The 142,626-nt window shown below is 35.1% G+C and overlaps 14 protein-coding genes and 1 long non-coding RNA gene across 21 annotated transcripts in view; 9 read left to right on the top strand and 6 right to left on the bottom strand.

Annotated features, from left to right (window-relative positions):
- The window catches only part of LOC131022165 (alpha-soluble NSF attachment protein-like), a 3,667-nt gene extending 3,251 nt beyond the window's left edge, over positions 1-416 (bottom strand). The window contains exon 1 of the mRNA XM_057951589.1: positions 14-416. Coding sequence (XP_057807572.1) covers positions 14-158 — 145 coding nt within the window. The 5' untranslated portion in view covers positions 159-416. The remainder of the gene's footprint in view (positions 1-13) is intronic.
- A 21,666-nt stretch (positions 417-22,082) lies between these two features.
- Positions 22,083-23,634, bottom strand: LOC131022164 (E3 ubiquitin-protein ligase PUB23-like). Its single transcript, XM_057951588.1, has one exon. The coding sequence runs from the start codon at positions 23,409-23,411 to the stop codon at positions 22,182-22,184; it is 1,230 nt and encodes a 409-aa protein (XP_057807571.1). The 5' UTR covers positions 23,412-23,634; the 3' UTR covers positions 22,083-22,181.
- Positions 23,635-29,890: 6,256 nt separating this feature from the next.
- On the bottom strand, positions 29,891-31,918 carry LOC131022159 (ent-kaurenoic acid oxidase 1-like). Its single transcript, XM_057951580.1, has 7 exons — positions 31,380-31,918; positions 31,035-31,298; positions 30,868-30,957; positions 30,720-30,798; positions 30,516-30,622; positions 30,308-30,429; positions 29,891-30,222 (listed from the first exon to the last, which is right to left on the bottom strand). The coding sequence occupies exons 1-7, from the start codon at positions 31,824-31,826 to the stop codon at positions 30,117-30,119; spliced, it is 1,215 nt and encodes a 404-aa protein (XP_057807563.1). The 5' UTR covers positions 31,827-31,918; the 3' UTR covers positions 29,891-30,116.
- Positions 31,919-36,660: 4,742 nt separating this feature from the next.
- Positions 36,661-40,908, bottom strand: LOC131022156 (ent-kaurenoic acid oxidase 1-like). The gene is made up of 8 exons (XM_057951576.1): positions 40,599-40,908; positions 38,630-39,107; positions 38,221-38,484; positions 38,060-38,149; positions 37,895-37,973; positions 37,684-37,790; positions 37,493-37,614; positions 36,661-37,415 (listed from the first exon to the last, which is right to left on the bottom strand). Exons 1-8 carry the CDS (start codon positions 40,826-40,828, stop codon positions 37,322-37,324), a joined length of 1,464 nt encoding a protein of 487 aa, XP_057807559.1. The 5' UTR covers positions 40,829-40,908; the 3' UTR covers positions 36,661-37,321.
- Positions 40,909-58,502: 17,594 nt separating this feature from the next.
- Positions 58,503-63,834, top strand: LOC131022161 (iron-sulfur assembly protein IscA-like 2, mitochondrial). Of its 3 annotated transcripts, XM_057951585.1 has the most exons (7): positions 58,503-58,742; positions 58,840-59,078; positions 61,111-61,188; positions 61,844-62,042; positions 62,344-62,468; positions 62,571-62,679; positions 63,351-63,834. In XM_057951585.1, exons 4-7 carry the CDS (start codon positions 61,866-61,868, stop codon positions 63,411-63,413), a joined length of 474 nt encoding a protein of 157 aa, XP_057807568.1. In that variant the 5' UTR covers positions 58,503-58,742; positions 58,840-59,078; positions 61,111-61,188; positions 61,844-61,865; the 3' UTR covers positions 63,414-63,834. The 3 variants fall into 3 exon arrangements, with proteins under 3 accessions (XP_057807568.1, XP_057807567.1, XP_057807566.1); XM_057951584.1 differs by lacking the exon at positions 61,111-61,188 and having other exon boundaries at positions 58,601-58,742; XM_057951583.1 differs by lacking the exons at positions 58,503-58,742; positions 58,840-59,078 and having other exon boundaries at positions 60,958-61,369.
- A 1,005-nt stretch (positions 63,835-64,839) lies between these two features.
- LOC131022162 (uncharacterized) lies at positions 64,840-65,643 on the top strand. Its single transcript, XM_057951587.1, has one exon. The coding sequence runs from the start codon at positions 64,940-64,942 to the stop codon at positions 65,333-65,335; it is 396 nt and encodes a 131-aa protein (XP_057807570.1). The 5' UTR covers positions 64,840-64,939; the 3' UTR covers positions 65,336-65,643.
- Positions 65,644-75,147: 9,504 nt separating this feature from the next.
- LOC131022163 (uncharacterized) lies at positions 75,148-76,967 on the bottom strand. The gene is made up of 2 exons (XR_009101160.1): positions 76,780-76,967; positions 75,148-75,783 (listed from the first exon to the last, which is right to left on the bottom strand). It is a non-coding gene; the product is annotated as an uncharacterized LOC131022163 (long non-coding RNA).
- Positions 76,968-79,551: 2,584 nt separating this feature from the next.
- On the top strand, positions 79,552-84,740 carry LOC131022155 (serine/threonine-protein kinase BSK2). Of its 2 annotated transcripts, none has more exons than XM_057951573.1 (10): positions 79,552-80,027; positions 80,511-80,731; positions 81,286-81,421; positions 81,535-81,668; positions 82,183-82,288; positions 83,245-83,330; positions 83,457-83,642; positions 83,731-83,895; positions 84,046-84,159; positions 84,273-84,740. In XM_057951573.1, exons 1-10 carry the CDS (start codon positions 79,946-79,948, stop codon positions 84,522-84,524), a joined length of 1,482 nt encoding a protein of 493 aa, XP_057807556.1. In that variant the 5' UTR covers positions 79,552-79,945; the 3' UTR covers positions 84,525-84,740. The 2 variants fall into 2 exon arrangements, with proteins under 2 accessions (XP_057807556.1, XP_057807557.1); XM_057951574.1 differs by having other exon boundaries at positions 79,553-80,027; positions 80,529-80,731.
- A 7,705-nt stretch (positions 84,741-92,445) lies between these two features.
- On the top strand, positions 92,446-97,145 carry LOC131022154 (protein NRT1/ PTR FAMILY 7.3-like). The gene is made up of 5 exons (XM_057951572.1): positions 92,446-92,592; positions 93,369-93,501; positions 93,950-94,167; positions 94,635-95,197; positions 96,051-97,145. Exons 2-5 carry the CDS (start codon positions 93,381-93,383, stop codon positions 96,922-96,924), a joined length of 1,776 nt encoding a protein of 591 aa, XP_057807555.1. The 5' UTR covers positions 92,446-92,592; positions 93,369-93,380; the 3' UTR covers positions 96,925-97,145.
- Positions 97,146-98,678: 1,533 nt separating this feature from the next.
- Positions 98,679-104,175, top strand: LOC131022157 (protoheme IX farnesyltransferase, mitochondrial). Its single transcript, XM_057951577.1, has 7 exons — positions 98,679-99,191; positions 99,611-99,740; positions 100,716-100,853; positions 100,970-101,103; positions 102,320-102,445; positions 102,795-102,898; positions 103,503-104,175. Exons 1-7 carry the CDS (start codon positions 98,890-98,892, stop codon positions 103,868-103,870), a joined length of 1,302 nt encoding a protein of 433 aa, XP_057807560.1. The 5' UTR covers positions 98,679-98,889; the 3' UTR covers positions 103,871-104,175.
- Positions 104,176-105,260: 1,085 nt separating this feature from the next.
- On the top strand, positions 105,261-110,374 carry LOC131022158 (ribose-phosphate pyrophosphokinase 1). Of its 2 annotated transcripts, XM_057951579.1 has the most exons (9): positions 105,261-105,494; positions 105,588-105,791; positions 106,429-106,677; positions 107,267-107,410; positions 107,683-107,850; positions 108,275-108,344; positions 109,389-109,470; positions 109,873-110,032; positions 110,122-110,374. In XM_057951579.1, exons 1-9 carry the CDS (start codon positions 105,420-105,422, stop codon positions 110,158-110,160), a joined length of 1,191 nt encoding a protein of 396 aa, XP_057807562.1. In that variant the 5' UTR covers positions 105,261-105,419; the 3' UTR covers positions 110,161-110,374. The 2 variants fall into 2 exon arrangements, with proteins under 2 accessions (XP_057807562.1, XP_057807561.1); XM_057951578.1 differs by having other exon boundaries at positions 105,264-105,494; positions 109,873-110,374.
- Positions 110,375-111,144: 770 nt separating this feature from the next.
- LOC131022160 (ADP-glucose phosphorylase) lies at positions 111,145-112,975 on the top strand. Its single transcript, XM_057951581.1, has 3 exons — positions 111,145-111,871; positions 112,123-112,413; positions 112,512-112,975. Exons 1-3 carry the CDS (start codon positions 111,410-111,412, stop codon positions 112,770-112,772), a joined length of 1,014 nt encoding a protein of 337 aa, XP_057807564.1. The 5' UTR covers positions 111,145-111,409; the 3' UTR covers positions 112,773-112,975.
- Positions 112,976-118,442: 5,467 nt separating this feature from the next.
- Positions 118,443-122,629, top strand: LOC131022153 (eukaryotic translation initiation factor 3 subunit B-like). 2 transcript variants are annotated; one of them, XM_057951571.1, is made up of 12 exons: positions 118,443-118,639; positions 118,724-118,961; positions 119,630-119,776; positions 119,928-120,056; positions 120,178-120,306; positions 120,380-120,463; positions 120,578-120,702; positions 120,841-121,039; positions 121,123-121,655; positions 121,824-121,932; positions 122,124-122,230; positions 122,266-122,629. In XM_057951571.1, the coding sequence occupies exons 1-12, from the start codon at positions 118,518-118,520 to the stop codon at positions 122,294-122,296; spliced, it is 1,953 nt and encodes a 650-aa protein (XP_057807554.1). In that variant the 5' UTR covers positions 118,443-118,517; the 3' UTR covers positions 122,297-122,629. The 2 variants fall into 2 exon arrangements, with proteins under 2 accessions (XP_057807554.1, XP_057807553.1); XM_057951570.1 differs by having other exon boundaries at positions 122,124-122,629.
- A 1,004-nt stretch (positions 122,630-123,633) lies between these two features.
- LOC131022152 (DNA replication ATP-dependent helicase/nuclease JHS1) lies at positions 123,634-135,761 on the bottom strand. 2 transcript variants are annotated; one of them, XM_057951568.1, is made up of 34 exons: positions 135,042-135,761; positions 134,275-134,442; positions 133,949-134,188; positions 133,793-133,855; positions 133,401-133,625; positions 133,259-133,312; positions 133,125-133,186; positions 132,458-132,590; positions 132,207-132,317; positions 132,019-132,115; positions 131,763-131,845; positions 131,426-131,491; positions 130,694-130,849; positions 130,497-130,552; positions 130,330-130,387; positions 130,139-130,249; positions 129,988-130,044; positions 129,732-129,866; positions 129,418-129,660; positions 128,930-129,004; positions 128,657-128,778; positions 128,496-128,568; positions 128,299-128,403; positions 127,997-128,164; positions 127,023-127,092; positions 126,788-126,939; positions 125,844-125,921; positions 125,670-125,762; positions 125,458-125,595; positions 125,020-125,062; positions 124,870-124,943; positions 124,626-124,760; positions 123,983-124,102; positions 123,634-123,881 (listed from the first exon to the last, which is right to left on the bottom strand). In XM_057951568.1, exons 1-34 carry the CDS (start codon positions 135,648-135,650, stop codon positions 123,723-123,725), a joined length of 4,332 nt encoding a protein of 1,443 aa, XP_057807551.1. In that variant the 5' UTR covers positions 135,651-135,761; the 3' UTR covers positions 123,634-123,722. The 2 variants fall into 2 exon arrangements, with proteins under 2 accessions (XP_057807551.1, XP_057807552.1); XM_057951569.1 differs by having other exon boundaries at positions 125,020-125,059.
- A 2,726-nt stretch (positions 135,762-138,487) lies between these two features.
- Positions 138,488-138,880, top strand: LOC131021117 (uncharacterized). Its single transcript, XM_057950207.1, has one exon. The coding sequence runs from the start codon at positions 138,488-138,490 to the stop codon at positions 138,878-138,880; it is 393 nt and encodes a 130-aa protein (XP_057806190.1).
- Positions 138,881-142,626: the final 3,746 nt, after the last annotated feature.

Raw genomic sequence — 142,626 nt, 5'->3', positions numbered from 1 at the left:
AATTTACACTTACATGATTTGGAAAGCTTGAAAGCGTTGGCGGCTTTGTCGAATAAGTCGGCAGCGTCTTCGTATTTGGAGCCGAATAAGCCCCAGCCACCGAGTTTCTTCTCGGCTCGGCTCTCGAAGTCCTCGGCCCTCGCCAAATGATCGCCCATGGACTCTTCTTCTTCTTCTTCACGCGATATTTTCCTGTCGTCGCTTTTTTGCAGGAACGAAACCAGAAATTAATGGAATTTGGGGGCGCAACGATATCAGAAAACACCATTCATTCTTTGCTGAATCCATTCATATGTCGACCAAATTCTGTATTTCACATCAAAAGAAAAAAAAATACTCCTCTATTTTAGTTTATGCTATATTTGGTAATATAATTTGGCATAAATAGTAAGTTCGGTTTTCCTATGCATTTGCATATTCTAAAAATAGAAATGTTAAGTGGTATTAATCTATAACAAATAGTAATAATCACCCGCTCAATAATTAATTAATTAATTAATTATATATATATATATATATATAATGGGACGAAGAACTATTTTCAACAATTCGATCATTAAAATTTACGATAGATGCATCATATTGCTGAAAAAATGCTTCACTTGCATTTGAATCTTGGAGGGAACAAAAATTTGTTCTCTTTTAAGTGTATTAATTTTTTATTTTTTATTTGAATTAACAAATACATTAATTTTAATAGTGAAATGCATTATTCTCACGTTATGGTGTGATTATAATAAGAACCACATTTTTCGTTGAGATTTTTGCTTTGTCAAAATCTCATCTCTTGTTTGTTTTGATTTTATTTGTTCTTCTTGTTTTCTTTTTTTGTATTGTAATAGATGAGTACAATTTTGTATTTTTTTTTCATTGAATTTTTATTTAATTTTTTTTTATTTTAATGAGGCTTAGCCCTTAATCTCCTTCTTTTTGATTGAAGCGTCCATCTTTTTCTCCTCTTTATAAAATTCTAATTCAGCAACATCATTGAATCCAGTTACTTGAATTAGGGATAGTAGAAATTGGATATTATGGGTATTTTAGTAGACATACACACATTTATAATAAATACATTATGTTTATAATATATATCAAAAGCTAACGATTTTAAATTTGTTGAATCGATGAATAGCCATGCGATTTTAAACTATTATGTCGGGTGTAAAAGGCTATCTATTTTAGAGATTGCGGAATCCACGAACACTACTAAGATGGTTAAGCTTATTTTAAAAAGTTTATAAGTTTTTCGAGTTTATAAGATGTTTCAAGAACTTATAAAATATAATTTTATAAAAACTTATAAGTTGTCAAAATATTTGAATAATTGAACTTATAAACTAGAAAGAGAATTTATAGTTGTGGAGGCTAAAATCTACAATTGAGGTTGACGTCTGCACGTCCGGTTAGATTAGGCACTAGCAACCTATCAACACAAAAAGACGTAAGAGCCCTAGGTTGAGCACCGGGAGGGGGTGTCGACCGTAGAGCCTCTGACGCTCAAGTTAGTAACGGAATAGCAAAATAGAATGATAAGCAGATTGAAATAAGAGAGTAAGACAGGTTGGACAGAGTGGTTATTCCAAGGTGTCGATGGCGTTCGGAGGGTAGAAACAGTGATGGCGGGTTGTGATAATGGCAGGTTGGAAGCGGAGATAGACCAGGTTGGCTATTTTCAATTCGTGAGAGTAAAGAGCACGGTGACAGAAGTAGAGAGAATTCAAGAGATAGATAGTCAGTCGGATTTCTCCTCCCCTCTTTGTGGCCTAGTCTGGATGTTTATATAGATGGCATCTAGTCGCCAGGGTTCTACAGTCTGGCCTCGTTAAAAACCCTTATCTCCAAGGTTGTTGCGATTTGGACGGAATCATAAAGATTTATCATCTGACTGCGTCAGCTTGGTGGGAGACGTCTTTTAGGGTTTGACGGCTGAGAGACGTCTTTTAGGTTTTGATGGATGGGCCTTGTAACTTCGTTAATCCAAGTTGACAATAACCTTTGGGCCGCATGCGATATATCCAGCTTGGTTGTGGATTCAAGTTAATTTATAGCTTTCCAGGCTAGATGGACCAATCTGTTTGACTAATTGGGCCTTTTAGGGTCGTGCCAGATTGGCGAACTAGTTTGATGGGCTTAGGCTGAATGCGAATTGTTCAGCCTGACTGTTTTTAGACAAGTTGGACTTGAAGTGGGATAGTCAACCTGGGTTGGTCCAGGTTGATTTTGCAATAAGTATAACTTGACTTATCAGGCTGGGCTAACAAGTTTTCTTAAGTAATTGGACCAGCCTCGTTGTCGATCCAAGTTGGTTCGAGGTTTTTCGGCTGGACAGACCAGGTTGTTTGGCTTATTGGTCCAACTTGGAATGTTAATTGGGCTTGAGCCAAGTTGACGAATTTTGCCCACTACAATAGTTAGAGAGAAAAAAAATTGTAGGAGAGAGAAAATCGAAAAAAGATGAAATTAGAATGATATACGATGAAAAAATAATCAGAATTGCGTTATTTTTGTAAAATGAGTGTTGCTTATAATGAGAAAATAAATTGGGGGTAGAAGAGCTTATTTCTTGGGGAGTTTTAAATTTTATTTTTACATCTTATAAACTCTTTAGAGGTTTATTTTGTCAAACACTTTGAAGGAGCTTATAAGCTCTTAACAAACTGTTTTAAAGAGCTTATAAGGTCAGCCAAACACTCTCTCAATTGATGAGACTACTAAGTTTTTTTTCTTTTGAGTGAACTTACACAGCAAACCCACTAAACTCAAGGAATTGAAATCTAGCTAGGACCATTAATTTATCTAACAAATTGATGAATCCACCACAAATCTTTATAATTTAAGGTCTGAATAATATATTTTTATTTTAACCAATCATTGATTATAAGTTTATAACTAGCATTATTGCACGAGGAAAACATTTTTAAATTTTTTTTTATTTATACAAATTAATACTAATTCAATTATCATACTTGTAAGAGGCAATAATCATAAACAACAATTTCTAAATAATAGGGTTCTTATTTAGCCTACAATATAAAAAGAGGTATGAAACATCTAGTATAATCTTGATGGTCCCCACAAATAATTTTAAAAAATAATAAATGAAGACTCTCTCTCTCTCTCTCTCTCTTCGACACACAATCACACAATCTGCTATCTCTCTCTTCAACGCAATTGGCTCTCTATCTCTCTTTGTAACTATCTCCAGATTTTGTAGTTGGTAGATATAAATGCTCCTAAGAGAGGTTGGTAGGTTATTGAATGAACAAATAAGACATTGAAAACGTGCATTATGTGAAAGTTTCAGATTTCTTAAAAAAATGGTGCTACTTCTCTAAAGAAATCATCTTCGTCTTCAAATGTATTAATTGAAACAAGTTTAGTTCGATCTGGAGGTATTTTGATGGCACAATTAGTTATATATTTGAACCAACATTATTATTTATTGATTTATTGATTTGAGATATACCCTCTCACCTATATGACTATATTAATGATAGGAAAACATAAAACAAATTCATGCTTAATATGATACAATTGAGAGTACATTGTTATGGTATTAAGGACACAGTTAATAATTGATATTTTTTTTTGCAAACATGTCATTGCGGCTTGTTTTTATTCATCGTATTGAACATTGGGAGAGATCATATTACATACCTTGCCGCCACGCTTGTGTTGTTGAATCAAAAATCCTAAATCAATCACATTTCTTGATGATAAGATTAAGAGGAAGTTTCAAACATATGGACAATATTAGGATATGAAAGAAGGGGACACGAAAAACTAATGTATAACAACTAAATCATGCACATTTGCTAGATTAGGAATATGGATATGAATTTAATGCAACAAAAATGCACTAACAACAGTTTGTTTGAAGTACGCATTCTATTACAAGGATAAAAGAGGATATTCACTGACCATTATTTTCGCAGATGAAATAATCGATGTCTTAGCTTCTCATAAGTTGAAGAAGGTTGCGAAAGAGAAAAATATTCCTTGTTTTGTAAGGTATATTAATTTTCCTCATGTCTTTTTGAAAAAGGGCATTTGTATTTATGTGTAAAATTATTGTCACCTGAAAATATTTTTTAAACTGCTAAAATCTTGTTTCTACATAATATGGGTTTAAGTTGTTAAAGTTGTGCAAGTATATCATTTCCATTTGATATGTTTAACGTGTTTTCTAACAGGGAGACATCACATTCATTACAAACTGTATTATCGAAAGTTTAGAATTTTAAGCGCATCAATCACAAGCTCATAATTGTTGGTATGAACAATATAATGGGAAGGATATGACTCAATAGCATTTTCTGATATTTTAGTTTGATCTCGAATTTGGTATTGATGAGCTCTTTCACATATGCAGAATCCAAATCTTGTTATGGTTGTCGTCAATAGTAGTATTGATGTCAAAAAGTGTCTTGTACTTACAGGTTTCCCACAACATGTTCCTCATGACGGTGTGATTGTTATGGATATGAACATTTATGCCAAAGGAGCTCGTGTTATCAGCGAGTAAGTATAGAAACATAATATATTGAACTTAAGTCATTGAAAAAAACTAGTATCTCTTAAAAATGTATTGATCAATATACTTAATTATGCTATCGTTTGAAAAATATCTTGATCCTTTTATTTAATATACAGATTTGCAGCGAAAAAATTGCCGGTTGTATTTATTGGGATTGGTGAAGAGAACAAATACTTTGAAATATTTGATGTCAATTCATTTGTTAGCCGTCATTTAGGTTAGCATTCCTAATTATGGTTGTAAATACTTTAAATAACAACTCATAACAAACATTTCAAGTAACAACTCATTACTACAAATCTTTACTTAATTATACGACAAAATGACGGGCCCGAAAAGCCCGACAGGCTGTTTGGGCCTTTAAATTCGTAGACCAGCCCGGCCAAAACTACGGGGTGGGCCTGATTATTTTGGACCCATTTTGACATCCCTAGCCGCAAGTGGCAAATATTGATGTCCCTTCCACATTTGGTCAATAAATGTCACTACAGAATGAAGATGTAATCCACTTCACTCTCTTTGTGTTTTCTAATCAAGAGATATTATTTTGTATCAATATAAAAAAATAAGTAAATTATGTTTACAAAAATATACTCCCTCCGTCCCATAATAAGTGGCCACATTCTTTTCGGCACGGAGATTAAGAAATTGAGTGTTATATGTTTTAATAGAGTATGGCCTACAATTGTTGACCAAATTAGTGAGTAATTGTTGACTTAATTAAAGTAATTTTGGCATTTTTAGAAAGTGGCCTACAATTGTTGACCAAATTAGTGAGTAATTGTTGACTTAATTAAAGTAAACTTTTGTCATTTTTAGAAAGCAGCCACTTATAGTGGGACAGACAAAAAAGGAAATGTGGCCACTTATTATGGGACGGATCCGTCCCATAATAAGTGGCCACATTCTTTTCGGCACGGAGATTAAGAAATTGAGTGTTATACGTTTTAATAGAGTGTGGCCTACAATTGTTGACCAAATTAGTGAGTAATTGTTGACTTAATTAAAGTAATTTTGGCATTTTTAGAAAGTGGCCTACAATTGTTGACCAAATTGGTGAGTAATTGTTAACTTAATTAAAGTAAACTTTTGTCATTTTTAGAAAGCAGCCACTTATAGTGGGACAGACAAAAAAGGAAATGTGGCCACTTATTATGGGACGGATGGAGTAGAACATATTTCACTCTAGTATTTTCTTAATATATAGACAATTGGGGTTGGGGTTGAACATCATGACGAAGAAGAAGTTACCTGTCACGCAATTATTACCTATAAGTGTATAGATGGTTGGGGTTATGGAAGTTACACCGAAGATTCTAGCTTAGGTAGTCGTGATGTGGATGCACTTTGGGTGTGTTGCCTCCAAGATCCCTTTACTTCTGAAAATACTCGTCAATTTTTATGACAGTTCAGTCATAAGAATTTTTTTAGTTTTAGATTTGATCATTTTTATGAAGACAATCATAAAAGAGTGTGTGAGCCAATAGATGACACATTAGTGAAATATATTGAGGTGAAAAATGATAGAGATGAGCTCATCATGGAGTATACATTGAAAGCTGTGAATTATGTGTCACGAAAAAATTGTGATGTGCCGCCAAGATATAGGGTAATCTTGAAAGATATGATAAATGCCTAATAAATATTTGCAGAAGGCTTCTGAAAAGAAATAATTCTCTTTCTCTCTCTCTTCTTGAATACTTACACGAAAAAAGAAACCTTGGTAGAATAAATCCTGATTCTCGGCATACATGCAGCGAGGAAGGTGATAATTTCAATTTCTGATAGAGTTTGAGGAGATACTGAAATCGAGTCCAACGTTTTACTTTTCTGGTTGGTGATTAATGAAGGCAGATTCCCTCATCTTTGTTTTTTTCGATCCACCTTCTATACTAGCTACTTTGGGTATTAGGTGCCTTTCCTTTTCTGCTTTTGCTTTCTTTTCTCTTTCCCTCATCTTTATTTGGGATTTGCAATGCATGCTAGGATCGAATTTCCCTGAAAATGGATATGCATGGATATAAGTAATTACAAAAAGTGTAGATATGAAATTATTAAAAAGCTGAGCAATACCATGCAGTCTTCAGCAGCTGGATTAATTGCTTTCACCATGCGTGACCATAGCAACACAAAATCGGAAAAGAGCAGGAGGGTTAATGCTATTCAACCAAACAGGCATCGCCCGCCGCATCAACGTTAAATATATCTGTAATAGTAATGATCTCTTTTCCTTTCCTACTTTTATTTTTTTCTTTTAATTAATTTATCTAGCTACTTTCTATATAGATAAATATGGTTGCAACTCATTATTTTTTATTTATTTCACTTTCAAGTATCTAAATAGATTATTCAAAACAAATAAATATAAGTATTGCCCCTCCTCCCAACCACCACTCTCTCTCTCTCTCTACTGCGGATCTATTCATGATAATGGACATATGACAGAGAAAATGGAAGCAAAGAAGCAAATTCTCGATTCTCTACTGTGGATCTCGATTCTCTACTGCGATTCTCGATTCTCTCTCTACTGCGGATCTCGATTCTCTCCTCACCATTCAAAAAAAACATTTCTATTAAAAGAAAATATATTATATATATATATATATATATATATATATATATATATATATATATGAGTGAAACCCCTACTCTAGCCAAAACCTTTTAGTTGTAGGAAAATATGTCCATGAAGATAAATATATGGAAAATGTAGTCTTTTTAGTGTTGAATTGGTAAAGTTACCCTTAATAATATATATTGATTAATTAGTTTTTTTACTAATTTTTGAAAATTTCACAAAATAGTAAAATCAAAAAAGTTAAAACAAAAAACAAAACCTAGATTTTGGGTTAAATCATATTTGGGTTAAAAAAAAGTTACCGTCTTCTTCCCCAAGTTACCACCGTCTCCGGCAGCTTTTTTTCCGGCGACCTCTTTCCGGCAGTCTCATGAGGCGATCTCGAAGGCCGTGTTGCTTCTGTTCCTCTCGTTTCCGGTAAGTCACATCCTCCTAATCTCTCATAACACGGAATTTGTCTAGAGGTTTTTGGAAAAATGGTATTTTAAAATTTTGTTGTGTAAATCTTGATAATAGAGGGATGTGTTAATCCCCTTTGTAATGATGTTCAAACAACGAGATTTGGTTGATTAGGTTTAGTATTAGTGAATATTCTTGTTATTGTTGGTTTTTGATTTGTGATTTTCGCATTGTGTTCATGGTTACACGGAAATATACTTGTTTACACACAAAAACAATAGTTACACACATTATCAATAGTTACACACTTTATTTGAGTGTTACACACAATTTCGGAAGATAATGTGTGTAACAGTGCAAATTTTGCACTGTTACACACATTATCTTCCCAAATTGTGTGTAACCGTTCAAAATGCTTCATTACACACATTATCGACCACAAATGTGTGTAATGGTTCAAACTTCACGTTTACACACAATTTCGGCTGATAATTTGCACTGTTACACACATTATCAGCCGAAATTGTGTGTAACACTCGAATAAAGTGTGTAACTATCGTGTTTTGTGTGTAAACAAGTATATTTCCGTGTAACCATGAACACAAGGCCGGTTCGGACATTGCAGCGGGAGAGGAAATGAGACACAGTGGGAGAGGAGAGGAGAGGCGGCAGCCGTGGGGTTTTACAGCTGCTGGACAATGACAGAACGGCGGCGGAGCGGGCGGCCGGCGTCGGACGTCGACGTCACGGCGGCAGCGTGAGAACTCAAAGGCGATGGGGAGATGTTAGGGTTTGAGTGTGAATTTTGTGTGTGGTAAATTTGATATGGTAATTTTGTGATGTAATTTTATTTGATTTAATTATATTTTTAATTGAACAAAATAGGATTTAATTTTTCAGTTTTTATAAATTATTAAAAATTCAAATAAGGGTAAAAAAAGTCTTAAAGGCTACTATTTCCATGTTTTAATTTGAGTGGACATTTTTTCCTTTTATTAAGTTGGAAGGGCTAAGTGAGCCCATTTACTCTCTATATATATATATATATATATATATATATATATATATTTGATCTGGCAAGAATAAGACTTTATTGAAAATAAAATAGTGCACCAGTGGTGCAGAGATAGATACAAACCGCAAAAAAACACAGTAGCTTAAAAGATTAACTACTTGCCGTCAAAATATAGCCAAACACTAACTCAACCATGCAGCTGGACTTCAGATAACCACTCCCTGAAGAAGGAGGACGAAACCGAGATATAATATATAGATTTGGATGACTTAGCCGTTAGAGATGGAATTGTCAAGTTTCATTACATCAATTTCAAGAAGTTGTTTCCTCCTTCATAATCTTCTACATCCAAATCTCTTATGAATGTGAACAAAAAGAATGCTCGTTCACTTTCCAAAGCAATAAAAGCTCTTTTTGATTATTTTGGGTTTTATAGCAATGAAAAGTAGAGCCCAAAATGGCCCAAGTAGACTTTTAGGGCATGTTTGGTAGGTGGGTGGGGTTATCGCATGATAGATAAGATTAGGATATATTTCAAAGTTTAGTTGAGTTTGCTATATGAGTTCGTGTGTTTGATATGCAAGTTAAAAACGCATGTTAACATGGTGCGGTGTTTGGCAGCTTTTGCTAAAATTAAGATAACATGCAGAAATTACTATTATGACCCCGTAAACATTTTTAAAAGACATTCATATTGCCTCAAAATTCAATCTTTTTTTGAATTTTAATAAGGGGCAAATGGGGAATAAAAAAAATTAACTAATCTACTGTGGCACAGCAGTAAAGGTAACTGACCCCTCTCGCCGGATGCAGTATAGAGGCGGAACAGTTGATTAGGGACGGGCCTTGCCATAAGTGCGGGCCTGCCTTGTTATGGAAATGGGCTACCAAACGGATAAATAAGACCAGTTACCTATACAAACTCGCCTAATATGACCTACCAAACACACCCTTAGTATTATAGCAATCTAAAATCTAAAAGTAAAGTTTTTAATTTTTTTTATCGAAAGTTGTCTGATCTCTCTAATATATATTGCTAAGATAAAAACGTGGTCTAATAAGGTAAAATAAAAAGTGGTGCAAGGCCCTAACTAGAGATAAAAATAAGGCCCACTAAAGAAAGTCAAAGTGGCAGCCCACAAGTCAAAAGTCAGCCGCCCCACTCTCTGTTCTCACTACTTATTCACAACTTCATGGAAATCGCAAAGCAGACGTGCACATTTTTTCTTTAAAAACCTGCACTAGACGAACATAACGATGTCATCATCGGACTTTATACTGCCCGAGTATTGATTGGAAGCGTTCATGAGCTCCACTGCAGCAGAGAACGAAATGACGACCTCCTTGACCACGTGTACCTTTGGATGAGTCAAAGCAGAAAATATCCTTTGACGAGCTTGTGTCACATACTCGTTAAGACCGTTGACCCCTGTCACGGTCAACTTAAAACCAAAACCAAAAGATATCTTTTGCTGCAGTTGTTTCAACGTATAGGGAATCCCACTTTTGATTCTGAGGTCCTCAAGGGGTAGGATGTCATATATGTAGACCATCATTATGAAGAAGTTTAACATAGTATGCCTGAACCAGCAACCATGTTTACGCCATTGTCGATACCAGAAGTTAACATCCATGCTACGATCATCCCCTTTAATGTAGACATCAGGCCAAAATCTATGTAAATCCTCAGCCAAATTCGGATAATCAAGTAAGAGATCCGCAAGATCATCTCTTGTTCCATGCATCTTCTTTTCTTTCTTATATTTCCGAAAGGCACCATGGATCGTCAACAAACGATCCTCATAAGTAACAGCCAGTGTACGGCCCCACTTCAACGTATACTTGAACTTGCTCGGAACATGTCCCAAGCCTTGAGCCATTGTCAAGGCTTGTTGACGTATGTCTAGACATTGATTTTCAAAAGTCCAGTCTATTTCTAAAAGGCACCATGGATCATCAACAGACGATCCTCATAAGTAACAGCCAATGTACGGCCCCACTTCAACGTATACTTGAACTTGCTCGGAACATGTCCTAAGCCTTGAGCCATTGTCAAGGCTTGTTGACGTTTGTCCAGTTCATCAGACATTGATTTTCAAAAGTCCAGTCATTGTGACTCAGATTGGGTGTGCTGCCTCCAAGATCCCTTTACTTGTGAAAATACTCGTCAATTTTCACGACAGATCAGTCATAAGAATTTTTTGAGTTTTAATTTGATCATTTTTATGAAGACAATCATAAAAGAGTGTGTGAGCCAGTAGATGACACATTAGTGAAATATATTGAGGTGAAAATGATAGAGATGAGCTTATCATGGAGTATACATTGAAAGCTGTAAATTGTATGTCACGAAAAAGTTGTTATATGCCTTACAAGTTTCCCACAACATGTTCCTCATGACGGTGTGATTGTTATGGATATGAACATTTATGCCAAAGCAGCTCGTGTTATCAGCGAGTAAGTATAGAAACATAATATATTGAACTTAAGTCATTGAAAAAAACTAGTATCTCTTAAAAATGTATTGATCAATATACTTAATTATGCTATCGTTTGAAAAATATCTTGATCCTTTTATTTAATATATAGATTTGCAGCGAAAAAATTGCCGGTTGTATTTATTGGGATTGGTGAAGAGAACAAATACTTTGAAATATTTGATGTCAATTCATTTGTTAGCCGTCATTTAGGTTAGCATTCCTAATTATGGTTGTAAATACTTTAAATAACAACTCATAACAAACATTTCAAGTAACAACTCATTACTACAAATCTTTACTTAATTATACGACAAAATGACGGGCCAATTTGTCCCGAAAAGCCCGACAGGCTGTTTGGGCCTTTAAATTCGTAGACCAGCCCGGCCAAAACTACGGGGTGGGCCTGATTATTTTGGACCCATTTTGACATCCCTAGCCGCAAGTGGCAAATATTGATGTCCCTTCCACATTTGGTCAATAAATGTCACTACAGAATGAAGATGTAATCCACTTCACTCTCTTTGTGTTTTCTAATCAAGAGATATTATTTTGTATCAATATAAAAAAATAAGTAAATTATGTTTACAAAAATATACTCCCTCCGTCCCATAATAAGTGGCCACATTCTTTTCGGCACGGAGATTAAGAAATTGAGTGTTATATGTTTTAATAGAGTATGGCCTACAATTGTTGACCAAATTAGTGAGTAATTGTTGACTTAATTAAAGTAATTTTGGCATTTTTAGAAAGTGGCCTACAATTGTTGACCAAATTAGTGAGTAATTGTTGACTTAATTAAAGTAAACTTTTGTCATTTTTAGAAAGCAGCCACTTATAGTGGGACAGACAAAAAAGGAAATGTGGCCACTTATTATGGGACGGATCCGTCCCATAATAAGTGGCCACATTCTTTTCGGCACGGAGATTAAGAAATTGAGTGTTATACGTTTTAATAGAGTGTGGCCTACAATTGTTGACCAAATTAGTGAGTAATTGTTGACTTAATTAAAGTAATTTTGGCATTTTTAGAAAGTGGCCTACAATTGTTGACCAAATTGGTGAGTAATTGTTAACTTAATTAAAGTAAACTTTTGTCATTTTTAGAAAGCAGCCACTTATAGTGGGACAGACAAAAAAGGAAATGTGGCCACTTATTATGGGACGGATGGAGTAGAACATATTTCACTTTAGTATTTTCTTAATATATAGACAATTGGGGTTGGGGTTGAACATCATGACGAAGAAGAAGTTACCTGTCACGCAATTATTACCTATAAGTGTATAGATGGTTGGGGTTATGGAAGTTACACCGAAGATTCTAGCTTAGGTAGTCGTGATGTGGATGCACTTTGGGTGTGTTGCCTCCAAGATCCCTTTACTTCTGAAAATACTCGTCAATTTTTATGACAGTTCAGTCATAAGAATTTTTTGAGTTTTAGATTTGATTATTTTTATGAAGACAATCATAAAAGAGTGTGTGAGCCAATAGATGACACATTAGTGAAATATATTGAGGTGAAAAATGATAGAGATGAGCTCATCATGGAGTATACATTGAAAGCTGTGAATTGTGTGTCACGAAAAAATTGTGATGTGTCGCCAAGATATAGGGTAATCTTGAAAGATATGATAAATGCCTAATAAATATTTGCAGAAGGCTTCTGAAAAGAAATAATTCTCTTTCTCTCTCTCTTCTTGAATACTTACACGAAAAAAGAAACCTTGGTAGAATAAATCCTGATTCTCGGCATACATGCAGCGAGGAAGGTGATAATTTGGCATTGATGTCCCCATCTGAAAGGATCAGATTTATTTCAAGGATATGGAATGAGGGACATAAACTCGGTGGTGATAAAGTTAAATCGTTCAAATATTCTACAAATGATATCACTAAAAAGCTATCACAGGGAGATCGGACTCTATAGTCTGTCAATGATTGCTTTAATCACATAGGAAGTTACAAGGAGACAATGTGTTGAATATATAGATTAGGATAACTTAGCCGTTAGAGATGGAATTGTCAAGTTTCATGACATCAATTTCACGAAGTTTTTTCCTTCTTCATAATCTCCTACATGCAAGTCCATTATGATTGTGAACAAAAAGAATGTTCTTTCACTTTTCAAAGCAATAAAAGCTCTTTTTGATTATTTTGGTTTCAAAGAGACTCATTATTTACATGATCTAAAAGACTTTATAGCAATGAAAAGTAGAGCCCAAAATGGCCCAAGTAGACTTTTAGAATTATAGCAATCTAAAAGTAAACTTTATTTTTTTTTATTGAAAGTTGTCTTATATCTCTAATATATATTGCTAAGATAAAAACTTGGTCTAATAAGGTAAAATAAAAAGTGGCGCAAGGCCCTAACTAGAGTTAAAAATAAGCCTAACTAGAGTTAAAAATAAGGCCCACTAAAGAAAGTCAAAAGTCAGCCGCCCCACTCTCTGTTCTCACAACTTATTCACAACTCCATGGAAATCGCAAAGTAGACGTGCACATTTTCTCTTTAAAAACCTGCACTAGACGAACATAACGATGTCATCATCGGACTTTATACTGGCCGAGTATTGATTGGAAGGGTTCATGAGCTCCACTGCAGCAAAGAATGAGATGACGACCTCCTTGACCACGTGTACCTTTGGATGAGTCAAAGCAGAAAATATCTTTTGCTGCAATTGTTTCAACGTATAGGGAATCCCACTTTTGATTCTGAGGTCCACAATATGTAGACCATCATTCTAAAGAAGTCTAACATGGTATGCCCGAACCAGCAACCATGTTTACGCCACTGTTGATACCAGAAGTTAACATCCATGCTACGATCATCCCCTTAGATGTAGGCATTAGGCCAAACTCTATGTAAATCCTCAGTCAAATCCGGATAATCAAGTAGAGCTTCGCAAGATCATCTCTCATTCCATGCACCTTCTTTTCTTTCTTATGTTTCCGAAAGGCACCATGGATCGTCAACAGACGATCCTCATAAGTAACAGCCAGTGTACGGCCCCACTTCAACGTATACTTGAACTTGCTCGGAACATGTCCCAAGCTTTGAGCTATTGTCAAGGCTTGTTGACGTATGTCCAGTTCATCAGACATTGATTTTCAAAAGTTCAGTCACTGTAACTCAAATTGGACGGCCAAAATGCTTATGATCTGCAGCTCGCGAAGGTGAGTATGGTGGACAAATGGGCTCACGAGAATATATGACGGGATGAAGGCGGGACACAGGCGACGCTACTCCAACAGACCGATGACTGTGCCGATGGGACGGGGTGGAACAGGGGCTGCGCTGGAACAGACATTGTAAAGTTTTTAAATTATAATGGAGTATACATTGAATGCTGTGAATTGTGTGTCACGAAAAAGTTGTTATATGCCGCCAAGATATAGGGTAATCTTGAAAGATATGACTGATTTTATTTCTTTTGTGGGAGCAAGGAGACAATGTTTTGAATATATAGATTTGGATTACTTAGCCGTTAGAGATGGAATTGTCAAGTTTCATGACATCAATTTCAAGAAGTTGTTTCCTTCTTCATAATCTCCTACATCCAAGTCTATTATGATTGTGAACAAAAAGAATGTTCGTTCACTTTTTAAAGCAATAAAAACTATTTTTGATTATTTTGGGTTCAAAGATACTCATTATTTACATGAAAAGTAGAGCTTTGGCCCAAAATGGGGCCAAAATGGCCCAAGTAGACTTTTAGAATTATAGTAATCTAAAAGTAGAGTTTTTAAATTAGGAGCAAAAACCAATTTCGGGTAAACGTTATGGATTTACAGGCAATTACCCCTTTGTTTTACTATTTTTGTTCTAAATTCTAATTAAGTCTTTTTTAAATGTATTTTTCTCCCCAATCATTTGGCATTGATGTCTCCATCTGAAATGATCGGATTTATTTCAAGGATATGGAATGAGGGACATAAACTCGGTGGTGATAAAGTTAAATCGTTCAAATATTCTATAAATGATATCACTAAAAAGCTATCAGATGGTGATTGGACTCTATAGTCTGTCAATGATTGCTTTAATCACATAGGAAGTTATAAGGAGACAATGTGTTGAATATATAGATTTGGATTACTTAGCCGTTAGAGATGGAATTGTCAAGTTTCATGACATCAATTTCACGAAATTGTTTCCTTCTTCATAATCTCCTACATTTGTTTCCTTCTTCATAATCTCCTACATGCAAGTCCATTATGATTGTGAACAAAAAGAATGTTCGTTCACTTTTCAAAGCAATAAAAGCTCTTTTTAATTATTTTGGTTTCAAAGAGACTCGTTATTTACATGATCTAAAAGACTTTATAGCAATGGAAAATAGAGCCCAAAATGGCCCAAGTAGACTTTTAGAATTATATCAATCTAAAAGTAGAGTTTTTAAATTAGAAGCAAAAACCAATTTGGGGTAAACGTTATGGATTTACAGGCAATTACCCCTTTGTTTTATTATTTTTGTTCTAAATTCTAATTAAGTCTTTTTTAAATGTATTTTGATCCCCTATCATTTGGAATTGATGTCTCCATCTGAAAGGATCGGATTTATTTCAAGGATATGGAATGAGAGAAATAAACTCGGTGGTGATAAAGTTAAATCGTTCAAATATTCTACAAATGATATCACTAAAAAGCTATCACATGGTGATCGGACTCTACAGTCTGTCAATGATTGTTTTAATCACATAGGAAGTTACAAGAACAATGTGATAAGATTCAGCCAATCATCACGGAAAAAAAAATCGGTGTGGCATAAGAGCACCCGCATCGCGGGTACTCGAGGAGCTCCTCGAGGAGAGGGAGGGCGTCGAGGAGGGAGATGCAGCGTGGAGCTCCTCGAGGACTCCTCGAGTTATCAAGTATCCTCGAATTGGCGGAGGAGATGGCGCGTGCAATGCACGCGCCCAATTTAAAAAAAAAAAAAGGAAAAATTCGAAAATTCGAATTATATTCGAATTTTGACTGCAGCTCCTCGGTTTCCGCACCTTTGACCGACCGTTTTCATTATTTTTTATTTTTTTTTTCTCCTTCTTCTCTTCTTTAAAACACCCCACCTTCTTCCTTATTCTCTTCACACCTCTTCTCATTCTTCCTTCTTCTCTTCACACCTCTTCTTCTCCTACAATTTTTTCCGTCATGGATCCACACAACCCTTTCTACGATTCAAATTGGTGCCCCGATCTCTCCTCCGATTATCATCCTGATATGGGAGGAATCAACTTGGAGGAGAGCCCGCCCGAGGAGGAACCGATCAGTGCTCAGCAGAGTGTCTCCCCACCAAAGAAAGGCGGCCGGAGGAAGGAAATAGCCACCAAAATCAAGCACGACAATGCGGCGACAAGTCGATGTACCTCCTTGGAGACGTGCATGCCTCCAAGAGGACAAAGACTACGGAGGAGGGCGGCTTCACCACCTCGGCGTCGGGCGAGGAGATCTCTTCTGCCCGGCCCATTGGCAACAAGGCGGCGAAGGCGGCGGCCAAAGGGAAAGGGAAGGCAGCAGCGTCGCATACGAGCTCGGATCCTCCACCAGAAATTGTGGAGAGGTTGGATAGGAACGACGCGCAGATGAGGGCATTCACCGCCCAGTACCAGCGGAGGAACGATATCCGGGAGAGGGAGCTCGATATGCAGCTCCTGAACACGGATACGACGCACATGACGGACGCACAACGTGCATTGCACGCGTCCATGGTCGCCGACGTGCTCAGGCGTCGTAGTCTATCCTAGGCTTTTAATTATGTGATTTTAATGATGTTTTAGGTTTTTTAAATTTTTATGTTTTTTTTTGGTGTTTTTAAATTTTTATGTTTTAAGTAATTTTAAATTTTATGTTTAATCCAGTATTTAAATATGCAATTTAAATTATGCAATAAAATTTAAATGAAAAACATAAAATCAAAACTAATATTATCAAGTAGGCTATCAAGGAACCCCAATGCAGCACTACCTACTCAATAACACAAACACTATCAAGTAGGCTATCAAGGAGGCTATCAAGGAGGTCCCAATACAGATGCTCTAAGCAATGTAATAAGGATACTCCTGCAAACTGGTTTTGGTCTGAGCATAAAGTTTTTATTAAAAATCTGGAAGAATGCAAATTAAGAGATACTCCAGCTGACCTCAAATTTGAAAAAACAATGGGCATATATACATCGAGCTTGTTATGATTCATCTCTATTCATTATTTGGCCATATGCTAAGGCAACATACACGGCTTTAATCAATAGAAAAGGTTACTATAAATTCAATTATTGACGCATTAGTGTCAAAGCACTTAAACAAGGAAACATCTATTTAGATTCACTATGATTTTCTATGAACATCTTTCAAAATGCAATCATTTTAAGGGTATGTTAGACTTTTAATATTTAAACAAATATAATTTTTATATTTTAAATTAAACATTTATATAAAAACATATCAAATTAAAGCTCTTATCATAATTTTTAATTTGATATGCATATTAAATATTTTATAATTAATCGAATTTCACAATTTTGAAAAGAAATAAAACAAAAAATAAGAAGTTAAGAAAAATAAATAAAAAGAAAAAATATAATTTACAAATAAACCTTCAATTTTATTACAACTACAAAATTACCACTCAATTTTCAAATTAATTTGAAATTGATTTTAAATTGGAAGTTGCCTTTTAACATATTATTACTAGCATTTGCACTCCGTACAATGTACAGAAAAATGTTTTTATATTTTTATATTTATATAAAATTGATACAAACTCAATTATTATATTTATAAATATATTAAAAAATTGATTTTAACTGAATATTTAAAAAATAAAAAATAAATAAAGAAGAATTCACAATAATAAAAATTGGTATTATGAAAAGGCAAAAAATAAGTTAAGAAAATAAAAATAAAACTAAAAAATTTAAAAAATAGAATTATTCAAAAAAAAGATGAGAGATGAGAGATAATTTTTTTTTAAAAAAAATTAATCTTTAAATAAATATAACTTTTACATTTTATATCAAATATTCGTATAAAATATAGAGTGGATTTTGAAAATAGCCACTTTTATATAATAAAAATAAATTTTACCCACTAATATAAAAATTTTAAAAAATACCCACATTTACCATTTTACCCTTACATATAAAATTTTTACAAATACCCACTGTTTATTGGTTGTGAATTCAAATCGAATTCACAACTAAATTCACGTATTGGTTGTGAATAACAAGTGTCGGTTGTGAATTCGCATGAATTCACAACCAATAATATTTCAAGTTGTGAATTCACAACCAACATTATTTCAAATTGTGAATTCACAACCAACGAAACTTGAATTCACAACCAACACTATTTCAATTGTGAATTCACAACCAACGCTGATAATTCAGTTGTGAATTCATAAACCTGATTGTGAATTCAAGAACATTTGAACAAAATTGAGCAATTTTCATCGACATATATCACCATAAAATCGAAATTCACATATTTCCAACAGTTGTAAGGATAGCAAACCAATAGTTTGAGAAGACAATACATCACAAAATTCGACAAAAAAGAATAAATGACCGAGATTAATCAACCGGAGACCCTAAGTACTCGAGCTCGTCGTCGTCCACCGCCTTCTCTCCGACGGACTTGGCTGGGCAGCTCCAAATCTGAAATTCCGATTTACAGATCGCCGGATTCGACATCATGACAACCACCAGCAGCATCTTCACCGCCGCTTGCAGCAGATCCGCTTCCGACGACAGCGCCGTCGACAACGTCGCTCTAGAGGTGGAGATCGAGATCGCGTTCATCCACGGCAGGAGCGCCACACCGCAATGCGCCTCAGCCGCCACCCTCACCTCCTGCCACAGCCGTAGTACGACGATCCGCCGCCGGAAGAGAAAAAAAAGGGGGAGAGAGAGTGTAGAGAGAAATCGCTTTCTGTAGAGTGAGAGCTCTTCTCTCTCTCTCTCAAAAATCAGACACGCCGCCCAACATCTCTTTCTCTCTCCGTCTCCTCACGAGCTCCACAGCGTATGGCCCCGGCGAGGCCGCGTCCGGCCGAGGGCGTCGCTCCACGCCCGCTCCTCTCTCTCAACCTCAGACGCCTCATCGCCTAGATTCTCCTTCTCCATCTCAATTCGCCCCCAATTTATCAAATCGAATCAAGCCCTAATTTTCCTCTTAAATCCGAAATCGCTGCCGCCGCTGTAACTCTCGGCGACTGGCTGTCGGCTTCGTCCTCTTCATTCTCGAGTCGCCTCTCTCAATCGATTGGAGCAACGGAATCAGCCCAGAGAGAGAGAGAGAATAGAGCGAGAGTGTGAGAGAGAGAATAGAGCGAGAGAGACGAGAGCATAGTGAGAGAAAGAGTAGAGAGGATTTTGTTTTTGGAAAATTGCAAATATTTAAGAAGGGGTATTTTAGTCTATTCATGCAAAAAGTGGGTACTCTTGTATATTAACACTAAAATATATTCTCTCTCTCTATACATAATATTTAAATAATTTCCGTCAACCCACTTTATCTACTTTTTACATATTTCTTAATCTCCCTGCTCAAAAGCTATGAGACACTACTATTGGGACGAAGGGAGTATCAAATTAAAGCTCCTATTGTGATCTTTAATTTGATATGCATATTAAATATTTTTTAATTAGTCGAATTTCACAATTTTAGAAAGAAATAAAATGAAAAGTATAAGATGATAAAGAAAAAGAAAAAAAAATGATTTACAAATAAACCTTCAGTTTTATTATAATTACAAAATTATCACTCAATTTTGAAATTGAAAGTTAATTTTTTAATATATTATTATAGATGAGTTTTCATTTTAACCAATCACAAAAATATAAAATGATGTTTAATTAGTGGAACTGAAGGAGTAACTTATTATTTCAATAAATGTATAAAATTTTAGAAAATAATTTTTTTAGAGATATATCTTTCATGAACTTTGACAAACACTGGTAATCTACCATTTGAAAAATGGAATTTCAATTTGAAATTAATTTTAAATTATTTTTTATAATAATTTTGTAAATTAAAGAAAAATTAATGTCATTATCTATCCAACATTTAAAATTAATATAACAAAATTGAATTAAACATCCATTAATTAACCCCTCAATTAACCGTCACTAATTTTTAAAATTTACATTTTTGTAATTTTAAATTTCTGTATTTTTTTTTTCTTAGTTAGTAGATAGAACACATTTTTGGATGTAAAAACATACTTCCTTCGTCTCACTGATTGCATGACACAAAATTTATTTTAAATTGTCCCATTTATAATGGCTCATTTCAAAAATAAAAATAAATTATGATTATAATCACGTGAGTTCATCTACTTTATTATCTAATCATCAAATGTATCAATCTACTTTATGCCCTAATAAGGTGGATTCATCTACTTTAATCAAACCCCTTTTAATATGCATGTCCAAAAATATAAAATCATGTTTAGTGGAACTGAATGAATAACCTATTATTTCAATAAATGTATAAAATTGTAGAAATAATTTTTTAAGAGATATATCTTTCATGAACTTTGACAACCCTTTGAAAAATGGAATTTCAATTCGAAATTGATTTTAAATTAATCTTAATAATAATTTTGTAAATTAAAGAAAAATTAATGTCATTATCTATCTAATATTTAAAATTAATATAAGAAAATTAAATTAAACGTCCATTAATTAACCCATCAATTAACCGTTACTAATTTTTAAATTTTACATTTTTGTAATTTTAAATTTCTGCATTTTTTTTTCTTAGTTAGTAGATAGAACACATTTTTTCTATTTTCATTTGATTATGTTTTGAATAGAATTTGTAATATGTATCTTGAATCAAAGATCATAAAAGAACCTTTGATGAAACTAGAATCGACGGAATAAATAAAATTATAAAGAACACGAATATTACGTGGTTCAATTATAATGATCTACGTCCATGGAAGTCACCCGAGTGATTTCACTATGTTCCAAGAGTTACATTTACAAAGTGCAGTAATGAGAATGAATCAATCCCCCTAATTCTATGCATAAGAACCCTATTTATAAGTGACTAAATGAGCCTAGCCCTAAAGCCCATTAAATAACACATGATGCCCAAATCGTTTACGTAGCTGGAATGTTGACATAGTTGGCTGCCACGGGTGGAAAATGTCCTGGTTGGGGTCTGCCACAGGTGGAAAATGTCCTGGCTGGAAATCTCCAAGGGTGGAAGTTGACATGGGTGGAAATCTCCAAGGGTGGATTTCCACTGGCGCACAGTATTGGTACATATTTTATTCCTCATCGACCTTTAATTTTATATATTATACGTAAAAAATGGATTTTAAAATGAACAAGTTATAATCATTTAAGTTTTTTATATTTTTAAGTAATATTAATATTTTCCTTGAAATTAGAAACCTTATTTTAAACATTTCTAATTTTTTTAATCTTACTTTTAATATTTTAAAATTTTGGATTATGTATTTTCCTTTAATTTATATAAAAAAAAAGTTATAGGACATTATGTAATTATTATTGCTATTATATATTATAATTTACTTTAAGAAACATTAAATCAATATATTATCTCATTTAACATATTTAAATTTTTTAATCTAATTATACATCTTTTTTTTTCTTTTTTTTAACAATAGCTTCACGGTCACTCGTAATACATTTCTGAGATTTCCAAATAATATGAGATTCTCCGTTATGGATCAAATAACATCTAAGTTTTCTTTTTTTTGTTTTAAAGCTACATACATGACATATGATACAAGTAGAGTCAAACACAAAATTTAAATTAAAAGTATTTGCATAAATCGATCATACCTGCAGGTCCTAGCGCCTTCTCCTTGCTAGCTAGTCAGACAAAGGCCTCAACCATATTTATTAACTCACAAAATTCCTCATTTTTTTTCCAAATTTTCAACTAAATGTGCTGAAACATTTATTACAACTAAGGAACGAGTCTTACACTTACGAATTGCAAATTATAATGAAAAAAACCGTTTCTTCTCTCAAGAAGTTAAGCATAAAATCATAATTGTTTAAAGTTAAAAAAGGAGAAAATATTTCAAATTTGCACAATTTAAATTGGAACAAAGAATATTTTTGTATATTTCGTCATTAAAATATATTACAAATATATCTATATTTCCTTTTCTTTTTTTGAAAAAAAAAAATAAAAAAAAATCAAGGACTATGATACCCTAACCCCAAGTAATCCCTAACGTCAGCCGGGAAACAAGGGTACCGCCGCCACTCACGGCCGCGCAGCTTCAATATCTTCACCGCCCTATCCTTGGTCGTGGACTGCCCGCCGCCGACATGCAGCAGCGCCACCAGCTTCTTCACCGCCCCGCACATCAGCATCTCCTCCAACACCTTCTCCGTCGCGTGGAAGCTCGCCACCAGCCACATTATCTTCACCCCGATCTTGGTGGCGCCGCCGCCGGAGACATTCAGCATCTTCTTCGACACCGCCGCGATCCCCAATCCGTGCTCCGCGAAGGCCAGCCTCCCCTCCGCCAATTGGCACAGCAGCTTGATCAGCTGCATGATCTTCTCGCACTTGGATCTGCTCGATTCCGGCAGCAGCTCCACCAGCGTGCAGACGGCGCCGGCCTCGATGGCCTTGAGCCGCGACTTCTTCGACGCCTCCAGCATCTGTATCAGCAGCTTCAGCGCGCACGAGCTCGCCTTGCTGCAGATCTCGTCCGACACAATCTCCAGCAGAGATTTGAAGAAGCCGACGCCTTGATCCTGCGCCGCGTAGTTCCACTGATAATCAGCCCTCGCCATCTTCTCGAACGTCGCGATCACGCCGAATCTGGCCTCGCCGCTCCCTCTCTGGAGCACGATCGCCATCGATTTCATACAGTCGGAGCTCATCAGCAGCTGCAGGATCTGCTCGTCGTCGTCGGAGACCGGGATCTGACGCAGCACCGCCACCGCCTCCTCGCAAGCCCTAAACGCCGCGAAATCGGAGTTTTCCCCCAAAACCTGCTCCATTATCCTCACCAGCACCTCGACTCCGCCCAATCGCTTGAAATCCTCCTTCACCTCGTCCCCCAATCCCACGATCGACCCCAGCCGCCGCAGGCAGCTCACCTTGAACGGCGTCGAGTCGATCGCGCCGAGCGCGGCGGCCAGCTCGTCGCGCTTGGCCGAAGCCGGCGGAGGAGGAGGGGGAGCGCGGCCCGGCCTAGCTTGCCACGCGGCGATCAACCGGTGGAGCGTGTGATTGGGAGTCATCTCCAAGACATCGATGAATTGCATTGTGGTGGGGCAGGTGGTCTTCTTATAGGTGCGGAACCATCTCTCGATGTTTTTCCGCTCGTACGTAACGCCGGTGGAGATGGTGACCGGATCCTTCATTACCTCCATTGAAATGGGGCACCGGAAATCTTGAGGGCAATCCATTTAATTTCTCCAAGAAACTTGAGAGGGAGTTTGAATTTGTATGTATTAGCTAGTTTCAAAGACTTTTTAATGTATGGTATTGACAATGTGTATATATAGTTGCAGGGTTCTTGAAAATTGTGTGAAGAGAGATTGGTGGAAGTGTGAAGAAAGAAGAGATGAGAGTCAAAACTTATCTGGTGTGTAGACATGGAAGGGACAACGAAACTATGGGATCCGAGTAAGTCTGATAACTTTGAATTTCTGTCGACTCCTCTTAATTAAATTTTATTCTTCTCACCGCCCCAAAACTCCTTGCTATTTCAAATTTGACCCCGGACGATTTTTTTAAGTCCAATTTTTTTGGTTGGGATTGGTGTGACTATTTTGAGACTTGGGAGCAAGCTTTAGACAACACTATATTTAACTGAATCACCTATAAATCATGGCTATCGGATTGGTGTAAATCTTAGCTAACGGTGACGGCGGGGCCACAGGAGGATCACGACTTCCTACCGGATGATATAAGGGAGATTGTGGAGCTTGCGAGAGAGAATATGCTGGTAGGAATTTTTCACATGTATCGTTTAATCAACTGTATCGCACATAATTTTTAGTAAATTTTGCTTTGTTCGAATGAGTCACTGTGTAGGTGGACTCGAGATTTCATAGTATAGTTGAGGGATATTGTAAGGACAGATGTCGAGTAGTATAAGTCTTTGATTTCAAGAAAAAAATTGTAAATCATGATGAACTTAATTTTATATGTTTATTTATAGAAATTTATTAGGCCTTAGTGGGTATTATGAAAATGTCTAGGGCTGGGAATTCCGGGTTCGGGTAATCGGGTACCCGATACCCGACCCGAAAAAATCGGGTATTGGGTACCCGATACCCGATTTTTTCGGGATCGGGTACGGGTTCGGGTATTTAGGGGTCTGCGGAATCGGGTATCGGGTATACCCGATCGGGTATCGGGTATACCCGAATTACCCGATTTTTTAATTAATAAATTTTAAATTGTATAATTAAATTTATATGAAACTAAAAGTTAAAAGCTGGTATACCCTTTCGGCCCTTTCCCTGTTTCCCATTTGAAATTGAAGTCTCAATCTCAGCCCTAAATCCCTCCCCTGCTGCCGCCGCCCCCACTCCCGTCTCCGATGACTCGGCGCCCCTCGCCGCCCGTCATCGCCCAGACCCTCGCCCAGTCGGTTCGCCGAGCTTCGCCCAGCTCGCTCCCAATCTCTCCCAGCCACGACCCTCGCCCAGTCGCCCCTTCGTTCCGCCGCCGTCGGTTCGCCGAGCTTGTCGCCCAGACCAGCCATGCCATTGCCGCCGAGCTTCTACGCCTTCTCTTCTTCTTCTTCTTCGAATCTTCTTCTTCTTTTTTTTTTCTTTTTTTTTTAAATACAGATTTTCTATGTATGATTTGTATGAATTTTGACTGAATTCATTTGGGGAATGGCGTAAAAACTATCGGGTAATGGGGAATTTCGACTGAATTCATTTGAGCTTTCTTGATCTGCTTTGAATTGGCTCGATTTTGGGTTGAATTTTGGTGGAATTTTGGGTTGAATTTTGGTGAAATTTCAGTCGACTCGGGTAATTTAGGGTACCCGAATACCCGACTCGGGTACCCGAGTCGGGTATTAGGGTACCCGATTTCAATTTCGGGTTCGGGTTCGGGTAGCAAATTTAGGGTATTTTCGGGTTCGGGTACCCGATTTTTTTGGGTAGGGTACCCGAACCCGACCCGATTCCCAGCCCTAAAAATGTCCTTTAGAAATCTTGTTGTGGTCGAATATGTTTTATAAATTATTAGTTAAACCTATCATGACAAAAAAATATTTATTAAAATTGAATACCATTATTTTAAAATTTAGATATTTGAATAATTGTTGTCCAATGTTGTAACGAAGCATGGCCTCATTCAAGCAAACTGAAATTTAATACTTATTCATATCCTATTTAAAAGGTGAGTTTAGAGAATTCTTATTCTTGAGAATAAAAATAGTCAATCATACATTTAATCGATCATCCATAACTCTCTAAAAAATTAAGAGAAAAGTTTAGGGGTAGAAACATAAATAGTATATATTCAGTGGGCCGTTTGATGAAGTTGACTTTAATATGTACATATACTAGTATATTCTACACACTAAATAAAGTACAAACATCTAACGTTTTGCCAACGACATGCACAATTAATTAATTAAGTAAATATAGTAATTAGTACATGTGTAATTGTCAGGAATTCGTATTTTTATATATTTTCCCTCTACAATGTATTTCTATTTAATTACTCATCAACAAATCGTATTTGTTAATATAAGTTAAAGTCAAAATCTGATTACATAACAGCGGCGCGGAATGCGATTTCTTATTTTACTTTTTTGTTTCTTTTTTCTCACGTTATCTTTAGATTATAACTTGCCGAGGCTGTTCAGCTGCTTCAACGTCCTCTCTCTCTCTCTCTCAAAAACGTAACATTAGCTTACAAATTCAACAGTTGATGCCCAATATATTGTTAATTTATTTTAAAACGCATTTTTATTTAATTAGCATGCATAATATGCTACTGAACTGCTCAGCATGTCTTGGAAATTGATGTGTTTTTGTCTTTTTGTATTTCATAGATTATTTTAGTTGTAGATTTTTTGCGGAGATGTGCAAATTTATTGTAATTCTTCGTTCATTTTGTTAAGTTAATAATCATACTTTAAAATGAGTAAAACTGATGGCAAATAATCATACTTAATTAGTTTGTCAATAATCATACTTTAAAATGGGTGAAACTGATGGCAAATATATAGTACTCATGAATTGTTTCAATTTCTTCAAGCATTTGGAGCATATATATAATAGCAGTTTAGCACTTGGGGTTGTAAGAATCATTTTACATTTTCTTCCTTTAGTTTATTGTTATGAATTACTTTTTCTTTTGCTTTTATTTATATTTTATCATGAACTAAATTCATAATCTGGGGTTTGGGTTATTCAGATCGAGAGTTTGATTTGTTTGTGGATGATCTGTACTTAACCAATTAAATTATTTAATTTTTTATTATCAATTAACTATTGATTAATCGTGTTAATGAATGAAACTGAGAGATGAATTCATGATTTGATCATTGTTTAGTTATCGATTCTATTTGTCTGGTCTCAAAGTATATATGAATACAAAAGCTATTGCCTAATTTGAGATCCTACGTGAATACATTGTTAGGTTTGATCAATTATGCTAATCTTTTGCTAACATGTTAAACTCTTGAGGGCGAAGAATCTTGGACCCTAGACTCGTTTTACACTTGCTATATATTTGCATATATTTTTTTGCTCAGTGTCTTTTGAATTTAATTCTTGTTTCCATTAAAAAGAAATTTGAACTTCTAAATAGAATGTTTATGACATATTTAATTTCTACGTGTTACGTGTAACACATAAATTGTTAGCCATATTAAGCTTTTTTCATGGTATACGACTAGATCAACTTGCCACCCTACAATAGGTCTTATTCTCTTCTGAGTAATTTAGGAGTTAATTTCTAGCTAGTTTTAAAATATGTGCAGGGGCCATGTCACTAATTTACTACATTGATATCTATATTGGTACATGACTATAAGATTAATTTTCAAGGTGTATATAATAGTATTTTTTTTAAGGTGTACAGGTTGTACCTAACACTCAAAATTAAAGGTTTAATTAGACGAGTGTTTTTTTTTTTAAGAATTTATTAAGTTATTGATGCTATCGACTCGATCCTTAAAATATTTAGAATTTTAATCTTATTGTGTCTCTGACGATCAACTCAAAGTTATAACACAAATTTTCAGACCTTAATTATATGAAACATATATATATACAAAATTATGTTATAATGATCAAAATATATGTGTACAACTTTTTTTTATCTAGCTAGTCAGTGTTTCAGTATATGAGGTATTATTACAATGACATTAGCCAAATCGAACGAATATAAAAATCTACGATTGATGAGTGATGAAACATTTTAACAGATGTACAAACTTTGCGATGATCAACACTAAATTAAAAGATTTAGATGTAAACTCTTGATCATTTCTTTATACATAATGTAAACGCACATATAGATAATACTATATAACATAATCTTATCAGTCAATGCTATATGGAATTAGTATAAACCTCCTATACAACTGGCGTATAATTAATTTGATGCAGTCTAATTATACATTATCCTATTTCTATATTTATAAATTAAGATAGCTAGTACATTATAAAGAAGTTTCCCTTTTTTGTGACCAGTCTGTTTCTGACTTTAAGATTATTATTTTATAAAAATATATTCAACTTTTAAGATACTCAAAATACATTTATAATTTTTTTCTTCAAAAAGGAATCAAGTGTCTCGGGTTCAAATTATGCAAAAAGTCTTTTTTGTTATCGAAATAAAAAAAATAGATGAAAATAAATTGCATCCAATAGGATTTGAACCTATACCAAAGGTATAATTTTATTTTGGTCAACTACCCACATTGACAGCCCTGTTTCAGACTTTCATTTAAATTCGGCTCCTTACTTAACAAGTAATCAACCATAGAAATTATCATATAAATGAGCACAAGATATTCAAATACAATTTCATTTTTAAAACTTTAACAATATGCATGTAACAAGTGTCTCGAATAAAATGATTTCAACTTTAGCTGAGGAGCATAATATCTTACTTACTGACTTCATTTAAATATTGCGCGGTCAACTTTAAACAAAAAATAATGATGTGATTTTTTTTTAATCTCTATTCACTTTCATTGGCACAGTCTTTTATCAGCATTATATTGTTAGGTTAAATATTTTTGCAACGATGTGGCCTTGTTTAGTCTCACATGGATGACATATTCCTCTTCACACATGCCATTTCTTTCAGAAAATTTAAATAATACTTTGACTGAAATTAAAATAATGACTAGGTGTGGTGTTGACCATCACATCAATACACATTAATAGTCCCAAATTTGAAAGCTTACTTTATGCCTTTATTCCCCTCCCCCCCCCCCCCATCTAATAAATTAGGTCATCATTTGGACTTTTTTATGAAATTACACGCACATCCCTAAAAATATTTTAACTTCGACTTATTGGTTAGAGTAGAAATATTTTAGAAGAATTTGAGATATGATTAAAATATTATATTTTCTTCGTCTTTTATATTGTCTTATTATTGGTTAGTATAGAGATATTTTAGAAAAAATTGATATATAATTAAAATATATATTTTCTTCATCTTCTATATTAATACATAATTTGTTTTTAATTCGTTCACACATAATTTTAACAATTTTATTCGTATAACTTATAATTATTTACCCAGAACTTTTTTAACCATATTCTTAATGTGAGATCTTAAAAGTGTCCAAGCTCCGTGGTCTATTGAATTTGGAAGGAGAGTATATATAATCTTTTGTTAGTAAAAGTGTCATTTATATATGTATTAAAAGTAGGGATATCAATTCAGACAGAAATTAGTGGGTGACCCGAATAAATTGACAACTCGAGAGGGTTAGGATTGAAAATTTTCAGCCTGAAAATTTCAGCCCAATAGTAGTCCGGTAACTTGATAGGGTTGGCTCGGAAATAGCCCCAAATTTATAGAGTTGATCTGAAAACAATGTGTTCGTTTGATTACATGAAAATTTTCTCGTTATTTGATTTTCCAACATCATTACTTTGCTTCTTAAAGTTAGTATAATAGTAAGATTTTTTTTTACAAATTTTTTTGAAATGTATTTTGATCAGTATGCGAAAGTTATACCTATCATTTTACATCTCTAAAATTTTAATCTAATACTTAACATAAAACGTTTAGATGTAAAAATTAAAAAGTGATGATCATGTAAGAAAATTTTAATTCTCATTCTCAACTTACTTTACACCTTAAAAAGTGATCATCACTTACTTTACACCTTCTTACATTGAATAATTAGAATCCCTAACCCTCCTTATAAACGGTCTGTCTTTACACCCTAAAAATTTCTGTCGTAATTCATGTGCCCAAATAAAATAAGTCGTTATCAATGAGACGGATGGAGCATATATTAATAGAATATTTATCATATACACCTAGGTTATCGAACTGGGCCTTACTGCTTGTCCAAGTTCAGCATAATTAAGGCCCACTACTTATATTTTTTGGTCTCGAAACTTGGAGCAGTAGTCTGGGCTCGGCCCTTTAAGCTGATGGACCAACCTTCTTATTGCTAGTGATATAAATTTGGTTGGTCTGTTTTAGAATATATTTTTAGGCAACCTTGTTTTAGAATATTAAGATCTCCTATTTTGCAAGTTATTGACCTTCTTTTCAGTTAGACTATATTTTGAGGTTTAGTTTCTATAATGATTCCCATATTTTCCATTTAGCAAACCAGAGAGAAAGAGAGAGAGGCTTCATTTCCTACTATATTTTTCTCAAAATATTTCTTTCACTATTGTTCATTGAATATCTAGCCTTGTGAGATCCAAAAAAGGTTCCTTCTTTCTTAAGTATTTCATAAGAAAAAAATTCCTTTTTTTATAGTAAAGACACATGTAAACATCCATTCCTACAGTAAAAAAAGAAGTGAATAATTCTTACAGGCTTCCTTTTTTATTGTACTAATAAATAGTAAACAACAAGAGCAAAACTCAAATCAAGAATAGAAGTATATATATATATATATATATATATATATATATATATATATATATCTATGAAGTTTTAGCAGTCATCCTTCTCATCTTGCCCAGACAGTTGTCTTTAGGCCTCGAGTGTGGTAAGTACATCACCGGACTAGCAGGGTCGGATTGCTCGAACCTGTCAACAAAGTGATCATCTCCATTCCTAAGAATCTCTCACAAAAAAAAATATTTCAAGACGTACAACGGGTGCTACTACTCACTCGTAATTCAGAAGAAAATGGTGGAGGAAGATGGAGACCTCGAGCTTGGCTAGATCATTTCCGGGGCACAATCTGCTTCCACCTCCGAAAGGAAGGAAATTCCCTGCTTTTGGAATGAAGTTCTGCACATCACAGCTTGTGTGAGTGTCTCATTATTGCTAAGTACTATAAATCTATGTGCATTTCTCTTGTTTAGACTCAAACTCACATCCCATCTCGAAGGATCAAACCTCTTTGGGTCGGGCCATGCCTCAGGGTCGTAGTGAACGCTCCTGAACCAGACCAAAACCTTCCATCCTTTAGGAATGGTGTAGCCTTGCAGGAAAAAATGATCATTAATTAATTTGCTAGAATTTCAAGAATAACAAATAATAATACTAGCATTAGCATATATTCTTGCTTGATTAGTTACCACAAACAGTAACATCTTTCTTTGCCTCTCTGAAGACCATCAATGAGAAGGAAACTACGCGAAGTGTCTCATCAATAACCTGTGATCAGAGTCATCTCATTGATGATATATACAAGCTAATGAAGGTTGAAGAATCATTAATCAATACCTTATTTAGGTAATCCATTTTCCTAATCTCTTTCAGTGTCAAACCTTTCTGATCAGGAGGCCTGTTTCTTATGATATCCTCTTGCTCAGCCTGTATCAATTCATGTCACTCATTACATCAATTTCATTACCAAAGTTGAAGAGTGTTGTACTAGAAAAGCTGCCTACCTTAGCCTTGTTGAACATATGTGGATTCTGGTGTAAGAAAAGGGCAGCCCACATAGTTGTGTGCCCTGAAGATTCATGGCCAGCATTGAGATACATAACCAAGATATCAACAATCCCTTCATCATCCAATCTTGCACCATTCTCATCTTCAGCATCCAAGAGAGCATCCATCATGTCTCTCCTCGGGCTCGATGGATCCTCCCGTCTCTGCGCCCTTCGCTTGCTCACAATAGCTCCAAGCACGCCCACAAGCCGCTTACGTGCCTGCAAACACCAACACCAACACCAAATCTAAGGCATCCCATAAATAGAAATAAACATGTCAAAAAATTTATCATTAGTTACCTTAAGCGCGTTGTGGTAAGCGAATCCGGGCACATTAATGGCCATGGCTCTGACTCCATAGTTGAGAGCTGTGTATTCCTTCTCCAAGACCTCTCTGACACTCTCACCTTCGGAGCTCAAGAAAATGTGCATGATTATGTTGAAAGTGAGGCTTCTGAGCTCAGTTAGGAGCTCAATCTGTGGCATCTCTTCCCATTTCTGCAAAGCTATGATGGCATTCTCCTCGATGTATTTCATGTAGACAGTGAGGGCTTCGAAGCCGTTGACCGGGGCAGCCGTCAACTTGCGCAGCCATTTGTGTTGTTGGTCGGAAATGGAAACAAATGATTTCCTTCCCATGAGTTGCTGAGTCGAAGTGGGCCAGCCGGGCTTGAAGCCTTCGTCGTCGTTTAGGACTCTTCGGCATGCTTGTGGGCTGCACACGATTATGCTAGGATTGCCGAACATGTGCACCTTGTACAGCCCCGCCCGCCCGAATCTGAATATTTAACCAATTATTTATATAGATATATTGATGAAATTGAACGAGTGTATTTAAAAATCGGAAATATATATGAGCACGTACTTAATTAAATTATCAGCTAGCTATAGATTTAACAAACTTGTGAAATATATTACTTTGGGTATTAATGAATGGGTTGGACAAAAATATTACTCCATAACAACTTATTTGATGAGCTCTTCTACAGAAAATCAAGCTAAATCTTATCGATACCATTATACTTACTAATATCTATTCCATCCGTCTCACGAATTTTGAATCAATTACCTTTTTTCAGCCGTCTCACGAATCTTGAATCATTTTTAAATATAGTATAAATTAGCCAAAAAAAATAAGGGTTTCTTAATTACACTTAACTTAATTAAAATCTTCTACATTTAGAGCATCCGCATCGCTTACACGATGCGGCCTACTCGTGCAAGGCCGCTATCGTGTAAGCCGATGCAGCCGCTTGTTACACGAGGACTACACGTTCTAACGTGTAGCCCTTTTGCCCATTGATGAAAGGCGCGTATTTCACACGCGCCATTAAAAAAAAAAAATAGAAAATTCGAATTTTGAATTTTGAATTTTGAAGGCAGCTTTGATTGCCCTGGTTTGCATGCCATTTTGATTGTTCGATTTTTTTTTCCTTTTTTTCTTCTCTTTATATTCTTTTTTCCTCCTTCTTCCTCACTTTCTTCACTCAACAATTCTCCTCTTTCACTCTTTCAATCTACACCTTTCAATATTTCTTTATTTTTTCTTCCGATAATGATGGAATCCGACCACGATTCTTCGTCTGATTTTTAGGATTTGTTTTTATTTTATTAAGTTTTATGTAATTTTTAGGATTTCAAAATTAATGCAATTTAAATTTAAATTAAATTGTGTGATTTAAATTTATGCAATTAAACTTAAATGAAAAATGGATAAATCAAAACTGAAAAAATCATGTAAGCTATCATGTAACCCCAATGCAGCCTCTTTACACCATGTGGTTCCCCCTCATAAAGTAAACTATCATGTAAGCTATCACGCAACACCAATGTCGATGCTCTTACTAATTAAAAGTGGTTGGCAGAAATTATTTTCAGATTCTGTAATTATAAAAAAATAATTATGCATTAAATAAATAAAAACAAAATTTTAATTTAAATCAATAATTATAAATAATTTTTAAAAAAAAATAAAAGAGAATTAATTAAAGTACTATGCATACTTATATAATCATTTTTCCACTTTATTACCTACACACTTAGAATACTAATTTTCAACTCCTTAATTTTCGTGCCCAAAAGAAGTGACTCAAGATTCGTGGGATGGGGGAGTAGTATATAATTAAAGCTTTTGTTGCCAAAAACCTGGATTGGACTTTTCGTGGCTACTTCATATGTATCACATAAACATGAACATTTTATCTTTTTTGGCCGTCTCACGAAAATATAAATGTTTTTATTTGTTGTACACTACCCCCACCATAATCCTTTTACTCCCTCCGTCCCATTACAATTAATAAATATTTCACTTTTCATAATGAGATGTCCCATTACAAATGTCTCATTCTTTTTTGGCAATATTATTTTATCTCTATGCCTAATAATATACATAATTTTCACCAACCCACTTTATTTACTTTTTACACATTTCTTAATTTCCGTGCCTAAAAGTAATGAGACGGATGGAGTACTTTTTATCTCTATTTTTCATAAAGCGAGATTCCATTTTACATTCGCAATACACTTTTATCTAATATTTTTTACAATTTGTGTAACTTACAAATGTTTATGTTTTTGTGAGCTAAAAAGAGTAATAAACATAATTGAAATTGACTAGAGAGAGAGAGAGATACCTGTGGAGAAGGTCTTGGACAAAATATTCAGGGTTGGTAGACTTAAAAGCTCTAAGGAAAGACCACATGTTACCAATGAGTGGCAAACCCATGTCACCTGGAGGCAGTTCATACCTTTTCTCACCCAATTTGATCTCATATAACCAGTAATTTACATTTCTAACTACCAATCTCACTATCAAAAACACCACAAAATACCCCACCAACAATCCCAACCCCATCTAAAACCCCCCACAAATTAAATCTCTTACAGTATTGAGAGAGAGAGAGAACTCCTTATTTTCATGTCCTATATATATATAGAGGGGGGAGGAAGATGAAATCAAATGGAAAATAGAATCTAGATCACACTTGTAAAACAAGGCAAGTTGTAATAAATTTCTCACTATGAATACACAAACTTCAATTTGGAGGGTGTATTGGATTGAGATTCTGTAGGATTTTAAAGGACTTTATAAAGTCCATGAATTTTAAAGGACTTTCAAAATTCATAGACTCTGCGTGGAGTTGCGTGGAGTTTAGAGGAATCCATCAAAATCTCAAGTCTGAAGCTCGGATTTCGTCATTTGTATTTTTTTTGACAAATCCATCAGAATCCATGAATGGTTAAAATCCATGAAATGTTGAAGACCGCCTGATTATAAAAAATTTTAAAAAGTATAGTTTGAATACCTCTGGATTTTAAAAGACTTTCAAAAATCTGGATTCAATGCATCTGGATTTTAAAGGACTTTTAAAAGTTTGGATTAAATACACCTAGACTTTCGAAATACTTTAAAATCCTGCAGAATCTCAATCCAATACACATTAAACTTGTCCCGCCCAGAGTTAATGCCTTTAATTTCCATTTTTCGGTGATACGTATGCCAACTTTTCTGTGGAAAACAACATTCAACTGCTCAATAACATGGGGATTTCCTTGAATATTTCTTTCCTTTTCGGACATTCCAATTTCAGTCCCATTTCAATATTTCATTAGATTATACCTCCTAATACAAAGTATTTATCTATCTGTTTATATATGTATTAGAATAGAGCGTGTGCATTGCACATAATTCATAATTTTCACATTAATACATTGTTAGAATTGAATAATTGTTATAAATTTCACAATGTATAGTCATTAGTACTATAATTTTTTTAAAAACTATTCTTTTCATGGTTAATATATTTCAAAGATAGTTTTTAATTAAATATATATTTAATTAATTAATAGTATATTGTTAGCGACATCACAAATATATTTTTTAATGTAGTGATGGAAGATGAAAACTGGTAAATTTTTATTCTAAATCTAATAATTGATATATTCGTGTTGATTTTTGAAATATATATATATATATATATATATATATATATATAGGGTGTGGTTCTAGAGAGAACTACATTATTTGTGAGAACGAGAGAACCATCAAATTTAATGCATCCACTGTAAAAATTAATGCATTCGCTGTTAAAATTAATGCACTAAAAAAATTAAAAAAAAAATGCTCCCTTCAGGATTCGAACCCAGGATCTGCATTCATCCAACAAGAAGATGCATCCACCGTAGATCTTGATGATCGAATGGCTGAAAATGGTTCTCCGGTCTTCTTTTATTTATGGTTCTTTCTTGAACCTCTCCCTATATATATATATATATATATAATACTATATTCTTTTAAAAATATAAATCTCATCAACGACGGAGTAACTTGTGTTACATGTCTTTAAAGATGTGGGAAGAGTTGTCGTCTTGCTGGACCAATCACTTGAGGCTTGATATAAAGAGGGTAAGATTTTCATTTGAGGAAGAAGAACCCTGATCCAACTCTAAGAACCATAATCCAACTCTGTAGCAAACTTGGCAATAAATTATAAGATGTTGATCATAACCTAACAATCCCTTTCATAGAGGGTTTATATATATTTGAAATTTTAGAATTTAAGTATATATTGATACTCTTTTTAATTCTCTAGGATAGTTTTTACGGAACACATTAAAACTTCACAGGGATTGCAGTCAATGTGTGCTGCTGTAATAGAAATTTTATTAAAAGGAAAATAGAAAGAACAAAAACAAGTGAAAGCACCCGCGAGAAGCCACGAGAAACCGAAAAACAAACAAGACTAAGAGAACATTTTTAGAGGATCATCCTCATCAAAACAATCTTCGTCGTCAAGCATATCTCCCCATCTTTTAGAAACCACGGTCGACATAGCACGAGCAGCGTCAGAAGAAGAAGAGTCTATCACAAAATTTTGCATAAGCGCGCCTTCAGAATGAGCATGTTGCACTTTTTTCAAGAACTCCATTGGCGACGAAGAGTCAAGAACGGCTCCCTGCAAAACAGCACCAGCGACACGACCAGTTGCTTGTTTGTCCGAGGACATACCATTCTTGATTATACGCCGGAGCCGGTTCTTGATAGAGGAATCAGAAACCTTCCCCTTCTTGGAAGCCCCTTTCGGACGCCCACGACCGCGAATTATGGGGGGATCCTCCATTGTCGCCTTTCCTGGCGTCACAGTCAATGTGTGCATAAGAGATTACTATAATGTTGAGTTTTATTATAGCTCGTTTGGTTCAAGTAGAGGAATGAAATCAAATAAAGGAGTGGAATGGTAACAATAACCATTAATTATTTTTATTGAGTGTTTGGTTTAACAATGAAAATGAATCATTAGTAAGTGGTTCCCTTTCTTTTATTTCCCATCTATTTTAAGGGATAACAAATCGGGTGATTAGATTACCCTCAAGTAAGGGTACTGATGATCTCATTACTCAAACCAAACAATAAGTAATGGATTTAATTACTTGATTCTCTTTCCAACCTCTAAAAACACCCAACCAAACGTGAGCGTAGAATCAAATAAATCAAATTGTTATATCTATATTTTTGTTTTTATCAAATAAAATTGCATTGACTTATTAAAAAGGTGAATTTAATAGTAGGAACAGTCGGAGATATTTTGTGTAGATTGCGATTATGGTCGGCTCCTTTCATGAATAGCTAAATACAAAAGTGGACCCTTGGTGAATTTTGCTCTTGTACAATCGACTCAAAATCATATATAGTTCCACAAGCTCGACCTAATTATTGTACAATAGAGTTGTAGCTTGGCAAGTTATCCCCGTTGCGATCATTTAAACTCTCCATGGTCTGTTGTCTCCACTCCAACTACATTAATTAAATGGTTAATAGTATTTTACGTCCCAAACTTTCAGCATTTTCTATAAAATGTTCCGAACTTTCATTTTCTCTTAAAAAATTTCGAACTTTTAGTTTTTTCCATAAAATATTCCGTTATACAAAATTCTACGACAAAAAGATGACAAAAAAAACTTCGAAGTTTTAACATTTTTCAACAATGGTAGTTCTTAATATGATTTTCCAGCAACGACGGTCCTCAAAATATTTGATTCAGCGAGATAAGTCATCTTTCCGTCACCGAATTTTGTATAGTGGGATATTTTATGGGAAAAAAAAATTGAAAATTCGAGATTTTTTATGGGAAATTGAAAATTTGGGACATTTTACGGAAAACGGTGAAAGATCGGGACATAAAATACTATTAATCCTTGATTAAACGAAGGATATATTGTAGTTGGAGATTCGAAGTAGAAATTCAAGACACCCTTCTTATCCTTCCTAGGCAGTTGTCTTTAGGCCTTGTATGCGGCAAGTACATCACCGGGCTAGCAGGATTCTCGCGCTCCAGCCTGTTCATCGATGCTTCATCAGAATCTCAAGAAGATACTAGAAGATTCCATATAGAGAAACACCATATATAGCTTACTCATAGTTGAGAAGAAAATAGTGAAGGAAGATGGCAATTTCAAGCTTGGCTAGATCATTTCCAGGGCACAATCTGCTTCCACTTCCAAAAGGCATGAAATTCCCAGCTTTCGGTGTGAAATTCTGCACAACGAGATTAATTGCTCTCATTTCTACTTCTCTTACATCATGTAAAAAAATTCGAACACTCACATCCCATCTCGAAGGATCAAACTTCTTGGGCTCTGGCCATGTTTCAGGGTCGTAGTGAACGCTCCTGAACCACACCAGAGCCTTCCATCCCTTCGGAATCATGTAGCCTAAAACAGATTAACACAGCAGATTCGATGTTAAATGGTATAAGATGCTGTGTTTTTTCTATGACAAGAGATGGAAAAAGATGTATCAAGAATTGCATGCATACCGCAGACATTGACATCTTTCTTTGCTTCTCTGAAGACCGTCAGCGAGAAGGTGACCACGCGAAGCGTTTCATCGATAACCTGCCGGATTCCGGAGGACCACGGGTTAGGAAACCATTCACAAGAATAGGTGAGATGAGAGGGAATGGAAGCATATATATATATACCTTATTGAGATAATCCATTTTTCTTATTTCTTTGAGTGTCAAACCTTTCTGCCCAGCTGGTCTGTTTCTCACAGTTTCCTCTTGCTCAGCCTAAAATGGTTATTCAATTAATCATGTTCATCGTTAATGAAGGAAATAGTGAGGTTGAGAATTAGTGCTACCTTAGCCTTCTCAAACATATGAGGATTCTGCTGTAAGAAAACAGCAGCCCACATAGTTGTGTGCCCTGAAGATTCATGCCCAGCATTCAGATACATAACCAAAATATCAATGATCTCTTCATCATCCAATCTTCTACCCTTCTCATCTGCAGCTTCCAAAAGGTTATCCATCATGTCCTTCTTCGGACACGACGGATTCTCCCTCCTCTGCGCCCTCCGCCTAGTCACCGCCCGTTGCAGTACAGCGACAAGACTCTTTCGCGCCTGCAAAAAAAAAAAAAAAAAAAAAAAAATCTCACTTCCGTCGCTATTTGGTTGAGCCCATTCCGTCGCTATTCCCTGACAGCGACGGAAGTTTCTGGAAAAATCCGTTGCTGAAAATTGTATTGGAGAGAAGCAAAAATATAACCTTAAGCGCGTGGTAGTAAGCGAATCCGGGCACGTTGATGGCCATGGCCCTGACTCCGTAGTTGAGCAGGGTGTAGTCCTTCTCCAACGCCTCCCTGACGTGGTCGCCCTCGGAGCTGAGGAAGATGTGCATGATGATCTTGAAAGTAAGGCGGCGCAGCTCGGTCAAGAACTCGATCCGCCCCATGGCTGCCCATCTGTGGAGGGCTGCAACGACGTTTTCTTCGATGTATTTCATGTAGAGGCTCAATGCCTCGGAGCCGTTGACGGGGGAGGCCGTTAGCTTCCGTTGCCATTTGTGGTCGTTGCCGAATACGTTGGCAAAAGACTTCCTCCCCATGAGATCGAGAGTGGAAACGGGCCAGCCGGGCTGGAATGCGTCGTCGTCGGTGAGAACTTTCCGGCACGCTTCCGGACTTGTCACGATGATGCTCGGGTTGCCGAACATGTGCGCCTTGTATAGACCGCTGCGCCCGAACCTGCACGTTTATATCTCGTCTTTTATTTCATCACTATATGTATATGTCGTCATGTATTTCATATATTACTTATATCTCGTCTTTTATTTAGAAATAAAAGACGAGATATTTTGATAGTATGTTGTAACGTGTGTAAGTGTGTTGCATATGTTACTAACTCAATATGTCCCATGGTGTGTGCTATATTGGTAATGAAATTAATGTGACATTAAAATGTGATGGGACTCATGAATTTCTTCCTTATATTATGGACATAATAAAATAGGACTGGATGTGACCTGGCAACAAGAATCATGGGAAAGAAAGCGACATACTTGTTATTATACTTGTTTTGTTTACTGAAAATGGCATATAAAAATATAGATGAAAGGACTATAGTCTTTACTTTTAAAATTGAATACAATAGTGTACCACAGCAGACCATCACATTTTAATACTGAATTATTGGATCATTATATCCAATAGAAGAGATCAAGAAAAATGGCAGCAGCAGTGACAAAAGAGGCCTCAGTTCCCCCTAAGGTTAATTATTGTAAACTGATGCAGTTTTTCTTTCAACTTATATGTTGTTTCCTAAGAGTGCATTATCTTTAGTTGTAAATTTATCATGAGAAATTGAAGGATAAACAAAATTTCACAATTTAAATTCTTCATTTCTTTTCCTTCATTTTCTATTTGACCCTTACTCATTCCTAATTTACACTACAAAGGAGGATAATATTATCCCTCCAAAAATGGTGTGATAATATTATCTCTCATTTGTAGTAAAAATGAGGAATGTGTAAGAGTTAAGTAGGAAATGAGGGGGGGGGGGGGAAATGAAGAATTTAAAGGGTGAAATTTTAGTTATCCCTCATTTTCCCATGATAAATTTACAATCAAAGAAAACGCACCCAACCCTAAAGGGAAAATGAGTTTTGTTAGGGGAAAATAAAATAAAATTAACACATATATTTAGGGGGGGTAAATTAACTGGACATTTTCACCATCTTGTATATATACCATTCATAGGAGTTTTATTCTTGTTCTAAAATGCAATCGTATCTAAGTATATAGGTTTAGAAAAATAGTAGAGAAAAGAATTAGTAGGTTATAAGCCTTTATATAAGCGTTTCGAGATTTTTTTTTTTTAAAAGCTTCATCAACGAAATTTAAATTCATTGGGTAACTTGTTGGAATGGAACATATTTCAAAGTAGGCAAATGGGCAGTTTGGCCCTTAATTTCTTAGACAATAATGAAAGAATATACCCCCTCTGTCTCACTGTATGTGAGACTCTTTCTATTTAAGGTGTTTCACTGTAAGTGAGTCTCTTTTCTTTTTTGGTAAAGATTTTACCCTTTAAACACATTTTCACTTTTTTACTTATAAATAAAATACATTTTTCTTAATTTCCGTGTCCCAAAAAAAGGTCCCACATACAGTGGAACAGAGGGAGTACTATATTTTGTGTGTGTGTGTGTGAGAGAGAGAGAGAGAGGAGTAGTGAACCTTTGAACAAAGTTGGCTAGGAAGGATTCAGGGTTGGGAGACTTGAAAGCTCTGAGAAAAGAGAACATGTTGCCAAAGAGGGGCCAACCCAAGTCACCAGGGGGCAGTTGAGACCTCATGTGGCTGCTCAGCTTCTTCTCATAAAACCACCAATTCACATTCCTAATCACCCATTTCACTATTAATACACCTACTAATACACTACAACCCACCACTATTTCCATTCCCATTCTTATCTACCTACCAAATCCAAAGATAATTAACTTTTAGAGAGAGAGAGAGAAGAGGATCATTAAATTCAAGCACACATTCTACTTCCTCTCACAACTCCTATATATATACACAAATTTAGAGAGTACAAATTCACTATTTTATGTGAGTGGTGACGTACATTCGGTGCATCAAAAGTGGGTTTATTAATTTCTTGCCAAGGTTTTTTGATTGGGTAGATTAAGAATTAATTAATTTAAATAACGCGCCATAACTTACACAATTATTGAGGTTCTTTAATCGCCATACTAAGTCATAAGCTCCATCTTTTTGTATCTCATTTAATTCGTGCCTACAATCACAAACAATTTTTTAATTAAGAAAAAAAAAAAAAGCATCGCATTACATTCTAATTAAATTATACTCTCTCTGTCTTATCAATGATGACTCACCTTTTTAATCGTATGTCCCACTAATAATAGCTCATTCTAAAAAAGAAAATCACTTAATCTCACAAAAAGTTGTGGGTTCCACCATTTTCTATCACGTTGATTTTGTAATCATTCTTCTTCTTAATAATCGTGTGAACGGTAATAAGTCGTTATTACAGAGACGAAGCGAGTAGTATAATTTAATTTAAATTAATAAATCTTAATTGAGGTGGATACAATGTTCATTTGAAATGTATACAAGTTTTGCCATATATACATTAATGACTAAATTAATAACCATAAATTAAAAATGTATATTACATTGAACTATGCCTTTTCGACGATGTTGTAAATTAAGTATAATATTTGTAAATAAAAGTAATATTTGACAACGCTTTAACAATGATTTATTTAAATAAATAAAAAACTAATCACAATCCACCGATTTTAAAAAATTAAGACGATTGTGCTTGTGTTGGTCTAGCGGTAAGAGGTTAATATCCAAGATCTGAGGCTTTGGGTCCGAATCCTCCGTCCCGTGATCTTTAAATTTCTTTATTTAATTATGTAATTTATCCAAAAAAAAAAAACCTAAGACGGTGAGCTGAACTTGATTCTCGGTATTAAAAAGTGCAATAAAAAATCCCGAATACTTTTATTATATTCCCATATTATTATTATATAAAAAAATGAAACATACATATATATGGAGCGAAGAGCGCAGTATATGGATGTGGATGAAAATGACAGAAGAGAATCCAAAAGGTTGGGTGTGGAGTTTGTAAATCCTCGTAAATTTCTAAGTATAAACAAATAAAATAAAAAAATAAAAAATAAAAATGGGATGGGAAATTAGGAAGTAATCAAATTGGTACATTGCCGGCCTAAAACTTTCTATGTTTTGGCTTGTTGCTTGGAATGTGGATTTCCAATTAAATAAAACATTAATGAAGTCCTCACTAAAAATGGAATTTCCTTTGGATGTTGTCTCCCTTTTACAATTCCACTCAAATTAATTAGTCGATCGACAAGATCAGGTGGGAATACAAAAATCTTATCATCTGTCTAACTATAAATACTAGCCCAAGGGGCCATTTACAAATCTCCTCTTTTTAGTTATACAACTAAGAAAACACATATATTCCTGTAAAATCGGTTGCACCGTGCAACTGGTTTCCAGAATGACATTACTTCATTCGGGAATGACACTTGAACATTTTCGAATGACACTACTTCAACATATAAATGACACTTGAAGATCTTCAAGTGTCATTTGTGTGTTCAAGTAGTGTCATTCAGAAACTAATTGCTTGGGAGAGTGCCTCTTAAGACAAAGAGATTAATTTTTTTTTTTAAAAAAGTAAGGTGCTAGATGATGGGAGAATTGTAAGATACTTAATTGTGACTCCATTATTTACAATTGTGACTCGATTAAAAGCATATATATATATATATATATATATATATATATATGTGTGTGTGTGCGCGCTTGATTAATTCATTAGCATGTGTTTGAGGAATTGGATTCGGATATTTTATGTTGTAATAAATAATTTATGATTAATCACATCGATGTCTGCTTTTGTGACTTTATTCTTGCTGTGGTGTACCATATAAGTAGGCTTTCGAGTTCTGGTGACTGTCAAATTATTCAAATCATCATATTCATTTTGGTCCTCAAAAACGTATGTCTCATTTAGTCATTTTACATTACTTTTTTACATATTTCTTCTCTCCAAATTACTATATATAAATATATAATCACACATATGGATGGCAGTGGATCTTGGACCCGGTCCAAATCCGTGGATCCACAGGATCTTAATTTTTTGGACCCGACGGATCTGGATCTGGATCTTAAAATTTTAGATCCGGATCCGGCCCAGATCCGACCCGTGGATCCGTTTTATTTTATATATATATATATTTTATATTTTATATTTAGTTTACTAATAATATTAACTAAATTAAAAATAATAAATAAATTATATTCAAAAGAATAAAAACTAAAGTAATTAGATAAAAGTATTTTGTGTTATATTTTTCATGATGGAAATTAGATGTTGTTGATTTTGTGAATTTTTTTTAATTTAATTTAAAAATAGTAGATCCATGGATCTGGACCCGTGGACCCGCGGATCTGACGGATCTAGATCTGGATCCAAAATTTTCAGATCCACGGATCTGGATCTGGATCTAGTATATGAAAACGGATCTGGATCTGATATTGGCCAGACCCGGTCCAAATCCGGCCCGTTGCCATCCCTAATCACACAATGTTTTAGCTATCAATTTAATTTCATAGTAAATTGCGATAAGCATGCATACACTTCAATCGTGCAAATTAGCCGGGGCATATTTTGATTCCAACATGTCACAACATTACTTGTATTGAAATTTACTAACGATGCATCGAAAAATACATTGTCATTTATAAAAGGTGTCAAGTTAATTTTAAAGACTCTCCTTGAAAGAGGTTGTGGGTTTAAAAGAGTATGTATTTTATAAGTATTATTTTTGTTAATAACAAAAGAGGTTGTGGGTGATTTTTTTATTTTTTATTTGTAAAAAGAGTATATCTTTATAAATATTAGTATTTTTAATAATAATAAATTCTATTAAGAAAAAAGTGTCCAATCTAACTCTCCACTAATTCAAACTTCTTTCTCTTTCGCTACAAAAAAAAGTTTCCACTAGTGACATAATCAGGTTTGGTAGCTATTATGCGTGTCATAAAAATTAATGGTATTTGATGATGTAGCTAATAATTAATAGATACACTTTCAAATGTCACTAATTTTTGTGACACGCATAATAGCTATCAAGCCTCATGTTACTAGTGAAAACTTTTTTTGCAGTGAATTTCTTTTTTCATCTTCTCAATTCTAAATTTAATTATTCTTCTCGTTTTTTTTATTTAGAAGGAATTTACTTCTTGTTGCTAGCTTTGTTTGAATTGATAATTCTTTTCGTAGTATAATTGAATTTAGATTAAGTTTATTATAGAATTGTAGTGGGAATCATGCAAAATTATGACTGAATTTAGATTTAGAGTTTATTATAGAATAGTGGGAATCAAAATTTGAGTTTTGTAAAACAATATTATTCCTTACATTGAAACTTATACTTTACTTTGTAGGTTTGAATTAATTAGCTATCTTGATTTGTTTGTTTAATTATTCTAGTGTGAGTATTTTTTTTTTTTTTTGCAATATATATATATATATATATATATATATATATATAGAGAGAGAGAGAGAAAGAGAGAGAGAGAGCGGGGGGGGGGGAGGGGGTTCCATGTAGAATTAATGTTATATACTCCCTTCGTCCCATAAAAACATGCACAATTTTCTTTTTTTGTCCGTCCCATAAAACATGTATAGTCTATTTATAGTAATAATTCTCCCACTAAATATCACAATTAATGTGGAACCTTTTCTCCACTCACACTACTACACTTTACATGATTTCTTAAAACTCGTATCGTTTCATACTATGCATGTTTTTGTGGGACGGAAGGAGTATAATTTAGAGAAAACGTTCCGTATGAATAGATATTTTTGTCTGGGTTCAAATCTTGAAAGGAGCGAATTCTTAACATATTAAATAGATACACATACGTTTATTAATTTTATTGATTTATTATGAATGTTAATGCGTATTAATTAAGGAAATTATTTTAGTTATAAGTACAAACATCTATAGTTTGTTGCAAATATATAGCAATAAAGCCTAGTTATGAATATCAAATTTAAAGTGTGAAAATTAAGACATTGCTAGCTTAAGTTAGACTTTGTTCATTACTTATATTTGGTTTTTTTTTTTTTTTTTGATAAATTTATAATATTAAATAAAGAAATTAAATGACCGCGTCACAGGGAACTCGAACCCAAGACCTTTGGTCTTAGGCATTAAGACCTTACCGCTTGGCCAACACACGCACACTATATTTGGTTTTTTGATTTAAGAAACTTTAGTCACGCGGGCCTCCTGACAACAAGCCCCTGCATTTAAGTGTGGATTGTAATTTTATTTTATTTGGATATTCAATAATACTACTCCCTCCGTCCCACTGTAAGTGAGACTCTTTCTATTTTGGGTGTCCCACCATAAGTGAGACTCTTTCCATTTTTGGTAAAAGTTTTACTCTTTAAACACCTTTTCACTTTTTCACCTACACACAAAATACACTTTTCTTAATTTCCGTGCCCAAAAAAAAGGTCTCACTTACCTTGGGACGGAGGGAGTAGTTTGATTGTTGATTAATTATATATATATATATATATATATATATATAGGGGAGGGCTAAAATAAAAATACTTCTTAAAATATAAAATATAAACAATTTTCAACCCTTAGATCATCAAGATCTACGGTTGATTCGTAACCCTTTTGGATGAATTCCTGGTCCTGGGTTCGAATCCCAAAGGTAGCAAAAATTTATTTTTCACAATTCGTAACCATGTTGGATAAAATTCGTATATTAAAAAACGTTTATATTTATATTTTAAGAAGTGTTTTTACTGTAGCCCTCCCCTATATATATATATATATATATATATATATATATATATATATATATATGGGTTGGTTATTATAAGAGCTGCATTTATCGTGAGAAAGTGAGAATATTGCACTGAACGTATAAAATTATACATTCGCAGTTAAATTTACTATACTTAATTCAAATGAAAACCATTAAACCATAATTACTGCGAGAATAGAGAACTTATTTTAACCCTTCAATTGTCAATATCTACGTGAATGCATTAATGGATGAATGCTCAAATCTCATGAAGGGCGAAAATTTTATTTATTTTCAAACACAAACAACTTCATAACGAATGCAGTGACTTTATACATAGAATATTCTCGTAAAAAAGTATACTATATAATTCTCGATGTATATATTAGGTAAATTTTAAATTGGAGGTCGAGACAAGCATCTTCACTAATAATTTAATCACAAATACTCCTGTGCAACCGGTTGCACCGTGCAACTGATTTTCAAAATGACACTATTTCATTCGGGAAATGACACTTGAACATTTCCGAATGACACTACTTCAACGTACAAATGACACTTGGAGATCTCCAAATGTCATTTGTATGTTGAAGTAGTGTCATTCAGAAACCAATTGCACGGTGCAATCGGTTGTACGAGAGAGTGCCTCTAATTTAATTCCTCAGATGCCAAGGAGTTTATTGATACGTACGCAATAATTATATTGTATCTAAGAACCTTCCTCTCACCTACCATGTATTGTGTAAAGAATTTATTAATTTGTCGAATATTATTTTAAAAAAGTTTTATTTACATTATGATATATGATTTGGTATTAGTGAGATTGTTATCTTTGTGAGAATTGAGAATAATGAATAAATCAGTATATAATGTTGTACGAGCCAGTATATAGTGTTGAATAACGATATTCAATAAATTAGTAAAATTTTCGCTTCCTTAGCACTTGAAATTCAGTATACCATATACTTAGTGTTCCATTTTCAATTTTATTTTTTATTTTTTTGCATTTTTTTCTCCAATTTTAGTTTTTTATACTATAGTTTAATTTTCTAATTATTAGCTTCCATCTAGTTAGGTATATAATTATTTTTTATCATTTAATTTTACTTTGATTTATTAGTTAATAATAGATTGATAAATTCAAAGTTATGGTATATAATTTTTTAAAATTTTGAAATAAAAATTAAGTATAATCATAATATTATACTATATTTGTTCTTATAAAAAGTAACTATTTCTAAATAACACGGGTTTTAATAAATCAGTTGAATGTGTTGTGAGTGGAGTAAGGGGTCCCACTTTATTGTTAGTTGAAAAGTTATGAAAAATAGACTTGATACATTTTAATGTAGACAGATGAAAAATGCTAAATTGAATATATTTTATGACGATAGAGGAAGAAATAAATTTTATTTTCATATAAAAATATTATTAAAATAATAGATATACTAATAAGACGCCATGGCAGACCTAAAATTGTGAGACATTGTTGAATCTCATCCAATGCATTTGAAATTTTAGATTTAATGCGAGCTGCACTCATTCGTCAACTTCTAGAAAGAAATATATTAAAATGTGGAAGGAGAGAAAATAGTTACGAAGGTGTTTCATGGTATATCCTATTTTTAGAGGAGATGGTCTCCTATAAAATCGATTTTATGGTGAAACCGTCTTCATAATGATACTATTTCAACATACAAATGATATATTAACATTTTAAAGTATAATTTGTATGTTGAAGTAGTATCATTGTGAAAACGATTTTACCATAAAATCGGTTTCACAGAAGTTTTTGTGTTTTTAGAGAGTACTAGCAGAAAAAACGTTCGTTGTATGTATAATTAATGTTATTTTATTTGATCATCTATTAATTCATTATTTTTATTAGATAACTTATTGAATGGATATATTTATCTATAAGCCTTATCAATAACTATAGATATATATCACATAGATTTAGTGTAATATTTTATGAATTAATATATTCTTATAAATATATAATATGTAAAATAATTTTAAAATAAAATATATAATAGAGGTAAAATAGACAATCCACAAGTTGTGTCTTATGATGTCTTAGGTTATTTTCCTATTAGTATAGATGTGAAGGAATATAGAGAAAATACTTATGAATGTGTTTTATAGTACACCCTATTCCTATATTTATGTCATTCTATATCGACTAATTAATTGCATGTCAACTTCTAGAAAGAAATATATTGAATTATAGCACATTCAAGTTGGTGACGACTTCGTACCTGCAAAATGCCGATTACGATGATGAAAATAATTTTGTATTCGCGATATGTCCTTTTTTTTAAAATAATAATAACAATAATTGAAAGGGATATGGCGGCTTCGGATGCATGAATAACTAGTGCATCCCAAATGATAATTGATAAAGTGTATCCCAAATGATAATTGATAAAGTATTTGTGTCAAATCAAATGTTAACTTTTTTAAAAATAAATGACGATAAAAGTTATTACTAAAGTACTTGCAATTCTATTTTAGAGCTGTTCATGTATTTTATTATTGGACTACTAATTATATGATCTTCATCTTCCCTCTCAAAAAAAAATAATAGTAAATTATATGGTCTCGGAGGCAAAACAATCTCAATATATATGAGCAAGATAGAATCATTTTTCTTGCAAAATTTAATTTTATATTTGTTATAAAATCATCATTTTTTTTATGACTTGGGGGAGTTAGGGAGGGGGAAGCAGTGGGGTTTGAACTCGAGACCTCATCGTTTATTGACAATAGTATCTTGTTTCTACATTTCTATATAAGGAAACTATTTTAAATATTTGAGTTTTATTGCGTGGCTGCCACTACTCAAATTCTCTTTTGGCCTACTCCACATTTTATAATGCAATCCTTGCTATGCCTACAATCAAATTGCCAGTAGACACACCCTTAAAATTACCCTACATTTAAGGAAAAATTCGGTAAATTTATCAATTAGCGACGACCACATCCCTTCTCACTAAATTAAGGATTAATTGCAAAAATTTAACATAACATTTCACAAAAACACCAAAATCTTAATTATAACATCCTTAATTTTAAATATATAATATGTAAAATAATTTTAAAATAAAATATATAATAGAGGTAAAATAGACAATCCACAAGTTGTGTCTTATGATGTCTTAGGTTATTTTCCTATTAGTATAGATGTGAAGGAATATAGAGAAAATACTTATGAATGTGTTTTATAGTACACCCTATTCCTATATTTATGTCATTCTATATCGACTAATTAATTGCATGTCAACTTCTAGAAAGAAATATATTGAATTATAGCACATTCAAGTTGGTGACGACTTCGTACCTGCAAAATTACCCTACATTTAAGGAAAAATTCGGTAAATTTATCAATTAGCGACGACCACATCCCTTCTCACTAAATTAAGGATTAATTGCAAAAATTTAACATAACATTTCACAAAAACACCAAAATCTTAATTATAACATCCTTAATTTTTAAACAAGTAAAATTCACAAGAAATCACCATTTGGAGTGGAGTTATGAAATAGACTCGACATTTAGTGAAGATATGTATGTAGACCTTACATCAAGAAAACAAATTGGGGATGTTATATTGCAAAACATTGAAAGGTTTGGTATAGTTACAAAATTTATAGTCATATTGTAATTACAAACTCGATAAAAGATTATGCTAAATTTAGCAATTATCCCTTAAATTAGAGATGATCTTCTCTTTCCCTAATAAGTATACTACGATCACATTATGTAAAGTGCAATGGCAGAGCCGGAAATATAGCTTGGAGGGAGTTTATGTTAAAAATATTCGAGTGCAATAGACTAAAATCGAAAATTTTCAAAAAAAAAAAATAATCAAAATTACAAGGTTAAAAAAAAAGTTAATTGCGGCAAAATCCACAACTTTTCAATAAAATCGGTTTTTTCCCATGACCTTTAAAATTGGCATCAAAATACATGTACTTTCGATTTTATTTGATTGTTCCCACTGCCACCTTCTCCGCTAAAATGAAAGCTAAGATAGTAAGATGGATAATACGAGGTAAAATTACACTGATTAGAATACAACACCGTTTTATTTTAAAGAAGAAACGGTGTCGTCTGATCCCCAAATTAGATAAACCGACGATGTTTAGTAGTAAATAAAATGCAATCGTTTAATTTATCGAACGTTTAAGACATATTGTTATTACCGGTTGCCACATCAGCATTAATTTGGGGATTATTGAGGACTATGGGAAAAATCAAATCAAATAAAAAATTATTGTGTTTCGACTTTCGACGTTAAAAAACCGATTTTAGTGAAAAGTTGTGAATTTTGCAAGCAATTAACCCCAAAAAAATTAGTTGGGGGTGCTTGAGGTCACCCAAGCCCCCCCTAGCTGATAATGTGTACTCAACCCTCTGCATATACCAAAATAGAAATGAAGCTAAGAAAGAAAATTGCATGAATCAGTTTAACTTCACATCTATGAGTAATGAGTGGTTAGGGAACATGTTGGCATTGTGCTTGATGTTGTCAGCGACCAAGAAACCCTAAAACCTACCAGTGTGGACCTTTCTTCAACACAAATCACTTCTTCTTTATCAAGATAACACACTTTTGAATTCTGTGGCATATCTATCCCAAATCATCAACTACAGATCCAAAGATCTTCAACGTTTTTCATATCCTGCACTTTTCAAGATGGAAATATTGCAACTCTTGACCTCTACTAGTGCTCATTCTAATTTGACAGTGTTTCACAACAATTCGATTCTAATCTCTCTGAGACCATAACATAACAACATAACATAAACTCTCTGAGAATCGAGTCAATTATCATGCCACTACCCCGACTAGATAAGCTTAAACGATCAAAAAGCTATGTCGACACAAGTCATCAGAATACAGACAAATATGCAATGCCATTATTTCCGGTCACTAAGCATCTAAGTTAACGACACCGACACTCGAAATCAAATGCAATCCAAGCAAGAATCACTTTATACTTGGGATGGCCTAGTGGTTAGGATGGTTGCCTGTTGTCCAAGAGGTCACAGGTTCGAGTACTCTCGGCCACAATAACCACTAGGTGGGGTGTGTGTGTGGTTTGTATTATTTATAATGTAATTTCATCAAAAAAAATAAATAAATAAATAAATAAAGGAATAAAGACACTACTTATATCAGCACCAGCAAGATGCAAAAGTCTAGCTCCAAATATATTAAATAGACAGCCACTACCATTGTATAGAAACAGACAAGTACTCTGGGTTCAGAAGGGGCAAGGAAATCGAGTAAAATCATCAAAAGCTAAAGAAGACAACTGTGACAGCAGAATAAGATGTGATATTATGGCTATCAGGTACAGTGAAAAGATGACATGAATCACTGGCAATCCTCTAATTAGCTACTATTATTTAGTTTTTGGCATCACTTAATTCAAATGGCAGTCTATTCATTCTACAAATAACTGTTACATTACATGCAGTCATGGAATAACCAATCATATACATCCAAAGAAAAAATTGCATCAATGATACTTCTTTTGGTTCCATAATCATTCTGTATACGAAAGTAAGAGCTGAGTCGAAATATACAAGTTATTACTAACTACACCAACTTATGAACAAACCAACAAATTATTGGGGACACAGTCGAATCGCAATAATAAACAGGCGATAGAAGAGATGCTCACTTACAGTATTGGGGGAAAGGAAGAAATGCAACACAGCATCTCATAAAGAAGAGTAAACTGCAAGTTGTTTATGGAAAATCTTCATACGCAAAAGAAGAATAGACAATGACTGTCCCATGAACTGAAAATTACTAATCACATATTCATGTAAAGCTTAGACACCAGACTCCATAGCACTCAAACTGAAAGCCTCACATGAATAAATACGCCACGTCAAATATTGACAGACCATATTAGTCTGAAATTTGGCCGAAATTTGAATTAGTAGCAAAATCAGATAAAATCAAAAGTTTAGTGATTATCACGCTACAGTTCAAAGTTTGTATGCAAAACTAGAATTGGATCATGAAAGTTCAGTATTTTATGGGCAATTAACCCTAAAGTATTTGTGTCAAATCAAATGTTAACTTTTTTAAAAATAAATGACTATAAAATTTATTAGTACAGTAACTTGCAATTCTATTTTAGAGCTGTTCATATTATTGGATTACTAATTATATGATCTTCATCTTCCCTCTCAAAAAAAAAAAAGTTATATGGTCTCGGAAGCAAAACTATCTCAATATGATGAGCAAGATAGAATCATTTTTTCTTGAAAATTTTAATTTTATATTTGTTATAAAATCATCGTTTATTGACAACAGTATCTTGTTTCTACATTTCTATATAAGGAAACTATCTCAAATATTTGAGTTTTATTGCGTGGCTGCCACTACTCAAAATTCTCTTTTGGCCTACTCCACATTTTAATTATAATGCAATCCTTGCTACGCCTACAATCAAATTGCCAGTAGACACACCCTTAAAATTACCCTACATTTAAGGAAAAATTCGGCAAATTTATCAATTAACGACGACCACAGTCCACATGTAATCAATCCCTTCTCACTAAATCTATATAATATATAAAAGAGCAGTATACACCAAAATTTCTATCTCCTCACTTTTCTTTTTTTATTTTGGTTCTCTTTTAAAAATCATAAACTTTAATTCATAAAAAAATATTCAATATAGATGTTAAATTAAAGATGATGACAAGATCTTTAATTTGATGTAAAAATTATATAAAATAAATTTAAAATAAATAAGTTATTAGTATCATTTAAAGTCACAAAATTATTTTTTTCTCTCTTCTCTCTCATCCATCCTCTTCTCTCTCATATCTTCTTTCTTTAAGAGCACCTCCAATGCAAGTATCTTAGAAGTGGTTCCCACCTAAGACACACTCCTCTCCAATGCATTGTGTCTTAGGTGGGTGCTTAGATTTTCATTTCCACAAAATTTACATTTCTACACATTTATTTTTAAAATTCATATTTTATTAAAATTAAAATTCTACATTACAATAATTTAAAGACATCAAAGTAATCCGCGTGCAAACGTAGAGCGCCGGCTTCACGGTCCCGATGAATGTAGGCCTTCTTTGCCACGCTTCATCGCCGACGACGAGGTTGCTCATCTGGATCATCAATATCTTGAACAATTTGGTTAAATTCTTGCACAAGATTGGAAAATTCTTCAGCACGTCGCTCGTCCTCGTGGCTTGATGAGGAGGAAGACATTTTTTGTGGAGAATTTTTTGATGTTGAGATGATTTTAAGATAATGAAATGAATGGAATTAAGTTGTGATATATATAGATAAAGGAAAAAAAAAAGTTGAATTCAGCCGTTGGCCCCAACGGTCATTTTTAATATATATATATATATATATATATATATATATATATATATAGGGAGAGGTTCAAATAAGAACCACTAATAAAATAAGAACAGAGAACCATTTTAAGCCATTCGATCATCAAGATCTACGGTGGATGCATCATCTTGGTGGATGGATGCAGATGTTGGGTTCGAATCCTGAAGGGAGCAAAAAAATTACTCCCTCCGTCCCATTAAAGTTGGCCACATTTCCTTTTTGGATGTCCCACTAAAGTTGGCTACTTTCCTTTTTGGGTAAAAATTACACCAAATTAAACTCTATAATTAAGTCAACTAATCTACACCTAATTAAACATATCTTCTAATTAAATCTAAATCATCTTTATTTAAAAACACACACACAAAACACACACTAACACACGCACACAGCCACCCCACCTCCCCCCAGCGCCCCACCCCCTTCTCTCTTCTTGTCCGGCGGGTGCCACCCCCATGGTCGCCGCCGCCTCCTCTCGCCCCTCCGGCCGCCGTCGTCGTGGTCTTCGCCGCGACCACCGCCGACCCTTTCCCTCTCCCTGGCCTCTGCTCTCTCCCTCTCGCCCCACCTCTGACCTCCATGTCCCTCGTCTCAACTATCTCCCTCTCGCCACCCCCATGGCCGCCGGCGCCTAGATCTGAGGTGGTGTGGTTGACCAGCGGCGAGGCAGCCGCCGACCGGCCTCCATCTCCCAGACACTTCCGCCGCTTAACAACACAAACCAGATCTCACTCTCTTTCAGCCAAGTTCAGATCGGAAATCGGGCCCCCCTCTCTTCTCATCCGGCCGCCGCGAACCGCCACCGGGTGCCGCCACCCTCGTCTCCCTCGAATTCCTCTCTTTCTGCTCAACCACCTGCACACAGCGGCGGCACTGCTCCCTCCATAGACAAGGGCAGCGAATGGAGGATCTAGGGCTCGGCGGCGGCGGTCTTCCGAGCGATTCTGGCTCGTTTCTTTGAAAATCTCTCAGATCTTCTTCTACCTAAGAAAGTCTCTCAGATCTTTCTTTGAATCTAAGGGTTCTGGTTGGCGGCGGTGGTGGTTGTTGGCGACGGTGGTGGTGGTTGTTGGCAGAGATGGTGGTTGTTGGCGACGGTGGTGGTGGTGGTGGTGATTTCTGGTTTTTGAGTGGATTTTGAATTGTTTCTTGGATTGGGAGGGAGACGAGGGGGACAGAGGGAGACGAGGGTGGCGGCGACTTCGCTGGAGGAGGGGGTGGCTGACGCCGGCGACTTCGCCGGAGGAGGGGGTGACTGATGCCGGCGACTTCGCCGGAGGTGGGTGGCATTGGATGAAGAAGAAAGTGAAAGGAGGAAGAAATTATTTTAATTAACTCAATAATTTTAATGGGTCCCACTCAATTAAAACATAACACTCTATTTCTTAATCTCCGTGCCGAAACAAATGTAGCCAACTTTAGCGGGACGGAGGGAGTATTATTTTTTGATGCATTAAATTTAATAGCGGATGCATTAATTTGTATAGCAGATGCAGTAATTTTATTGGTTCTTATGTTCTCACGATAATTGTGGTTCTCACTATAACCGCACCCTATATATATATATATATATATATATATATATATATATATATATATATATATCAAACGGTCATTAAAAAAAATAGAATTTTTTTTTTAAAAAATGGGCGCGTCCACCGGACGCGCCAGACAGCTCTCGCCTTCGCCCCGAGTCTCTGCCTCGCCACGGCTTCGCATCTGGCCGGGTCTCCAGTGCGCCGTTCCCCTCCTCAATGCGGGTCGATCCAGCGCTCGACACGAGCACTGGAGGTGGTCTAAATGTTACGGTTCTTCATTTTTTTTTTCTATTTCATTCTTTTTTCTATTTTTATTTTATTTTATTTTTTTGTTAGAAATTATTTTTAATATTTTTTATTTATATTTTTTTCTATTATAAAAATTTAAGGCAACCAAAAAGATTAAACTTATATTTGTTCATTTTTATCAATTATAAATAATTAATTGGTAGTTCAAAAATTGAAAATTCAAATGTTTTCAGATTCATGTGTTTATTGAGATTATGTTGTTCATAAGTTCGATTTTTTTTTTTTGAGATTTATGTTTGCATTTATTTATATTTAATATATGTATTTATTTATTTAAAATATCGTTCAATTTCAACATTGGTCGTGCATCGCACGAGCGGGCATACTAGTTAAGGATTAATTGCCAAATTTAACATAACATTTCACAAAAAATTGCAATTACACCAAAATTTTAAGGGTTAATAGCCAAAAAATACACGAACTTTCATCGGATTTGCATATTGCACATGATCTTCAAAAATAGCCCCAGAATACACCACCTTTTAATTTAGTTGTAAATTGCACACAGCGAAAATTTCGGCAGCTCTTAAGTTTGACCAGCGATGACATGGCATTACTCGTAGCTTTTTTTACACGCTGGCAAGCCACGTGGGCAAAACGACGTCGTTTTGCCCATAAATTAAATTAAAAGGTGATTTTAATTAAACAAAGTCTGATTAATTAATTAAACAAAGTAATCCGGTTCATCTTCTCCAACTCAGCTGCCGTCACGAATCCGTCCTCCGCCATCTCTACCGGCAGCGCCACCTTCATTTCTTCCACCATGAAAATCCGGTTCATCTCCGCGTAGAGCGGCCAAGTAATCATGGGCAACGCCACCTCTCCAGGAACCCCCTCCGGCAGCAGCGCCTCCAGATCCGGCACATCCGCACCCTTCCCCGGCGATTCGCAGCCTTCATCCTTTCCCCGCCCTCCCTCCTCATCCCCAACCCACCACGCCTTCTGCTTCACCGGATCGCGGATCTCCGCTGCCCACAATCCACCATCGATTTCTACATGTTTCTGCTCCTTCTTCTCTCGTTTCTCACAGACACACACACACACGTTTCTGCTCCATTCCTACCACCGCAGCCTAAAGCCCTAGATCCCCAAAGTTGTCGCTGCCTCGCCTTCCTGCAAACCCTTCTTCCTTCATCATTCTTGCAGAGGCGCGTCGTCCAACACACCAATTACTTCTCCTCGTGCTTCGATTTTTGTCGCCCCGTCGTCTCCCTCTTCCCCCACGATTTCCGCCACCCCACCGCCCTCTCTTGCCCTAATTTCTCAGATCCGGACCGACGCCCTTCGAAACCCTAATTTCCGCAGCGGTCGCAAGCTAAAGCTCGAGCACCTGCTCTCCACCACCACCACCACCGTTTTCCCTCATTTCTAGGAGAAAGGCAGCGGCCGAGATTTGCAGAATGAGCGACGAAGGCAGTCCAGACGGGAAGAAGGTCCAGACGACAAATCAGGGGATTTTTCCATTATTTTTATTTTTTTAATTTAAAAGAGCTTAACAAAACGACGTCGTTTTGCTACATCAGAAAATCGTCCACGTCAACAAAATCCGACAGCCGCATCACCACCGATTAAGGTGTTAGTCAACGTAGGTGCAATTTGCGATTAAATTAAAAGGTGGTGTATTTTGGGGCTATTTTTGAAGGTCATGTGCAATATGCAAATCCGGTGAAAATTTGTGTATTTTTCATGCTATTAACCCAAATCTTAATTATAACCACCTTAATTTTTGAACAAGTAAAATTCACAAGAAATCACCATTTGGAGTGGTGAAATAGACGCGATTTGTCTACCTTAGCAAAGGGTAAGGATATGCATTCATTGGTTGCATATGGCTTCATATATGCCCTTCAGTGCTGGGCATATGAAGTTATTCCGGCACTAGGCACATTTTGTGCTTCGTTACACACGGAACATTTGCAGGCTTTTCCGAGAATACTTAAGTGGAATGTCAGTAGAAAATTCACTTCAAAGGATGACGGTTTGCGAAAGTTCTTCTTGGCGGAGTATGGTTGCGACCCGGTAAGTAATGTGACTAAACATTTATTAACATAATTTAGTTGTTCGTTTTGAATGACTACCAATTTTTTTTTTGGAATCAACACGTAGGTACGCATCTGTTTGTCGACTTCTGAAATGAAAAAGTTGGTTGATCTCGGCATTATGTCAACGATGCGCGTGGCATCGCCTGCACCATTTGTTGATTTTACAAAGAAAGTGGGAAGGAAACTTGATTTTAGTAGTGGTGAATGTGAAGAATCACACACGAAGAAGATATGTAGTAAGGGAAAGGGTATACGATTGGGTAGTTCTCCACTAAGTAAGTCACCGAAGGATAACGATTATCCGGATTGCTCTATTATTGAACCTAAAGACATGAAGAAGCTTGTGGCGAAGAGGAATAAGCGGAAATTTGGATCTTATGCGAGTGATAGTACTCCACTTAGCGAGACCAATTCCCAAACCCATTTGGTAACCCCGGACGAGGGCACTGTTGTTGGGGATGCAAAATCCAATGTGAGTTCTTCATAAAGATTTGCTTTATTAATCTAATATTTTTTTAATACTATACCTAAAACATTCTAATCATGGGTACAGGATATCAACATGTTGTTATTGAGCTTGAAGGGTCAAGTAAAGTGTTTGGAAGAATATATAGACTCGAAGTTTGCAGCTTTTCAAGTTATGATGGAGAAGTCCACAAACATTTTATGTTGTGCTTGTGAAAGAAATGTGTGTTTTGCCCAACGTCGAAATGACATCGGCCACACAGTCCCTCATTTGCATGGCATGAAGAAGACTTGTGAAGTGATTGTAGACCACCATGCTAATGGTGGGACTGGTGCACCGGACGTCATTTGTGGTGAGGTTGAGTCCAAAGAAGTCGTCCAAAATGCGACGTGGAGGAGTTCAACCTCAACTCCTGTTGGATCCGAAGATGTTAAAACTTATCCTCACCTCCGACGACAGGCATCGCATCACCCGTTGGCCAGGCTGACATACCCCGGCTGATACATAATTTTAATACTCCCTCCGTCCACGAAAGAACTTCCTATCTTTCCTTTTTGGGACGTCCACAAAAGAACTTCCTACCTATTTTTGGACTATACCCCACCACTTATAATCCTCTTACTTTTCACTTTTCACAACTCCCAGTATTAATTATAACATCTTTTCACCACTCCCAATACACTCAACTACCTTTTATCCACTCTCAATATACTTAACAATATTTTTTCTTAAAACCTGCGCCACTCCCTCCTAGGAAGTTCTTTCATGGACGGATGGAGTAATTTTTAATTATATTTTTTAAATTGAATTTATTTATACACTTCTCTAATAATATATATATATATATATATATATATATTTAAAAATATTAGTACTTAATTTTGATGATTTCGCACTGGTGAGTATACTAGGTTTCCCTTAAAAAAAAGAGTATACTAGTAGTTTTTAGATAAGGGAGGAAGTATTAAGAAAAGTTAAGGTAGAAAAAAATCTCGTGTATTAGTTAATTATATATTCCACCCTTCATTTCTCCCGACTTTCTTCTTCTTCCCCAAACCACGAACAAATACAATCTAGCAATAAGTTATCGACCATCCATTTATTTCTCTCATTCCTTTTCGGAGCCGAATCGTTCGAATTCCATTTTCAATTATTTTTCTGGAAAATCGTATCAGTTACTCTCCACAAAACATACGGCATGCTCGGTGGATTGGGTGCTGTAATCGGTTATCGTATGTCTGATTTTTCTCTTTTCTCAATCTTTTTCGGTTTCATTGAAAGAGGTAAATGTTGTGTTCATTCATTTTTCATACCTGTGTTAACCTGCAGGTAGCTGTTATTTGCACGATTGGAGCTGTAGATCTGTGGTAAAGTTGTAGACCTATTTTCAGAAATCAGTTTCTACAATTTGTAACAGATTTAACCGAATTCCACCACGCAACAAGGTTGTTCACCGTCGCCATCCCCCTCCCAGTCACAGCCTCGCCGTGGCTCCTCCCCAGTCGCTGCTCGCTTGAGTCACTAGTCCAGAGTCGTAGCTCTCTGCCGGCTCCACCATTTGCAATCAAGTAAGCTAAGAACTCGCCGCCGGATTATTTTGTGTTTTTCAATCATTTCATCGGTAGCCATAGGTTTCCTGTTTTTTGCAGAATTATATTGCAAATGGCATGCCTTATTCTGTTGGCTGTAATTGGTGTTGGTTCAGTTAATTAATTTTATTTGTAATTTTGTAATTCTGCTATCAAATTTTGCCCCATATCTTTCCATCAAATTGTGTTTCGAAGTTGTTCTATTTATGTATGTTTTATGGGGTTGGGGCAGGAGGCCCATTTTTCCATGAGTGTTTGGTTTTCTGGACAAATCAAACCAAAATAGAATAAGATGTCTAATACTGCTATTCATAGTATCTATGAGTTGTCTGTATTTTCAAAATGCTTATGTTCTCTTAACTTTGAAAAGAAAACTAGTACGACCTCCCGTGCAATGCACGGACCACGATATATTTATTTATTTTTAAAATTATAATTATGTAAAAATATCAAAATATCAATATTTATGAATAAGATTAATTGATAACAAAAAAATATGTTAATTTTAAATATTAGTATTTGACTTAAAATAGTTTATAATAACAATATTATCAACTTAATGAGTATAATATTAAAATTAATGAGTATTGTAAAATAATAATTAAATATGTAGTACAATAATAATAATAATAATAATAATAATAATAATAATAATAATAATAATAAGAATAATAATAATAATAATAATAATAATAACTATTTTTTTATTTACAAATTCATATTAAAATTAATACAAATTCCTGCTCCTTAATTGTATTTAATTTAAAATAATTATAAATAAGCAATCATGTAAATTTTTTTTGTCCAAAAAAATGACATCAACTTATTTTTTAACCAACAAATAAAAATATAGAAAAGAGAGTGTTTTGGTGAAAAAATTGAGTTGAGAGAAAATTTAGAGGTAAAAAACTCCTCTTATATATATAAATTAAAATTTTTATTATATCTTTATTTGTGCATGAATTAAATCTAATAACAATAAAATATAAAAATTTATTAATTTTAAAATTCAAGGAAGCATATAGAATAATAACCGAATATTATATATAATATTGCTATTTTTTTTGACTTGGGGGAATTGGGGGAGGGAGAGCAGTGATGTTTGAACCCGGGACCTCACTGTTCATATACATGAGTTGCATAGCTTGGTGTCACCTTAGGGACATATATTATTACTATTAGTCCTAATATAAATTGGAGTTTGAATGTCCGTGTATTTAACTAAATCTATACTATATTAAAAATGGAGTTTCCAATTTGAAATCAATTTAAAAATTGAGTGATAATTTTGTAATTATAATAAAATTGAATGTTTATGTTTAAATTATATATTTTTATTTTTATTTTTATTTTCTTTAACTTCTTATTTGTTGTTACATTTCTTTCCAAAATTGTGAAATTCGATTAATTATAAAATATTATATATGCATATCAAATTAAAGATCACGATAAGAGCTTTAATATAATATATTTTATGAAAATATTTGATTAAAAATGTAAAAATTAAAATTTTTTAAATACTAAAGTTTTATAAATTTCTCTCTCATCTCTCGTCTATTTTGAATAAATATATTTTTTATTTTTTAACTTATTTTTTATTTTTTGTTTTTCATAATATCAAATTTTATAATTGTGAATTCTTTCTTTAATTTTTTTAATTTTTAATTCAAATATATTCAATATAATTAAAATTTTATTATATTTATAAGTATAATAATTGAATTAGTATTAATTTTATATAAATATAAAAATAAAAAATATTTTCCTGTGCATTAGTATTATATGCAAATGCTAGTTATATATTATGGAAAGATGGGCATTATAATAGAATATGGAGTATAATAATATTTTTGTTGGGCTTAAGATTTTTGACAACATGAAAAATTGGAATTGGGCTGTAAATTAAATGTTGGTTATGTTATTTTCACCTCTCTCACACCAGAAAATCCTCGCCCTCTCCGCCTCTCTCTCGATCTCTCCGCGTCTCTCTCACTTTCTGCGTTTCTCGTAGCCTTGCATCTCTCTCACCTCTCACTCGGCGCCGCACAGATCTTCCCACCTTGCCTTCTCCGGCAGCAGCTGTAGCACGGTACGTCCCCCTTTTTCGTCGCTCCCTCCGCCTCGCCTCTCACTCGCCACCGCAAGGACCGACCGGTCCCGTCTTCTCCGCCAGCAGCTGCAAAATGGAAAATCAGCAGTAGCGCAGCAAGCCTCGAGAAGTTCACCTCTACAGTTGCATCAGTTCGCCTCTCTGACCTCCGCGGCTCCGAGTTGGTGCCTTAGGGCTTCAAATATCCCCTTTTTTCTTCTCGTTCTTCTCCATCCGCGATTTTTGAATTCTATTGTATTTATCTGCTATTCAAACTGTACCTATTTGTGGGTTGGTGAATTTTGAATTTTTTTTTTATTTTGTTTAAAAGAAGGTTTCTTGATATAGTCCGATTTGAAAACTGAAGTTCTAGTTGTTTAGAGTTATGATGATGTTGGTTTCTGAAAAATTGAGATAGGAAAATTTGTTGGGAAAATTTTCAAAAGAAAATTGGGAAAAATTGAAATAACCATTTTGATTCGTTTATTTATTATAGTCAAAATGCCCAAATTCGTATACATATAGAAACTGCAGAGTGCAGTAACACAAATATTCCAACCTCAAGTTGTTTTTTCCTTTATGGAAACGACTTACAAGGAAATTAAAAATTTAAAAATCACTGACTATCATTTAATTTGATTTTTCTGATCGGCAGAATAGCATGTGCTGAAGCAAGCATGACGATGTCTTCCAGCTCGTTAATCCGCCGTCTTGTGCCCTACTTTTCTGCTCAAATTCGTCGGAATTCTAGGCTTCTCAGTTCTTCCTCAGCTCTCCGCGAATCTGAGCTTTCTTCATCAGAATCTCCATCCCCCTCGACCGATGCCGTTCATTTGACCTACAACTGTGTTAGGGTAATTTGTCCCGCCATCCTTTTAAACATCTCTTAAAAAGACAGAATTCGGGGTTGTGGTTCTGTATTCTTTTATCTAGCTTATTATATGTGTTTAATGAATTGAGTGTGTTGGGAAACTGATATGCAATGCGGAGATGGTGTGGTCAGATTTGAGAACATTTAATTTAATACCTTGGGCCTAGGTTTAGAAATTAATTTATACTCATAGGTTGTATATTTGGGATGTAAGTTCTCCAAAAAAGAGTTAGTTGCATTGATTGTTACACTTGATTTCTCAATGGATTTATATTATCATACAGCGAATGAAAGAGTTGCAAGCTGAAGAGTCCAGTAAGAAGTTGCTGCGCTTGAGCATAGAAGCTGGTGGTTGCTCTGGGTTTCAGTATAACTTTTCACTTGATGATAAGACCAATAATGATGACAGGTTATTGTATTTCATTTTATTTTTAAGATTTTGCTTGTGGCTGTTGCTGCCCAGTTTAGAGCAAATGAAATGAAACTTAATTTTGATGCTTTGTTGGTCCAGGATCTTTGAGCAGGATGGAGTTAAATTGGTGGTTGATAATATTTCATTTGACTTTGTGAAAGGGGCAACTGTTGATTATGTTGACGAGCTTATCCGCGCTGCCTTTCAGGTCCGTTTGTGGTAGCTGCTTAACTCCATTGCATTATGCTCTCAATGTTGTGTCGAAGTGGTTGGTTTTGATTACAACTGCTAGTAGAATCATGTTACAATTATCATTATTATTTGCCAATTGCTAGCTCTGAATAACCAGCTTAGCAACCCTTGGTTTGAGGGGAGTATTTGTATACCTACGAACCATAATCTTGTTATTGTTTAAACTCTTGCATCTTTCTAACTGCCAAATTTTCCATGTGGGACTCCAATTTGTCAAGCATACAATTTTGTTTGGTCTTTTCTTCTCACAGCCCCTTGGTGTAGTTGTTTTAATTTTGATACTAACTTGGAACACATAGTGTCGTCGTGTCAAGGAAATTGCTACTGAACAAAACATTATTGGTTTACACTATTTGATCTATTTCTAGTAGCATAAGCATAACCATAGCGTGGCTAGGGCCTGTCCAGTAGTTGTTGGATCTCACAAGTCATGAATCTGTATAAGTTCTCTTTGTTCATTTACAATAGAAATTATAGAACTGACTTGATCAAGCCTATCAGTCCCCCAGCGACGACTCATATAGGTTAAGTCTCCCTATCATGAGGGTATAAGTGCAGTTTTGTTGAATACTAATTCTTTGTTGCTCCCACTATCTACCAATGAACCCTTACCATTTTAAAATGCAGGTGTCAACAAATCCGAGTGCGGTGGGTGGCTGTAGCTGTAAAAGTTCCTTCATGGCGAAGTAGCTATCTACTTATGCATCCAGACTCTTAGCCGAGGTGTCAATGGTTTGCACGACTAACCAATTTTATTTTGATGCTGATTTATGTTGCATCCATAAACGAGTCACAAAAATAGAAAAACAATTCTTGTGCTGTCATTTTTTCCCTAGCTAGAGTGTGGAAGACAAAACGTCGTTCTCTCAGGTGAAATTGATTGTTCATATGATAAATATTATGATGCATTTATACTACAAACAGCAGAAACTGAGAATGTCTCAGTTCTCTCTGTGCCGAGTAGCCGTAGTTCTGGTATGATTAATGTCCATTGTATACACGGATAGGAATAGTCGTAAGCATTTTTAGATAATTTTGTAAACGAAGTGCTTCTTCCATTGGAAAAACATAGCAGTCTGCTTACATAATAAATAATGTACGATGAGTGAAACCCTGATCATGTTATCGTATTACGTCTTGTTTCGTAGCTTCATTGGATTTTGATGTTTGTCTCCAAAATCAATAATGAGGTTGAGATGTTGCCCCATTTGCTTTGTTGCCTTTGCATTTCTCTTATGTGTGGAAGAAATACAATATGTCAATATATAATTGTTTTGAGTAAATCCGTTGGTACTCATGGTCAACAAAATTTTTAAATGACTTTTGAGACATACGACAGTACAAACGCACGGTGCATATGCTGTAATTAAATTTTGATTATGCTCAATAAATCGTTAGTTGTGATTGTTGAATTCTAATTCGATTTAACAAGGGGTTGGTGTAATGTAGAAAAGTTTTTTGTTGAATATTTGTGGGTTTTTTAACATCGTGATAAATTGTGTCCCATTTTGGCTAAGTTTAAGAGTGTTCTCTTTTATGGATGCTATCCCACTCTGGTGATATGATAGGTCCTACTTTGGTGACAAATCTACTACTAAAATAGCTGCGAATTAATTTGTTATCAACCCATAAAACTGCTTGCTACATTTTCCTCAAAAACATCAGCACACTCAATCAAGGTTTTGGCAATTTTAGACGTCTAAATTTCAAATTTAAGGTCAAGTTCCAAAAAAAAATAACTATATCTTTCACATGCAACAAAATGGAATAGAAGAATGGTTAAACGGATTATAATTTTCATAACTAGGAAAACCGACGCAGTAACAATCGTAATTCTAAGCTAAAAATTAATGCTTCATTAATGGAATAAATTAACCAAACTACTATGTTAATGGTAGACACAAGTCACAAGCTAAGTAGATATTTAAGTGGCCCTAACTAGAAATTAACTGATTGGTTTATTTAAACACTAAAATCCAGAAAAGTAAAATAAAAAATTGGCGTTTGGTGACATGATTGACACTCCACTTATTCCTAATCCTACTACACTAACAGTAACTTGAAATTATGACTGCATTGAAACTCAGTTGAGAATTATATATATATGCATAATCCTCATGACTCTGCCCATATAAATACCACAACCACCTTAGCTTAAATTGAAAATCCAAATTTGCACTGATCATATTCCTAAAAAAACTTGTTGTCTCATAACAATGGGGAACTGCCTAGTTCTTCAAGAAAAGGTGATGAAAACAGATGGTGAAATTCTAGAACACCTGTTAGTAAAAAACATGCATCCAAATGCTCAAGTGCTTCAAAACAACTTACACTTTTCTATAAAGACGACGACAAAGAAGAAGGCAGTTCGATTCTCAGACAAAGTATTAATGGAAGGCGGAGATGAAGCAAGTCGAGTTGTGAGGATCAAGCTTGTGATCAGCAAGAAAGAGCTGCAGGAAATGCTAAGTGAAGGAGAAATTTCAGTTGATGGAATGATTCTTAAGGTGCAGAATCAAGAAACCACAAGCAAGGTTGAATCTAATGATAGAGATGGAGTGATTGCCAAAGGATGGTTTCCAGCCCTTGAAAGCATCCCTGAAATAAACTAGTTTTTGGGTTTTCCAAAAAGAACACGAAAAAAGTTTTTTGAGTATTAATATTTCTTGTTAACAAGTGTAAATATACACACTGTAGTTTGACAGAAAATATGGTGTTGCTCATTTAGTCCATGCGAGGTAGACTTCATTAACATTCCACTTGTATTTGTGGTTACAAAACCGCGATAAAAAAAGGCGGTAGCAATTAGGAAAAGATGCAGCTACACCTTTGCATGTTGATAAAATGAGATACAGAAAAATGGGTGCTTAAATGAAGCAAACATAATGGAAGTTTTTTCAATGAGTTTATATATCTTAAATGAGGGTATACATATTTTCTCAATGAGTGGCTCAAGTACTAATAGCAAAGGATGTAAAGCTGGAAATATTTTCTATATAGGTTTGAGGAAATGGAAGTTTCACCATGCATATCATGTTTATAATCTTGGAATTAGTTCTTGCATTTGGAATTGAAATGAAGGGTTCAAATAAATGAAAAATTGGAGTTCAAAGTGGTTTGGTTGTTGCACAATTGGGATCAGTCATAATTAGTCTTATGATCAAATCCATCATAGACATGCAATATTAGCTCCTAAATCATTCATTTCAATGCAATCTTAGCTTTGGAAATCTCCCTTTTAGTATTTTTCTTGGTTAAAAGATCCTAATGGAATTTTATTTCTAGAGTTTGATAATATTTCTGTAGTTTTGGAAAAGAAGTAAAAGGGGCATAATTATTTGAAAACCTGATAGAAGTAAAGAGAACACGAACACAATTATCGAACTAAAAGGAATTATATAGATAATCAAAAAACAAACTACAACAGAGGAGGAACTCTCTCTATGTCCAAATGGCAATTAGCCACTGATTTTCCAGCCAAAAGATCCTAGACAAGTCCCCCTCTGAAGGAGAGAGACTTCTTTTATTTCCTAGCTTGACTTCTAGAGGAAGTCAATAGTAGCTTCCAAGAGAAGCTTAACTATAAAGTGGGCCTGCTAAGCCCATGCAGGAACTAGCAGCCCAAACTTATACTCCCTCCGTCCACGAAATGAGTACTCATATTTCCTTTTTCGTCCGTCCACGAAATGAGTACCCATTTCCCTTTTTGGCAAGTGTACCCCACGCATCTCTTTAATTAATACACTCAAAAAGTGGGACCCTTAAACTATTCACACTACACTCCATACATTTCTTAAAACCCGTGCCGTCCACAAATGGGTACTCATTTCGTGGACGGAGGGAGTACTTAATTAAACCATAATATGCTAACACTAAGAGGTAATAAACAAAGCAGCTACATGCTCGCTTTCGACCTTCTACGATATAATCTCTCTGCAACAACTCCTCCCTCCTTCCAAACAGCCTTGTCCTCAAGGCTGAATTCTGGAAATTGCCCACTGAACTCATCCTCTCCCACCCAAGTTGCCTCGTCGATCTCCTTATCCTTCCATTGCACCAATAACTGATGGACACGCTCATCTCCTTGCCAAATCCAACGGTCACGCAAAATCCATTCAGGAACAAATTTGGGATCAGACTGCCACAATTCTTTGGGCAACTCGGTTTCTACTGAATGATCGCCCACCATCGCCTTAAGTTGCGAGACGTGAAAAACAGGATGTAATCGCGAAGAAGCTGGCAGTAGTAGCCGATAAGCAACGGGACCGATCCTTTTAAGAATTTCAAAAGGTCCATAAAATTTTGCAGCTAACTTTACACACCCTGACCGAAATAAGGAGGATTGTCGATACGGTCGGAGTTTGAGAAAGACTTTTTGGCCCACTGCAAACTGCACATCTCTGCGACATTTATTAGCAGCATGAATCATACGTTGTTGAGCACGCTCAAGATGTTCCTTGAGATGACGAAGAACACCATCCCTCGTTGTTAACTCATCAACCACTGCTCGGACTCTTATCTCAGATGGTAAGAAACTCCCCAGCTTAGGCGGTGGGCGCCCATACACAACTTCAAAAGGTGTTGACCCCGCTGATGAGTGAAAACTAGTATTATAACAATACTCAGCCCACGCTAGCCATTTACTCCATTATTGGGGCCGCTCCGAGGCAAAGCAACGCAAATAAGTTTCAACGCCACGGTTTACCACCTCAGTTTGCCCATCTGTCTCCGGATGGTAAGCTGAACTCATTCTCAATTTAGTTCCCATAGCCTTAAATAATTCTGACCAAAATCTACTTAAGAAAATTTTGTCCCGGTCTGACACAATAGATAATGGAACTCCATGGAGCCGAACAATCTCCCTCACAAAAACAGACGCTACATCGCGTGCAGTAAATGGATGCAAACCCAAGAAATGTGCATATTTGGATAAACGATCCACCACCACCAAAATACAATCATAGGATCCCGATCATGGCAATCCCTCAATGAAATCCATACTAACATCCTCCCAAATGCGTGTCGGAATAGGCAAAGGTTGCAGTAAGCCTCCTGGAGCTCGTGCTTCATACTTTTGCTTTTGACAGATTAAGCACTCAGCCACAAATTTTGTCACATCCTTCAGCATGCCAACCCAATATACATTTGAAGCGAGTCGACGATAAGTGCGAAATGCTCCAGCATGTCCCCCTTGCGGTGAAGCATGGAACTCGGCCAACAAGCGAGGAATGAATACATAATTCTTGGCTAGCACCAAGCGACCTTGATAATATAGGACATCATTAATAAGAGAGTAGGTTGGATAGTCTGATGATCCAACGGCCAATTTTGACCGGATAACTGCTAACTTTTCATCCTTTTGAGTCTCTTCACAAATCACCTTCCACCCCATCCATGTAGGTATCGATACGGCTGCACACTCAATCTCTTCATAACTTCGAGACAAGGCATCAGCAACACGGTTAGCCACCCCTGCCTTATATTCAATTTGAAAATCATAACCCAATAATTTCGCCACCCAGAATTGTTGTGCTGGCGTTGAGACCGATTGTCCCAATAAAAAACGAAGACTACGCTGATCTGTTCGCACGGTAAATCTCCGTCCCACCAAGTACGGCCGCCAATGTTGAACTGCTAGGACAAGGGCCATTAGTTCCATCTCATATGCCGATTTTGCCGAGCTTCTGTCAGATAAAGCTTTGCTAAAATAGGCTACTGGTCGGCCTTCCTGCATCAATACTGCTCCCAGTCCTCTGCCCGATGCATCACACTCTATGTCAAAAGGTTTGGAAAAATCAGGAGTAGCTAATATCGGGGCTGTGGTTACAGCTTTCTATAAGGCTTCGAAAGCTGATTGGGCTGTGGGTGTCCAACTGAAAATGGTTACTCTATCCTTTTGAAGCAATTTAGTTAAAGGGCGAGCAATTTGACCATAATTTTGAATGAATCGGCGGTAGTAGCCAGTTAGCCCCATGAATCCACGAACGCTCTTCACCGATGAGGGCACAGGCCATCGTAAGATTGCTGAAATCTTCCCCGGATCCATCTGAACCACCTCAAATGACATAATATGACCCAAGTATTCCACCGCAGTTTGGCCCCAAGCACACTTTTTAGGATTAACCACATATGCGTGCTCGCGCAATAATGACATAACTGTGCATAAGTGTTGCACATGGTCCTGCCAATCACCGCTGTACACTAGAATATTGTCAAAGAAAACTAGGACAAACTTACGGAGATAAGGCCGAAGAAGATCATTCATAGCAGATTGGAAGGTTGCCGGGGCGTTCGTTAGTCCGAACGGCATAACAAAAAACTCATAATGACCAGAATGAGTTCTGAACGCAGTCTTGGCAATATCTTCTGGAGCGACTCGGATCTGGTGGTATCCGGATCGTAGATCAAGCTTCGAAAACCATCGAGCGCCATGTAATTCATCTAGCATCTCCTGAATAACTGGAATTGGGTACTTGTCCGGCACAGTTTGCTTGTTAAGCTCTCTATAGTCAACACAAAAACGCCAACTTCCATCTTTTTTACGGACCAATAGCACTGGGCTTGAGTAAGGACTCGAACTGGGCTGTATAATTCCAGCCTCTATCATCTCTTGCACCAATTTCTCCATTTCGTCTTTGGCAGCATGACTGTATCGATAAGGTCGTACCGAAACTGGAGGAGCTCCGTGCTTAAGAGGAATATGATGATCAACACTTCTCTGAGGGGGAAGTCCCGCTGGTGGCTGCATAACCTGAGGGAATTCCTTCTCCATTTTTTGACGTAGATAGTCATCGGTATCTGTGCTATTAATTGATGATTCAATCATAGAAAACTCATCTTCTTGCGGTGTATTTCTAACCCATACTAGCCAACTTGCCTCTACTTGTCGCACTTTACAAATTCGGGCTAATGATAAGGCACGACAAACCAGGCCCGACTCACCGCGGAGAGTAATGATCTTGCCGTTACGTTGGAATCGCATCGTCATCTTACTCCAATCAGCCTGTACTTCTCCAAGTGTAGCTAGCCATGAGATGCCCAGGATCAAGTCAACATTTCCCAACTCAAAGACATGACACTCCAGGTTGAACATTTTGCCTCCTAATTCGAGTGACAACTCTCGGCACACCCCAATGATAGCAGCCTTACGGCCATCACCAAGACGCACTGCACAGCTTTGGCTAGTGTCAATTGAAAGCGCAAGCTTGGTGGCCATGGTGCGGGATATGAAGCAGTGGCTTGCTCCACTATCCACCATAACAAGTAACTCTTGATTGGAAATAGTTCCTCTTATCTTCATCGTTTGTGGGCCAGTTGGGAAAGTTCCAACATTTGTACCTGTGGTGTGTCATTCTGCTCTTCTTTGTCAGGTGGCAGATCCATATTCTCGACTGGAAATGCATCTTCATCTTCCGGGTTTGAGATAATAAATACTTGTAATGTCTTATCCACACAACGGTGCGTTGGTGACCACTTCGCATCGCATCTGAAACACAGTCCAGCCTTCTGTTTTGCCAAGTAATCCTTGTGTGAAATTTGGCGGGTCGATCTGCTACGTGGCGGATTGTAACTAGACCCGATAGAGCTATAACTTTGGGAAGTAGGTTGATTTCGATTCCCCATCCCCAAGCTGCCGCTTACTGTTCCCGAACTGTTTCTTTGAAAGTTCTGATTATTTTGCAGATTTGACGACGAATATCGACTCCAATTACCACCTCCCATTGCATTACTTTTTACAGGAGTTGAATTCTTACTGTGTTCGTAGCCTCGAAGAGCACCAATCTCCCTCTCCACTTTTTTAGCTATATATATGGTTTCAAATAGATCTTTGGCTTCTCGTGAGCGTATGCGCAAACGTATTTCATCACGTAATCCATGTAAAAATATTCCAAGACAATAGTTTTCAGCGAGACCAGGAACGTGCACTAATCGTGAAATAAAATAGTTGACGTATTCACTTACGGTTCCTGTTTGAGTGGTGTACATCAGGGCTTCAAATGCATTAGCCATAGGATCCTGGCCATACATCTTTAACATCTCAGTCTTTAGTTGGCTCCATGTTAAATATGGAAGTCTGGAGCGTGTGAGATGGTACCAGTGAAGGGCATCCCCTTCCATTGCAATCAACGCCACTTCCACTTTACTCACTTCAGCAGTGCCATGAAGAGTAAAATATTGCTCAGCTCTAGCTATCCAACCTTCAGGATTGGTCCCATCAAACATGGGTAGATTGATGCGGGTTGGTGCCATGAACGTCTCATGAGAAGTTGGGTTTCTCTGAGACATTGTTCCCGAAAAATTAAATCCCGGTGGCCTGGTATCTGAGCCAAACACATAATTTTCTAGACCTGGTGGAGGTGGAATAGCTCCGTTCAATCGCCCGCTGGGTTGGTTGATGCCCGAATTTGCAGTACCCCAGCCTTGACGTCGCTCTCTAAACTCTTGCGCAGGATTTGATTGAGGTTGACGCTCTTGCGTGAGGTTCACCATTGAGGCAGCCCGTTGCTCTACATTCCAAGCCATTTTATTCATACCCCAACTGGACGATGCCCCGTTCGGAGCTACAGACACATTCGGGTTCAGGCCTTGGTATGGGTCGACCCCATAATTCATAGATCTGTTGCCTGCCCCATGCTCAACAAACATAGCCACGTCTGCGCGTTGTCGGTTATCTGCACTGCTCGTCCGCTCTTCCACACTGTCTAGCCCCTTTTCCTGTAGTATTCGGGTCATCATCTGTCCAAGTTTCGCCATTTCTTCCTTTAAGCCTTCGATCATCTCGATTTTAGGGCGCATTTGTTCCAATTCAGCCCTAATATCATCGTTCTCTTCATCTATCTCCCCGTCTTTGACCTCTGTCTCCCCACGAGTCATACTTCGGGTCTTTGGCATCCGGCAGGTCGGACCAAATTGATAGAAGTAAAGAGAACACGAACACAATTATCGAACTAAGAGGAATTATATAGATAATCAAAAAACAAACTACAACAGAGGAGGAACTCTCTCTCTGCCCAAATGGCAATTAGCCACTGATTTTCCAGCTAAAAGATCCTAGACAAGTCCCCCTCTGAAGGAGAGAGACTTCTTTTATTTCCTAGCTTGACTTCTAGAGGAAGTCAATAGTAGCTTCCAAGAGAAGCTTAACTATAAAGTGGGCCTGCTAAGCCCATGCAGAAACTAGCAGCCCAAACTTATACTTAATTAAACCATAATATGCTAACACTAAGAGGTAATAAACAAAGCAGCTACATGCTCGCTTTCGACCTTCTACGATATAATCTCTCTGCAACAAAACCTCCATAGATATTTCCCATAAGACATATTAATATTTTTGGAAGAAAATGGATCTGTGGACCAAAATTAAATTTTATGGTATCCAGCATGAAGAGTATAAATTAATAAATTATACATTTAAATTGTCAAACACAATTTCCGAACTGAAGCAAGAAGCATGAGGTCAAATAGAAAAGGGATGCTCCATTACTTGCCATCTAGTACATTTGAAAGAGCTAGTAGTTTCAAACATTTTTCACTGATAAGCAATCATGTGTAATTGAAGATTTTTGAACCCCGTCATTTTAAATTTAATCTTGTGCAAATATTATCATGTCAATTAATGCATTTCCAAAAGATGGCTGCACTTACATTTTTCTTTTTCTTCTCATGTACACTCGTCACTTTAAAGGTGGTTTAGTTGGTGAAGTGAGCGAGCATATAGCCCAAGGTCATAACGACTTCGAATGTTCACCAATAACTTTGAACTTACTACAGAAGATTTTGCGTAGTGCAGCTCATTAAAGATTGATATACACTCATCATGTATTGTCCAAAATTAATCAATATTCTATAAATATTCCACAATCCTCAGAAAAATTTCATCTTTTACCACTGCGCCAAACTCCCAAGATAAGAGATTTGTTATATATGTGCAATCGCGATATGAACATATTTATTGACACTATACAATAGCTTACAACATAATGTATTCACTCATGTACTGAATATATATATATACAGGCGGTATCTACGAGCAGCCATACATTCATGTACTGAAAATTCATGTGTTTTGACGTCAATTTTAAAGGTTATGAGAAAAAATCAATTTTAATGAAAAGTCATGAATTTTGCAACAATTAACCCTAACAAAATTAGTTGGAGGGGGGGGGGGGGGGGGGGGTGCTTGAGGTCACCCAAGCCCCCCTAGCTGATAATGTGTACTCAACCCTCTGCATATACCAAAATAGAAATGAAGCTAAGAAAGAAAATTGCATGAATCAGTTTAACTTCACATCGATGAGTAACGAGTGGTTAGGGAACATGTTGGCATTGTGCTTGATGTTGTCAGCGACCAAGAAACCCTAAACCCTACCAGTGTGGACCTTTCTTCAACACAAATCACTTCTTCTTTATCAAGATAACACACCTTTGAATTCTGTGGCATATCTATCTATCCCAAATCATCAACTACAGATCCACAGATCTTCCTGCACTTTTCAAGATGGAAATATTGCAACTCTTGACCTCTACTAGTGCTCAACCAAATCATTCTAATTTGATGGGGGGATTCTCAGTGTTTCACAACAATTCGATTCTCGCTGTAGATTCTGCTGTTCTTGAAAGGAAAAGTGTCAAAAGATATAAAAGTAAGCTACTCCTATACACTGTGGATCTGCCCTGGACCACAGCAACCACAACATAACATAACATAACATAAACTCTCTGAGAATCGAGTCAATTATCATGCCACTACCCCGACTAGATCAGCTTAAACGATCAAAAAGCTATGTCGACACAAGTCATCAGAATACAGACAAATATGCAATGCCATTATTTCCGGTCACTAAGCATCTAAGTTAACGACACCGACACTCGAAATCAAATGCAATCTGTTAGAAATGGATATTGGGCCCATTCCTCCCTTAAAAGGCCTTATAAGGGAGAGGGTTGCCTCACCATATAAAGTGGCTCATGCCACTATCTCCAATCCAATGTGGGACACTTCAATACAATCCAAGCAAGAATCACTTTATACCCTCACAACAGGAAATAATAAAGGAATAAAGACACTACTTAAATCAGCACCAGCAAGATGCAAAAGTCTAGCTCCAAATATATTAAATAGACAGCCACTACCATTGTATAGAAACAGACAAGTACTCTGGGTTCGGAAGGGGCAAGGAAATCGAGTAAAATCATCAAAAGCTAAAGAAGACAACTGGGACAGCAGAATAAGATGTGATATTATGGCTATCAGGTACAGTGAAAAGATGACATGAATCACTGGCAATCCTCTAATTAGCTACTATTATTTAGTTTTTGGCATCACTTAATTCAAATGGCAGTCTATTCATTCTACAAATAACTGTTACATTACATGCAGTCATGGAATAACCAATCATATACATCCAAAGAAAAAATTGCATCAATGATACTTCTTTTGGTTCCCATAATCATTCTGTATACGAAAGCAAGAGCTGAGTCGAAATATACAAGTTATTACCAACTACACCAACTTATGAACAAACCAAAAAATTATTGGGGACACAGTCGAATCGCAATAATAAACAGGCGATAGAAGAGATGCTCACTTACAGTATATGGGGAAAGGAAGAAATGCAACACAGCATCTCATAAAGAAGAGTAAACTGCAAGTTGTTTATGGAAAATCTTCATACGCAAAAGAAGAATAGACAATGACTGTCCCATGAGCTGAAAATTACTAATCACATATTCATGTAAAGCTTAGACACCAGACTCTATAGCACTCAAACTGAAAGCCTCGCATGAAACAAATAGACCCTTGAATATGGCCATTAATCCCACTAGAAATTGAGGCTTCATTTTATTCGCAGATTAAGGCAGTTTCTGGTCTTGGTAGTAAAAGAACTCCAGCCATGTTGAATTTCAGGTTGGACCAAGGAATCGCCATCTGAACATTCTCGAAAAGAAAAAAATCATCTCATGAGACTACACAACGACTGTCTTATAACCTGAAAATTACTAATCACATGCTCATGTAAGACTTAATACAATATCTCCAGCTGTTAATGGTTAACACGTAAATGAGCTGCGAAAGGTCCACAATGACAAAACAATCAATTTTATAATCCTAAAGTGCAATGAGGTCTTCACATTAATCGCAATGCTCATGGCTTCACCAGTACCGAATTAAAAATACATCTATGTTGGTCTAGGGAAAAAAAGAAGGAAGAAGTAGGGGCAAAGAAGAGAGAGAATCAGATCAAAGGTCAGTGGTCTAGAGCTCATAGAAATGAATTAGTTCAGAGGCCCTCAATGATGTCTAGCTTCCAACAAGTTCTTTTCATCATTTAGGAAGTAAAACAAAGCATAAATGATTTGGGACATACATGACCCTGTATTTGGTTTAACACCCATAAAACTATATCACTGAAAGCATCTTATATTTTTCCAACTGGATTCTCACAGATAATTCCATTAGAAAATATATTGAAGGCACAAACAAAAGTTATTTGTGACTAGAAGTTTCAAAGTCGAATGCAGCAAAAGTAGAAGCTAAAAGAAGCAAACTTTTTTGCAGCGATGGCTGCCACTGACTACTTATGCAGTGGTACATGTCCGAATATTCTTACATTATCAAGATTTTAAACATCAGCCAGTCTAATGGTCACCATGGCAGTTTTAGAAAGGTAACAGTTCGATAAAGAGCCAAATACACTGAAGGCCCCTGCAGTAAGGGAAAAATTCAAGCCAGAACTTGTTATCATTTATCCCAAAGGTTATAATGAGGCCATCAGTCGTGTCTGTTGTCCAGGCTAAGGTTGAGGTTGCCCGGGCAAGACTGGTTGTGCTTGCATGTTTGAAGATGTTGAAGATGATATGGAGATCAACTCAGATCTATATTTCTCATCATCATCATGATTAAGAGGTTCAACTACATTCTCCCCTGGTTTACTTTTAGGTGACTTTTTAGCAGTTAGATCTGGTGCTCCATATGAAATTGCAATTAGAGACTCGCGAGTCGCATCCTCAGAGGCCCGCTTGGCAGATTCTTTCTTATCCATTGTTAGTAATCTAATCCCTGCCAAACCAACATCTTGAATTTGAAAACTTAAAGATCAAGAAAAACTGAAAACTTGAACCCGAAAAGTGTAGTGCTAAAAATTATTACATGGTAAACAAGCAGAACTTAAGTGAAGAGTATGACTTTACAACTCTCACTAGAATTTTCAAGTACCATAACAGGCACTTGTTATCAAACTTTCGAGGATGAACAGTATCACAAACGTTTGCCGCTCAGAATCTCAAGCAATGGTGTTGAATAAAATGTGCAGAAACTATCAAAATCTATCATTATCTGTAAATGTACAAAACTTAATGTAAATTTGTTTATATTTAAGTTAGCATCAACAGAGTAAGGATTTTGTTGCAATTATAAAGCATCAGATAGTTCCTGCAAGTAGATTATATATTTGTGATTGCTTGCTTAACAATCCTTTGTGATTACTGATCTAATTTCGTAAGGAATAAGTCTTTACACAAAAACAAAATGTATATTGTTCAATTATATAGAGACCAGAAAAATCAGTAAATCCGGCAACATATGTATAATTAAGCTATTCCAAAAATGAATTCAACACTAACAACTGATACAACTCTTCCAAAATCAGTATTTCAGGCTATAATTACTGCAAGCTTCTAACAGAAAGAAATATAAAAACGTGTAGATAATTAGCAAGAATAAACAAGCTTGCTCAAAATATAGCTCAAAACCACAATAATCAGAAACAACAAAGTTAATTATCTTCTTCTTGTTTTAGAGAGAAAGCAGAGTTAGATTACACAACGTCAAAATTGACTTAAATCTGAAATTTTAAAGACGAGAAAAACGATAACCCCAAAATTAAGCGAACCCTCATCCGCAAATTATCCATCTGCCCAAACAGAACAGCGGCATAGTCACAGCCAAGTCAACTCGTAGCCAAAATTCTCCGAGAAAAAATCGCACTAAGCAATAATTAGGTCTAGATTTCTTGTTACTGTTAACCAAAATCGCATAAAAATGGAAGATTATAACCTGCTTGATTGTGTGAGGTTTGGATCTTTTTCGTTGCTGTTGAAGCAGATAAACGATGTCGGCTCGAATTGTTTGGGATATTCGGGATCGGTCATAAATAATTAACCGAACATTCAAACATGTGGAAATTAAGGCTAAGATATTTTAATAAAATAACATGTGCAAATAAAATTATTTCATCCATTTCCACTTCCATTTCAGTTTAATTAACCTCATTTTTGTAGTAATTTTTTAGAGCAATGGTTTCTACGGTAATTTCAAAGGGTTTTGGCTAAATTTATTTTAAAGAGCTTATAAGTCCTTCAAACTTGTAAAATATTTTTAAAATTTATAAAATATACTTTTTTAAAAAATTATAAATTTTCAAATTGTTTCAATAATTAAGTTTGTAGTCAAATTCCGGCATTCCACGTCAATTCCCGAATATCGAAAAGTTTTTACGGAACACAATTGAAAAAATATTGATAAATTGGATATCAATTTGTTAATATCGTAAAATCGGAACATAATTAATACTCCATCCGTTTCACGAATCTTGACACGTTTTTCTTTTTGGGCCGTCCCACGAATCTTGACACATTTCCAAATAAGGTAATAATTATTACATTCTCTCTCCTACTTTATCACTTTTATTACCTTCTCTCTCCTATTTTATCACTTTTATACTTTATTAACTACACACTTAAAACACTAATCTACAGCTTCTTAATTCTCGAGTCGAAACCAAACGTGTCAAGATTCGTGGGACGGAGGGAGTAATTCGCAGGACATAAAGTGACATTCATCCAAAAAATTAGTACGTTGTAAATTACAAAAGAGAGCGCTTTTGAAGAAAGAAACACAATATTTAACCACTAATTGAAAAAATACAAAATCTGGTCATTTATTACGTGTTAAGATTATTTTGCCCTTAACTAGGGCAGATCGGATCCGGGTCGGATTCGGTTTGCGCACGAGTTAGACACATATAGCACTATTAATGCCATATGTGCCAACCGAAAAAGAAAAAAAAATCTAAATATATGGCACTAATATGGCCATAATTAAGTATCATTCGTGCAACACTACATAAGATAGTATATGACACAAATGGTATTAATATGGCCATAAGTATCATTTGTGCAGCACACTAAATGGAGGATGTAAACCCTAAATGATAATCTAAATTCTATGGGGAAGTGTTCAAATTAAATGGTCATATAATTATATTCATCTAAATAATATCAGCACACATGTATATGACACTAATGACACTAATATGGCCATAAGTATCATTCGTGCAACACTGAGTACATGGCACTAATAGTGCCATGTGTGTCTAACTCGCGCGCAAACCAGAATTCGATCCGAATCTGATCCGCCCTAATTAAAGGCAAAATAATCTTAAAACATAGTAAAAAAAATTTATAAAATTTTATATTTTTTCAATTAGTGACCAAATATTACGTTTCCTTCTTCAAAATGGTCATGTAACTATATTGTTTCATTACAAAATATAGATTTTCTCATGAGATGATTGATACATACAGGAATCATGATCATCTAATTGGGCTAGAGGCCCTTCCGTCTATAAATGTATAAATGTTGATTGGATTAAGTGCTTTCAAAAGCCCAATATTTTTCTCAAATTCTCATAGAAAAGCAAACATAGTACAAACACACACATCAGTCATCACACATGTTTTGTTGACAAATACAATTCATAAAAAGTTCACGCAACTTCCATAACAAAAAGTATACACAACTAAAGTAACAGCAATCTCCACCTAATATCTGCAATGCAAAAACTAGGCTGGAACTTTCAAATAGTGGCCAAGAGATATTCCTTTTGATTCATTCTCACCATGTGTAAATTTCTATTGATCACAATTTACAAACACGTGTAAGTTTCTAATCTAGCATAAAAAAACGTTTCAATAAATATATATTCTGATCTATAAGGGGACATTTATTTTGAAAGATTAGTCTTGATAGATAAAAATAGTAACATTAATCCATTGTTTATTTTGTTGAATTGAAATTTTGGGATATTCAAAGTTCCTTGATTATTTTTATTATTTAAGCTAGTTTTGCTTGATTCTTATCCCATCAAAAGTGTGGAATTTAAGTAATCATACTCTTGATATAAAAATACTCAATCATCAATTTTATCAATCATATGAAACGTTCCCTTAAAGTATTATGTTCAGTAGATCATGTGAAAATGACCTTGAAATTTGAGCACTACTTTGATTTGTTCAAAGCATTCACTTGTCAAAGGATCGACAAGTAGTATAATGGAATTCAAAAGGTCATTTTCCAAGTAGTTCAAATATTTAAACTCAATTATCAGCTTAGCTGCATTTTTAGTTGGAATTTAATTGTCCAAACAGATTCCTCAAATATCTTATACAGTTATACTATTGTATGTGAATTTGGTTAAGGATAAACATCTTTTTCACTACCATTTCTAACATTCATTTAGAAGAGAAAAAAAATTGATTCTCTAATACTGACATGAAAAATATACATCAAACTTTTCCCTAAAGCAAAATATAAATTATCATGCATGCTCACTATTTGATACAATTTGGACCGTAAAAAAACTGTTTGTAAAAAATTGCAAACATAAGAGAGAGAAGAGCTTTGAAAGTATATAGTACTATCATCTTATAAATTTGATTTCTCAGATTGGATAAATTATGAGAATGACATTTTAGATAGTTGATTAATTGCATCCAACTCAAATGATGGAAAAAAAGTTATGACATGAATTTTTTTTTTTCCCCAACACACACACACACACAAAAAGGTACACTTTTTCACGCATAATGAGCACACACACACTGGTGCAGCTGCAGTATGAAAATGCAACAAAACAAACAACCAAAGCTCTCTCTCTCTTCTTTCTCTCTCTCTCTTCACGTGCCAATCATCGACTTATCATGTGACTGCCTTCACTGCTCAGCTCTTGGTGCTGCAATCAACCCCCTTCACACACACACACACACACACACACAAACACAAACACACGCTTCGAGCTCTCTTCTTGCTCCGTCTCATCAAGATCAAATTTTTAGCCTGTTTCTCGAAAACCCATCAGCGATTGAACCAAACAAATACCCAGCGGCCCAAATTCCTGCTCTTTTAAAGAGTGAGTTAGTGGTTGAATGAGAGCACGCTCAAGATGGGCTGTTTGCAGTCCAAAACTGCCAATGTCCAGTCCCCTGACCAAGAACCCTCACACCCCGACTCCAAACCAGATCTAGGTACTCTCTCTCTCTAAATGTGTTGTGATATAAACGTGCGTGCTGCTTGCTTGCTTGTTTAGGATGGATTTGTTTTACACGTGAGATTTTTAGTGATTAGTGGAGCTAGCTTTTTCAACTTTTATGAAACCTACGACGCATCTAATATGCGGTTATTCATTCTAATTTGGGTAATTTTTCGAATCGCTGGCTTGTTTTTATTATGGTAGACGCCTGTTTGATTGGTTAACTGCTTTAGGGTTTGTTGCACGTTCTCGGCTAATTTTCTGCTCTTTGTTTCTTGCATCTTGCTTCTATGGCTTTAATGTATCTTAAATTTGGAGCTTTTGGATGAAGAGCGGTGCCTAGTTACAGTCTTGCACTGCAACAATTATTGTTAATTTTCTGCCACATAGTTGTTCTCGCGATTGGTTTCTCTTTACATATTGTTGCTGTGAGTTTCGGGGTTTCTATTTTAAAAATGATAATTGGATACTGATGAAGCAAATGGGGACCAAGTAGATCCAGATCAAGTGCCTGCATTCAAGGAATTTGGGCTTGCTGAACTACGTGCTGCGACGAATGGTTTTAGCAGCGAGCTTATAGTTTCTGAGAGTGGAGAGAAAGCTCCTAATGTTGTCTATAGGGGTAAGATCCGAAGCAACCACCTAGTTGCGATCAAGCGCTTCTCAAAGCAGTCATGGCCTGATGCGCGGCAGTTTATGGTGAGCGTTTCGCTTTCCTATGGTTAATCAGCTTTCTGTTCTTTTTTCGCATAGGCTTCTTGATTATGATGGGATCAAATCTTAATCTTGTTTTTAGATTGACTTATTCTATTGCACAAGTTCTGTCATTTTGTCTTCGTGGAAGGTTGATGTACACGATCTTTTTTAAAGTTAATTGGTTCTGATTTGCATTCATGTATGTTTGCTCCTGCATTTGCTGCAGGGGACTCTTATAATAGGGACTTCTGGATGCGTGTAATTTCTATCGATTTCCTCTAATTTTTGTGCTTTTGCACAAGTAGTCGCTTCGCATTTGTCTTCTTTATTTTGTTTCACTTATTAGTAATTACTGGTAAGCTGAAGCCTTCATTCTTCTGTAAAGACACTTGAGGGGCCCACAGTCTCAAATTGGACTACGTCTGATTGGGGGCTAAAGCTGTTGCTAAGTATTGTCTTGCTTCCGCTCTATCTGTTTATCAAAACAAATTGTTTGATTAAAAAAACCAAAAAAACTGTGCAGATTAAATAGTGTTCTTCATGCAATAAATTTTCAGGCGGAAGCTGCTGGAGTTGGTAAAGTTAGACACAAAAGACTGGTGAATTTAATCGGATGCTGTGCTGAAGGAGATGAACGCCTATTAGTAGCTGAATACATGCCCAATGACACGCTCTCGAAGCATCTTTTTCATTGTACAGTTATCTACATTTTTGTCTCTTGTATTTGTGAAGATTTAGAGCTTGGTGTGCCTATAATAATTTTTCTGTCTAATCAATTGAGTGTATACTTTATTGTTTCCGTGCAGGGGACAAACAACCTCTGCCATGGGAAATGCGTGTGAGAGTTGCATACCATATTGCACAAGCTCTAGATCACTTGAATGCTGAAAACCGAAAAATTTATCATGATTTGAATGCTTACAGAATTCTTTTCGATGAGGTACTTGTGCAAACATATGTAAAGTTAGTCTGCTCAAAAGTGTTGCTCACTCTCTCGACGCGTGTCAATACTGTGTTGCTTTTGTGACCATTTATACTAGTTTTATTGAAACAAAGTGTTCCATAAAGCGTAGTCTTTCATAAAGAATATTAATTCTAGACTCGGAATTTCGAATCTTGTCCTTTAGCAAATATTTCTTCTGATTTGGAATTATAAATAAGACTTTGCAAGAATAGAAAAATGCTCTGAAGAATGAAGTATATAGTACATGAGTTATCACTTCCCTAATAGAGTGGCAGTTTAACTATTTATCTAAAAATAAGAAATCACTTATTTTGAAGTGCTTACATCTTCAAAATTAACTTGGATGTATACCAGATACAGATGACCTTCAGTATCCTCCTTGACGTGATCACGGACCACGGTGCATCATGAGATAATACCTTCATGTTAGTGATAACTGTGAAATGAAATGTTTTTATCGTACTGATTGAACAAAGGTGGGATGACACAGGAAGGTGACCCCAGGTTATCTACTTTTGGTTTGATGAAGAACAGCAGGGATGGGAAGAGCTATAGCACCAATCTAGCTTACACTCCCCCTGAGTTTTTGCGCACAGGTTCATAGTTTTTTTCTTTTTCTTTCAAGTTTGAAAATGCTGTTTCCACGGATTGTGTTTTTGAGATTACTGTAAAATAGTTTGTTTTGTGGACTTGGAAGTTACTGAATCAAAGTTATCATTTGACTGGCATGCTAAGAGTAGCCAGCCTCTCTTGGGTCATTATTATTTAGTAAATTCTAGATTTTCGGGCTTTCCTCAATAATTAATTTATAAGATTTACTGCATGATCCCCATCCAAAAATATGAAAAGGGAAATCTTAGATTCTTCTAATCTCAAAATTGGAAAGATGTAGTTCTGAGTGATATGTAGTTGAGCGACAGTTTTTGACGAACGGACTTCTGATCTGTTTCACTCTTGTAAATAATTATTAATCGACACTGTTTCATATATATATATATATATATATATATATATATATTTATCAACTTCAGAGATTTCTATGCAGCATGTTGATTAAGATTTCATTGCCGGATACTTATGAAATCTAAATTTTAGAGGAAAAAACAATTCTAGCTGCAAGTGTATTTCCCTGATAGTAACATCGAAAATTGGTTCATACCGAGGCTAGTGGGTTTTAATCTTTGAAACTGGCTGCCTGTAGATATGATTTGCTTGCTACTTTGTATTTAATGATTGTGGAGGTGGATAGGATATCGATATTCTTTATCGTTATTGCTAAAGAAAGGAAAAACTATAGAACCCATTCGATGTAGCTAGTGTGCATGTAATAATCATGTAACTACCACATGTGAAGCCAATACCGTCTTTTCTAACTCTTTCATACTCCCTTCTGAGCCAAGAGAATAATACCATGTTCTCTTGCTGCAAGTTTTATGGTGAAATCTCATCCCAGAAGTTTCTCTATATACACATTAGTTGTCTCAGTTTGATGATCCATAACCTATCCCTATGTAATGACACATTCCTTTTCTTTTTTTTTTAACTTCTTCAGGCAGGGTTATCCCAGAAAGTGTGATATACAGTTATGGAACTGTTCTTCTGGACCTCTTGAGCGGAAAGCATATTCCCCCTAGCCACGTATGGTGCATTTAATCAATCTAATGTTTTTTATGCAAATTGACCACATACGCTACCAATGATGAAAAATTACATTTTTTTTTGCTTTAACGCATTTCTAGAGGATTCATATTTCTTCTGTTGCAGGCCTTGGATATAATAAGAGGCAAAAATGTTTTATTGCTGATGGATTCATCCCTGGAAGGACAATATGCTAATGAAGATGCTACGACATTGGTGGAACTTGCATCCAAGTGTCTCCAATACGAGGCCAAAGATAGACCCGATGTCAAGTTTTTGCTCACTGCTGTCACGCCCCTTCAAAAGCAGGAGGTAATGTCTTATGTTTTCTGTTCGAGCACTGCTTAATTTCTCGATTCATTTTAATGACATGATACTCTTTCTCCCTTAAATGTTATAGGTTGCATCGCATGTGCTGATGGGTCTGACAAAGACTCCTGTTGCTGTTGCTCTGCCTACCATGCTCTCGCCTCTTGGAAAGGCTTGCGCGAGAATGGATCTCACTGCTGTGCACGATATTATGCTCAAAACGGGCTACAAAGATGAAGAGGGTGCTGAAAATGAGGTGAGCAAGTCGTCTTATTTTGGTGAAATGAATGGACAACTGCAACATAGAATTGTCTGAGGCTGAAACTTGGTATTGCAACTCCTTTCTATGCTTTCAACGTGTAATTTTGCCACATGCTTCCTTACTTGATGTTTTTAATTGGTGAAGCTCTCATTCCAAGAATGGACGCAACAAGTTCAAGATATGCTAAATACGAAGAAATTTGGCGATATAGCATTCAGAGACAAGGATTTCAAGGGTGCAATCGACTACTACTCCAAGGTACGTCTCACCTCACATTGGTATCTTCAAGAATAAAGATCATTAATCATGTCACTCGTTAAATTTTGTCTGTCTTTGTTAAATTCATTCTACTAAAGAATCGTAATCTGTAGCTGGTGTCGATGATGTCTGTTCCGTCTGGGACAGTGTTTGTGAGGCGTGCTCTCTCGTATTTGATGATAGGGCAGCCAGAGTTGGCGCTGAGGGACGCTATGCAAGCTCAGGTTTGCTTGCCCGAGTGGCCAATGGCCTTCTACGTGCAGGCTCTCGCCCTTTCTAAGCTCGGAATGGAGACCGATGCACAAGACATGCTCAACGACGGAGCCTCCTTCGAAGCCAAGAAGCTAAATAGTTGGCGCAACTAGTTTATGTTATGTCACACAAATCCACTTGGTCTTGGCTACATTGTCCAAATTTGATTTGATATATTGTTCAAGATTGGGCTATGAAATTCTAGTGGAGTTTACAGAGGAAAGTGTGTAAATGAGTTTTCGAGGCCAAGTTTTTAGTGTGCAATTTGTATCTAGATGTGAAATTTTGCTACTTGTTTGGCTACAATTATAGTCTACAATCTCCTAGAATTTTCATTTCCATTTACATTTACATGAGTGTATAAAAATGAAAAAGTGAGATTATCAAAAATGAGATAAAGAGAGAGTGCGAAGTGAGTCATGAATGAGTGTCAGCTTAGAAAGTGGAGACAAAAGATTAGGAGGAAAGCCCACTTGTGTTATAGTGGTAGGAAACACTAACTGTCTATTCATAAATTTTAGGGTCTCATAAATATATTCTTATTTGTTGGGATGTTCAAAGTTGGTGTGTGAGTGTGTGTTTTGCTTGATATAAGATTCAATGAAATTAACCATGTAGTTGGCTCAACCAAACTAGTACTCCACTACTCCCTCCGTCTCAATCTAAATGTCCTATATTTTATTTTGAGTTGTCCCACTTCAAATGTCTCATTTCCTTTTTTGACAATATACTCTCTCTATATATTTAATATTTAAACAATTTTCACCAACCCACTTTATCTACTTTATGCACATTTCTTAATCTCCGTGCCCAAAAGAAATGAGACATTTGGAGCGGGACGAAGGGAGTACTTTTCTTTATATATATAAATTAACAGTATTAAATAAAAAAAATTAAAGAGCGCGCACAGAAAACTCGAACTCAATACTTTTGGCCTTAGACATTAACCCCTTATCGCTTGATCAATATATATACAGAGTTTTTTTTTTTTTTTTTTCCGTCATTTCTTTTGTAGGCAAATGAATGTGTTCTTTTCAAGTTGATGAAAGAAAAAGGGAAAAAGGAACCCCACACACACACACACAAAGTTCAGCTACACAAGAAATTAGTAGTAGCTGGTTCTACTATTTGTCAATTCTTCCTTCCTAAAACTAGGCAAAGGCCAAAATTAGAATAAAATGTGACAATTTGGGCTCATAGAAAAAGTGTTAGTAAAAGCAATTTGCCCTCCAAAATTATTATTAATTCTTTTATAAAAAATTAACATCGAGTATTTTTTTTTTCTTTTTCTTTTTTTCATTTGATTAAACTAAACTTCAGTTCACATTCTCATTAAAATATAGTTTTATTTATGATGACATACTAGACTCAAATATTTATCTCCCAAACTCATATTCCATTATTCTGCAAATTCTATTTACCACTTCACTTCATCAACTCATTTAATATTTGGAAATGAATTTAGTCCAATTCCTAACCACGATTATATCTGTCACACAGTCACCACGGCCGCCACAAAAGAAGATATGCACGCACAGCTAGCTTGCAACATAGACGGCCGACATTTTTTATTTTTTATTTTTGTCCTTTTTAATAGATGCTTTATTAATTTGACTCGAGAGTGTAATAACTCCTTATTTTGGATTATATTATATGCATTTGGTAATTAACTAGTATAATTCTTATCCTCTCCGAGAAAATATCAAAACCGAGAGGAAAAAAAGTCAAGAATATGGAAAAAGAGATATGCTTGGGACTTGGAACATTTAGTATGAAATGTGTGATTGAAAGTAGCTTTTACGAAATTACAAATTTGTTTTAAGATCTTTTTTTTTAGAAAATAAGAATTCTTATTAGTTTCTTGTGAGACTCTCCTTTGCGAGAGGTCTTAAGTTCAATTTCGTCTATGTGCAGTGTAATTTTTCCATTCTTGTGTGAGTAGTGGTCTCGTCTGCGTGCAGAGAGGTCCCATCTGCGTTACCTCTTTAATTTTTTTTAAAGATCTGCATTACATTTTATTCAAACAAAATGAAAAGTTGATCGAGAATTAGGTATCAGCGAAATGTCTTTTGAATTGTTGAAATTAAAACCAGAAATTCATTCGCCAAACAATCAACATCAACTCTACTTTAGATATTACGAAATCTTCCAAAACCACCCATCTTTGTATTTAAAATCAAGCGTGATTATTAGCTAAGCATCTGGTTAGTGTTATCATTTGATGATCATGTCATGCTTAATATAGTATAAAAATGCGCATTTAATTAGGTGGAAGATAAATTACTATAGTTTTTTTTATCTCTTTTCCAAAAATCAATTTTGATGAGTATTATTAAAAATGCATCAAAGCAAGTAGTGGATGTGGAAAGAATAGGTTAATGCATGGTGGCTGCCAGAGTGATAATGCGCACAACACAGCACACACACACACACATATCTATATGTATATGTAATGATCAAAATATTAATTGCATACTGTATAATATAAAACAGATAGTTGCATCTGCTTATCTTTTTCTGATTTAATTTGGTGAGTTTTTGGGCATGATAAGACGTGCCTCAATTGAATACGAGCTATTGCTTTTCAACTTGGTTTTTACTTGAAAGATTAAAAAAAAAGTCAAGTTGAAAACAACTCCTTTTGAGTCTTTGGCAGCTTGATTCCGACATTTACTAAATTAACACTTTAGTGTGTATGTGTTTTTAAATATCTTGTTTTAGCACATTATATACGTGATAATATTTCAACTTTATTGACTGTGATAACCTTTTTTAAAATTCACAGTATTTGGACAGCTTTGTAACATATCGTTGTTGTCATATTCATATTTCATTTTACACTGTTATCGTCGACACATTTGTCTTTCTGAATAAACTCTTTATGGAAAAGATAATTAATTTATGTAATGTTTATAATATTATAGTACTTACATATTATGGGAATATGAATATCGTTCACCTAACATTATTATTTTTGTTTTATATATTTATTTTGATTTTTACATTTCATAAATTATTATTGAGATCATTAAATTTAAAAAAAAATTAAAGCTCGATTTGTTCGTTTTTCCTTTAACTTCAAATAGTTAATAAAAATAAACGGAGCTCTGATTTTTATGTAATTTATAATTTTAGTGATTATTTATGAGATATTAAAATCAAAATATAAATATAAAATAAAAAAGATAATGGTAGCATGATTTAAATGTAAGGGCTGCTTGCATAAATTATGTAGCATAACATAAGGTGCTCACGATTGAAGAGTTAAGAATGATTTTTCTTTTTCAAAGAATGATTATTCTCCGTTTTCAATTTAAATAAGAGCCCTCATATGAGCTAAAATAAAAACACTTCTTAAACTATAAAAATAGGAACTATTTTCAATCTTTAGATCATCAAGATTTACGGTTGATTCATCACCTTGTTGGATGAATTCATGGTTCTGCGTTCGAATCTCATAGGTAACAAAAATTAAATTTTCACAATTCATACAATTACACAGCGAATTCATACAAATTTTACATATAATTCATACATCTACAAACGATTTATTTAGAATTAAATCTCAACCATTAGATTATGGTTGTTTTTAATGGTTGTTTTTACCATATCTCTCCCCTATATATAGAGAGGATCAAGTAAGAGACGCTAAATAAAATAAGAACGGATAACTATTTTATGTCATTCGATCATCAAAATCTACGGTGAATGCATGATCTTGATGGATTAATGCAGCATTTGGGTTTGAATCCTAAGGGAAACAAAAATTGTAATTTTTTTTTAGTGCATTAATTTTTATAACAGATCATGCATTAATAATAATGGCTATCACGTATTATTCTACTTATTATATCTATATATACTAAATAAGATTATATTATTGTCTGGTCATCTCTCCTCCAGTGGATCGGGGTTCACTCGGTTCAACAGAAAGATGCTCGTGATCACTTCATGTCTTTTTTGAGTCTTGGTAAGAAAGCTGCCCCTCTCCTTATTAAATAATACGTGATAGCCATTAATAATAACAGATTAATAAATAAGGGTAAAATAAAACATCTACGTATGTAGAAATTATATTTCCAAACAATAATCATATTTTATTAATATATATGAAAAACAATGTTAACTATCAAAATAAGACTGAGAGAGGAGTCTTTTTTTTTTAATTGAATTGAATATTAAAATAACGTGCTGTAATATATCTATTGATCGTTGAGAGAAACATGACATTTAATTCGCATCGCCATTCGACAAGAAAAATGTGTATATTAATTGAACGTGACGAAACTTAAACATTTCACCCAAAATAATTGAGATAAACATCAGCGCAAACCAAATACAGGTGAATGTTTAAAACGTTGAAACTAATAACAATAAGTCAATAAATTATTTTTCCTAAAAGGCTAGCTAATCATATATTGTAAGTTTTGTAACATTGAACAAATCATTTATTGTATATATATATATATACAGATAACAGATGAATATTACGAGTAGTCATGAAAATTTAAAAAACTACTAATGCTTATACAAAAAAAAAATTACAAACAAAAAGTTCATCAACAAATAACTACTAATCATCTGTAAAAACAATAAAAGAAATTGTATAGTACAATAATACAATAGACTCGATTTTTTTTTTTTAATGTAGAATTTTTCAATTTGCCCAAAAGCAGCACTAATACCAGGAATAGTAGAGAAATTAATATCAGATCGAAGAAATGGACATGAAAAAACATATGGACTGTAGAGAAATAGTTAATTAATGGGCATGTTGTGTGTTGTTTGTGTTTTAAATATTTTTTACGTTTTAATTTGTTCAAGTGGCAATTAACATGAACATGACTAAGCATCTCATGGTCATCCAACATGAACGTGTAATATATTAATCTGGTCTTTACACATTAATTATGCAAAGTTTATGTTAATTAAGTTAATGAATTTGAATTTACACGTACGAGTAAAGAAATAGTATAGTAATAAATAAATGTCCTTGCCTTGTAAGCTTTTACAATAAAATGTACTCCCTCCGTCCCAAACGAAATGTCCTGTTTTCCTTTTTGGGTCCCAAACGAAATGTCCTGTTTTCCTTTTTGGCAATACACTCTCTCTATACTTAATATTTAAATAATTTCAACCATCCCACTTTATCTACTTTATACACATTTCTTAATCTCCATGCCGAAAAGAAATAGGACATTTCGTTTGGGACGGAGGGAGTATAAGATAATATCTCATTTATATACGATGACAAAGAAGTAGTTGAGTGTGTGCATGTGTTGGCCTGTAGGTGGTTAATGCTTAAAGATCTGAGATCTTGGACTCGAGTTCATCGTCATGTGATTTTTAATTTTTTATTTATTTATTTGTGTAATTTATTAAAAAAGAAGGAGAAGTAGTTGAGTTTTATTCTTACGGCTATCAATGATTTTTGTTTGCGTATTCCCATTTTAGGTTGGTGGGTACCTAAGTATTTTCTTTTTAGAAGTTCTAATTAAATAATATATTATTCCAATTCCGGCCAGCAAGTTATTTGTGATCTAGCTTCGCATTTCAAACTTAACTTCTATATAATTTAATTAAACTATGTGTAATGTACTCATAAAATTATGTTATACTATGTATAGTATTACGTTTTTATATTTCACTCTTAAACATTACGTGTTTAAATCCACATTTTCTTATGAATCTAACCACATGAAGATAGACCGCCAATTCAGCAAGTACTTTTCAATTAAATCCAGGCATTTTTCACACAATTTATATATTTAAGCAAATATTCATATTTAGAAATTAATTGAATAATAAAAATAAGAGATGAGTAATATAATGACTAGTGTTTTTCAAAGAGGAATAGTGATATGAGAGAGGGCCTTGATTTTATTCGGAATTGGGGTACCAAATATATAAATAACTCCATATTATTATTTAATTATCTAAATTTATAAAACCTAAACATGCATTTAATAGTCAAATGTTATTGGAATATAATATATATAATTATATAAAGAATACTCATTAATAGGGATACTTCACCACATAACACCTTCACCATATGAAATTGTTATGAAATCATGATCAAGTTAGGCCGCCGGAATGATAAGTAAGTTTAAGTCCAAATTTTATCTTGAAATCATTTATAACAAACGTGACATGGTTAATATATATTTAATTAATTTCTAGATAGATATACTTAAATAAAAACTTGTCTTATTCCAGTAACGAATAATTGATCTACATGCAACATTGATTTTTTTTATGATCCACGATTGTCATAATTTTTTATCGTAACACACACACATATATATTATGGTTAGATTAAAATAAAAACTAATTTTAAGATATAATTAACTGATCAAAACTATTTTTAATCCTTAAATCATAAAGATTATTAATTCATAACTTAGTTTGTTGTGACATGAACTAAACCAAAGCGATGCGTATGTAACATATAGTATAATACTATATATATATAGGTCCAATAGTCTTGATATCTATTTTGAAAATGACTATATATGGATGCATCTTAGCTTCGATTTGTCTATTTCTCTCTAAAACGACACCTGCATAACTATCAGGAGGCTTTCATACAAAAGAGCCCCCATTATTCTACCATATCGCATATTCCTACTTACATTACAAATTAAATGTAATTTCTTGAGTTTAATTATTTACTATCCAATTCAATAATTAGCCAGCACCAAGTTTTTTCTAATTAAAGAGATCTTGATATCCCACTATTTTTTTATTTTTTTTTAACGAAACAGATATCCCACTATTTTATTTTTCATGCATGTTTTTCTCCGTGGGGTCGTATTGTATTTTCTTTAGTAAGTATATTCTACACGTGACAAGTATAGTGATGATTATACTATACACAAACATATATTAATAAACAAAATAAAATAAAGATCGAAATTCAGTTTAAAAGATCCAAAGTGAAGGAAAAGGGCAGGAAAGTGAGCAAAAAAAAAAAGGTTGATGAGGGCCAGTGCTTGATGACCTGTACACTACTGTGATATTTGTTGCATATGCTCCATTAATGCGACCTTTCCTTGTAATTAGGCTAACTAAAAGGCTTTTTCCATTATACTTTGAAACAAAAGCGTTGTTAATTTAATTGTGAACCCTTATTTCCATTAATGCAAGTTGTTGTTTTAGCTCTAAAACAAACACAAGAGAATTTTTATAAGCCCACAATTCATACTAATAGAGAGATGATATCCTCAAAAATTCAGTCATGAATATACGAGTCACATGAAATTATACTCTCTCCGTCCCACTAAATATATCTTTTTACAGTTATTAAGAAGAAGAGTGATTAAAGGAGAAAAATGATAGAAATTGATAGAGCCCACAACTTTTTGTGAGATAAATGAGTTTCTTTTTATGGAACAGTCCAAAATGGCAAAAGGGTCGTGTTAAATTGGACGAATGGAGTACTAGTTAAGTATCAACTAATATACCAACTTTCACTTATTTTGTCTTTCAATACCTTTCAATTTATTGCACAGTAATATTTTACAAGCATGTCACACCAACTATTCAATAGCCTGAAAAAAAATTAGAGACATTAATTTTATATCAAACAAAAATATAGTAATTAAAATATTTTTAAAATGATGTTAATTAATTATTATAAAATGAATGAAAATTCGTTCACTAATCGATGATTAACCCCAAAATAAAAGCAAGCTATTAATTAATAAGCATGCATATATGGTAACAAAAGTAAAAAAGCAAAACACAAATAAAGAGATACTATTATAATAGTAGTATTATGTAAAAATGGATGACTGTAAATGCGTGTTTCGAACATGTCTACATCAACACAGCTTACACCCAACTAGTTTGGGAAAACGACACCGTATATACATTTGCGCACGCACGCACACACACAGTGCTGCAATGTTCAACCAAATTACGCTTCTTTAGCTACCTCTCCTCTCCTCTCTCACATTTCAAATTATTTAATTTCCTTAAAATAAGGACTTCTCCTAACTATACACAAATAAATTTCCCCACGCAATCTCAAACTCTATAAATACATCTCCCTCTGCACCTTATCTTCTCAAACCCACAACCCAAAAACTTTCTCTCATTTCTCCTTCACTATATATACATATATAAGCTCACCAGATCGTCTCAAATCCTTCCATATTTTCTGCAAAACATTACGCGGTTAGTGTTAATTTTAATCAATTAATTCTATTCTTATTTTGCAGTTTCTCCATGCATGCACTAACACAGTTGTACTGCAAATTATCTTATCATATTCAGCAGTAGAATTTGGTGTATATCACATGTTAATGTGGATGACAATCAAAATTATAAATCTTGCATGTTTATATCAGAATGCAATGTATAGGAGATCGATGTTGTATGCTTATATAATTGATATGTTTCTCTACATATATATATATAATATTTAGAGCAAGTTTGTTCACATGCTTCCTGTGAAAATATATCTCAAATCTCTCGCTATCTATATATAGTATATAAGATTTTTTAAATAAGAAATTTAATTGTTTTGTCGAACAACTTGACAAATAAAGAAATAGGAGCGGCAGAGGGTTTGAACTAATCTGAACCTCCTCTTATCTAAACCACATTTGAGAAGTATACATCCTTATCTATATGTATAAAGACTGCTGCTTTTCTTTTTTCTTTTTCCTTATATGCTAAATATAGTAAAATCTGGAAAACAATATGATAGATACAAACAAATATCATAATACGTAGGATATATCGGAGAGAATTTCTGAAAGTGTATATATATATATAAGGCTAATTAACAACAAAGAAATAGGAACTGACTCTTTGAGTACTCAACTAAGAGACTCCTCAAAACTAGAAAATAAATACTCTTTGGAAAAGAATAATTAAACGACCCGTTGGATTTATTCAAAATAATTATCTTCATCATAAAAAAAGAATAATCCGAAATTTGGTAACAGGAATCAAGAAATATGTCGGAGAAAATGGTGAAAAACCGAGAAGAATACACTCTTGATGGCTCCGTCGACCGCCGCGGAAGGCCTGCGATCCGATCAAAATATGGATCGTGGAATGCCGGCATTTTGTTACTAGGTAATTACATATATATATATATATATATATAGGGTTAGGTTCAATGAAAAAGGCCTAATGTAAGAAAGAAGAGAGAAGTAATCTCATCCGTTGATCTTATCTAATCTAACGGATATGATTTATTCACGCCATGTTCAACGGATTTTTTCGTTGAACATTCGTGAACATATACAATATTTTTGGGGGTTCTGGGTTTCGACCCCCCATATGTTCAACGAAAAAATCCATTGAACATGGCGTGAACAAATCATGTCCGTTAGATTAGATAAGATCAACGGATGAGATTACTTCTCTCTTCTTTCTTACATTTAGGCCTTTTTCATTGAACCTTGGCCTATATATATATATATATATATATATATATATATATAGACAACTTTAATTAAAATTTATTGATTTAAATTGAATAATCCGAATTTGAAATTAATATATAGTCGGTGTGTTTCAGTGAATCAAGGGCTTGCTACGCTGGCATTTTTCGGTGTGGGAGTGAATCTAGTATTGTTCTTGACGAGAGTGATGGAGCAAGACAACGCCAGCGCCGCAAACAGCGTGAGCAAATGGACCGGCACCGTCTACCTCTTCTCCCTCCTAGGCGCCTTCCTTAGCGACTCATATTGGGGCCGCTACAAAACTTGTGCTGTTTTTCAGCTCATTTTCGTCATCGTAAGTCCAAATTAACTTATATTCTCTCCGTCCCAGCTTTTAGTATTCAACTTTCGTTTTTTGGTCGTCCCATATTTTAGTATTTATTTCTATTTTTTTGATAAGTAGGTGAGACCCTCACTCTACTTTAAATATTTTAACACTCACATAAAAGGTGAGATCCTTATTCCACTCATAACACATCCAGCTATTTTATTAAAACTCATGCCACTACCTCTGTCCCAGCTTTCAGTATCCATTTGAGAGTGACACGGGTTTTAATAAAATGATTGGGTGTATTGTGAGTGAATTAAGGGTCTCACATTTTATATGAATGTTAAAATAATTAAAGTAGAGCAAGGGTCCCACATACTTTTATCAAAAATAGAAATGGATACCAAAATGCGAGACAACAAAAAAAAAGAAACTAAGACAACAAACTTAATTTGTCTCATATGTAAGTAGTAATTTGTGGCGATCATGTGCAGGGTTTGGCGTCTCTATCACTATCGTCGTACTTGTTCCTACTCAGGCCGGCCGGGTGCGGGGACGAGAAGAACCCGTGCGGGCCCCACTCGACCCTCCACGTGTCTCTGTTCTACGTGTCGATATACTTGATCGCCCTCGGCAACGGAGGCTACCAGCCCACGATCGCGACCTTCGGCTCGGACCAGTTCGACGAGGACCACCCCAAGGAGAGCCGCTCCAAGGTGGCCTTCTTCAGCTACTTCTACTTGGCCCTCAATCTTGGGAGCCTCTTCTCCAACACCTTTTTGGGCTACTACGAGGATAAGGGCGTTTGGGCCATCGGCTTTTGGGCTTCTACTGGATCCGCTACGCTTGCACTCATCCTCTTCCTTTTGGGAACTCCAATTTATAGGCATTTCACCCCCAAAGGCAACCCCTTTTCCAGATTTTGCCAGGTCTTGATCGCCGCCGCCAGAAAATGGACCGTCGCTGTCCCTTTCAACGATGATGAGCTGTACGAGGTACGAGGAAGCGATCTCGCCGATAATGGAGCCAGGAAGATCCTTCACACTGATGGGTTTAAGTAAGTTGTTTACTTTGTGTATATATATGCGGTTTACTTGATCATTAGTTAACCGTGGATATTTGGATTTGGATTCGTTTTCGAATTAATTGTTTGCAATTTTCGAAAAGGGTTAATTATAGTTTATAGCATGAACTTTCAACAAATTTCAGTTTATAGCCTCAACTTTGATTTATTTTTATTTTTTATATAGCCTGAACTTTGAGAAATTATTTAATTATAGCCACAATCACATCAAAACTATGACATTAGCTCTTCCTTATCGAAATTACATATGAAACGATGACCGATTTGCCATAAAATCAGATACTAATGTGTTCTACACTAAATGACATTTTCAACGATAGGTCGTCATCGGATCATCGGTGAAGTCGGGATCGCATCTAAAAGTTGGCATCATTACACTAACTTTTTGGCGCTGATGGTCTGATGACGATGTGGTACTTACTGTTGAAAACTTCTTTTCGTGTAAAATACATTGGACTCTAATTTTGAGGCAATTGATCATCATTTTAGCCGTGTTATGATAAAGAATATGCTACTAACATAAATTTGGTGCAATAATGACTATAATTAAATAATTTGTCAAAATTCAGGCTATACAAAAAATAAATTAAAGTTAAAGCTATGAATTGAAATTAAAGTTAGAAAATTAAAATTAATAATAAATTATTAAATCAAATCTCGATATTGTGAAATTAATCCAACCGAATCTATAGAATTTTGAAAAACAATATTCGAACTGAAATTAAGAATCAGAAAAAATGAATGGAATTAATTCAATATTAATTTGTGTTTGATTGGATTCGGTTATTATATATGTTCGGTAACATTTAATGTGACGAAAATGCAGATTCTTGGACAGAGCAGCTGTGGTGAGCGAGAGAGACGAAGCGAAGGAGGCGAAATCCAAGAGCGGCCGGAATCCATGGCGGCTGTGCTCCGTGACGCAAGTGGAGGAAGTGAAATGCATACTGCGTCTCCTCCCGATATGGCTGTGCACGATCCCCTACTCCGTGGTGTTCACCCAGATGACCTCCCTCTTCGTGGAGCAGGGCGCCGCCATGAAAACCACCGTCGCCGGCTTCCACGTGCCCCCGGCCAGCATGTCCAGCTTCGACATCCTCAGCGTCGCCTCCTTCATCTTCATCTACCGCCGCGCCATCGACCCGGCCGTCGCCCGCCTCCGCAAGTCCGGCTCCCTCACCGAGCTCGAGCGGATGGGGGTCGGCCTCCTCATCGCCATCGCCGCCATGCTCTCCGCCGGCGGCGTGGAGCACCTCCGCCTGCGCCACGCGCGGCCGGACTGCCCCGGCTGCCCGGGGTCGAGCGGGCTCAGCATTTTCTGGCAGGTGCCGCAGTACGTGCTGATCGGGGCGTCCGAGGTGTTCATGTACGTCGGGCAGCTCGAGTTCTTCAACGCGCAGGCCCCCGACGGCCTCAAGAGCTTCGGGAGCGCGCTGAGCATGACGTCGATCTCGCTCGGGAACTACGTCAGCAGCCTCATCGTCACCGTCGTCATGAAGGTGTCGACGGCGGACGACATGCCCGGCTGGATCCCCAGGAACCTCAACGAGGGGCGGCTGGACATGTTCTACTACCTGCTGGCGGCGCTCACGGCGGCGGACTTCGCCGTCTACGTCGTGTGCGCGAGGTGGTACAAGTATACGAGGTTTGAGGAGAGGAGTGGGAGAGGGAATATTGGTGATGATCATTTGCTGGTTTAATTTTATTATCATTTGTATGGTATGTATTTGTATGTTGAGGTTTTTGGAATAATTTTAGTTTGAGTATGGTGATGGGGAGGAGGGGTATTGCGAGGATACTAGACTAGTGTGTTGAGTTTTGTGTCATGCACTTCTCTAAGTTGAGCATTTTGCTACTAATGTAACTTTCCTCCGTGTAAAGGATGCTATGATTTAATTAAATTCTACTCTATATTTATTTATGTTATTGTTTAACATTTTTTTTTGTTTTTTGTCAAGTTTAATTAGAATTTGATTCGTATAAATTGATGGGTGGAATATGCAAGTATGAATCTTTCAATACCGGATTATAAATACTGCACACCATAAATGAAAAAAAAAAATTGGGCACGAGATTTAAAAAATTATTGTTCAGTGTATATGTATTATGTATTTAATTATATGTGTAATTATAGATTTTAAAAGAAAAATAAAAAAAATTAAAAATGAGGAATAAGTATTAATTAGGGTGATTAAGAAAAATAAGAGTGTAATTAGTTTTATTAATAGAGTCTTGCATTCCTTAATTGTTACTAAAAAAAGAAACGACTCACTTTCATTGAGACGACCCAAAAAGGAATACGACTCACATTACGTGCGGTGGCCGCTCGGCCGGGTGGCGGCAGGTTCAATTTATATTTATAAAAAATTTAATTTAATTTAATTTATGTCTTTGATGTGGATTAAATCAAAGATCTCTTGTTTCAAAGATCAATGTCTTATTCATTGTGTCACAAAATCCTTGTTGACTCTCTTTATAGATTTAGACAGTTGGGAGTGAAATGCCTATAAATTGGAGTTTCCAAAAGGAAGAGGATGAGTGCAAGTGTAGCAGATCCAGTAGAAGCCCAAAAGCTGATGGCCCAAACGCCCTTATCCTCGTAGTACCCCAAAAGGTTTGCTGTGTCACGTCTTTTGATCAACAAATTAAATTTAAATTCGGATTATATATTTAAAAGAATAAATTAGTTGAGAAGCAAAGGTGTAAATTGAAAAAATAACATTTTTTTTTATAAAATTTAAAAAGACTTTTGTTAATAACAAATATAAATTTTCTTAAGAATAAATAAGATTTTTTATTCACAAATAGAACTTTGCTTAAATATAAATCAAACTTTTATACACTTAAATAATACTTTTCGTAAGAGTAAATAAGGCTTTTTATTTGTAAATAAATTTTTTCATAAAATCAAATAAGACATTTCTTAAAAGCAAATAAGACTAACACTTTTTATTCATAGATAAGACTTTATTTAAATGCATATAATATTATATATATATATATATATATATATATATATATATATATATATATATCACATAAACATTTTATTAAGAGCAAATAAGATTTTTATACATGAATGAGACTTCAATCAATTTTTTTATAGATGATCCGACCCAACCCATGACTCATTCAATTTTGATTTTCGACATTTTTTATAAATTGACACAATAATAATAATACTTACTCCATTCGCAAAAAATAGTCATATAAGAAGGACCGCACAAATTTTAATAAAAAAATGTTGAATTTATTGTGAGTGGAGAAAATGTCTCACTTAAAAAATAGTGTTAACAATGTTAATTAATTATATTGTGAATTGAGAAAGAGGTTGACCATATGATAGAAAATGGTAAATAAATAGATGTATTGATGATAATAATTTGTGAGATATTGTTCAAAAAAAAAAATTAATTAATTTTTATAAACCTCTCAAACGATAAAGTTAATCTTATTTATCATTTACTTTTAAAATCGAAAAGGTGACAAGCTAGCCCTAAGAAAAAGGTAATTGGATAGAGCTCGAGTCCAAACACTTCAACAGACCAACTCACCCGCTTATTGAGAACGTGGCTAACCGAATGGTGTTCAAATGCAGCTGCTTTCTTTGATTTATACATAGAATTTTCGGATTGCAGTGGATCGATCTCGCTACCGGCCATGCCATGTGGAGAAGAAACTCATTGAGTCTCGCTCGCCTAAGCTCCAACCCTTCTCCGCTTCTCCTCCTCCGCACCTCCCCTAAATCTCACCGCCATGGGTCCCTCGCTCGATCCAATTCCACCAGCCCCGACTCCGCGTCAGCCGCAGATCCCGTCGCTTGGTCTCAATCCGGGGCTCATGTTCGGTTCATCGGCACGCGTGCGACGTGCGGTAGCGCCGTTGACCTGCCGCCGGCGACGGCGGTGGCGGACTTGGTTAAGCACTACAGCAGATGCTATTGGGAGCTCTCCAAAGCTCGATTAAGGTTATCAATTTTGTTTATTTTAACGCGTGTATGTTCTGTTATCTTTTTATTGACTTCTTTGCTTGTGCGATTGATTTATTACGAATTATACAGTACTGCGTTTGTATGTTTGCAGTAGTAATATGTTTGCAGCATTTGTTTTTATGGAATTGTATAGTTATAATCTGCCCATAGATTACTGGATGATTTTGGAAAAGCTGGTTTGGTGGTAAATACGACTAATTTATATATAAATCCTCTATTTTGTGGAATTTTCACTAGTTTTTTATATGATTTACGGGCAATGGCTTCTCTATTGACATGGCTACTCCATGATTGTTTTGAGTATACGTTATACAAAAGAGGAAGAGAATGAATTCATGACTACTATATATTTGGATTGGTTTGTATAAATCTCATTCTTCTACTATTATCGTCAGCATGCTAGTCGTGGCCACCTCGGGCACTGGATATATTCTTGGGAGCGGTAGTTCGATTGACTACCTCGGCCTTTGCTGCACGTGTGCAGGCACCATGATGGTTGCAGCTTCGGCTAACTCCTTAAACCAGGTGTGCTCTCATTTTCTTTTAACTGTAAGCTTACTTTAATAGATTAAGAGTGGAAATGCATTGCAAGTAATTATCTTTTAATTACATTGTGCTTCCCGAAGTTTTTATGCGGTGAAAAACTGTTATTGGGATGCTTTGCCATATATGTTCCATGTGGAGGTTCAATCTCAACGGCTATCAGCTTAAATTTAAATGAGGAAATGGACACTTAACTTAGTGGGAGCGCAAACCTATTGTGAAATAGTTATAATGGTTGATATGCAATCCATCTTTAGTCTCTAAAATTCATCTATCAACTATCAAGTATATATAGCAATTCCGATCTCACTCAAAGTGCTTCACCACATGGCTTTTATCTAACCATAATCTAGGGGCAGGGTGAATCACACAATAAATGTGTGAGGGAGTAATTCAACCATTTTGTATGTATCTAACTAATATAGCATATTAGCATGTAAACACAGATGTTCTTTTTTCTCACTTGACCGTGGAACGCTTTTTTTTTTTTCCTGTTATATATTCTGTTGAATGTGGTTGCTGAGTGAGTCTGGTAAATAGAGTACGTTTTAAACATGGAATTAGTCTTTGCCTTGGGCCTTGGCATCATAACTTGCTACTGATAGTGAAAGAAACAGAAGATACAGGTATTTGAGGTTCCACAAAATTTGGTAGCAATTACATTTGATGTATGAACAAAATGTCTAATGCAAGTAAGAATATGAAGTGTGACTATAACAACTAGAAGAGAAGTGTTCATAAAGCCGTACGACTATTTTAATAAGTATTAAATCCAATGCCTGCAGAATTTAGGACATAGATGACATCGAATGCTTGATTTTCTCTTAAAGTCCTCTCACCTGAATGTATAGTACTGGATTTGTCCTGATAAAGAAACATTTTGACCAGTAGTTTGTTGCTAGATTTCCACCTCATCTTTGCTAAAAACTTATTTTATTGCTCCTTTTTGGGCCCCAGGTGTTTGAGGTTAAAAATGATGCAAGGATGAATAGAACTAGACAAAGACCGCTACCATCTGGGCGTATTACCAGACCTCATGCAATTATGTGGGCATCTTCTATGGGTTTAGCAGGCACTACTCTACTGGCTTGCCAGGTGATCATGGTCTCCTAACTTGTTTGATAAGTGTATTAGCATGTTTTCTGGTCCATTACTGTCATGCAAGTATAAGTAGTATGGAAGGCTGATGATGTGCAGCAAGGTTTTTGCAGGCTAATATGCTGGCAGCAGGCCTTGCAGCTTCCAATCTTGTCCTCTATGCATTTGTGTATACTCCGCTAAAACAAATTCATCCAGTAAATACCTGGGTTGGAGCTATAGTCGGTGCTATCCCACCTCTCCTTGGGTAAGTTTCCACTTTCATAGGGCACCTAACTGCAGCTCAGATAAATGGCATGACAGAGAATTTACTGCGTGAAGATTATTCTTATAAAAACAATCTGCACCTCACGTCCTCACCTTTTTCCCTGATTTTTATTTGAAATCATAATGATTTATTTTCTGCTACCTTCAAACATTCCTGGTCCTTTCTTCCTATGAACTATGAATCAGCTTGGTTAGTGGTACATAATTCTGTATCTGTAAAATAATAGAATTGGCCACTACTAGTAATATTTGTACATCACTTAGATAAATGACATTTCTAGTTAGTACACACTCTATATATTGTCTCTTACCAAAGAGCACCTGACACATGTTCATTTAATGAATTTGGTTCTTTGTAATGTTAAGGATTCTTATTGATGGTTGCTACAGTGATTTAAGGCTTTGTTTGTGCGGTTTAGAAGACTATTTTCATTTCCTCTCAAATCATATTGGATTTCTTGATTAGCTGGTAGGATGGAAAAATAGTGCTGCACTAGAAAGTTTAGGAACAGCAAAGTAAATAGATAGAATGACTTTATGATGTATTACTTGCGCGGAGTCCCTGTATGAAGTAGTATTCTCATTTTTCAATTTGGCAGTCAGTCAAAAAATGTGAAATTCTTGTCTAAGGTTCAAGCCTTCACTAAAATCTTCTAATTGTTGCCGGCCGTCTCCAGGTGCGCGCATAAGTTCTATTTGCAGAGCAAGGAGATTGGTTTGTGTGATCTTTATAAAATATTTTCTTTTCCGATGTGATTTGGAAGGACAGCAAGTTAATTGCATTGCATAAGCAAGCCTAGTTCATGCTGAAACTTTCTCATTTTTAATAGATGTGGAAGAAAATCTGGAGTAGTAGAAACGAGGCAGGGAATCTTGAGTATCAGCCCTGTTTGCAATTGCAACTGTATAGAATTGTTTTGTTTCAGATGTTCTTGGGAGCTTTAAACCTTAAGATTGTCCAGTTTGTTTCCATGGGTTTGTGCACTATAGAATGCTAACTTGCTTAATTCCTGTAGTTCTTCATGGATCCACATGCAGTTCAATTTTGATTTTGTCAGACATTAGTCACCATAACCAAAAGTTCGTTAAACAATGTTCCTTCAGTTATAACTCTTGAAGCCACAATTTATCTCATTGGCAAACACTTATTGTGCATATTATTATAGATTGGCTGATACTTAATTTTTCTGGCTCAGGTGGGCTGCAGCTTCTGGCCAAATCTCACTTAATTCAATGATGCTTCCTGCTGCTCTATATTTTTGGCAACTACCTCATTTTATGGCCCTCGCGTACTTATGTCGCAAGGATTATGCTGATGGAGGGTATGTGGTCCTGAATGTCACTGACTTTATACAATGAACAAGTTACTGATGATGTCTGATGTAACAGTTACAACAGACCTTATAAATAAACTCCCAGTAAATCCCAATTATATTATTTGCATCGGGGGTTTTTCTTTCGATGACCATATTGCTCCTTTTTTTGACTGAGTATATTGAGCTTGAACCATTTGCAAAATCTTAATATGATACTAAAATCATGGTTATTGTTTTTAGTTTAGTTTCAAGTGCAAGAATTGGATATGCTTCTTATTGATAAACCTGAATCTCTGCTTATGGCCATTTCTATATCTAAAGATTCTAAGTCTGTCCTTCTCGTTTTCCATATTAGGTTCAAGATGTTCTCACTTGCCGATCCTTCTGGCTACAGAACAGCATGGGTTGCGCTGAGGAACTGTCTTTATCTGCTTCCGCTGGGTTACCTGGCTTACGATTGTAAGTTGTTATTGACTGGCTTGGTTATAACTTATAATTCAGTCATTTAATTTGTTATTTCCTAGTTCCCTGTGATACTTTGCGGTTAGCCCGCATCTACATGCTTGTACAGTGTTCCTCTTCAAATCAACATCAGTACCAATTATTCGGGGGGAAAAAAGGGTGGATGGGAGAGCTTTGGGTATTGGACCCTAAGCCTCACACTTTACTCAGGAAGGTCCACTGTTTAGTTTCATCATCAGCTTAGTTGGTCAGGATGTTTTCCTCTAGAAACTAGTGGCTGTATTTAATTTATTTGAACTTGGTAATTTTTGTCTCCAACCCACCACATGATACCTGCCTCAAAATAAGTTTTTGATACATCTGTTTCCATTGCGCGGGATCATGTGCAAAATTGCAATTACATACATGCGATCATGTGCCTTTGTTATTTGATTAATGATCTTGCACAATGCTATTTTTATTTTTTTGGATTAATCTAAATGTAATGCATCTTTGTCCGCCTCATTGTCCCAACCTTTTCATGATTCTATCCTGATTAACAGTTATGTTCCATCTTCTCTATCGATAAATTTATGCAAATCTGAATGATGGTCGAGTGCAGGGGGTATCGCATCAGGGTGGTTCTGTGTGGAGTCGACACTCCTCGCTCTTGCAATCAGTTCCACTGCAGGATTGTTCTTGTTAAACCGCACAGCCAAAAATGCACGGAGGATGTTCCATGCTAGCCTCCTTTATCTTCCCGTATTCATGGGAGGGCTTCTATTGCACCGACGTTCTGATAACGAGCTGCCTGTTGCTGCAGAGAACTCGAATCAATTAGCTGAGTTGTCATCATCCTCCTTAGATGGAGAGCTGGCCGAACCTCCCACCCCTCGGAAAAACAGAAGACCAGCTCAATCACGACCTCCGGTAGCTTATGCCTCCATCGCTCCGTTTCCATTCTTACCAGCACCATACGTCAGGGACTAAGCTGTAAGAGTTGTATAGTGAAAATGGATTGTGAATTATTACACATTTACGGGTCGCAGAGAAGAATTTGCGGGAACTTTTTTTTATGGCGACAATAAGCGATGTTGATTGTAATTTGTAGGAAAAGGAAGATGTGGATGCTTCGACTTTTTCTCTTGTCGTAATAATTCCTCCTTTAAAGCCATTCAAGATTGAGACTGTATGATTTGGAATCGATGTTATTCGTCCAATCTGCATTTAGAGATATTTGACTCGTTGAAAAATTATTGGTTTTTTGCGATTTATCACAGCACACTTCTCATGAATTGTTTTTTTTTTTTTTTGATAAATCATAATTGAATAAGTAAATTTAAAAATTGTGTCATGCATTAATCACTCTACTTCTAGACTTTTGAATTTGTTAATTTTGTTTTGTACATTGGATTGATACTCTTTTGTGGAGTTGGGCTAGTATTTTTAATTTGCGTGGTGTGGAGCAAAACTTTGCCTCATGGTGGTCTTCAGATTCCATGGCTCCTTTTCTGTAAACTGTTGGGTACCTCTGGTACCAACTTCTCTTTCCTTTTTTTATATATAGTTTACTTTTTCTTATAAAAAAAAAAGGATTGATACTCTTTTTCCTCTCTGTGTTAATCTAGGGAACCGTGCGACCTCAATCGGATTGAGATTCGTGGGCGCGTCCCGCTGCTGCCCGTCGTGCCGTTTGTACGATGTGAGACGCTCATATATTTCAATAAGATATTTATAAATATATTATTAAAATATTTAATACTTCATTCGTTCCTAAAATAAGTTTTTCTTTTTTGAGACGTCCCCAAATAAGTTATTCTTTCTTTCTTTTCATTTTTGAACAACTACCCCACCACTAATAATACTTATTTATTCTTACTTTTCATTTTTTCACCACTCCCAATACTTTTTCACAGCTTCCAATAATAATTATAATATTTTTTCTTCACTATCAATACACTTTACAACATTTTTTTAAAACTCGTGCCGTCCCCAAAGAGGAACTTATTTCATTTTTATATAAGGCTGCATTTATTTTGATAGATAAATTTATCCATTGAATGATGGATAACAAAAATTTATGTCTTTAAATGTCTCTTTTCTTTTTCAACATTTAACACAAAAATATTTTTCTTTCTTTATTTTCACTTCAAGGATGAATAATATTATTCATCCAAATTTCTCTTTTGTATAAAATATAAAAAAAAATAAAAAAAATATTTAAAGGTATAAATTTTTGTTATTCATCATTTTCTAAGAATAAATTTATCTATTGAAGTAATGTTTATACCAACATCCACTTGTAAGAATTCTTCGACGAAGAAGGAGACTTTCCTCTTAACACAAAATATAATTAAATAACAAAAAGAATTGTCAACGGAAAACAAACAAGGGGTTTAATTTAAGTTGTAAAAAAGCGAGCCAAAAAAGACTAGCTCGGTAGATATTTTTCTCGAAGGAAATCGTTAAAACCCTAACTCCTAAATATCGCTCGCCACAAACCGGAAAAGGAAGTCTCGCCTGATTTTCGTCGGAGAAGATGGCTTCTATGGCCTTATCCGGAGGCGGCCTACTGAAATCGCCTCAACTCACTTCTAAAACCTCATTTCTCATTGTCAGTTCCGCTCTCTGCAAATCACGCTTGTTGTTCATGAAAAATGTGTTCGATTATTTTTGTTTTCTGATATGACTGTCTTGTCCTTTGCAGCGGTGTAACAATTTGTCGGAGTCACTGAAGTGCAAGGACAATGGAAGACCGGTGACCGTTAGCCGGGATTCTAACGGTCGGGCGGCGGTGGCGCTGCCCAGCTTCTTGACCACCCCCAATCAGTTCTTGGACAGAATCCCGGTTCCGAAAAACGACACGCGTCTCCGCATTTTCTCCGGCACTGCTAATCCTTCTCTATCTCAGGTCTCGGCTTGGTTACCGTTTTCTTCAGTTGTGCTTTCTTTTGTTAATTTTGTTGGAATTGTTGTTTATTGCGAAGGCAACGTTAGGTGTGAATAAGCCACAATGTAGAGACTGCACCTACTTAAGATCATACAGCTTCTGCAATTTGGAGTGGAGGTTGTGTTCACGATTTCTGAAGTTATTGGATTGCGATTCAAGTGCGTAGTGCCGTCCCACATCGGTTAAACCTTAGGCACCCTCTCCTTGATAGCCTGGCTTTTCTACCTAGGGTGTTGTAAGAGTTGGAAACCTAGTAGGTGCTAGTGCTAATGTAGGAGAAACTGAACTCACATCCAGGTCTATTTATTTCGATTATGAATTATGGTGAAGTTAGCTCATGATGTATCTTCCTGTGTCAATATTAATTGTTCAGCTACATGCTAATTGGTTTGAATCACCATATTTTTCCAACGGTGATGTTTTCTGTTTGAAATTTCTGTGATGTTGTAGTTGGTATATCTTTTCCGGAGAAGTTTTGATTGCATAATTTCCTGTTTGAATCCTTATGATGATACGTGTAATGTTCATTTCTCCTTGAGCTTCGTTCTTTCGACCTATATTTTTCTTTATAGGCTATTTACTGAAATTCTTGATACAGGAAATTGCTTGTTACATGGGTCTGGAGCTTGGTAAGATTAAGATCAAGCGATTTGCTGATGGGGAAATTTATGTTCAGTTACAAGAGAGTGTACGTGGTTGTGATGTGTATCTTGTGCAACCTACATGCCCTCCAGCAAATGAAAATCTTATGGAGCTCTTGATAATGATTGATGCTTGCCGTCGAGCATCAGCGAAAAATATTACTGCTGTTATCCCATATTTTGGGTATGCACGGGCTGATCGAAAGGTAAGGTTCACATGTATTTCTTGTTTTGGTGTTATTCAATAAGAGCTTTTACGGAGTTGGTGGCTGGTCACCTTTGTCACATGCAATGTTATTAGCCTTAACCATCAGGTGTGGAATCTTATGAGAATGAATACCTCAGTGGTTGATGCCCTGGGAAAACTTTTTGTCAACATCCAGCTTATTGGTGATGACATTGGTTTCATAATATTACATATTCATATATGCACTTCTTCATAAAATAACTTGTAAAGTTGTAAATTGGTTGAAAAGTTAAAATTATATGCTTGATTCTGGTGGTCTATTGTAACTTTTATTGTTGCCAGATGTTTTCACTGTGCTTTTTCGACATTGATCTTGCATATTTATCTTCATATCTAAAAAGGTAGGAAAAATGAAATGAAAACAGAAGATTTACTCAATTTATCATGGCAATGGTACAATTTTTGTGTTCCACAAGGCTAATAATTGGTTAGTATGTTGTATGTTAGTGAAATTGTTGTAATTTTCCATTTGAAATGGTTAAGGTGGAATCCTTTATTTTCTTTTGTTCCACCTATTTCATTTGTTATAAAGTGCATTTCCTTTTCAGACTCAAGGACGTGAATCGATTGCTGCCAAACTTGTGGCAAATTTGATTACTGAAGCAGGCGCAGATCGGGTTTTAGCATGCGACCTCCATTCTGGACAGTCAATGGGATATTTTGACATTCCAGTAGATCATGTGCATGGCCAGGTAAAGAAACTGCAAAGCTGCTTATGACTTGAGCACTAACTGACTATTGCCCTGGAGATTTCCAGGAGTGATTAGTTGAACTTTATGAAAGAAATTTCGAAAGATCACCCATAATTGATCATAGCTTGAGAGTTTATCTCCAATTTCTTCTTGGTAATCTTAATTCTATATACGGTGCATAACTTTTACATTGTTGTTGTACTAGTTGCATTCTTTGGGATAATTATTCCAGTGCACTATAATCAAGTCCTATTTTTTTTTTTTTTCTGCAGCCAGTCATACTTGATTATCTTGCCAGCAAGACAATATGTTCTGATGATTTAGTTGTGGTCTCGCCGGATGTTGGTGGGGTTGCTAGAGCTAGAGCCTTCGCGAAAAAGTTATCTGATGCTCCTCTAGCCATTGTGGATAAAAGGCGTCATGGGCACAATGTTGCTGAGGTGAAGTTCTTTAACACTATGTACCCTCATTAATGCGCCTCATCTAGTTAAGTGAAGGCTCTTGAGTACATTACTACTCCCTCTGTCCCTCAAACATCTTCCTAAGAGAGGGTGGCACGGGTTTTAATAAAAGTTAGTTGTGTATTTGATGGGTGGAAAATGGGTCCCACAAAAAGTGAAAATTTTAAGGGTAATTGTTAGTGAAATTCTTTCCAAAAATAGGTTAGGAAAGATGTTTTGGGGACAGACCAAAATGGAAAGAAAGGAAGATGTTTGATGGACGGAGGGAGTATTTTATATTTGTTGGAAAGGTTGGGAAGATTACAAGGTTATAAGGTTATTTGCTGCAATCTGTGAGATGTTTGCTCATTCCCTATGAAAGAAGCTTGAACCATAATATCGACTTGTTTGTTCTAATATTCAGGTGATGAATTTGATTGGTGATGTTCGGGGGAAAGTGGCAGTGATGGTGGATGACATGATTGATACTGCTGGTTAGTGTGTTACAAAAAAAATTCACATATAGATCCTTATATTCCCTTTTTTATGGGAAGCAATTGATAAAGAAAATTAAGATATTTTGCGTAGTCTATGAAGCTGCTAAACCTGTAAAGATTTATTCAATGGAATGTTTTTTGAAATATGAAGAGCCCTTACAGAAAGTTAGATGAAGTTACTGAAAACTTCGTAGGTGAAGCACCGTTGACTAGGCACAGTTGTTTGTCCTTGTTTAATTGAAACTAGTATACGCCCATTCGTGTGATATGCACGACGGACATCGAAATTAAACGATAAATTTAAATAAAAAAATAAATATAAACAAATATAAAATATGTTTTAATAAAATATAATAATTCACATCAATTATTCAATAAAATCCTTAATTTAAAAATGTAAAATTTCAATTTGTACAAAGTGTAATGATAATTGTAGTTATTAAATAAATTAAAAAATTATTCGATAATGAAAATTTGCACTATGCATATATTATTCATCATAATAAATATTTTAATACACAAACATAAATAAAAAGTTATAAATTTTTAATGAAGAGAAAGAAAATTAAATATTTAAAATTTTCATAACTTATTCATTTTTTTTTTATAATTTTTATACTATATTAAATTTAAAATGCATACTGATTATTTTTCATGATTAAATGTGATGATGTTTAGAAAATAATTATAATATAAAAAAATAGTGAAAATTTTGGTGGAAGAAGAGAGGGGGGGGAAAAAAAGGGAAAAACTCCTCTTTTATATATTATATAGATTTTTATTTTTTTTGGATGCTGCAGCTTCATCAGATAGTCATCTTTCAGATAGTAGTGTTGTATCGGAATTTTATTTCCATTTTCAGTTTCTTTTCAAGATCAAAATAATATATTCTTCTCCATCTGGAATGGTTCACCGCTGCACTATTTTGGCAGTCTTTTTTTGCTGGGGTAGTTGGTGTCTGTATCACATTGTCCTTTGAATCAATGCATTTCTTCTTTATTATGATATAATTGGAAAATTCTCATGCAAAATGCCATGCAGGAACTATTGCAAAAGGAGCTGCTCTATTACATCAAGAGGGAGCTAGGGAGGTTTATGCTTGTAGCACTCATGCTGTTTTCAGGTACTTGGTCCATATTCTAGACAGTTTAACTAGTTGCTGGTTTTTCCTGGAGCTAACATATGTTGGAACACTTGGTTGGAACTTGTTTTAGCAAATGAAATTTAACTTTGAAATAAGATCTTAGTTTCTAAGTTTTGGACCAATTTACAATAGCAGAAACTGTTCCATATTAATTAATTCCAGCATTGATTTTGTGAAGTGACATTTGGCTTGATGACCTTTGAGCTGCTTGACCAGTTTTCTGCGTAATTTTACCTTAAATTTTGCACATTGACCCGAACGATGTTCTATTCTGTTGGAATATTGCTCATTAAATCACCGTGATACAATATTTTCATGAATCAAAGATGCGTGAAAAGTAATGTGTTAAGCTTACTCAAATGTTTTGGCATGCTTGTGCAGTCCTCCTGCTATCGAAAGATTGTCAAGTGGTCTCTTTCAAGAGGTTATCATCACAAACACCATTCCAGTGGCAGAGCAAAACTATTTCCCTCAGCTTACAATCTTATCTGTGGCTAACCTTTTGGGTGAAACTATATGGCGCGTGCATGACGATTGTGCTGTAAGTAGTCTTCTCTTTGCAGCAAGTATTTTGAGATTGGAGATTGTCCGTATGAGTATATAAATCTGCTTTTATGCGCAAAATTTCAGGGCGGTTTTGAACCTTACTCGAGTTTGGGGATCGACTGACAGGTGTAGTGGTCGTGAGAAATTCACTTGCCATTGCAGTTTTGTGAACACTTGCAAAGGAGACCCATTTGCTGAAATTTCCAACATTAAGTGTAATACAACAATTGTAGTCCTGCTGTACAAATCTATTGGAAGACCTAATGTTATCATGTGTTTGTATATGTCAGTTGGTGACATTTCTATATCAAAGAATTTCACTCTTATTTGCTTTCGATATCAAAATCCCATTTTGGTTTCCGTTGATGAGATTGGGCCATTATTGCATTAACCTATACAAAACAAGTTTGGCTCATGTATAGAATGTTGAGAGTCGAATAGATGCGAATTATGGTGAGGGTCATCTTTCGGATTTTTCTTAAAATCAAATTAAATTGAATTTGTAGTCAGGAAAAAATCTCAAGTGAAAAATTCAAAGTTTTAAGATCAGAATCGAACCGGAAAAAAACCGAAATTTAGGGGGTAAACAAACTGAATTTTTTAGTATTTATGATTTTAACTTTAAAATTAGAATTAAATCAAATATAAATAATTTAAATAAAGATAATATTGTATATTCACTTCATTTTATTTCAATAGATCTCAAGGTTTGTACATGAAGGCTAAAAACGAGTACTCCAATTTGTAATAAAACAAAGGGGTTATGGCAAAAAAATACACGAACTTTGAAAAAAATTGCAATTTTCACTTGACCTTTCAATTAAGCCCCAAAATACATGAATTTATATTTTTGTTGTAATTTTCACCTAAGTTTGACTTTCAACGAAATTAAAGCTTAATTGATAGTTGAAATTAAATCACATATATTAATTTTTGTCTTCTTAGACCTCCGAGCTTCTAAATACCCAACATCAATTCATCATCAGAAGTTAGACCAATATTAGGTGAATTTTCGACTGTCAATTAAGCTCTAATTTCGTTGAAAGTCAAACTTAGGTGAAAATTACAACAAAAATATAAATTCATATATTTTGGGGCTTAATTTAAAATTCAGGTGAAAATTGCAACTTTTTTCAAAGTTCATATACAAACCCTAAGATTTTTTTTTGCTAAATCAAACTAGCTAATTCGGTTGGAGCCTTGGAGGGGTATATAATTTGAAGTTTCATTTTGTTTGGATTTGAAAATGTAAAATGGAACACAACAAAATTCGAACCGGGTACCCAAAAAACCGAACCGAATTTAATTTTCGATTTGGTTGTAAGAAGTTAAGGGGAGTGACCAAAGAGAGCTTTAACAGAAAATCCAGCAAATGGCAACAAGTCGGAGCCCCGAGATCCGGAAAGACGCCGTTCACAACCGCTGGGTGATATTCTCTCCGGCTAGAGCCCGCCGCCCCTCCGATTTCAAGTCCAAGACCGACGCCGCTTCAGACGCCAATCCCCACACCGCCTGCCCTTTCTGCGCCGGTCACGAGCACGAGTGCGCGCCGGAGATTTTCCGTTTCCCTCCGGAATCCACCCTCGACTGGAAGGTTCGGGTGATCCAGAACCTCTACCCTGCTCTCTCCCGCGATTTGGATCCCCCCGATGTCCAGTGCGGCGGCGCTCAGCTTGCGGTCGCCGGATTCGGGTTTCACGACGTGGTGATCGAGTCCCCGGCTCACCCGATTCACCTCAATCATCTCTCCCCGCCTCAGATTGCTGATGTTTTGCTCGCCTATAAGAAGCGGATCGATCAGCTTCGCGGCTTTGATTCCATTAAATACGTCCAGGTTCTTCCCCTCTCCTATCTCTCTCAAAAGGCTTTCAGCAGAAATACTAAATTATCACTCAACTGCTAATACTAGGTCAAAATTAGAATTGTTTGAATTCAAATGTAAATCAATCCATGATTTTAGCATTTGCGCATCGTTGATTATATTGCACAAATACGATTCTAATCTTAACAAATTGCATCTTAACAAGAGCTGTGCACAGTTTGAAAGTTAGCTTGAGCATATATCTGTTGCTTCAATGCATTTAGGTCTTCAAGAATCACGGCGCCACAGCGGGGGCGTCAATGAGCCACTCACACAGTCAAATCTTAGCACTCCCTATCATTCCACCCGCTGCTTCTGCAAGGATTCAATCCATGAAGGAACATTTCGAGCAAACGGGAGAATGTGCCATTTGCCAAGTTAAACAGCAAGATTTGCTAATCCATGAGTCCAACCATTTCAAATCGATTGTGCCTTTCGCTGCAACGTTTCCTTTCGAGATATGGATCATTCCTCGTCGTCACTCTTCTCATTTTCACGATCTTGATCGTGAAATGGTAATACATTGATTGCTCTTGCTACTTTATATTAGAAATGGATAGCTTTTCTCGAAAAGGAAGATGTTTGTTGAGACAGTGGTGGTGATGTATGGCAGGCAGATGATCTTGGTGGTGTGTTGAAGCTTATGCTGGTGAAGATGTGTGTGCAGTTGCAAAACCCGCCGTATAATATGATGGTTCATAGCGCTCCTCTCGGAGCTGAGTCGACACAACTACCATTCTCTCATTGGTTTATACAGATAGTTCCTCAACTAACGGTGGTGGGAGGATTCGAGCTCGGAACCGGATGCTACATCAATCCTGTTCTGCCGGAGGATGCTGCAAAAGTATTGAGGGAAGTAAGTGTTCAAGATTAGTGTATATAAATTTCATTCTTGATCTTGATGCATTTCATTGCTTGGATATTATACCTTATAATCTAAATAAACATATGGAAATGTAGACTTCCTTCAATTTGTGATTATAATACCAGTAACATGAACTAACATTGATGTAAAGTAGAAGTATGAGAACTTTGTTTTGCTCGACTGAAAAATGAAATATTTATGGATTTGAAATTGATACTTCTCTCATGCTATTACTGATTTTGTCCTTGAAGATGCTATAATACTATTTCTTTATGGTTTTGTATCTGTTCAAGAAAAAATCATTTAGGTTAACTTTAAATTGAATAAGAGGTCTTTGATTGTGGATGTTGTATCTTAAATTGAACAAATAGAGCTACTTATTCGAGATTACAATTTATAAGGTCATAATTCTTTGGACAATGTTTCGACCAACGACAACTTCCCCTCTTAATTGAGAGATATTGTCAGAGACGATTTGGATGAATGAAGGATATGTTCTCAAAAAAAGTTCATTTATTTATAAGTGGATTATTGTTCCCTCTCGTATACTATTTGGGTTCCTTTGATATGTGGTATGATATAAGGTATATGGTGAAAAAAACAATCAACGGTACGTTTCAAAAAAAAAAAAACGCAGTAGTTTTATCATAATTTATATCATTAAAAAAAATTAATTAGTTGTCATCTCATTTGATATAGCAACATGAAATTAAAACTAAAGAATTCTAAAACTAATCAATATAATTTCCTTCTTCTTAATTAATTGCAATAAAACTATTATAATTAAAAATATATATGTAAATAAAATCATAAAATAAGGTGACAAAATATAGAAAATAAAACAATATTATTATTTAAAATAAATCAAAGAGAATAATACTAGTAAGTTCAATATTAATGAGAGATGAAGAGGAGAGAGAAAAAATATTTACTCTGAAACTATTAATAATTATAACTTATTCGTTCAAAATATATCTTTAATTATTTTTACATCAAATTTTAAAAAATATCGCAATCACTAATTCAATATACATATTGAATATTTTTTTATTATGTAAAATTTGATAAATTTTAAAAAATAAATGATGAAACAACATTCTTTTGGAAAAAGATTTTATTCGAGTTTGTATTTATAAACAATATAAAAAATATTATATATACATCTTAATTTTAAAATCAAGATAAATTTTTTAATTTCATGTAATAAAAATAAGGGGTTATGGCCAAAAAATACATGAGCTTTGAAAAAAGTTGCAATTTTCACCTGAACTTTTAATTAAGCGTCAAAATACATGAATTTATATTTTTGTTGCAATTTTCACCTAAGTTTGACTTTCAACGAAATTAGAGCTTAATTGACAGTCGGAAATTCACCTGATGTTGATCTAACTTCTAATAATGATGAGTATTTAGAAGCTCGAAGGTCTAAGAAGAAAAAATTAATATATTTGACTTAGTTTCGAGTGTCAATTAAGCTCTAATTTCGTTGAAAGTCAAATTTATGTGAAAATTACAACAAAAATATAAATTCATGTATTTTGGGGCTTAATTGAAAGTTGAGGTGAAAATTACAACTTTTTTTAAAGTTCATGTGTTTTTTGGCCATAACCCCTAAAAATAATTTAAAACAAATAAAATATAAAAGTCTCTCTCACTCTCTCCTTTTTCTTGTCTCCTCTTTTATCTTTCTCTCTCCGCACTCCACTCTTGTTTTTTCTTTCTCTCTCCTCTTTCACATCTCAATTGTTTCGGCTTAGTGGACAACTTTCTCTTTCCTTTCATCTATCTATTAAAGCACTCGCGATGGGGCTCTAGAAACTACCTCGAGTTGGCCTCCTTAGAGCTGTGCATCGATGCCACGCCCGTTGGCTCGATCAGCGGTGTATTGAGAAAAATGAAAGGCGAGTGCTATGCACATGCCATTTATTAAAAAAAACCTTCAATTTTAAATGTTGCTTTTTTCTAAATCAACGGTTCTTTTAGCCGATTTTTCATTTTTAAAAAAATAATTAGTCATTTACAAACAACAATCATTCTTTTCATTTTAACATCCAATTCAATTCCCACTTCTCATTTTCTTCCTCCAAAGATGTTTTTTTCTTCACACTCCTCTTCCAACTCTTCCTCTGATTCAAACACCGATGAGGTTATGGTCGTCCTGGCTTTAAGCGTTCCTCCCACCATTCATTCGTGCAACTTGTGAATCATTTTTTAGAAATAGTCCCTTATGTCGAGCTGGATAGACCCTCCAAAAAAAAGGGAAGAAGAAAACTTACATCCATCGCGATCGTGAGCCGGTGGTGAACGACTTTATCAGGATTACTTTGTCCTGGATCATGTTTTTGGCGAAGCATTTTTTCGACGTTATTTTCGTATGCGCATGTCTTTTTTTGCGCATCGTGAATGTGGTGGAGTCCGATCCTTACTTCCAATAGCACAAAGACGCTATTGGAAGAGTCAGCTTCACAACGATCCATAAATATATGGTGATAATTCTGTAACTAGCGAATGGAGGCGTCGCAGATTCTTATGATGAGTAATTGTGTTTTGCTAAGACGGCGTCATTATTGTACCTGAAGAAATTTTGTCGAGTAATCGTCTGCATCTTTGGCTCGGAATATTTGAGGATATTGACTATTGCCTACTGCCAAAGGCTATTTGCTATGCACGAGGCGAAGTACCGGTTTTCGGGAATGTTAGGGAGCTTCGACTACATGCATTGGATGTGAAAGAATTGTCTGGTGGCGGTAAAGAGCTTACACTTGAGGTGATCAAGGTGAGCCGATAATTATTTTTGAGGCGGTTGCATTCCAAATCCAAGATATGTAGATCTAACATGTGTTCTTTAGGGTCTCCGGCTCGAACAACGACATCAACGTGCTCAACTAATTGTCGTTGTTCAATGTTCTTTCTTTAGAAAATGCTCTGGTGATGCACTTCGCTACTAACGATGCCCGCTTTTCTACGGGTTACTACTTTACTGACGGAATCTACCCAGATTGGCCAGTCTTCGTTAAGAGTTCTCTATTCCCTTTAGACGATAAGAAGATGGGATTCAAATTGATGGAAGAAGTTGCAAGGAAGGACATAGAACAAGCATTTGGTGTTCTTCAAGCTCGTTGGGCTATTATCAAAGGTCTCACTCGTCTATGGAAGAAGGAGAAAAAGAACGATGTCATGTGTTGCGTGCATTATTTTGCACAATATGATAATCGATGATGGAGGAGAGCATGCAACGGAATGGAAGCCTGAGGGGAATGACAAGGCGACAAGTAACAGTTCTCAAACTCGGACTAATACTGAAGCTCCATCCAAAATTTCATATGTATCGGCTGAGACTCTGCCATTCGCGATAGACGACTGCACGCTCGTATGTAAGACGAGTTAATCGAGTACAATTTGATCATATTCAGCTGCAGTGAGAGTAAAATTTTTTGAGTTTACCTAATGTTTTTAACTTTTTAAGGTGTCGAGGCGAGGCTATTAGGCAAAAATCTATATATTATATAAAGAACCAGTTTAACAGCATCTAATATACAGTCACTTTTTTAACAGAATATTCTTAAAATTTAACGGCAGTTTAAGAAAATGCATTGGCAGCTATACCCACTAACCCACCTTCATTATTCCCAACTTTCTCTCTCCATGTTTTGTTCACTTTCTCTCTCCTGTTTTCTTGCTATTAGATTTTTGGCCATATTTTTCATTTGACTATGCATGTTTTATACGATTTTTTTTTGTACCAAGATATGTCAATTAGATGACCATTTCATGTTTTTATTTATTTTATTGAATAAGTTATATTAGTGAAGACTAAATTTGACTCATCGATCTTCTATAATTATAATATATCAAAATCATCAATTTGAAATTAAATTAATTTAAATTAAATCAATTATAATTTTGAAATTATGGTTAATATGAAAATTAGAAAAAATAAATTAAATAAAATATAAACATATATATTAAAATAAAGATGTATGTAAATAAATTATATAATTGAAAATTGAGTAAAAAATTATAAATCAAATTAGCAAAAACTGCATACTACATTTCTACTCATCCTACAAAACCGCAACATAGTTTTTTTTTAAGGATACAATTCATTATTTTTATTCAATTGAAATATGTGTTTTTTAATTAAATTGTATTTTTAAGGCATCCAATTGTTCCTTTTCTTTTTCCTCTAAAGAACCAAAACTAATTATTATATATCTAATCAATCTCAACACATTTAATATTAACAATATTAATATAATTGGCTATTTTTTAAAAAAATAATGTTAAATCTCACTTTTAAATATTTTTAAATATATATCAAAATTTTCTAAATTTTGCAATTAAGGCTTCTCCAATTTTTTCGACTATCGAAAATATGATGCGAATACCACAATTGATTAAGATTCGATACAGAATGAGTAAGCGATGAATTTTTCTCATTCTCTACACAAAACACATATTTTTTTTTTTTACCTTTTTAATGTATTTTTTCTTAAATAAATGTGAATAATAATCTTAAATGAAAGATAATAAAGAAAAACTTTTATAGTAAGTATTATTTTTTATAGATTCAATTAAATAATTTTATATTTATAATTATTAATTCATTTTTTCTTCAAACTCCACTCATGTTTATTATTACCCCAATAATTAAACTATTATTTTTCAAAATCTAATTAAACTATTATTTTAAATTTTCGTTAACTCTTTCTCTTAATCTTATCTATATATCTATATAATATATAAAAGAGGAGTTTTCTCCCTCCTTTTTTTTCCTCTTTTTTTTTCTCTCTTCTCCCATCAATTTTTTTACTATTTATTTTTTTTCTTTTTATAATTTTAATTCTTTTTTAAACATTGTCAAATTTAATTTATAAAAAAAAAATATTCACTGTTCATCTTAAGTTTAAGTTGGTCAGAAGATCTTTAATGTATGATATAAAAATTATAAAAAATGAATTAAAAATGAATAGGTTATTAAAATTTTAAAATATTTTATTTTCTTTCTCTTTGTTAAAAATTTTCAACTTTTTATTTATGTTTGTCTATGAAAATATTATTATTTTATTATTATTATTATTATTATTATTATTATTATTATTATTATTATTATTATGTGAAATACTCTATAATAATAATCTGTAATATTAATTTGCATTATCAAATTATTTAAAATAATTTAATAATTATAATTATTATTACACTTTATACATAATTGAAAATTACGTTCTTAAATTCGGATTTTTATTGAGTAATTAGTTTATTTTAAAACCATATTTTGCATTTATTATATTTTGTTTCTATTTAATATTTATATCTATTTATTTAAATATATCATTTAATTTCGATTTCGCCGTGCATCGCACGGATGGTCATACTAGTGTTAAATAAAATAAAACTAATACTTACACGGATATGTCTTTCATCTCTTGAGAAGTAGGCCAACTAATTTTTACAAGGAGACCTAACCGAAGCCCACTTATTATATGGGCCTAACAATTCTCGGTTTTAACTGCCGAAGCCCACTTCTTAAATGGGCCTAACAATGCTCGGTTTTAAGTGGAATGGCGAAGGCGAACTCTGAATCAAAAACCCTAAGCACTCCCTCTCTCCCTCTCCCTCTCCCTCTGCATTTCTCGCAAGGCTGAAGCAAATCTTATCTGCGAATCTTCCCGCTGGCCGCTGGCTTTCTTGCAGAAAAGCATAAACATCTACGCGTGTATACACATATCTTCGTAGCTCTTGGGCATCAGCATGGCGGACGTGATGTCGATGGAGGAAATACAGGCCACTGCCGCTCGCCTCAACATCGACCTCGATTCTCTCGATCTTGATTCTATCCGCCTGCCTGCCGGAGAAACATTCGGCATCATAAGGTATGAATTCAGGAAAAATTTCTGGTTTTTTTTTGTTAGAACATATTTTTAATTGATTTCCTTGCTGGGGAAATACTATTGAAGTGATGATGAGGATTTGAAGAAGGAAGAGGATTTCGAATTTGAAGAGGGTTTTGGGAACATAATAGTGGTGGACAATTTGCCGGTGGTGCCGAAAGAGAAGTTTGAGAAGTTAGAAGGAGTGGTTCGGAAAATATACAGTCAAATTGGTGTTATCAAAGAGGATGGTCTCTGGATGCCGGTCGATCCCGACACTCAGAAAACCCTAGGATACTGCTTCATTGAGTATAACACTCCTCAGGTGACGCATTGCTTCTTCTTCTTCTTCCTCTTTTTTATGTAATTTTGTGTGTTCTTTGAAATTAATTGATAAGTGTTGCCGTTTCTATCACATTGATTGTTTATTGAAGTATATTGAAAATCTCAGTTTTTTGTTTTGTTGGTAGTGACGTAGTTGTTATACTGTTTTAAGGGGCCGTTGTAATATATGAAATTTGTCACTAGAAGCATTTTTTATAGACGTATTAGAACTGCACAAGGTTAAATGTTGTGTAATATCCATAGGTAAGTCGTGGATTCCGAATTGTTGGGATCTCTTTTTTGTTTAGAACCTTTCAGCAATTATATATATATATATATATATATATATATATATATATATATGAAATTTGTTTTTATACAATTTGTATGATAATTGGGTGCGTCATTTCATGGGATTCGTCAACTGTTTGAAACAAGAAATGGTAGAAATTTTCCTTACTGTTATGACAAAGGGTCATGTAATTCGTCAACTTCTTTCACCTTTTTGATTGTGTGGATGGAAGAGTTACTTATTAGTAAACTTTTTAGAATCTCATAAGAGATAATTGGTATATAATAGAGCAGAATTCCAGTAATTTAAGTGCTAATGTAGAATTATAATCAAATCATTACTTTCATTCAGGAAACTAATACATGTTTGGTTTGTAGGAAGCTGAATTAGCGAAGGACAAGACCCATGGATACAAACTGGATCGATCTCACATATTTTCTGTTAATATGTTTGATGATATTGAGAAGTTTTTAAAGGTCCCAGAGGAATGGGCACCTCCAGAAAGCAAGCCGTATACTCCAGGGGTTAGTTCTCACCCAAACTCACACTTAGAGGAAGGAAGTAAGGAGCATATGATTCCCAGAGCAAGAGGAACCAAAGCTCCTACTGATAAACTATTAACACCCTTTGTTGCGTATTCTTGTTATTTTTTATGAGACTCGTCAATTCTTGCAGGAGAATCTCCAAAAATGGCTTATGGATGAAAAAGCCCGTGACCAATTTGTGATCCGAGCTGGCACTGATACTGAGGTCTTGTGGAATGATGCAAGGCAATCAAAACCAGAGCTTGTTTACAAAAGATCTGTGAGTGAACTTCAATTTTTTACTCTGTCTTCCCTTGTGCTCAGCGTGAGCATTCTTGTTTTCTAGTAACCATTTTTTCGATTGTTTGCTTCAAATTAACTTTAATGTGTACTTGGTGCAGTATTGGACAGAAAGTTTTGTTCAGTGGTCTCCACTTGGGACTTATTTGGCCACAGTACACAGGCAGGGTGCTGCAGTTTGGGGTGGTGCCACTACTTTCAACAGATTGATGCGTTATCAGCATTCCCAGGTAGTTTGGCATCTTATATGCACTACCATATTGTTTATATCATAGATTCTAGCTTTAATGGTGTAAATTTCAGGTAAAACTGATAGACTTTTCACCTGGTGAGAGATTTCTGGTGACTTACAGCAGCCAGGAGCCTAGTAATCCCCGTGACACCCATGTAATAATTTTTTTTGTGAAATCATTTCCGTGACTTACCCACCCCTCCAGTAGTCTAATTTAGGTTAACTGCGATGGTGAATGGATTTCATTAAAGTTGATTATTTTTTGACAGAGGGTTGTGATTAACATTTTTGATGTAAGAAGCGGAAAAGTGATGAGAGATTTCAAAGGTAGCGCCGATGAATTTTCTATTGGTGGAACTGGAGGTGTCAGTGGCGTGTCTTGGCCCGTTTTCAGGTGATATATCATATGCGTGTATTTGTCCCATAGCTTTCCTCATTTTCAACATGCTATCTATAAATATTACAAAGAGCTAATGGTTTCTCTTTGTCTCGTTTTGATGCTGTCTAATATGTTGAAACATTTTACTTCCAGGTGGGGTGGTGGAAAAGAAGATAAGTACTTTGCCAGAATAGGAAAGAATGCTGTGTCTGTTTATGAAACTGAAACCTTTGGTCTTATTGACAAGAAATCTATAAAGGTAGAAAATGTTGTTGACTTTAGTTGGTCACCTACAGATTCCATTCTTGCGCTTTATGTGCCTGAGCTGGGCGGAGGAAATCAACCTGCAAGGGTGAGCATGAAAACTACTATCCAAAATATTTCTGCCCCTGTGGGGGTGTCATTCGTTTGCTTGACTTCTGTCTCTGATTTCAGGTGAGTCTTGTGCAAATCCCAAGCAAAGAAGAGTTGAGGCAAAAGAATCTCTTCAGTGTCAGTGATTGTAAGTTATACTGGCAAAGTAATGGGGACTATCTTGCTGTTAAAGTTGATCGTTACACAAAAACGAAGAAAAGCACATATACTGGCTTTGAGCTTTTCAGAATCAAGGAAAGGGACATACCTATTGAGGTTCTAGAGCTCGAAAATAAGAATGATAAGATTATTGCCTTTGCTTGGGAGCCAAAAGGCCACAGATTTGCAGTTATTCATGGTGATAATCCAAAGCCTGATGTGAGTTTCTACTCGATGCGTAGTGGGACTAACACTGGCCGAGTTTCAAAGCTCACTACCCTCAAGGGCAAGCAGGCCAATGCTCTTTTCTGGTCTCCAGGTGGCCGTTTTATTATTCTTGCTGGGTTGAAAGGTTTCAATGGACAGTTGGAGTTTTATAATGTGGATGAGCTTGAGACCATGGCTCAAGCTGAGCATTTCATGGCTACAGATGTTGAGTGGGATCCTACTGGAAGGTAATACTTTCTATTTGCTACTAAATCTTTTGCATTACTGGTGAGATTTCATCTGCCCTTTTCTTTGAGTTATATTTATTGTGTGGGGTAATTGAGTTCGTATTTTATGCCCAGTTTATCAACTTTGTGCATTTTATATTGAGGTTTTTCTTTGGTTGGGTTTTATAGGTATTGTGTGACAGCAGTCACCTCTGTTCATGAGATGGAAAATGGTTTCAATGTGTGGTCCTTCAATGGGAAACTGCTCTACCGAATCCTCAAGGATCATTTCTTTCAAGTAAGTTCTCCCATCATCTAAATTAATCACTTTTTGATATAACTAGGTTTACCTCTCCACATATTGAATAAAATTTAAACAAATGAGGATGAGAAAGTGGGAGCTATGGATGAGTGAGACAAAGTTTAGGCGCTGACACCACCTAGTATTGATGTGTTCTCACTCACTATGTTGAATGGTTTAAATTGCAGTTTTTGTGGCGCCCAAGGCCTCCGTCTTTCTTGACAGCTGAGAAGGAAGAAGAGATTGCTAAGAACTTGAAGAAATACAGCAAGAAATACGAAGCTGAGGATCAAGATGTTTCTATGTTGCTGAGTGAGCAGGACCGTGAGAAGAGAAAGATGTTGAAGGAAGAGTGGGCTAGGTGGATAAGTGAATGGAAGCGATTGCACGAAGAAGACAAGTTGGAGAGACAGAAGCTGCGTGATGGAGAAGCAAGTGATGAGGAAGAAGAGTACGAAGCGAAGGAGGTTGAAATAGAGGAATTGTTGGATGTTTCAGAAGAAGTTATCTCTTTTGACTAATGTTGATGTGAATTTTGTGGCATGGTGAATCAGTCCTTGGTGAAAGGGTATCATTAGATTTTGTACGGCTTGTTTAACAAAGATAAGTTGATTTTTGTACCATTTCGACATAGAGAATTTGCTTTGTGGCAGGTGTTTTTTATTTGGATTTGATAGCATTCTTTTTTAGTTCATACATGCCTCTAGAAACCAAGTCCAACTTTTATCATCAAAGCATGACACACGCTTGGACCTTGGTTTAGTGTTTTTGCATTTAAACCCAGAGTTGTTATTAGCATCTTATATTTTGCCCTCATTGATTTATAACTTTAATGCTTTCCCTAACCTTAGTTTTACTTGGAAGGAATTTGAAACCTAGGTTTGTTTGTTTGACAAGGATTGTGTTATGGAAAAGTAATTTGATTCTCAATTATTAATTTTTTGTGTTGGACTAATTTAATTATTAGAAAATGAGGGAAGTAATTTGATTTTCAATAATGAGGAAAATTGCGTGAAATTTTAGGATTCTTATTCTTGTGCCTAATTTAGGTATTCATTTTCTATAAGGGTTGCATTTACTTTGGTTGCAAAAAATTTCTTGGAAAATAATGGATAAGAAAATATGAGAAAATATTGGTATATTTTTCTTTTCTTTTTTTATCATGTGTTTATTAAAGATGAGAATATTTAAAAAATATTTTCACACCACTATCGAAAGATAATATTATTATCTGACACTGAAGAAAAAAGAAATATGAAAATGGTGAAATAAGAGTGGAAATATACTTTAGCTTGCCATTACCAGCAAAGTAAATGCACCCTAATATAAGGATTTTAAAATAGATGGCAAAAATAATCTATTTTTTCCATTTCTTTCACGCCCAGCAATATTATTTGATTTTGTAATTTAACATGATTTTTCGATAGTACTATGGTCTATGCCCTTGCTTTATCAAGAATTTTGATTTTGATTTTTGAAACAAATAAGACTATGGCTGTGGTAGGATTGGACTTGTATTCCAAATCAAAACATAAGGAATTCATTAACTTAAACCAAATATCATGTTCAGCTAAATTGGAGTTGTATCTTTGAACTAACAAAGCCACATCTTAAGTTAAACCACATTGATTTTTCACGCTTGCTCAGTTGCTCTTAAATTCGTAATTTCATGGCTCTTTGATTGCCGACTCTTGGCAGTGGCAGATAAAGGAGATTTTATTGGCATCAAAATATTCTACAAAATTGCCCAAAAATACGAATTACATAAGAGCAAGGTAGAAAAGAAGTCAGCTGAGCTGAGAGCATCTCTTTAGCTCAAGTTGGTATTTGATTTCCTTCTTTGAAACCACCACCATACCACAAAGCTCTTCCACCTTCTCAATCATGAGTTTTAGCAATGGCACTTTCGACAGAGTTCTGCATGACCCCACCATGATCAACTTCTTCTGCTCAACATTGACAGCAAATATAAATTGCATAAGCATATTTCCCTTTACTTATGAGACAAAGCACTATAATGCAGACAAAGGATAGGAACTATCCGAACCTTGGCTCGTGTAAGGGCTACGTTTATTCTGTGCCAGTCTCCGAGAAGTGAAGATGTGCTGTTCCTAGGGGTTTCGGAGGACCTCACGAAGGACACCAATATGCAGTCCTTATCTCTGCCCTGTACAAACAAAAGAAATTTAACAATGCTTTACCAATCACCCATGCTGCCGTTGATTCGTTATGTTCATTCTAACGTCATGATGCGACTACAAAATGGACATCAATAATATACATCAAAGAGGCAAATCCAAATTGTTTGATCTTGTGTTGCTCAAGTGAACTGTAAAAACAAAGTACATGTAGCTGACTTTTAGGACGAGGTAAAATTCTAGCCCAATACGCATCCTAGTCCTTGCTGAAGAGCTCAACATGCAACAGAAACCACTGTTGCATAGAGTAATATAAACACAATTATTGACATCTAGAGACTAGAGCTGTCAGGTGTTTCTATTAATTTAGCACAAGCACATTTGATAGGTTGTGTAAGAAAATGCAGAAAATTAATTTGTTCACAGAAATCCCTGGCCGAGCAATCCTCTATACACAACTTAGAACATGTCTCATTACTCATTACAATAGTAGGCAACTATCTCATTAAGTAACAGGAAAAGTAACTTTACAGATATAGCATTAAGTATCACCTGATATTTGTCTATGGTATGGATCTCCACATGTTCAGTAACAGCTCCTCGAATGAGATTAGCCTGAGAGTTATAAGGAGTAATAATGCCAATAGCCTGCCCTTCAATGCCTCTAAGTACTAGAGTTTTAACGGCCTAGGAACACATTAAAAACGTTTAGTGACTAGGAGTTGCCCTAACATGCATTTCTGAGCGAAACTGTAAAATTTCTCAAGATTAAGGACAATAGAGAGGACATTTTCACCTCTGCAATAATATGTGCCTCAATTGGGTTGTTTAGAGCTTTGCGGTCATTACTCTCATATGCAGGCAACAAATCTACATTAGGAACAAAATAGGTTGTTCAAGCAAATACGCAATCACTACATTTTGAATATGAAAAAAGGGGACAAACCTGTGTTGATAAATATCACAGGTTGGTTTGGATCCAAAACCTGCTGAACATTAACCAAGTTAGTTTACCGATTATGCAAATTTAAAAGAACACTCCTATATTTTAAATGTTAGAGCTAACGAAGAATAGGATTCACAGCCAATCAGTTCAATCATGCAATGACAATGTGGAACTTATAACCCACTTTCTTACTGAAACTTCATAGGTATCATGGTGGTGCTCAATAGCAAGAACAAAGTACAGTGGTACTTGAGATGCAGTGTTCAGGGACTAGGTTGGATTCAATATCATTTTTCCTCAACTAAGAAAAAGAACACTATAATAATTATTTATGTCCCGGCATAGCTTTAGGGACTTGGTTAATCAAACTGGCAATTTTCCCTAACCCGGGTAAAGAAAACTATATAGAAAGAGATGAATTAAATGTTCTGGCAAGACCTTCATCAGCCATGCAGGTGAAGAAGCTGAAGTCCTGTACTTGAGCTTTGCATTCTCTATTTCCGTAGAACCACAACGCAATCGATTTCCATATATCAAGGCATTTGAGAGTTCCATTATGGCTGCACACATCCGGTACTGCATATTGTATAAAAATTGCATTTAGATTTTCACCAAGCAAACAGAACGAGCCGTAAATGAAAATTGAGTACCTGGAAATGCAAAGCTGCAATCGCATGTGGATGTGCTTCAGAGAGCCTGCAAAAGAGGCTCACACTCATTCCGTTCTCCTTAGCCTCTGGACTCTAATATCAGATATCAATTCATATATATTAGTCACCAATACCTCAATGAGGCTTAGGAGCATTATGAAGAAAGAAATGAACCTGGACAAGTGGAGGTAATTGATAATGATCCCCAACAAGAACAAATCTTGACGCAAATGCTAGTGGGCCCAAGGATACCTGATTAAGAAATAGGAACAAACTGATCTAACACACCCATCATAACCAAAATGCATACACTGATGCAGACATTTTCAGCAAAGATATGAGCAATAATAGCTAAATATTGCTGGGTAATGTGTTAGTCATGTTAGGACCAATCATACTTGCAACTTGATACATAATGAAATGCAGATGCCTTGAAGATTGTCCATATTAAATTGTTTTTCACCATCTCAAATGTTAAAATACAATATAAAGGTCAAACAAATTTAAACATTAAAGCATACAGGAATATGTTTACTTTTAATCAGAAAAAATGATTTATAATTGTAAATATTGTGTTATTTCATGACTACTGATTCTCTGAATCTTAGGACATTGTCTAGGACCTAGGTTCATTCAATAGGTGTCTATTATAACAAAATTAGCATGTAGTAGATGTCAACTCATTAACACAGATTGACAAATTGATTTTTATGGGACTTGGGGAGAAATAAAATCATATGGATAGAGAGGACCTGCATCATATGTTTCTCCCAAGTGAATTTTCAGCAAGAAAAATTTCATATAAATTTGTTGCAGTTTGGTCAAATAATATGCATCCAGATCTGTCTTTTACATAATTGTGTTCCACTTCTGAGAATCAAAATCAAGTGCTTCCACCTATAATGTCTTATGCTATTCTGGTTGGTGTATTGCCGCAGAAAACCCAATTTTTTTAAGAATTTGAAAGTGATGAAACTTGACTTTTGCTGAAATGAAAATAATATGTACGATACAGAAATGGATTCCACATACCAAATCAGATTTCCTGCCAGACATCAGATAAAATCAACAAATATTCACGCACACCAAACTTATTAAATGAAGAAAAAGAAATATACCGGTAGTGTTATCTGTCCTGCTTCATCCATGATGCATATGTCAAATCTCTTGTTAGTTAGCAAAGGGCTAGTTATTCCCAAGCAAGTAACAGCAACAACTTTAACTTTTTCCAGCCTTTCCTTAATCTCCTGGGTGCTATCCATATTCACAACTGTCATCACAATGTTAGCATAGAAAGTCAAGATAATTAAGATTGAAAATGAGGCTATACTTATCACAGACCAACAACCGAACCTGATAAGCAATTCTCTTGAACTTCCTCATGCACCGCCTCGTACCTTCCAATTCTTATAAAATCTACGCCCTGTAGAAGTCCTTAAAAAGTGTGATGCAACAGAACCCTCAAGAAGATGCAACAAGATACAAGAAGCACAACTAGTAGAGAACCAAATGTAGTAAATGCATCGAGAACATAAAAACTCTTGGAAACCATGATAGCAATGCCTGTAATCATTCTTTGCAGCACATTCATCTTTTAAGCCCGAATGATCTTGATGACCAGAGATCTGCTATAGTTATCTTCATACTCACCACCAAAGACAATCGAGTTTCCTAATTATTTCTGAAGCTGGAGATTTTTTATATTTATACTTAACTGTAGATAAATGGGACAGACCAAAACATATCCCTCCAGAACATAGTGACCATCTCACAGTTTTACGTTTTGTCAAATAAAACACTAGAACAAAATGAAAGCTGCTACAGTATGCACACATCTTGTTGCTGTAAAAAGTTTGATGATATATGAGAACTTAGAAATGTGCTCTAGCACATACAAGAATTCAAAATTATTTATTTTCTTAATTTTAAAACATGTTCTGCAAAATTCTAAACATGCAGACCTCAATTTTGCTGTATGACAATTACTAAAATTAATGTTCTCTACATTTTTAACTTATATTTCTTCCCCTCTTAAAAAAAATTATATTTCTGCATTGGTCCACCGGATCTAGTTTTTATCAAAAAAAAGCAAAACCTGATTATATGAAGAAGTGTGACGTTTATTAAAGAAGTAAAAAGGAACCAGTATCCTACACATGTTGAGGAAGCAGAACATAATGTCTTCTTGTACCAGCATACAAATCACAAAAAGTATTGGCAATATAAGGTAGACAGAATAATTATTACAGCACAAACCCAATCTCCAAGCTTTTAAGTTCTTGGATAACTACCGATCATGAAATGATGCAGCAAGGATAAATTATGACCTGAGCTTTCAATTTGATTAGTAAATTGTCAACGGCCGAGTTTGTGTAGGATGTGAGCAAAATGGATGCACCTCTTAGCAGCAAAGCCTTCACAGCATGTACCATGGTGGATGTTTTGCCTGTCCCAGGCATTCCAAGAATAAGAGCATAATCCTTAGCTGTGAGTATCTGATATAGTCAGTTACCAAGGTTATCAACAGCCAGAACGTCATATAAGAGAATTCCAACTTTTTCTTGTGCATATAATGGCAACTCGAAAGAATATTTTTGGCTGTAGCAATGAAGAATGCCTAGATCCAGACCTTGAGTATAGCTCTTCTTTGATCATCATTTAAACTTTTCTCCGACCAGACATATGAGATAGCAGGATCTTGACTAAATATGCAGCCACTATCAAATCTAGGCATCTGCAACCATTGTGTAAATAAACATAGGAACTTTATTTTGTGATTCAAAGAGAACTAATATAAAGGGGGAATCTGAGAATCAGAATATTCACCTCAAGTTCCACAACCTTCTTCCTCAGACAAGAACTACTTTCATTTTGCAAAAAGAGTTGAATAAGATTGAACCTAATAAAGGTATGGATACTGTCACATTAATGTTTTTTCTCTTGTAAAAACTGAGAACCTATGTAACGATTAAGAATGTTTTGCTGACCTCATGATTGCAAATGATGTCAAACTTTCATCTTTGTCAATTCGCCAGGATTGCTGACGGAGATCTTCTGTCATTGACCTAGGACTATGGCCTGGAAGCCTTAATCGCTTACCCAAAGATACCTAAAAGATACAAGGACATCGATGATAAGAGATTTTATAAATGATATAGGTACTATTAGTGATCTGAATATTTAACGCGGCTGCAAGTTTGTAGTAGCAACTTATTTTCCTTTAGCAACTGACATATCAATTACCAAACTCTTGTACTTACAGAGACATGGAAGTTACCGATGTCCACAATGATCCCATTAGCAACTCGTAGATGATCTGGTTCAGTGCTTAATATCTGTGATCATAAATTGACAAGTTTAAGGTTAGTGTATAAATACATATGATAGTAGGCAAATATATACTATCTAGAAGAACTGAGAGCATGCATGTGCAACCCTGAAATGCTAATCAATAACATTTCATTTTATCAGGGTAAAAGTGTGAACATGGTATGGTACATACACAAATTGTATCAAATTATATAAGTACAGTAACTGCAAGAAGATCATCTGTATTAGAATGCTGCTAAGGGTTGCATGGGAAATATTTTTATTGAGCAGAGTGCAGCCAAATAATAACTAATAAGACAGTAAATAAATTCATATCCCATTACAAGCTAACTATGTCTCAACTTGTTAGTACGACTACATACTACATAGGGGTAGTCAAAATTCTTACTTGAAGAGAACGAGATGAAAAAGAACATACCACATAATCCCCATTCCGGAACGTATGTTCTAACAGAGAGGAAGCACATAATGTATCGCGATTTGGTTGTTCAGCATCAAGCAAAGGGTATTCATGAGACACAAAGCGGTAAACAAATCGGTTTCCTCTGAAAAGTTTTCTCTCTGATGATTTATCTGAATTATCAAGAACCAGGGATGATAGAGAAATGGGATGGTGGTTATTCCTGGAACTGTTAGAGAGCCAGCTCTCCTTCTTTGCAATCTACATGGAGAAATATAAATATGAATGGACATCAAAGACTCAAGCAAAATGTAGCAAGTCAGTCACACCACCTCCACATGTTTAGCCTCCAGATCAATTAGTCTCTCCCATTTCTGGAGAAAAATTGCATGTGTTTGGGTTAAATGGGAGACAAGTGAATCATACATGTCACCCAGTCCACTTCCTTCGGCAGTACCACCATTTGCCTTCACACAGAAACAAACTTAACAAGATAAATTTTGTAGGATACAAGTATTGTTCAAGAATAAATTGACTCCTATATCAGCAAATCAGTTAAAAGTAAATCCTAAGATTGAAATGGCATACCTTGTGATAAACACTGCAGACATTCAGGTGCCGGCAACTTCTGCAAACATTTGGACTCTGGATGAAATAAATTTGATAAGAAATTGTATACTAGCATGAGAATTATATCCAATAATTGAAAGGAGAAAATAATAATCAGAGCTGAAGATACTTGTAGCATTGGTGGCAATTGCTGAGTTGTTGATGCCTTAAGCAGATCATTTGCCAGTGCATTGCGTTGCATAATAAGCCCTATTAAGTCAGATCTTCTAATAGAGATTCCCTTCACAAAATACATATGCTAAAGTGTTCAATATTGAGTGGTCAAGAAGAGCAGGAAGAAGAGCAAATATGGCAACCAACCTGTGTTTGATCTGTGTGAAGATAATAAAGAAGACCATATTCAATGTTCATCATGTATCTGAAAGAGGATACAAACAGAAAATTTACATATGTAACTATAGAAGAAATCAGGAAACCAGTTAGCAGTGAAAATATAAGCGTGCAAGAAAATCTTGTTGATAACACACCGCTCTGACATCAGGAGAGTATATAGCATAACTTGTGCACTGTGCTCCATAGCTGCCTGCACCATTAAAAAATAGTATTACAGTTGACCCAAGAAGGAAATAGAAAGACAATGTCTGTTAAAGAACATCCAGTAAAATGAGATCATACTAAAAAAGCATACTGCTCTTTCACATAAAGGAAATGGCAATTAACACACCTGTCCAGTTGTCGCCTTTCCAGTTTTGAACTCCAGAGGCATAATTACTTCATTAGCTTCTGCAGAATTTGTGTTTGTTCTAACTCGGACAGAAGCATCAATCATTCCTTTCAATCCATACCTTTGGCCCCAGGCCATTTCTTCAATGTCGATTACCTATATATAAAATTTCAAATTTAATTACACAAAATCATAGAGCAGACTTATTGTTTTTCTTACCAAACGTTGAAAAAACTGGATAGGTAGAAACATTAAGTATAAAGTATATGTCTATTTTGCTAGTAGATCTTGCATCTCTTTGCTGACATTTTATGCAAACAGGGTTGAAAATTGAGGGAAGATACTAAGATTCACAACAAACAGTCAACCAGACATAGAGTTATTGCACACTCTTCCTTTAACTTTAAAGCAAATGCTTCTTTCTATTGGCTACTTCTGTTACATAATATACTGGTTATGCATTAGCTTGGAGACCAATGTTGTAGGTGGTACGAAGATTTCAAGCTTGGCATAAAGTATAATTCACATTATTATACTTCACAAAAATGAGCTCATCAGTTTCTTGTTGATGCATAAGCTGATATTTATTGGTTTTGCTCCGATAAATGTTAAGATTCATAATTTCATATAAACAATTTCAAGAAAAGATGCAATAATATCATGGGATAAAAGAGTCATCCTTATAGAACTTGCTGACTTTAGTATGTACTCATAGATATGAAAAACCCTTACCTCACATATTTTGACCTTCTTAAGTCCTTCATCACATTTAAAGTCGACGGTTGGGCTTTTCGAATCCTAAAAAGGGTAATGATAAACCCAAGTCAGAAGTTGTGATTCCCGTAGAATGGGAAATGAATGGTCTAGTTAAATTAAGGCACCTTAGGATCAAACCTTAACGTGTGTAAACAGAAAAGAAATACAGGTAAATTTTGGATAATTAAAAAAAAAAAAAAGAAGAAGAAGAAGAAGAAGAAGAAGAAGGGTATAATTCCATAAGTTTATCTTGCAGCATTCCAAACCTAGCACCTGAATACAAATTTTAACTTTACCATAGGCCTTTATCTACCTGTGAATCTCGAAAGGAAGATATCCAATTCAATAATTTTGGGATTGCCTCAATCATAGTTCTGAAAATATCATTTTCATTCACTGCAATAAACCAAAGAAAATGGAGTTAGTGTATAGACAAACTGATAACCTGTGTTCTATGATTGTGTGTCAAAGTCTAAGCTGCTAGAATATACAAGTAAAATAAAAAATTTCAAGTGCAAGGCAAAGCGGAAAATGAGACAGTTAGAATAGAGAATTCTTAAAGTCTCCACCTCCACATGCATAAAGACTCTCAAGACTTTTCTGAAGCACCGTTCTGGCATATTCTTCTAAAAATTCTTTCGAGGGGGTTTCACTGATGAGGCCAGCCTAGAGAAATTAAATGTTAGCTCATGAAAACCACATCTGACAGCCAGTAGCTAATCTCACTATATGTTTTAGAAGTGCTGTTTCTTAGAACCTGAAAAAGCTGATGCAATAAAGTACCCATCAATGCTGCTGTTGAATTCTCGGTGCTTTTTATCCTCTCATCCAGGATAGTGCGCCTTGGGCAGCTGAAACTAGCAGAAACCTGTAGTGACACAATTTAGGAAAACTATTAGGAAAGAGGTGAAAGCAGGAATCTTGAACTCAATACAAAAACTGTACTGTTAAATTACAAATTGCACGCATGCACGTAAGTTGAAGCTCAAAAATGACTAGTTTTAATACCCGAGTTCCAGATACCAAGATATCTGGGTGGACGATGAAAAAGTTCTTCTCACGGTTGACATCACACTTCCCCTTGGAATCAAATTCACCAATGACATTAACAGTGTCTCCAGGAGCAACGACACTGAAGTACCTAGTTGGATAAAAAGTGATCACTGTCAAATATGGATGATTTATAGCATTGCTACTTTTAAAAGAATTGAGCACAATACAAGCCAAACAATAAGACTGAAACAATTTGACGTTGCTTTCAACTCACACAAGAACATATAGAAATGAGAGGTGCAAAACAAAAAAATAGGAGAAGATGAATATGACTAATCCAAATTGGCAGATCTAAAGGGAAAATACATTGGATTGCTTGGTATAGGAAATTGTACAAAATACTAATCTCAGCTAAGTGTTTTAGACGTTCAGCGTTCACTGGATTGTGAATTCAAGTGACAGCGCAAGACACAAGAGAATGTATTGCAGTTAGCTTGAGACGTATATATAAGGAATTGAGATGATCCTGCTTTCAACATTTAGTATATTAAATGAAATGATCCAGACACAGTAAGGCCAGCAAAAAACAGTCTATCAAAATTGTACTTCCACTTAAACCTGTGCAAGCTCAAATGTAATCTGACAATCACTTGCTTTCTAATGACTGCCTCAATCTACTCACCAGTCATCCCACAATTGCAAGACCCGTTCAGCTCCATTTTGCTCATTCAATAAGCGTAGCACCTGTGATGAATATAGCAGAAGGCCCCTTACTAGTAGCATTGAATGCCCAAGTCAACAAAAGAATATGCTTACCTTGAAACGGGATGGAGGACCAGATGACCCAGAAGGTCCATGCTTTTCTGAAACCTGTGGCAGATGTATAAACAGAATTTCATCAGGAGAATCTTGTATTCCAAGCAGGGGAAATTCATAGGAAAAATGTAGCAGTACACACCTCCAATACAAGAAAATTGAAATTAGAGTCTGTAGTGGATCTATTTTCTTCTGAATTTGTTGTCGAGTAGTGTACAACAAGATCAGCTCTGGGGCATCCTTCAACATCTAAGTGTGATCTACCATCTTTACTTGATGAACTTTCAGCAATTGATCTACGGTCTTTACTTGATAAACTTTCAACGGAAATTACATCCTCTACTTGATCTAGGAGTTCAATTAAAGCCTGTAATGAGACAAGATAAAAATGTTTATGCATTAAGAATATACTTCTGATGTTTAATTTTAAACAAAGTAGTCATAATAAATACTATTATTCATGGTACTTCTGGGATAAGGTCAACAGAAACTTAGGTTCAGTAAATGAAGATTGGAGTTGGAATAACCTACAACCTTTTTGTGCTGCCTTGAACCCAGCTGGTTGGATACCCCTTTGAGATCCACTTCTTCAACAGCCTGCATCTCATATATCATCAAATTTAATAAGAAATACTATATATTATTTTACAGAAAATGAAAATACTCATGTGAAATTATTAGCTGGACCACCTTATCAGGACAACAAGATAGTGAGGGTGGGGTAGTGAACGGGCTCTGAGAATCACGTAACTCAGATTTATCAGTGCTATTCGAAATTCTTTGATGTCCATGACAACTTAAATCATGACCTTGGTTGAGCTTTCTTGACGCAAGCCCATCAGAGCATATCAAAGGTTTCTTATGCGCCTTTAGTGGAGGTGACGAAAGCCACTTTTCAAGCTTTCCTGACATGTTAGGAGAGATTTTCACCTACAAATGGGAACTAGTTTGTTACTTCCAAAATCACATGAATGGAAAAAAGGCAAAACCCAAAACCAAATAAAACTCTAGAGGACCTTTTCCTGTGAGCATTCTTGAAAATTCATTGAATTAAACCTTGTAGAATCTGCCAACACCCTTATCCTCCCAGGTAAATTTTTAGACATAGCATGCAGCCTCTCATTTACTGGAGAAATTTTCCATGTCACCTCATCAACCATGTCATCCTGGCTCTGCTTGATTAGCTATAAGATGCAAAGGGAAAAGAAAGAAGTTCAACCCAAAAGTGACAGCAAGTACCAACTTCACAATTCTACATCATCTGCATGACTGCCCCTGAGCATGATATTAACTGTATCACTTTAGCAAGTTCTGTTTAACACGAACCTCTACTTGCTACTAGGCTACATTAATGGGAGAATTGAGAGGGAAAAAAATATAGACAGGTTTTGTCATTTCTGGGAAAAGAGAAAAGATCCTAAATTGGAAATGCATTCTAAATTGTGGGTCTCTACAATGTTGCTCTAGTAGGCCCTGAATGTATCCACTATCCTTCGATGTTTTTTTCACAAGATGTTACAAATAGCTTGCAGACCGGAAACACAGAAATCCTTCCACTAGTTCTCCACTGTGCATTATCTTAACTAAATAAATTCTCAAGTTTATCCAGGGAATCACGTAACACTGCAATACTCTTCACTAATTTATACTCAATTATCTAAATCTATAATATAAAGAACAATCTAGCCATCAATCTATGTATAAGTAGATACACACACTCAAATAACCATTAGCGACAGAAGCTCAAACCAATTATTGAGGTGTAACAAGTAACTATTATTACCATTCCAGGTGAAAACTTGAAACGCTTAACGGAGACAGACTTGGAAGTCTCTGGTGTCACCTCCAGTTGATTCTCCTCATCATCAAACACCACCGGCAATAAATTATCTCGCAGTGTATCCGGAGATCGAGTAGAGACCTCAGCTTTCAACAAATTTTCTGTCTTTTCCACTTTATTTACATCTACAACTCCATCATCACAACTTTTGGTAGAACTCTCACGGCATAAACCAATATGATCATCCACAGGCACATCGCTTCCGCTTTTATCATTTCGAGAAACAAAGTCACTCGCATTAACCAAATTACTTCCAGGGTTTACACCCCTCACACATTCAGTTCGTGACTCAATCTTCCCTAAGCTAGCCGCACCGCCAGGATTCCCCGGCCCCACTTCAGCACGATTCACAATCCGGGAGTTTCGATTGGCGGCAGAACCACCTGTGGGGTCGTCATCTCTATTCTGGGAGAGGGTTTTCTGGCTCTGGGTCTGGGAGTGGCGCTCAAAGAAGTGCTGTATACCGAATTTGGAGGGCTCAGATTGCTGCGGCTCGCGATTCGGATTGCTCGACTTCTTGCCTCCCGAGCTCGTCCTCTTCCGCGGAGCCATCAATCGGAGTTTCCAGCCAGCCGGATTTACGATTAACTGGGGTTTGATTTCGTTTCGCGCGATAAGATTAGATGAAAGAATGAAGGTTGAAAATGGGGAGTGGTGAGAGACCGAGAGTTGGGGTTTGATTTTCCCGCCAAAAGGTTTTTGTTTTATGGAGGGAGCGATGCCAGGCCGTTGGATCAGAATGGACGGCAGAGATTAAGTGTTTCTCGTTGGGCCTGGGCTTCTCTTTTAGCATGGGCTGATTCGATTCATAGCCCTTAATTTACTTTTCATAGCCCCGTATTTTAAAAAAAATACTATTAACAAAAATATTATCTTATCTTTATATAAATATTAAAAAATATATTAATATATTTAATATTTTATTAAATAAGGGGTGAAGAGTAAAATGGAGGTTAGGAATAGAATCACCCCAACTCGAATCGTAAACATTACAAAAGCACAACACAACTCCGATTGCAAAACGATTCAAAGAGAACAATTAAATACTCCCTCATTCTTGATGCAAATAATAATAATAATGATACATTGTTTAAACTATTTTCAAGTTTTAAAATTAGATACATAATACTATTATAAATACAATTATATGTAAAAGTGTCATATAATATGTGGTTTGGCTCAGAGATAATGTCTAAACCTAAATAGTTGGAACCTCACCATTAGAATTTAGAAATGAGGATTCACATTAGGTATGGTTATTTTTTATTTGAAGACCCATATATCATAGAAATCTATATAAAATATAAAAAAATACCTTCAATTTTTATTTCTCCTTCTAATTGTTTCTTTCAAATTTTCTCTCTTTTTTCGGTTTTAATTATTTTCAAAAAATTGTAAACTTCGATTCATGAAAAAATATTCAATATGAATATCAAATTAAAGATTATGAGAAAATCTTTAATTGAAAATAAAAAACTATTTTAAAAAAGATAAATTTGAAATTAATAAGTTATGATCGTTTAAAGTATCAAAATTAATTTTTGTTCACACTCATTTATCTTTAATGTTGAACATCATACTATTTTTTCAAAAAAAAAATTTGTTTATTGGTGAAAAAATAAGTAGACGTCATTTTTTTCCATTCAAAAAAGTTTACATGATTGTTTAATTATAATTATTTTAAATTTACATATTTTTAAATTATACTCCCTTCGTCCCATTGATCTTGTCATGTTTTCCTTTTTGGGTTATCCCATTGATCTTGTCTTGTTTCTATTTATTGTAATGATTTTATACTACAAATAATAAGGTCTCACACATTTACACACTTTTACTACACTAATTTATTTTTTCTTAATAACCGTGTCAAAAAGAAATTGGACAAGCCTAATGGGACGGAGGGAGTAGTGGTTTTCAATGCAATTAAAGAGAATGAAATTTGTATTAATTTTAATATAAATTTGCAAATAAAAAAAATAGTCATATATCTTAAGGGTGCGTTTACTTTGATAGATAGGAAAAGGAAAAGGAGGGATAACAAAAATTTATGTCTTTAAATATCTCTTTTTTTATCCCACATTTTACACAAAAGAGAAGTTCACAATTTTTTCTTCCTTATTTTCACTTCAATGAGGGATAATATTATCCCTCCATTTTGGTGTGATAATATTATCCCTCATTGAAATGAAAATAAGGAAGGAAAAATTGTGAACTTCTCTTTTATGTAAAATGTGGGATAAGAAAGAAGACATTTAAAGGCATAAATTTTTGTTATCCCTCCATTTAGAGGGATAAAAAGCAAACACACCCTAAGTTGGTAATATTTACACTATTAAGATTTATTAAATTAAATCTTAAGGTGATAATCTTATCACCTTCCAATAGTTTAATAAGTAAGCTTTATTAAATTAAATCTTATACCAATTAAGACAATATTTACACTATTTTAAATCAAATATACTAATATTTCTATCAACATATTATTTTTTGTTACCAATTAATCTAATTCATAAATAATGACATTTTGATACTCTTTTCATAATTTAAAATTTTAAAAATAAATAAATATATTGTGACTCGTGCATCGCGCGGGAGTACGCACTAATTATAATGAATATAGGAGTAGACATTTTATTCTTATCTCATTCAATCACATGGATCGCCTTCCAATAGTTTGGAGATCCAACCTAATAACATGGAACTAAAGATACTCATAATTAAATATTAATTGACATCCATTAATTAATAATTACACATTAATAAGAATTTATTATTCTCAACTAGAATCTTTTAATTCAATCCAGCAGGCAGCAATCCGGCTTTAGAATGTTGCGACCACAAAAACAGGTAGAGCAAAAGCGACTGAAAGTGCCAAAGAATAAAAAAAAAAGAAAATGAAAAGGAAGATAGATGTGAATGTTGATTTAGAAATGCACTTGAATGGAGATGATGGCAATTGGGAGAGCAGAGAACATTGTGGGACACTCTTTAAGTACAATACAACCAATTCAACAACAATTGAATGTGTCCCCCACTTTTAGTATAAAAAATTGGTCAATTTTTTTTTGACTTTAAAAATGCGTTCGTTATCTTTGATTGTAAATTTATTGTGAAAAAAATGAAGGATAAACAAAATTTCATCATTTAAATTCATCATTTCTTTCCCCTCATTTCCTACAAAATAAAGGGATATAATATTATCCCTCATTTGTAGCGAAAATGATAAATGAATAAGGGTCAAATTGCAGCACAAAAAGAGTACGGGTCAAATTCTATTTTGTAGAAAATGAAGGAAAAAAAGTGGAATGATTTAAAGGATGAAATTTTATTTATCCCTTATTTTTCCATGATAAATTTACAACCAAAGATAACGCGATGGATAGAGTTGGATGGCAGACAGGAACGGAGCTCACTCGGTCAAATCGGCATATAAAGTGTTAAGTGCAGCAGCAACTACCTCCTCCCAGCGTGAGGTCTGCCTTGAGCTCCCACCAATCTGGAAAGCTCGAGTGTCGTTCAAAGCAAAAACTGTGACGTGGAGAATATTTAAAGGAAGGCTTCCAACCTGCGACAACCTTCTTAGAAGACAGGTACCTCTTTCGGCTTCGGATGTCCTGTGCACGGCGTGTGAAGAGGAAAATGAATCGGTTGAGCATTTCTTTTTCGTGTGTAAAAGATCATGTGAATTGTGGGATGCCATTCTTCTTTGGATTGGAAAATATACAGCTCTGCACCACAAGGCCAGTGAGCATTTTGCGACTTTTAGCAACATTGGAGATTAAAAGGACATCCTTTTACTCACAAGGATCTGGATTTGCACCACTTGGTCTTTGTGGAAAGGTAAGAACGACTGCAGATTCAATCAAGGCAAATGGAATATAGTTAAAATGTTGGCGGAGATTAAGTCGAGAGTTTGGGGATGGAATGCGGTGTATGACTTGACGTCACGTTCTTTGGAGTTTAGAGCTTCGTTCTCAAGCACAAACCTTCTAGCCTAGTAGCCGTGTTTTGCTGTTTTGATTCGGTGTAATTGTCTACTTAGCTCTTTCTTAGTTTTTGTTCTTTGAATCCTGGAGACTTTGGCCCCTGTTTTGGGCTCTTTAATCTCTTCGTCTGTATTATGTTGGTACTTCTGGTACCAATATTTTGTGATTTAATATATTTTCCTCTTTCTCTGATTTTTTTTTTTTTTAAAAAAAAACCCAAAGATAACGCACCTTAAGTTTTCACATTTCCCTTTGGATCAAATCCATGCATATAGTATTCATTTTTCACCACATAAAGTTGCTAAATTGTATGATTGCGGCATACTAATTTGATACTATTAAACACTGTAGGAAGACTTGTCATGTAGAATGCACAACACATACAGTGATGCTACTGTATGCAGATAGTAACTTATGATATTCAAATTTCACCGTTGTCTCCTCCTAAAAATATGTTTCAATTTCAATTATTTTAGTGAAACTTTATCTATTTAAAAAGAGAGGTTGGAGGTTCAATTTTAGCTGTCTCACTTTTAAAAAAAATAAAAAATCATTTGAGGATACTGAAACCATTTTTATTGTTTAAATAAATAGAGAGTTCTTATATTCGAAAATGTAACGGCAAGATCGAATGTCGAGGAAATAATGAGAACACGAAATATGGGAGTAATTGCCAAAAGTTGGGAGTTGAAGCCCCAAATAAATGTAAGTACCAATTCAAAATTCATTAGCCAGCATTCCACCTAAGTTTGGGTCACACAGTTTCGTGAGTTCAAATCGAACATAATTGAAAAAGGCACTCCTACACATGGTTGCTTAATTGCTCCACCTTTCGCTCTCCAATAATCAATAATGCTTCGATACAGGTGTTAAAAATGATTAGTTTATAATAAAATGAGATAAAGAAATTAATTTCTTTTGAGGATATATTTATTCAAAAACTAGGAGAAAAAAATGAAGATATTTTTTTTTATGAGAGGAGAAATAATTACGTGTGAGTCATACTGACATTTAATGTAAATAATAAGCTATATATGAATATTTGTTATGCATTGAATTGATACCAACTTTAGTAATATTTATAAATATAAAACTGAATATTGAAAAAAAAATAAAGAAAAATTCACAATAATAAAAATTGATATTATGATAAGGTAAAAAAATAAGTTAAAAAATGAAAATAAAATTAAAATAAAAAAGAATTAAAAAATAGATTTATTTAAAAAATGATGGGAGAAGCGAGTGATTTTGTTTAAAAAAAATTAATCTTTAAATAAATATAAGTTTTACATTTTAAATCAAATATTTAAGTAAATTATATCAAATTAAAGCCCTTATCGTGATATTTAATTTGATATACATATTAAATATTTTATAATTAGTCGAATTTCACAATTTTAGAAATAAATAAAACAAAAAATAAAATAAAATAAAAGAAAAATATATTTTACAAATAAACCTTCAATTTTATTATATCTACAAAATTACCACTTAATTTTGAAATCATTTTGAAATTGAAACCTTGCCTTTTCAATATGGTACTTTTTTTTATCAGAAAAAGGAAATTTAATAAAAGCACAAGAACGGTACCAGAGGTACCTAGAAATTGATACAAGAAGACAATAAAAAATCATGCGAACACCAAACAGTAAAATCGACCTCATCAACATGCATTTTGAAGGTTTTAATCCAACTCCACAATCTACCTTTCACCTCAAGCGCCAAGCGACCAACCTCCCAGGCTTCTCCATCAAATATACTCCAATTCCTCTTTTTCCACAACAGCCAAATAGTTCCAATCCATAACGTCTTGAGGACCTTCCTACTTGTCTTTCCGCGCCCCAGATGGAAGAAAGAAGAAAAGTGTTGAGTAACATTACCTGGTCTGACAGTCTCAACACCAAGCCATCTTTGAATTGAGTCTCAAACCATGACAACTTTTGGGCATAACAAGAACAGGGTGATCCACCGTTTCCTCACTCGAAATGCAAACATTGCACCGCATCTCAACGGTATCAAGCACCACCTGCCTCTTGACAAGATTATCACATGTAGCAAGCCTATTTCTCAAACATCTCCAAGCAGTCACCCTCGCCTTGTGTGGAGCTGAAACGTCCCAAACATTTAAAAGCGCTTCATTTTGCATCTGTGATGAGTGACTCTCGGTGTTGCTTGCCGCCAAGAAAGAATAGGCCGATTTGGTTGTAAACTCCCCATCCTTCGTCGCCTTCCAACTCCATCTGTCCCTACTATCTACATTTAACTCAACCTTTGAAATGAACACAAGTAATTCATTTACCAAACCCTTTTCCCATTCAAACAACTCTCGTCTCCACTTAAACTCCCAAAACCATGCTCCATCCACCCACTTCCCCGACTCCTCAACCGACGCGAGTTTATCACTAACCAGTAGAAACAGTCTTGGAAAAACAAGGCTAAGCGGTTTTGCCCCCACCCATCTATTCACCCACATTTTAGTATCTCTCCCATTCCCAACAATGCGAGTAATACTACCGAAATACACGAAAAAAATATTTTTAATATGGTATTAGTATTTGCATTCCGTGCAATGCACGAAAAAAATATTTTTATTTGTATTTTTTCAAAATTCGAGTCATTTTTACAAATAACTCGAAAGTTTGGACCATACACTAAAAAACCCTATTTTTAATATGGTATATATTGGTAAAATTTATTCAATCACATGCGAGAGCCGAGGAATATAATCCATTATTTCCTTAGAAGAGAATTATAATCAATTATTGACAAATAAAATTGTCCAAAGAAATATAGATTATGGGGTGAGCTATGAACCTAATTTCCCTGTCTAACGCAATAAATATCCATATACGAACTTGAATTAACAAAAACTTTGGTGCGTGTCGCTAATAACTTTTTAAACGAGTATTTATTTGATGAACGGAAAAAGTATAATAACGATTTGTGAGCTACTAAAAAGATGTTGATTAATAATGTTAGAGTTCCATAATTCAATTCGCAATCCGCAATGTAGGCACGCTTATCTATGTACCAAGAGATTCTGAATTTGATCCCCAAAAGATGCACTGTCATTATAATCTTCTAAAATCAAATAAGACTTCATTTTTCTTATTGTTTTCTCCATATTGTAATTTTTTCATAATTTTTTAACATTTTTTTTTTATTTTTTGTTATTTTATTTGTAGTTTTTGTACTTTAAAAATAATAATAATTAAAAATGTTATTAAAAAATTACAAAAAAATTATAATATAAAGAAAACAATAAAACTAGTTAAATCCTATTTTATTTTGAACCAAAATTTTTAAATAAATTTATTTTATAAAGTATTTAACTATATCTTGTCCGGACAAATTTTGTCCAAATAGCATTATTGTTTTCTTAAATGGGACTTTATTTAAATGTAAATAAATTTATTTTTAAATGAGATTTTGTTCAAATGTAAATAAAGCTACTCTTAAAAGTAAATAAAATCTTGTGTTCATAAATGAGACTTCGCTCAAATGTAAACAAGAGTTTTCATAATATCAAATAATTAAGATTT

This window comes from Salvia miltiorrhiza, chromosome 4 (assembly GCF_028751815.1).
Source record: "Salvia miltiorrhiza cultivar Shanhuang (shh) chromosome 4, IMPLAD_Smil_shh, whole genome shotgun sequence".
Lineage (NCBI taxonomy): Eukaryota > Viridiplantae > Streptophyta > Magnoliopsida > Lamiales > Lamiaceae > Salvia > Salvia miltiorrhiza.
The sequence above is the reverse complement of the archived record's forward strand: the minus strand, read 5'-3'. Positions and strand labels throughout refer to the sequence as shown.

Excerpts from the sequence above, each read along its gene's own strand:
- LOC131022164 (XM_057951588.1), bottom strand. The coding sequence starts at position 23,411 with ATGGATTGCCCTCAAGATTTCCGGTGCCCCATTTCAATGGAGGTAATG.
- LOC131022159 (XM_057951580.1), bottom strand. The coding sequence starts at position 31,826 with ATGTTCGGCAATCCTAGCATAATCGTGTGCAGCCCACAAGCATGCCGA. Across the intron at positions 30,958-31,034 it reads ATATGTTCAACAAGGCTAAG|GCTGAGCAAGAGGATATCAT; the intron begins GTAGGCAGCTTT and ends GAATTGATACAG. Across the intron at positions 30,623-30,719 it reads GAAAGATGTTACTGTTTGTG|GCTACACCATTCCTAAAGGA; the intron begins GTAACTAATCAA and ends TTTTCCTGCAAG.
- LOC131022156 (XM_057951576.1), bottom strand. The coding sequence starts at position 40,828 with ATGGGAATGGAAATAGTGGTGGGTTGTAGTGTATTAGTAGGTGTATTA. Across the intron at positions 38,150-38,220 it reads ATATGTTTGAGAAGGCTAAG|GCTGAGCAAGAGGAAACTGT; the intron begins GTAGCACTAATT and ends TAACCATTTTAG. Across the intron at positions 37,791-37,894 it reads GAAAGATGTCAATGTCTGCG|GCTACATGATTCCGAAGGGA; the intron begins GTATGCATGCAA and ends AATCTGTTTTAG.
- LOC131022161 (XM_057951585.1), top strand. The coding sequence starts at position 61,866 with ATGACGATGTCTTCCAGCTCGTTAATCCGCCGTCTTGTGCCCTACTTT. Across the intron at positions 62,043-62,343 it reads TGACCTACAACTGTGTTAGG|CGAATGAAAGAGTTGCAAGC; the intron begins GTAATTTGTCCC and ends ATTATCATACAG. Across the intron at positions 62,680-63,350 it reads TTATCCGCGCTGCCTTTCAG|GTGTCAACAAATCCGAGTGC; the intron begins GTCCGTTTGTGG and ends TTTAAAATGCAG.
- LOC131022162 (XM_057951587.1), top strand. The coding sequence starts at position 64,940 with ATGGGGAACTGCCTAGTTCTTCAAGAAAAGGTGATGAAAACAGATGGT.
- LOC131022155 (XM_057951573.1), top strand. The coding sequence starts at position 79,946 with ATGGGCTGTTTGCAGTCCAAAACTGCCAATGTCCAGTCCCCTGACCAA. Across the intron at positions 81,422-81,534 it reads CTCGAAGCATCTTTTTCATT|GGGACAAACAACCTCTGCCA; the intron begins GTACAGTTATCT and ends GTTTCCGTGCAG. Across the intron at positions 83,896-84,045 it reads AAGAGGGTGCTGAAAATGAG|CTCTCATTCCAAGAATGGAC; the intron begins GTGAGCAAGTCG and ends TAATTGGTGAAG.
- LOC131022154 (XM_057951572.1), top strand. The coding sequence starts at position 93,381 with ATGTCGGAGAAAATGGTGAAAAACCGAGAAGAATACACTCTTGATGGC. Across the intron at positions 93,502-93,949 it reads TGCCGGCATTTTGTTACTAG|TGAATCAAGGGCTTGCTACG; the intron begins GTAATTACATAT and ends GGTGTGTTTCAG. Across the intron at positions 94,168-94,634 it reads TTCAGCTCATTTTCGTCATC|GGTTTGGCGTCTCTATCACT; the intron begins GTAAGTCCAAAT and ends GATCATGTGCAG.
- LOC131022157 (XM_057951577.1), top strand. The coding sequence starts at position 98,890 with ATGTGGAGAAGAAACTCATTGAGTCTCGCTCGCCTAAGCTCCAACCCT. Across the intron at positions 99,192-99,610 it reads CTCTCCAAAGCTCGATTAAG|CATGCTAGTCGTGGCCACCT; the intron begins GTTATCAATTTT and ends TATTATCGTCAG. Across the intron at positions 102,446-102,794 it reads AAGGATTATGCTGATGGAGG|GTTCAAGATGTTCTCACTTG; the intron begins GTATGTGGTCCT and ends TTTCCATATTAG.
- LOC131022158 (XM_057951578.1), top strand. The coding sequence starts at position 105,420 with ATGGCTTCTATGGCCTTATCCGGAGGCGGCCTACTGAAATCGCCTCAA. Across the intron at positions 105,495-105,587 it reads CTAAAACCTCATTTCTCATT|CGGTGTAACAATTTGTCGGA; the intron begins GTCAGTTCCGCT and ends TGTCCTTTGCAG. Across the intron at positions 107,851-108,274 it reads ATGGGCACAATGTTGCTGAG|GTGATGAATTTGATTGGTGA; the intron begins GTGAAGTTCTTT and ends TCTAATATTCAG.
- LOC131022160 (XM_057951581.1), top strand. The coding sequence starts at position 111,410 with ATGGCAACAAGTCGGAGCCCCGAGATCCGGAAAGACGCCGTTCACAAC. Across the intron at positions 111,872-112,122 it reads ATTCCATTAAATACGTCCAG|GTCTTCAAGAATCACGGCGC; the intron begins GTTCTTCCCCTC and ends CAATGCATTTAG. Across the intron at positions 112,414-112,511 it reads ACGATCTTGATCGTGAAATG|GCAGATGATCTTGGTGGTGT; the intron begins GTAATACATTGA and ends GATGTATGGCAG.
- LOC131022153 (XM_057951570.1), top strand. The coding sequence starts at position 118,518 with ATGGCGGACGTGATGTCGATGGAGGAAATACAGGCCACTGCCGCTCGC. Across the intron at positions 120,703-120,840 it reads GTGTCTTGGCCCGTTTTCAG|GTGGGGTGGTGGAAAAGAAG; the intron begins GTGATATATCAT and ends TTTTACTTCCAG. Across the intron at positions 121,040-121,122 it reads GAGGAAATCAACCTGCAAGG|GTGAGTCTTGTGCAAATCCC; the intron begins GTGAGCATGAAA and ends CTCTGATTTCAG.
- LOC131022152 (XM_057951568.1), bottom strand. The coding sequence starts at position 135,650 with ATGGCTCCGCGGAAGAGGACGAGCTCGGGAGGCAAGAAGTCGAGCAAT. Across the intron at positions 134,189-134,274 it reads AAGAATGCTCACAGGAAAAG|GTGAAAATCTCTCCTAACAT; the intron begins GTCCTCTAGAGT and ends TCCCATTTGTAG. Across the intron at positions 127,093-127,996 it reads TAATCAAATTGAAAGCTCAG|GGCGTAGATTTTATAAGAAT; the intron begins GTCATAATTTAT and ends GGACTTCTACAG.
- LOC131021117 (XM_057950207.1), top strand. The coding sequence starts at position 138,488 with ATGGCAGACAGGAACGGAGCTCACTCGGTCAAATCGGCATATAAAGTG.